At 36.6% G+C, this 142,939-nt stretch overlaps 10 protein-coding genes across 18 annotated transcripts in view; 7 read left to right on the forward strand and 3 right to left on the reverse strand.

Annotated features, from left to right (window-relative positions):
- Positions 1 to 17,182: 17,182 nt before the first annotated feature.
- On the reverse strand, positions 17,183 to 29,014 carry LOC111190420 (sterile alpha motif domain-containing protein 3). Of its 5 annotated transcripts, none has more exons than XM_049482470.1 (8): positions 28,696 to 28,995; positions 26,713 to 26,758; positions 25,705 to 25,782; positions 22,322 to 22,483; positions 20,781 to 21,737; positions 20,485 to 20,640; positions 20,031 to 20,120; positions 17,183 to 18,892 (listed from the first exon to the last, which is right to left on the reverse strand). In XM_049482470.1, exons 5-8 carry the CDS (start codon positions 21,720 to 21,722, stop codon positions 18,587 to 18,589), a joined length of 1,494 nt encoding a protein of 497 aa, XP_049338427.1. In that variant the 5' UTR covers positions 21,723 to 21,737; positions 22,322 to 22,483; positions 25,705 to 25,782; positions 26,713 to 26,758; positions 28,696 to 28,995; the 3' UTR covers positions 17,183 to 18,586. The 5 variants fall into 5 exon arrangements, with proteins under 5 accessions (XP_049338427.1, XP_049338426.1, XP_049338425.1 ...); XM_049482469.1 differs by having other exon boundaries at positions 26,561 to 26,758; XM_049482468.1 differs by having other exon boundaries at positions 26,528 to 26,758.
- Positions 29,015 to 37,194: 8,180 nt separating this feature from the next.
- Positions 37,195 to 44,948, forward strand: tkfc (triokinase/FMN cyclase). The gene is made up of 16 exons (XM_007248023.4): positions 37,195 to 37,321; positions 37,617 to 37,806; positions 38,667 to 38,959; positions 39,079 to 39,157; positions 39,245 to 39,334; positions 39,449 to 39,483; positions 39,614 to 39,698; positions 39,994 to 40,083; positions 40,537 to 40,653; positions 41,123 to 41,239; positions 41,455 to 41,592; positions 41,682 to 41,788; positions 42,418 to 42,521; positions 43,024 to 43,057; positions 43,167 to 43,256; positions 43,352 to 44,948. The coding sequence occupies exons 1-16, from the start codon at positions 37,316 to 37,318 to the stop codon at positions 43,511 to 43,513; spliced, it is 1,737 nt and encodes a 578-aa protein (XP_007248085.1). The 5' UTR covers positions 37,195 to 37,315; the 3' UTR covers positions 43,514 to 44,948.
- A 1,121-nt stretch (positions 44,949 to 46,069) lies between these two features.
- Positions 46,070 to 65,151, forward strand: si:dkey-9k7.3 (circularly permutated Ras protein 1). Of its 2 annotated transcripts, none has more exons than XM_015605548.3 (20): positions 46,070 to 46,605; positions 47,648 to 47,705; positions 48,353 to 48,439; positions 48,879 to 48,977; positions 50,254 to 50,340; positions 50,456 to 50,553; positions 51,423 to 51,623; positions 51,713 to 51,763; positions 52,374 to 52,463; positions 53,382 to 53,533; positions 54,560 to 54,641; positions 54,724 to 54,848; positions 55,674 to 55,758; positions 56,631 to 56,737; positions 58,015 to 58,124; positions 58,529 to 58,640; positions 58,732 to 58,872; positions 60,739 to 60,832; positions 61,144 to 61,194; positions 64,140 to 65,151. In XM_015605548.3, the coding sequence occupies exons 2-20, from the start codon at positions 47,648 to 47,650 to the stop codon at positions 64,233 to 64,235; spliced, it is 1,926 nt and encodes a 641-aa protein (XP_015461034.1). In that variant the 5' UTR covers positions 46,070 to 46,605; the 3' UTR covers positions 64,236 to 65,151. The 2 variants fall into 2 exon arrangements, with proteins under 2 accessions (XP_015461034.1, XP_015461035.1); XM_015605549.3 differs by having other exon boundaries at positions 46,075 to 46,605; positions 61,147 to 61,194.
- Positions 65,152 to 67,046: 1,895 nt separating this feature from the next.
- On the forward strand, positions 67,047 to 75,647 carry LOC103038032 (E3 ubiquitin-protein ligase TRIM39). 2 transcript variants are annotated; one of them, XM_022678420.2, is made up of 8 exons: positions 67,047 to 67,364; positions 70,230 to 70,936; positions 71,061 to 71,156; positions 71,285 to 71,518; positions 72,776 to 72,923; positions 73,234 to 73,278; positions 73,393 to 73,419; positions 74,137 to 75,647. In XM_022678420.2, the coding sequence occupies exons 2-8, from the start codon at positions 70,280 to 70,282 to the stop codon at positions 74,676 to 74,678; spliced, it is 1,749 nt and encodes a 582-aa protein (XP_022534141.2). In that variant the 5' UTR covers positions 67,047 to 67,364; positions 70,230 to 70,279; the 3' UTR covers positions 74,679 to 75,647. The 2 variants fall into 2 exon arrangements, with proteins under 2 accessions (XP_022534141.2, XP_007248086.3); XM_007248024.4 differs by having other exon boundaries at positions 70,266 to 70,936.
- A 6,992-nt stretch (positions 75,648 to 82,639) lies between these two features.
- On the forward strand, positions 82,640 to 89,935 carry ovol1a (ovo-like zinc finger 1a). Its single transcript, XM_007248025.4, has 4 exons — positions 82,640 to 83,365; positions 86,863 to 87,101; positions 87,545 to 87,845; positions 88,709 to 89,935. Exons 1-4 carry the CDS (start codon positions 83,266 to 83,268, stop codon positions 89,044 to 89,046), a joined length of 978 nt encoding a protein of 325 aa, XP_007248087.1. The 5' UTR covers positions 82,640 to 83,265; the 3' UTR covers positions 89,047 to 89,935.
- A 2,201-nt stretch (positions 89,936 to 92,136) lies between these two features.
- mus81 (MUS81 structure-specific endonuclease subunit) lies at positions 92,137 to 101,130 on the forward strand. Of its 2 annotated transcripts, none has more exons than XM_007248028.4 (16): positions 92,137 to 93,187; positions 93,286 to 93,415; positions 94,462 to 94,577; positions 94,687 to 94,806; positions 96,003 to 96,083; positions 96,192 to 96,280; positions 96,843 to 97,040; positions 97,181 to 97,333; positions 97,959 to 98,086; positions 98,490 to 98,602; positions 98,927 to 99,046; positions 99,497 to 99,592; positions 99,694 to 99,834; positions 100,419 to 100,522; positions 100,606 to 100,689; positions 100,923 to 101,130. In XM_007248028.4, the coding sequence occupies exons 1-16, from the start codon at positions 93,050 to 93,052 to the stop codon at positions 100,987 to 100,989; spliced, it is 1,878 nt and encodes a 625-aa protein (XP_007248090.3). In that variant the 5' UTR covers positions 92,137 to 93,049; the 3' UTR covers positions 100,990 to 101,130. The 2 variants fall into 2 exon arrangements, with proteins under 2 accessions (XP_007248090.3, XP_007248089.3); XM_007248027.4 differs by having other exon boundaries at positions 92,138 to 93,187; positions 94,462 to 94,592.
- A 400-nt stretch (positions 101,131 to 101,530) lies between these two features.
- LOC103038661 (transmembrane protein 151A) lies at positions 101,531 to 113,511 on the forward strand. The gene is made up of 2 exons (XM_007248026.4): positions 101,531 to 102,176; positions 107,144 to 113,511. The coding sequence occupies exons 1-2, from the start codon at positions 102,117 to 102,119 to the stop codon at positions 108,956 to 108,958; spliced, it is 1,875 nt and encodes a 624-aa protein (XP_007248088.3). The 5' UTR covers positions 101,531 to 102,116; the 3' UTR covers positions 108,959 to 113,511.
- Positions 113,512 to 113,518: 7 nt separating this feature from the next.
- On the reverse strand, positions 113,519 to 119,417 carry LOC103039501 (putative C-type lectin domain family 20 member A). Of its 2 annotated transcripts, XM_049483024.1 has the most exons (9): positions 119,031 to 119,417; positions 118,585 to 118,920; positions 118,451 to 118,471; positions 117,850 to 117,897; positions 117,622 to 117,669; positions 117,171 to 117,191; positions 116,050 to 116,088; positions 115,315 to 115,397; positions 113,519 to 115,172 (listed from the first exon to the last, which is right to left on the reverse strand). In XM_049483024.1, exons 1-9 carry the CDS (start codon positions 119,365 to 119,367, stop codon positions 115,083 to 115,085), a joined length of 1,023 nt encoding a protein of 340 aa, XP_049338981.1. In that variant the 5' UTR covers positions 119,368 to 119,417; the 3' UTR covers positions 113,519 to 115,082. The 2 variants fall into 2 exon arrangements, with proteins under 2 accessions (XP_049338981.1, XP_049338982.1); XM_049483025.1 differs by lacking the exons at positions 117,171 to 117,191; positions 117,622 to 117,669.
- Positions 119,418 to 125,151: 5,734 nt separating this feature from the next.
- LOC125780465 (macrophage mannose receptor 1-like) overlaps positions 125,152 to 142,939 on the reverse strand; it is a 22,580-nt gene continuing 4,792 nt past the window's right edge. Inside the window, exons 6-11 of the mRNA XM_049482740.1 lie at positions 142,465 to 142,508; positions 141,996 to 142,043; positions 140,728 to 140,775; positions 127,391 to 127,429; positions 126,305 to 126,387; positions 125,152 to 126,158 (exon numbers count right to left, since the gene is read on the reverse strand). Coding sequence (XP_049338697.1) covers positions 126,069 to 126,158; positions 126,305 to 126,387; positions 127,391 to 127,429; positions 140,728 to 140,775; positions 141,996 to 142,043; positions 142,465 to 142,508 — 352 coding nt within the window. The 3' untranslated portion in view covers positions 125,152 to 126,068. The remainder of the gene's footprint in view (positions 126,159 to 126,304; positions 126,388 to 127,390; positions 127,430 to 140,727; positions 140,776 to 141,995; positions 142,044 to 142,464; positions 142,509 to 142,939) is intronic.
- Positions 138,035 to 139,927, forward strand: LOC111194379 (macrophage mannose receptor 1-like). Its single transcript, XM_022678432.2, has 6 exons — positions 138,035 to 138,092; positions 138,277 to 138,678; positions 138,776 to 139,108; positions 139,219 to 139,236; positions 139,405 to 139,487; positions 139,603 to 139,927. The coding sequence occupies exons 1-6, from the start codon at positions 138,071 to 138,073 to the stop codon at positions 139,663 to 139,665; spliced, it is 921 nt and encodes a 306-aa protein (XP_022534153.2). The 5' UTR covers positions 138,035 to 138,070; the 3' UTR covers positions 139,666 to 139,927.

Genomic DNA, 142,939 nt, shown 5'->3' on the forward strand with positions numbered 1-142,939 from the left:
GCTGGTTGCTAAACAGAGCCTCCAGACGCTCAGTCAGTGAGTTAAACGCGGTACCCAGTTGATTGAGTTGTTGTTGTACGAGTTCTACTGCTCGTGATTGTTCTGCCACAACCTCATTAAGGTCCCGGTTCCCTGCTGCATCCATTGGTGGCGAGATATTCTGTAAGAAACCAACCAGGAGTTTGGATGCAAATGCAGACAGGTTTATTAGTCCAAAACAGAAGGCAAAAATCGTAGTCAGACAGGCAAGGTTCAAAAGACCAGAAAAGACACGCTAGGCTAGAATCGTAGTCAAGGGGAAGCAGTAGATCAGAAACCAGGGAAACAGTAACATTCAATAACGCTCGATAAGACACAATGTGGCAATATCTCGCAACTAGGCAGTGCATGAGTCCAGTTTATATAGTCTTGTGAATGAGTAATCTCCCACCGGTGTGTGGGAGAGGAGGAGTCAGCCTCAATACTCAGGAGAGGCGGATCTTAAAGGTGTAGTGCGAGCAGGTGTTACAAGGAAGCTATACAACCAACTAACCAGTAGAGGGCGCTTACTGCCCGCTAAACAGAGTGCAGCTTCGCTTATTAAACAAAAACTTTTTAAAACTCAAAAATACTGCTGGCAACAGTAGAGCACTACACAGCTTACCTCTCTCGGTCAAGTAGACTGAAGAAGCCTGAGGGAAAAATAACGCCAACGGGATGATTAAAGGCAGGACTACGGATGCAGAGAATGGACAAAAAGTATACGTACTGCCATTTGCCATATAGAAAGTATACAAGTAAAGTAAAAAGTATAGAAGTAAAATAAAAAGAAGGGGGGTTCTGTGAAATTAATAACAAAAATAAATCGCAAATACAAAAAATATAGATATTAAATTATTTTCATCTGCTACAAACGCAGGTGCAAGGCATGAAAATAGACTGTTGGTGGGATGTAAGATAGTGAAGAGTAACTGTTTATTATACCTTGGGTGTATTGACAAATATCTTTCAATTATGATTACTTAACTTGGTATCTATAATTACATAAAGGTGTGAAACCTTGTATTTTATATGCATTAACCAATACTCACATTGTATTTGATACGCATTTACATTACTCACATTGTATTTTATACGAATTTATATAGAAGATTAACCAATAATCACAATATATATTCTTTACACATATAGTAAAACATTGTTTGATCAGGCATTTACTAACACATAGGATCTATTGTATGGCGTACTAACCACGCGTTATTAACACATTAGCATATAACATATGAAATCTATTGTGTGACTAGGGTAGCTCATGCTTGAGGCATTTCGTTCACTGCATGACCCTAACTAACGGCCATCAATCATCGGCTGGTACACTCTGTATGAACTCGACTGGTACTACTAGGTACGAGACTAAATTGCTACAGAGGAGGCTCTCAGATCAAAGCGGCGTTCTGTGTGTGGGGGTGATGCACACTCACACAGATAATGCCACGATGTTCAATTCTGGAAGAACACAGTCAAGGTCAGACACTAGTGGTCCGGTCAGACACGTGAAACTTGAGCACTAACACGTGAAATTATGCATATTAACATGAGCTAATCATCAGCAACGCCTCATCAGGAGGTTTCACGTCATTTGGGGTATAAAACATGGAGTCAGATCAGAGGGGGTCAGAACTTATGCTGGGACGGCTGTTAACTGTCTTGTGTGTATGGTTCTCCTGAATTCAGTAATAAATACTTGGTTTGCTTTCAACTTCACTCCACCTGTCTGCGACTCTATCAAAACGAATACGTAGGGGAGTTGTGCCCCGGATGAGGGGTGGGTGGAAACCTTTCATTTTCTTTTTTACAACAATAGCAATGAGCATTGTGACATGCCTTGTGCTGGGTGCAAGATAGAGCCATTTGTGTACATAAATTGAATTGACTGATTGGAGCAGTCTACCAATGTGAGAGAGGACAATATCTTGCACACATTTAAAACTAGCATAAGTAATGTGTATTGTACACCACACTGCTGGATTGATGTGGTCCCAGGATCTAATATTAGTTAAAAGCTTCGCAATTGAATTTTGCACATATAGCACCCGGGCTGTGGGTCTATGTGGCACAGTACTGCAGTTCTAGATATAACAAAAGAACAGATCTCAGCTTTAGCAACAGCAAAAGGGCGGATCCCAACAATGTTCTCTTGAAGGATAAATCTTCCTTTACACTGAATGGTTGTTGTCCTGCAGGAATCGGGATACTTGCAGTTGTACATAAATTGTTGTACGTTTGGTTAGTTTAGTTTTGTTGAATGACCAAAAATATTTAAAATTACAGTGTATATGTATATTTTAGTTATGCTTTAGTAGTGTTACTAATATTATTGCCTTTAGATTGTCTCTGTATCATCTCTAATAAGGATTATATTCATTTTACAGCAAAATCCTACAAGCCTATAAACATGAATTACACATTAGACAATACCTCCATCTCTTCCAATATCACTTTAAGCATCAGTTCCACATGTTTGATTTTATACTTCATTGGTGAGGTCATAATGTGTGTTTTTATCCTTCCCTTTAACATCTGGGCTCTTTTTCTGAGCACAAGGAAACTGACTGTAAATGGACGCTCTGCATCCTCTGACATATTGACGCTTAACCTGTTTTACTCGTGTATTATTGTATGTGTTGGGTACATTTTTTATTTAGTCAACGTTTTAGTCGTGTCCATGATTCTTTCTTCAGCTGCATTTTTCTTTAGTCTTATTAGCACTGTGGCTCAGGCTCAGTTCCACAGCTGGATCTGTATTGAACACTGTCTGGCTGTGATTTTTCCCATCTTCTTTTTGAAGCTCAAGCAGTACAAGTATAAGTTGGTGTGGGTGAGTTTCACTTGGATTTCATCTCTGTTGTATACAGTAATAATTGCCTCTCTGAACTTTAATGTACCTGAATGGTTGTATTCAGTGCCTTACTCTCTAATGCTGTTAGTGATACTGATATGTAATCTGGCAACTCTGGCAGCACTAAGGCAGCCTAGTCCAGGTGATGGAGAAAGACGAGAGATGCACCTTCTGAAACTGAAGGCTTTTAAGATCATTTCACTGATCCTGGTTGTGTTAGTAATTGGTTACTTTCCATACATCTGTGCATCACTTCTAGAGAAAAGGATACCCAATGAAGAGTTATGTATAGCCAGGGGAATTTCTTTTTGCCTGTTTTTGAATGTATGTGTCATCCATTCAATCCTGTATCTCTCAAAGTTAAACATGATACCATGCACCTCATTAATTTAAAACATGTACTGAAAGACTGACTAACTATCTGTGGCAAAAGTTTGCACTACTAAAACAAAAAAAGCAAGAAAATACAAAAAAATGATGAAACTACAGGAGAAAATGTCCTTATATAAGACATATTTAATCTCATATGAGTTTTGCATACATAATAGATATATTAGATGTCAAACTTTGTAAACATTGTTTTTTAACAACACATTTACAGCTGTTTTTATCTTTAAGGTTTTTTTGCATTTACATATATTGCCATATTACAATAATGGCACAAATTATATTGTGTAGTTTTGTACTTGTGATTGTGATTGTAAGATGATTAGGGTGTGATTGTGAAGGGATTAGGTCACTAATTGCAAGCTTCAAAAATATTGATTCAAAAGAAGATTTGCAGGCAAAAGTTACACAACATGCAACTGCAAATTACATGTGTTGGCATAGAATAAACATGTAAAATAGGTAGAATATGTAAAATATATACAGTATGTATACGTGTACAATATGAGAGATAATATTCCAACATGTTATTCTGTAAAGAAGGGACTGGCTATATATATATATATATATATATATATATATATATATATATATATATATATATATATATGTTTTGTGTTTACATTTCAATGACTATTACAAATGATCATAATCAGCATCACATCATTACTTTGAATGTATATTATGTAATCAAGGGATTTCACTCAGTAATGCAAAATATAAATAAATGCAAATAAAAAAGCTGCAGTAATTTAATCATTTGAAATGTCTTAAAGCAAATTATTTTTAAACACATCAATATCTGGGAGTTTTCAGCTGTGCACTGATTTATCTAGGTGTCACATTGACAGTGGTGAATGTGATTGGTTACAGAATCTAAACAAACAAAGTAGTCTAAAATAAATAATAAAAATAATCATTTGTATTTATTGATGGTATAAAAGATGAATGTCTTGTTGTACCTTTTAGAAATTAACTTGGTATTATTGCACAATCAGATGATAAAACGCTTTCTTTAATGCTGTTTATTTAAAAAGCTTTTCTGTAAGGCTGGAGAAGGGATCACAGATAACTTAAGGAGTATGTTATTTTTATTTACATGTTTTTTTTTTTTTACTTATTAAAATTTACTTTTTGTCCACTTTGTCCATGGATTTAATAGTAATATGTTGTATTTTATATGTTGCACACTTTGATAAGTAATGCTGCAATTTATGCACAAATATATAGAGGACATGCTGGATAGGGACTCATAATTTGTGTGTAATAGGCATTAATGTATCAGTGTTTATATAAGGCTTTTCCCCTCTTTTTTCACTTTAATCAGAGTTTCAGAATTTTGAGTACAGCTAACATCACATCACATGAGATGTTGAAGAAATTTCTCATGTTTTTTCACTGGTGAAGAACACATTTTATAATAGCTGGGGTAAATACTCTATAAATAATTAAATTGACAAAGCAAATACGTTTAGCAAAAAGTATGATGTATAACATGACAATGATATAAAGAGGATCACAAGAATATTTTTAATTAAATATGGATTGTAGTCAAACGTTGTGAATATTTTATTAAAGTTGTTTCTAGTGCCTGTATAAAATACCCTTTTATTTAGGTTATCATACACAGCAGTGCTGTGATCAGAGGACATACTAATGGAAAAAGAGGAGCCACTTGTGCAGAATGTGCTCACAGTTCTCTATATAGAACCTTTATTTAATAAGCAACTTTCAAGGCACCTAATAAACTGTACATAAAATAAAGAAAATGAAGGCATTTACAAATACATAATATTATGCACACAAATAAAATCTCATTCTGGCTCACCTATAAACAGTTGTAGATATTACAAAAGAACAGTCTTAGCACCAGCAATAGGGAGAAAAGGGGCGGATCCTAACAATGTTCTCTGAAAAGATAAAGGCTGCTTTACATATCATGACTGAGGAGTTGTTGTACTGCAGGAATCTGGATACTTTGAACATTTGGCTAGTTTAGATTTGTTGAATTACTGAGAGCATTTCAAATAATGGTTTATATTTATATTTTTACTTTTAGTTATGCTTAAGAAGTATTACTAATATTATTGTATTTAGATTGTCTCTCCTACAAGCCTATAAACATGAATTACACATTGGACAATACCTCCATCTCTTCCAATATCACTTCAGGTATCAGTTCTACCTGTTTGGTTTTATACTCCATTGGTGGACTTGCAGTGTGTGTTTTCGTCATTCCCTTTAACATTTGGGCTCTTTTGCTAATCGGGGGAAAAATGACTATGAATGGACGCTCTGCATCCCCTGACATACTGACTCTTAACCTGTTTTACACATGTATTATTGTAGGTCTTGTCTTCATTCTTTATTTTATCAATTATAAGTTATTAATTCATGTGTTGTCTTCAATTATAATTCTCTTTAATCTAATTTCCTTTGTGGCTCAAGCTCAGTTCCACAGCTGGATCTGTATTGAACACTGTCTGGCTGTGGTTTTTCCCATCTTCTATCTGAAGCTCAAGCAGTTCAGGTACAGGTTGGTGTGGGTGAGTTTCACTTGGATTTCCTCTGTGATATATGGAGTAATTGTCTCTCTGAACTATTCCAGCCATAAATGGTTACATTCAGTGCCGTACTCTTTAATGTTGTTAGTAATAATTATTTGTAATTTGGCAACTCTAGCAGCGCTAAGGCAGCCTAGCCCAAGTAATGGAGAAAGACGAGAGATGCATCTTCTGAAAGTGAAAGCTTTCAAGATCATTTCACTGATCATGTTTGTATTAGTCGTCGGCTACTATCCTATTATCTGTGTGTCACTTTTAGAGAACAGCCTGACCAGTGATAATGTATGTATAGCCAAAGCAATTTCTTTTTGGCTGTTTTTGCCTGGATGTGTTGTTCATTCACTGCTGTACCTCTCAAAATTAAACAGATTACCATGCGTTTTAATCTGAAAACATTTACTAAAATTCTGTGTAAATGATCTACTTTGCTAAACCCAGTTTTCTTTGAATTCATTGGCAAGCTAAGAATACTTACTAAGAATTAAATGTATATATCTTTTATGGGCTTTGTAAATGGGGAATTCTAAAAAAACATTTTTGTATTCCAAACCTGTAAATATATATTATACTTTAAAAACACAGTGTGAAAAAACAGAGTGTTCCAAACACTGAAGAAGCATTTGTTCCCACAGTAAACAAATAAAGGGTAAATGGCATATTTTATGTACTATTTTAACAGCAATAATCTACATGTAATTATGAAATGTATGTTTAATAAGACATGGATATAACAAATGCCAAATAAACATTTAAAAAAATAAAAGGAAAATTATGACTTAACTTGAAGTGTTTAATTGATGTCACTGGTGTGACCTATGTAATTCTTATGGAACTGTAAAAAAAATCGAGCAAAATAAGATTAAACAACATATTTTAATACATATATCATGCCTGACAACAAGTGGTTTAAGGGTCATTTGCATCCAATTTGTAAAATGTTTTTTTTTTTCTCTTTTGATGTTTTTCTTTGCTGCCCACACTATTTGATTAAATAAATGCCCCAAAAAAGTAAAAAAAAAAATAAATAAATAAAAAAAAGCTGTAATTTGTGAGTATTCATACAGCCAACAAGTAAAGTGGAAGTTGACCCATATAATGTTAGCTTATTAAACAGAACAAAGTACAGTTTATAATATGCTCTATTGCTGTTATTTTCCAACGGGTATTTTTTTCCCCGTAAACCTTTACAGCCCTTTGTTCTACATATTTCTAATCTCTGATTGCATGCTGCTTCAAACAATATAAATCTAAAATGATGTTAAAGGTTTGTAGTCAGAAGTTGTAAATATACATTGTTATCTCATATTATGATAGATCATCACTATTTTAGAGTTGTTAGGGGAGCAATGATTCATTTTTTAACTCTCACATTGACTGAGTTTATTAAAATTGAGATAAAAAAGTGAGATTAATTGGAGATTAATTTGGCCTGAAAAAAACAATTCAAATATAACAACGACCACAGAATGAAAAAGTTGGGACGGTAGAGAAAATGGAAACCTACTATTGATGATTCTGTGGGACCAGCAGCCTTAACTATAGTTTATTATAGTTTACCAAATTCAGTATAGAGTTCACTGACTCAATATCTCTAAAAATTACACAACATTCACTGTGAAATATCAAGTCAAGAGAGAGAGAGAGAGAGAATCAGGTCAAGAGGCTTGACTCAAGAGTACAGGTACATAGTGTAACAAAATTACATTCTTCCAGAACTATGGTGCAACATTGAACAACAATACAATAGACAACATAAAGTACATATAATATTATATGTATATATTTGTGTATTGTCAGAATTGTGTCTTGTATAATTGTGTCTTTAGAACCTTTAGAAAGTATTTGAACAGAAGTGACTTGTTTATTTATCTGTGCATGTGTCTATATTTGCATTGGGTTCTCCTGGATACATGGGCTTTTTATTCTGGTTTGTTTTAGCAGTCTCATTAATAATGACCCCAGTCAACAGTTGTCCATAGTTGAAAGCAAATAACATGATTTAAATGAACTGAGGGAGCAGCTGATGAAACTGCTCTTCACACCTTAACCTCTGGCCTCACAGTGACTATCAGATAAAAAAAAATAGCTTAATTTGTTCTTCACATCAGTCAGTGGATCTGTCCTGAATATTTTGTAAATACACTGATTTGCCAAAAGTAATAGGACAGAAACAAGTATTGGGACCCATGACTTTCACAATGTCCCATGCAGGCTAAAGAACTCTTCCTCAATATATTTGCTGGTAAGACTATTTTGTCTGTTTGCATGAACACTTCGAGCCAGATGTCATTGGTCAAAACCATATTTCTGTAAAGTATTTTCAGTACACATGTGACACTGTAATCAAGGAACGATAAAAGTCACTTGGTTGTCACCTTGCTATGAGCATGCTGGCCAGTGTTCATCTTCACTCATAAGATAACCCTTCACAAATTATTTAGGAGAAAGTACATACAATCCTGTCTTTCTGATGTCATAATCTTTCTACCTCTTTATGTCTGAATATATAATTTTTTGTTTTTTTTTCCACCTGGCGGCAATGGAAGCAGTCCTCCAACCGGAATCTTTGGGCACAAGTCAGGATTACCTCCCTGGACAGGATACTAGTCCATCACAGGATACCAAAAACACAATTCATACTCATACCCAGGGTAATTTAGCATGGCCAACTTATCTAGTATGTGTGTTTTGCTATGTGTATATGTGTTAATTTAATAACACAGGAACTGTGCCACAGTGCCATCCCACATTTTGCTTCACAAACACTTATGATTATTGATATTCTAGCAGTAATTAGTAGCTACTTTAGAACTATAGAAAATATGTTAAAAGTACAGGAATAATTACAGTTTACAGGAATATTTACAGTTTATCTTTTTCATTTTTGGGTTTGGTCTAAATGAAGTATGTCACTTAACACTGTATGGTGTAAATCACATCCATGATTAAAAACAACACAGCTGTTCAAAGGCACCATTATTTTTCATCTTCTTATTTTAATGTTATTGTTTACACCGGTCACATCTCATGATAATATGAATTTTGCGCAAATTCTTTGACAGGTATTTAAACTCACATCAGTATGATTTGCCTAATGTTTGGTTATGTGGCTGCGATGATTCCCTCACTATAAAAACTAGAAAACCTAAAGTCAGTATTTTACTGTATGGACAAAAATACAGTAACTGCTTCTAACAAAATCAAGAGTTTTTAAAAAGAGTTTATCGTGTTCTTGTTGGAGCAACTGTCTCTTAATCCAGTGAAAGCGTTTGCTGTGAGGATTTGTTTGCATTCAGTGACAAAATCATTAGTACGGTCAGAATTTTAGATGATCTCTGCTTCAAATTAACCCAAAAGTATTGGATTGGTACAGGGAACACATTTGTAATTATTTATTTATTTGGTGGCCACCCCTTATTTTCATTTCTGAAAGGTGGCAACCCTATGGACTAGACAAGCTGTGTAGATGTGTGGGCATGTGTGTGCAGTTTCATATTTGTGTGAGCAATGGGTGCAACTTATAGTAGCTGAATGCATTTTTTAGAAGGTGATGCATATACTTTCATTTTCTGGCTGAAAGTAATTTAACAAAATAGTCTATATGTACAATACAATGCAGATGTTTAGGTAACTAAACATATTATGTAAAACCACTTTTCTCAGCAATAAAAGCAATAAGAGGGTGACTTTATGACTCTTAACGTAAAGGAAAAAAACAAAACCCCCAAAAGGGAAACAGCTTGAGGCCAGCAACACTAAATGCTCTATAAACAATTTACACAGATAAGAGGGGGGAGATTTGGTTAAATGCAAGTCAGAGAAGTGATGAGTACATGCTGAACAGTATAAAAACAGCAGACTACCAAGCTAAGAGGAAACAAGGCCATGCAAAGATTTAATAACCAGCAAAAACCGTATACTGTAGGGAGCAAATGTTTTTTAGTGTGAACTGATGTGTTTCCAGGATCTCTTATGGGTAAAAAGCCTTGCAGTCCAATCTTGCACATATAGTAAATACTATTGATGTCATTTATTTTACAGTAAAATTATACCTGCAAACATGAATTTCACTTTGGACAACACGTCCATCTCATTCAACGTCACTTCAGGTATCAGTTCTATCTGTTTTGTGTTATTTGTAATCGGTGGATTAGCAGTGTTTGTTATTGTGATTCCTTTTAATATTTGGGCTCTTTTTCTGAGCACAAGAAAATTGACTGTGAATGGACGCTTTGCATCACCCGACATACTGACTCTTAACCTGTTTTACACATGTATTATTGTATGCATTGTTTTTATTCTTTATTCTATCAACATTATTTGCTCGCTTCCGTTTTTTTCTTCAACCTCATTGTTCTTTGATCTCATTGGCTTTGTGGCTCAGGCTCAGTTCCACAGCTGGATCTGTATTGAACACTGTCTGGCTGTGGTTTTTCCCATCTTCTATCTGAAGCTCAAGCAGTTCAGGTACAGGTTGGTGTGGGTTAGTTTCACTTGGATTTCATCCGTGATATATGGAGTAATTTGCTCTCAGAAATTTGACATCCCTAGTTGGTTATTTTCAGTGCCTTTTATTGTCATACTCTTGATGATAATGATTTTGAATCTGGCAACTCTAGTAGCACTAAGGCAGCCTAGTCCAGGTGATGGAGAAAGACGAGAGATGCACCATTTAAAACTGAAAGCTTTCAAGATCATATTACTGCTCAGTGTTGTATTATTCATTGGCTACTATCCGTACATCGCTTTGTTACTTTTAGAGAACAGCCTGTTCAGTGAAAATTTATGTATAGCCAAAGCAATTTCTTTTTGGCTGTTTTTGCCTGCATGTGTCGTTCATTCACTGCTTTACCTCTCAAAGTTTAACATCATTGCATGCACCGCATTTATTTAAAAACAACATTCTTTGACCTATGATTAACACCACTGAACCAAACATATGTCAATATTTTCTTTTTTACTTTAATTTGCAAAATAAAAATTAAGGTACAAAATACTTTTATACATATGGTTATTGAGGCATATAACTTTTATATTAGTGTTATAAATAACACTAATTAAACTCGCATTTTCTTATTTAATTAATTTAATTGTCTGCAAAATGTAATTTAATAAATCTGATCTACTGTGTAATTTTACAAGTAAATTCTCCTGTTTTTATAATAACCTTGTATACAGCATTTTCATTGTGCAAGTTCCTGAAAATAATGCTGAACACAATTTTTCTTTCTTTAATTGTTGTTAGTCCTCAACCACCACCCCATACCACAGAGCGTGCAAACACATTTCACTTAAAAATGTCACTTGTTTCAAATACCACGTGTGAAATAAACACAATATATATCTGGAATAAAAAGAACACTGGCAAAAAAGTATGTAAACCCTTTGGAATTTCATGGTTTTTGCAAATTTATATTTTTATGCATTCTACATGGAATATCACATATAATGAGACACGTGGTATTTCATGAAACTGAAGATTAAAAAATTTGATTAAAGAACATGCTTGTGTATGCATGTATATCTATATTTGCATTAGATTCTCCTAAATACATAGTTTTTTTATTCTTATGCTCTTCACAAAGTCAAATGTGTCAGATGCAATGAGCTACAATGGATGTTTGGCAAGGTGTTCTGTCTGAAGATGGTGAAACAGTGCCCCTTTCAGGATAGCTGGGGATATTTCAATATTTTAACATCATCTAGTTATTAGTTCTTTTTCTCAGGTTCTCCAACTCTAAACTAAAGTGCTGACTGGGTTTTGTTATTTACACATTATTGCACTAATGAAAGCCTTTTCAAACGAGCTGAATTATACCCTACTTTACAACATGGTACTGTGGAGTGGGGCGGTACTCGAGAAAAAAATGGCTTAACAGAAATCAGAATGTACTTTCAGACTTTTCAGACTAAAACCAAACAAAAGAAGTAGTGAATGGTGCCACCAAACAAAAAAAACCCCAGCAAAATTAGTTCTTCACTGAAGATACAGGTTTGGTCCAGATCGACAAGACCATGGTTTGTTTTGTCTGCAGGGTAAAAACACTTTTTTGGATTGTTTGGACCAATCAAAGAAAGTTGAAGGCCATCAACACCCATTAAACAACAGATCCTTTTTTACAGTTGATGCGTCTTTATGTCCGGCTCAATAGTAGACTTATAAAACTTTGCCAGTTTTCAGCCTGCCTCCATCATTTTTAACAGGACTTCAGCACAGCCAACAGGAGCAGAAATCAAAGCAACATTGTTCTGGGTGTAACAAAAGTTACAAAATTTTTAGTTTTAGGCTGCAATCCTGTAGGCCTGCCACAGCGTGCTGATTACTGATGCAGTGTTCAGTGTGAAAACAGTTTATATCAAATTTTAGAATGATATACTGTAGATGATTGTCTCAGTATTACAGTTCAGTGCAACATCAGCAGATTCTGAAGATGTTATGTTGAAGTAAAATGATACATCCACCACTCATTTTTCTTATTTTATATTTTATTAAAGGCTATACAGTGTTGATGTCCCCAACATATACTGTCCCAGAACTTAAAAGGGATGTTTAAGATTCTATAAGTGCCCTTTTTACAACAAACAGATCACAGATGATAATTTGTCAGTACAAGTAGAATACACAGTGTGTAACTGCATGTAGAATAGAGACACCTGGCCTTTGGCAAAGCCTAATACCCTATCACTTACAAATAATTTGAATGTGTTCCCATCTAATATTTCAGCCAATTTAAATTATTTCTTCCAATGATAACACTGCCCATCTTTTTGCTAATTATTAAAATAGCCTGCAATGCAATACGGGTAGGTAAATGAGGATAAAATAAGAAGACAGGGGGCTGAACAGTGTTGATAAGTAGTCTAGTATCAGTTTGCTTTAAACTGGCTATAATTTATGATGGCATCAGTGAATATAATCCAGTCTGAGTCTTTGGCCTCAGTTATGTACACTATGTGTTCAAATACATTCACTAAGCTTGTTTAGGACTCTATGGAGTAGTTAAGCCAGAGCTGGAGCTAGAGGGGTATAAAGAGCCCCATTATTGATGGTGCCCAATCCAAAACTTTTGGAATGAGTTTGTTGGTTGGGAATAAGTTGGGATGGTGATTGCTTAATGCAATCAAATCCTCATATCTATGCTACAAAATAATTATAAAAATATGTTACACTGTGTGTGCTGACATGTTTAGACTGACCTTACAATTAGCATCTTTTCTATGAGGTTGTAATTCAAATGCAATCTAAATTCATTTCAGTGGCACACGCTATTGTGGGTAATTTAATCACTGTCTCTTAAATTACTTGTAATGCTGTAAACAAAACTAACACAGATGTTTTTCAGGCTCATCTCACCATTTGCATTTGAATATCTTCTTTATCTGCATGAAAGTATTTAAGAGCATATGATGAGGCGAGCTGTCATTGAGGAACATTTATGTGTCTTTTACAAATACTTTTTATTTAAAGACCATCAGGTTAGTATGTGGCTTTAAACTTTTTTTAAATTGTGCAAATGCTGCCTATATTAATTAAGTTTTTTAATTCAGTGATCATTTTAAATGTCATTCTGCTTTTCTGAAACAGGGGGAAATGAACAGCAGCATTTCTGCAAACCGCTCCAATATGTATGCATGCCTGGCATCTTATCCTGCATCTACCATAACAAAGGCTGCTGGAATGGGGAACTTCTTTTTCCTACCCCTGCACTGCTGGATCCTTTGGTTGGGCACAGGAGGAATAAAAGCAGGTGGAAGCATAGCACCCTCCGATATATTCACGATGAACATAGCTATAGCTGAGATTATTTCATGTTTAAGTTTTGCCCTCCTAATTTTTGCTGCTTTCTACAGTCAGCATATAATGTTCGTTGGCTTATTTTTTGGTGGAGCCCACTTGGTTGGGCGTCCCCTGCTGAACAGTGTGATTTGTGTAGAACGTTACATAGCTGTGGTTTATCCAGTGCACCTCAGGCACAGCTCTTCAAGGCAGAGATATGTTGTGGTTGGAGTGGTTTGGCTAGTAACTTTAGGATTTGGTGGGATGAGCATTTACACCTACCCAGTATTTCCCAGTACGTTTTTTGTGTCTTTACTCATGACTGATCTCATAGTGATTACAGGCTGTAGCCTGGCAATGCTCAGGGCACTGATGAGTCCAGGTCCAACGGATAGAGAGAATACAGAGATGCAACATAAGAAAAGAAGGGTCCTAAAGGTTATTACAGCCATTCTTGTTATTTTAATCATTGCATATGGCCCATTTTTGGTAATGTTTATCATAAAAGAAAACATTTCTACTAGTTACTTCTGCTTAATTTTGGCGATCGGCATGTGGTTTTTAGAGCCAAGCTCTACAATACAGCCTCTTCTCTACCTGTTCAAGCTTCGAAAGTTACCGTGTGTCAAATCTATCTAAACAGCAACCTGGAGATTAATCATTAGAGTCATTAGACCCCATGTGTAACATAGTTTGTGTGGTGTTCATACTTTCTGCAGTGTGCTTTAATACTGGATCAATATCTGTTTTGCTATAAGGTTGTCTTGTATAAGTGATGGTACACATAGTTGCAGTAAATGTGTGTGCTTAAAACTCATCGAAGAAACGTAATGATATGACGCAATGTTAATATTATGTATGAAGTGTTGTATTTGTTAACAACAATAAACAAAGACTTGCAAGGCTGATCTGAGTATTATTAACCTGCAATAAACATCTATGTTATTATCGGGAAAAAGTTAGTAGTGCTTGTACACAACACGTAACAATCAAAGACTTCCTAAAATAAAAAAATAGAGCAACACATAATCTCATCATTCTTTTAGAAAATGTAACTCCTATTACTGCAGAATGTTTTCTTTATTAGAAGCAGGTTTAACAACTCAATAAATAAATTCATTTAGAAACCATTAAAACAACCGCTGTAAAATGTTGTAAAAATCAGCATATAAGGGGTACTCAAACTATCTATCTAAACAAATAGTTCAGCTTAAAACAAATTCCTTCATTATTCTCAGCATTTAGAGAAAGAGCTTTAGCCAGAAAACGTCTATAATGTTCTAAACTTACTTGTTTACAACCATCCCATAAAATACCAAATCAGAAACTACAAAACATGTTCCATATTGAGCGTATTAAACAGATATCCCTTGTTAAAAAAAAGTACACTTAAATTATGCAGAAATAGGACTGTACTTCAGTTATGTTATTTTGGATCTACTAATTTGTACTTAATTTGTACTTGTTTGTAATTAAAATAATATACATTTGCAGTAAATTTATACTTCATGTACTAGTAATGTGCTATTTTTCCCACAATTTAATACAGTTAAAGTAAATGTGTGTGAGCTGTCCAGCTGAACATTAAAAACGCATTAAAAGTGTAGATTTAACAGCACATTCATGTTGAGATGTACAAAAACAAAAGCAAGATATCACATTTTTGCTCTCAAAGTTCTTTTACCTACACTAAACTAACTAAAGTAAACCTTTTACGTAAAAAAACAAACAGTTTATTAGCAGGGACACATTTAGTACAGTACAGTTTTATCCTAAAAAGGCACAGTTTTATAAAATACTTTATAAGTATATATTTGTATTAATTACATGACAGTACAAAATCAGCACAGCCAAATACTTTTTAAAGTATACTTAAATACTGATTTAAGTATTGGTTGAAAGTATATTTAAAGTATTTAATTATTTTAAAAATAGACTCTTTTTATTATAATTAAATATCAGTCTGGATATTTAGTCTTGGACTGGGCTTAAATACTACAACACCAGGTATGTTTGGTTGAACCAGCAGAGGGCACTCCAAAATGAATAAATTCATATGAAGAGTTTGAGCAAAATCACAGTTTGTGAATGTTTAGTCATTGTTATACTGGAACATTTGCTCATTCTCTAAAATTAGAACAATGTCCAAGGTTTCAAAACCACTGACATCATATTTACTCCTGAAATAAACCTTTTTTAAATTCCTCTGTCTTTAACTGCAGAATCAGCTCAAAAACAAATCAGCTCACAGTAGCAGTAAGTCTAGCGCCTTTACTGTCTAAAATCCGTTTCTGTTGAAAAATAGAAATATACAACTTGTAAAAAACATGTTTTTTTTTTTTACTATTTTTAGAAAAACACTTTAATCTACATTCTAAAATTAGAGAACAACCTGGACAAGTAGCCAGTCATTATTTCAGGAGAGGAGAATACCAACTTGAGAATGTCTCAGGCTCAGAGAAGTTGTGGCAAGACATTATAAGTATTGAAAGTTCTAAGCACCTGAAGTTAGTAGCATCCCACAGTCCAGGTGTTTAGCCCCTAATTTCTCTCTTAGTGGTCAAGTAGACAAGATTGAGCACTTTTTATTTTAAAGAAAAAGTTTTTTGTTTAGAGGATTTTCTATATTCCGGCTCTACAGAACCTTTAAACACAGATTGAGTGTAATCCGGACTACAAATCAGTGAACTAAATGTTTACTCAGTGCAAAGGTAAATACCTTATAAATAAATACCTTATAAATATAATATAAATAAATAAACAACACCTGAGAACTCGTCACGTGTTCGTTTTGCTATAAAAGCTTTGGGATTTTAGTCTAAGCACTGTAAAAAAAATCCTTTTTGTTTCAACTTAAAAAAGTTAGTGTCCATGCTGCCTTAAAATTTTAAGTTAAGTAAAATTAGAAAGCCCAGTTGTTAAAACTTTGCATAAAGGTTACAAAGATTAAATTAATTAGTTAAGTGAAAACGTTTTTTTGTTGCTTGAACGTAAATTCTCGAGTTAAAGTAACTAGTTTACAATTTAATTCAAATAGAATTGTATTGTTGTATGAACTAGACATCAAATCAGTTCTACTAAAATTACTTAGTTTAACCAACTTTTTCCCCTTTTAATACCAATTGAATTCCTTTGTTCACTTAACATGATTTTGACTTCTTTCAAATAGAATTATGTAGTCAATGTAATGTGTCCACTATTTAGTTCTACTAAAATTACTTAGTTTAACCAGCTTTATCACTTGTTAATATCAATTGAATACCTTTGTTCACTTAACATGATTTTGACTCCTTTTAAATAGAATTATGTAGTCAATGTAATGTGTCCACTATTTAGTTCTACTAAAATTACTTAGTTTAACCAGCTTTATCACTTTAATATCAATTGAATACCTTTGATCATTTAACATGATTTTTGACTCTCTTAATTCAATTCTCTAGCACAGACTTCCCTTTATCAGAAAACGTACCTAATTGACATAAGGTTTATACAACATCTTCCAAATAGTTTAACAATTTGTTACAAACACTATTTTATGTAAAGTTACTGATAGGAAAAAATAGCAATTCAACTACAACACTTTCAGAAGTTTAATAAACAAGGAAAAACAGCCTGCTCAGTCCAATCCAAAATAAATTATTAAATTATAAAACACAAATTGTAAGAAAGTTACTAGTTAAATTTAGCTAATGTACAAGTCATAAGCAGAATTTGGAAGAATACAGAGATTTTTCTAGCAGTGCTAATGACTAACAGTGTCACATACAATAAGTTGTACAACAGCACACAACTTCAGTAACTCAGTTGGGGAAAAAAACAGCCTATAACAGCTTATATGTGCTTGTGAAAAGTTTGATCCATTCTAGTTGAAAGCTAACAACTTTGAGCTGAGCAATATGACAATATTTCATTGTATAATCATAAAATTAGCAATAATACGCATCTGTGTATAATGTACATTTCATCAGTACTAAAAACACCCTGACCAATTGCACGTTTGATTACAGTTATAATTAGTCTAAGTGCAGCACATTGTTTAAGAATCTGCCACTACTATGCATTTTTCTGATGGAAAATAATATTAATGCATTGCCAATTTAGAAAAATCAATTACCCCACCCACACTAGAAGGGTGAAGACTAACACATGCCTCCTATATAACATAGGTCAGACACTGGTTCTTTTTGAACTGTTTGAACAGCATCATTGGGTTACTAATTCACAAACATTGAGCGGGTGATTATATGGAGCTCTGTCTCCCCCCCATCAGAGAGAGCAAGGCCGATTGTACTCTCTGAGGCTCTGTCTGCCAATGGTAAGCAGCATTACCCGGGACTGATCCACGGATTAGTAGCTGGACCATTGCAATCCCTGTAATAAAATATTTATCATACCACTCAGCCCTACTTTCACCTAAATTGGCTGAATTTTTTTTTTATCAAGTTGTGCAGCAGTGTAGAGCTAAAACTCTTTATCTGAAACAACAAAAATAATAACTACAAGCATGTTTGCTCAAACAGGAACCATGAATACCAGAAATCAACTTACATAGTATCCAGAATACAGTCCAACAGACCTTGCAGAATAAACTCTTACATTATGGAACTTGGCAATTATACTTTGTTAAAGAAAAAAAGTAAAGAAGTCAAGAGTGGCCAAATGAGATTGAATAATACATCTATTAGCACCTTAATTCTAACTAAATAAAATATTACAACACAACCTAAATATAAGCTACGGGAGGTATGGATAGCTAAGAAAAATATGACCATTTAAAAAAAATAAATAAATAAAAAAATAAGCCTGTAAATTTCTCTATAATGAATCCCTTCAAACCACTCTGAACGATCAATTCAATTATATAGAACTTTGCATGTAGCCTTTAACATTTCAGAAAAAAATATTATGCTCAGTTTAAGCACATGTATGTTTCAGATAAACACAGCACACTCTTGGGATATCCACTGACTGCTTTACCACCTACAGAGTTTTACACAAGAGTCTGTTTCTGAGTCCGTGAACCCTAGCAGAACACTGTTCACCTCCAATGTTCATTAAAACCTTCTGAATGACCTCGAAGGTGTAGCGCAGTTCCTTGGGGTAGTCAATATTAAGTGTGAATAACAGACCAACAAGCATAGCTACCGCATGGGGGAAGTCAGTAATGCCATTCAGGATGATCTGCTCTTCCAGTACCACTGAAAAGTCAATGACGTCCTCCTCTTCTTGTATCAGAAAGACACCAATACTTACTCCTTTTGCCATCTGCTCCTCACTCTCTGTAGTCTACAAGTGAGAAAAGAAAAATGATGAGTTAACTACTAAATTAGTGATGGACAATCAATCTAGCAGGCAGTAATTTTACACACACACACACACACACACACACACAATTAAATAAATGTTTAAAAATAAGAATATCTTTGAAAAGTTACTTTGATTCAGTAATTCAGTTAAAAAGGTGAATCTCATATATAGATGTATTGCACACAGAGTGATCTATTTAAAGCGTTTATTCATTTTATCATTGATGATTATGGCTCACAGCCAACGAAACCCAAAAATCAGTGTATCAGAAAATTAGAATATTATATAAGACCAATTGGTACTTTCTGCAGTGTGGGCAGTGTGCCAAGTCCTGCTGGAAAAATTTAATCTGCATCTCCATAAAAGTTGTCAGTAGATTTTCCAGGAAACACTGCACTGATTTTAGACTTGATAATAAAACACAGTGGATCAACACCAGCAGATGACATGCATCTCTAAACCATCACTGATCATCAGTAAATTTTACATTTCATTTGTAAATCAAGGGAGCAGAGTCTGGAGGAAGAGTGGAGAGACACACAGTCCAAACTGCTCGAGGTCTAGTGTGAAGTTTCCACCAATCAGTGATGGTTTGGAGAGATATGCTAATCATCTGCTGGTGTTGATCCACTGGGATTTATTGTCAAGTCTTAAGTCAGTGCAGTTTTTTTCCCACAAAATCTTACAGCACTTCATGCTTCCCTCTGCTGACAGCTTTTATGGAGATGCGGATTTCATTTTCCAGCAGGACTGGAAACTGAGCAAACTGCTCACACTGTAGCCAAAAGTATCAATTGGTCTTATACAATATTCTAATTTTCTGATACACTGATGTTTGTAAGCCAAAATCATCAACAATAAAATAAATAAACGCTTAAAATAGACCACTCTGTGTTTAATACATCTATATAATATATGTGTTTCACACTTTAAACTGAATTACTGAAATAAAGTAACTCTTCAAAGATATTCTATTTTTTTGAGATGGCCCTGTATATGATGAACAAAAATCTATATAATTTGAGTGTAACTAACATTGTTACTAAGCATGCATTTGTCTGCATAAAAGATAATGATTAGATGCAAAATAAAAATAGAAAATTCCAGTCAAGCTTACCTCAGCAATCTTTAGAAGTTTGGATGGATCCTCCCTGAGAAAATGTGGCAGGCCTCTCAGAATGACTGCCCTTTTCTTTTGAACTGAATTCTGTTGAAGACAGCACACTCTTAAGACAAAGTGACAGTGCACATTGGTTTTCACCACAATCAAAACAATTAACATTGGGTATGTCCGAATACATTCTGATGCTAGAACGTTATGTATTCAAACAAAGAAAAATCTTTATGTACATACTACAAATAATCTAATCCAACAAGACCAAATGTATATCACTAAGTGTAACCTAAGTTTTCAGCTGGCATGGTCATTACTTTGTGTCCTGAGTTGCAGACATACTGGCCCCTCACAGGGCAAAGCACACAAGTCCACATAAAAAAAAAAGAGCTAAATAAAAGAGAATGTGTGGCAGATGAGTATGTTCTGGCCTATACATTTCCACACTTGTACTCACATCATCATCAAGCAGAGACAGGAGGCTGCTAAGTGCTTGAATGCAGTGACTCTTGGCCCTAAACATCTGCAAGAATCTTTCCATATACTGATCCAGCCCAGAAACAAACGTGTCCCACAGGTCAGTGGAAGTTAGTCGAGCAAATTCAGCCTCAATCTACAAAACAAAGCAGAACTAACAAATTATTCATTGTTACCTAAATAATTATGGTTTATGTAATTGCAAAAATTTAACAATTTATCCATATGAAGCTAGTTCACACAAAAAAATATATTTTCAACATAGCATAGACTTACCTGTGTATCTGTGAACAAAGCTGGCCACTTGGCCTTCACTTCTGCCACAAGTGGTTGTTCTTCAACTATTTCTTTTCGTCGCAGAGGGAATGTGCTGGCCATCATGTCAGTAACTTTCTTCCAATCAACTTTCTTCTTCTTCATCTCTGCAACAATGGCTGCCCTCTCCTCTTCCAGCACATTCTGCGTTTTGCCTTCAGGAACATCCGGAAGAAAGTTGACTTCAGACTTTTTAGCTTTCTTGAGCTTCTGCTTTGGTCCTGAATTTCGGCGATTCACTGTTAGCTCTGAACATCCAGACACACGAAGCTTGTTGCGGTAATTTCCCATTTTAAACTTTAAACTGAACTTCCAGCAGTACCACCCCTTCACAGATCCAGGCTCTCTCAGGCAAGGATGTTTCTTAACAAGGCTCTGTGCAACAATGTCATACTGCTCTCGAGATGGGTATGCTGAGTATTTGTAAATTTCTTCAGCCAATTTTTCAAGTATCTCAGATTTAGTGTCTTTATTTGTAATCAGAAGGGTTCCATTCTCCTGGTAGGCTTCATTACCACGTTTAAGCTTCAATTCCACATCGTATGAGAATTTTGGAATCACAAAAGGGTCAGGCCATGGCCGACGGCAGGAAGGACTGTCCTCCATGGAAGATGATGAGGGCGACGAGAGACTTGCCGTGTCCAACGTTGAGTCAGTCTGAGGGGACTCTGGGATTTGCTTGAGGATTACCTTTAAAGTGGCCTTCTCTTTTGGAAGTTCAGACAAGCTTGACAAGTTGCAGAACTCATTGCCAAAGTCTGGATCTTGAAATTGAACTACAAAGTCACCTCCCAATCCAAGCTTGCATTTCAAAAAAGAATAAAAGGAATCAAGAGTCTCTGGCTCACTGTCAGTTTGTATCTTCCTAATATCATCCTTGTTTATAATGATTCTTAGCAACATTTTGTACACTGGAATCTAGGGGAGAGGGAGGAGGGGAGAGAAGGAGAGAGAAAAAAAACTCACTATATTGCCTCATCACACTGTTTTGTTTCTCATTCACCAGCTCCTTGTTCAAAATTTCACATTCTACATTCAACAGTACACTACAGTGTCTTGGTTACATTAAAGGTGGAATTATTATTTTAAAGAAGCTGATGCATTACAAGCTATTTATATTTGTGCTATTATTTTTTAGCCCATATAAAGACACTAGCACTTAATAGACAATAGTATGTACTGTGGGGTCCAGACCATGGAAGAAAATGGTAAAGGGAGGATAATAAAGTATGCATAGAAATCAAATGACTCACTAATCATATAATGTCCTATATGTATAGTGAAGCTGATAAGTGGACAGTGAGTATAGAAACAAGGATGTGATTATTATGTTCTGAATGGACAAAACAATAAAATTGTTTATGTCTTTTACACTTAAATGAGCAAGACATACAATTATACATGAACACCACAAAACAATTCTAAAAAATTGCAACATCTTATAACGTGGTAATGTAAAATTTATAACTATTTTGTATTTGACTAAATTTGGTGAAATTTACCTCAATGGAGCAGAAACCCTTTTGGAGAGATCAGAAGTCTGCCTTTCACCATATACGCTGACAGGGGGAAGTAGTCATTGAGCTCCTCTGGCTGGACTACAAGCAGCTTTGCAGAGTGGTTCTTGCAGACTTCATAGCATCTGAGGTGTTCCAGGTACCAAGCTGTATAAGGTTCCACAACAAAACAGGGCTTGTTTTCCACAAATAGCACATTAATCATTTTCCCAAAATTAGGAAGTCCACTTGTGCTTCCAGTGGATAAAAACATTCCTTGAGTGTACTTTGTCCCATGGATAAAGGCAGTTGTGGCAAGAGATACAGAAGTCAAACATCCAAATTTCCTTCTGATAGCATCTTTCACAAAGAGGTCCAAAATCTCAAATGAAACAGTTGAAATTTTTCCAACTTCCACTGTTGGTTTGAACATGTTAGGCATGTCCATGTGATATGCTAACATGAGCTGGTGCCTTGAAGCTAAAGTCACCAAAATGTTCTTGAAGTTATTAACATCCCGGACAACTTTCTTAAAGAAGCTGTGTTTGGCCTCAAATCTTATTGTCCAGAAGTCGAGCAGAGGACCAAAGCAGCGAATTAGATAGGGATAGTGTTCAAGAAAGTGGTGCTTTGGTTTTAGCTTAAACGTAGGAAAAGCTTCCTGTACAAGCTGCCGATGTTCAAAGATTTTGGCCTCAAGGTAGAACAGTTTTTCCTCAGTGAATGTAGATGAAGTTAAAATTTCCAGAATGTCTTTAAGATCCAAAATGACACCCCAAGCTTTGTCGTTCTCTGGTACTTTATCCCCAATTAGCAATGGCAGCAGTCTCAAAAGTGTCCAATTTTCATGCCCGTTCCCCCCAATTGTCCCCTTTAACGTGAATGCCTTTGGAATTGCTTGTGGTTTGTTTGTTTTGTCCGAAAACTTGTATGGGAAACGCTGAATGGCAGTATTCAGTTTAGGGCTGGGGCGACGCGTCGACATAATCGACGTCATCGATTACAAAAATACATCGATTTGCATAACGTGCGTCGGCGCGTCGTAAACATGGCGGCGCCTGTGGAGAGCATTAGAGGTTAGATCGGGCCCAAAAATTCCAACTGGCTGTTTTCGGGCTGTTTTAATGAGCGAAATATGATCAGAATTATGTTAATTAACACGGTAACATAGAAGCATAGAACTATTATTTAATTAAAATGATTTTTAAGAACAGCTAAACACAGTTCTGCAAGTCAAACGCGGAGGAGTTCACGTGCAAGAGAGAGAGAGAGAGAGAGAGACACACACACAAACAGAGAGAGAGAGATTTGCGTGTTCTGGTGTGAGCTACTCACAGGTGAAGGTTTTCTTTTAACTCCTCGTGCTCATATTCTAGTCCCATTCATAATTCTGCAGCTCCCTCAGTGTTTTCTGCCGTATTTTGCGGCTAGCGCGAGCGCTTACAACTGACACCGCGGACCGCGAGGTGCCGCCGCGTTTGTGCCGAATCCGACTCTCTGCTGAATCTGACTCCCGCTTCGCGGACAGAATCGGCACAACACCCCCGCTGTAGAACTGCGGTGGTGAAAACAGCGCTTATAAATAAATTAGTTTAGTTTCACTTTCAGTTTTCGTTATTTTTTTTAAAATAAAAATATAATTAAAAAACAGACGCCTACATCTCGGACTATTTTCTGGAGCCCGGGTCGGATTTACGGGCGGGCCTCGGGTCATGTCGGGTTCGGGCAGAGAATCTAAGCTCTAGAGAGCTTGGACTCCGGAGAGCAATCTCCAGCTACAAAAAAACGCCAGCGGGCATCTAAAGTTTGGGAGCATTTCACGCAAAAGGGCAACAATGTGGTCCTCTGCCATACGTGCAAAAGGAGCACTTGAAGCGCAAACATCCAGGAGCACTATGTCAACAGGGTCACACAGTAAGTTACCGTTTACATCAGGGTCTCCGCGGGTGTCCTTAAAAAGACTTAAGGCTGTCTACCAAAGGTTTTAAACCTGCCACAGGCAGAAATTATACATTTTTGGTTTATATTTGTGCATGGCATTTCGCAGTTTCCAGAAACAGTAGCATTATTCATAAGTTCAGGTGTTTAGCTAAGCTAGCTGCCTTAAGTTATTTTAGCTAGCGCCGTCGGCGCTGCGGTGTCACACCGTTTTCTGTCACCGTCGGAATTTTGTGACCAGTGCTCACGGTTATGAGCGTTCATTGGCAAAACGGAAGCTTTCTATACCTACACCTTACCCTCAGCCCTAAACTGAACCGTTTTGGCCAGTCGGGGTAAACATTAGAAACGAACACGTTTCGAATCGGCCAGTGCACCGGTCTGCTGAGAACTACTTGCCAGTGGTCACAAAATCTAGCGGTCACAGAAAACAGTGCAACACACGGTTGTGGTGTATGGGAGCTTATCCATTTTTAGCGTTATAGATCTAAACAACGTGCTGTACATGTAAGTGATTATAAGTGTGGGGTTTGGTTTAGTAGGCTTGTGTTGTTGTTGTTGTTGTTGTTGTTATTATATATAAATATAGTAATTTATCGTTTGCTTTAAAACGTAAAATAATTATTTAAATATGTTTCTCAATGAATAGATTAGTCGACTAATCGAAAAAAATAATCGTTAGAATAATCGTTTAAAAAATAATCGTTAGGGACAGCCCTAATTCAGTTCCTCTAAAGTAAAATACTTCTTGCCAATCAATGTCTTTAAACACAAACACAGCTCCACAGGCACTATTCCCTCTAGCAAATCATGTAACAAGTCAGGTGGAAAGCCCGTTATGCAGTGAAAATAATTTAGTTCATTTAAAACACAGTCACCCTTAACTCCGTCAACAACTATGCTCTCGTGCTCTTTAAGGCTCTTAACAGCTTCATTGTGCAATATTTTTGTTCTTAGTGGAAAGCATCCAGTTCTTACTGATGTACTCTGAATATCACTGCGACTGGCTAAGCAGAATCTGCAAAATTTATCAACAGAGAATGACTCCTGAAAGCCAGCAAACGAATGTGCTCCTAAATTATCTGAAGACACATACAGGACTGTGCCTTTGACAAACGTACCTAGCCTATCAATGTAAAATCCTTTAGTTTCAAGTGTACAAAGCTCTTTAAGCAGTGGTTCAACTATTTGTGCATACCCAAATGTTTTCACATCATTACTATTGCTCAGCAAGGCAAGGTATATACTAGATAGGGCAGATCGGTATTTGGCAGGCAAATTAGCAATTACCCAATAAATAGCAGTTATTTTATGTTTCTTCCTTGAAGTTCCCAAAGGGTTGCAGATTTCAAATTCATCTATATACAATCCTAAAGAAATTGATAATTCTTCTTGAGAAATAATTGGATTCTCTTTAAAATACAGTCCATCATGAAAAGATCTGTACTGACCAGAGAGCGATGGTAGATTTGTTTCCTCTAAAACTTTGTCAATTACATCACACTTGTTCAACAATGCTGGCAACACACCTGAAATTGGAACATAAACAAATGTTTTGTTAAGTAAAGGATCTAACACATACTCAGTTGGCTCAATTACGTTGAATCTTTCCTTGTAAAACAACTGTCTTTTGTATTCAGTTCCCAGTGGTCCACTCTGTGACAGACAACTAAAAGGATTGGTTTCCTGTAAGCTTTCCTTTAACAACTTTAGTGTGGCCTCATCTATATTACAACTGAGCTCTGTAAAAATGTTTTCTGCAGTTTTTTTTGACAGGTCACCTGCTAAAATTCCAATTTCGTGAAGTTCATTGATTATTTCCTGGGTAGCTGATTTAGATACATGCAAGATGGCTTGCATTCGTAGAAGCAAAGATGCAAGTCTATTCCTAATTTTGTCACCAATGCTACCTCGCTCTTCTTCATCATCAGCAGCATCCTCATCATCATCAGACTGAAAATCAAAACTATCACGAACAGCTGACTCAGTGTTATTAGAAGAATACCCACCAGTGTCTAATAGGGGATCAGAGTTTTCACCATGTGGTGAGCCATAAAGAAGCTCTGCTTTAAAATTTTGTAAAAAATCCAAGGCATGATATCGACTTCTGTGAGAGGTAAAACTGGAATAAACTTTTGACTTAAAATTACAACCATTAAATGGGCAGGTGACAGTTTCCTTGTTTTTTAAATGAGTGTTAAGATGACAAAAGTATTGTTTATGATTTGCAGGTTGACTAAATGCACATAGCAGACATCTGACTCTAAAATTCACTTTTTCACCGTAGCAAAATCCATGTTGTCTCACATGTATTCCAAGAGCCTTGTGTGACTTAAAAGAGCACACACAGTCACTGTAAATACAAGGAATCGGTACTCGTCCTCCGTAATGAGAGTGGCTTGATCTGTAATGTCCAAGTATTTTTCGACGATTGTTTGTGAAGTAAGTGCAAAGCTTACATTTCCACTTCATGCATTAACAGCACTCACACCCTCAGATCACAACCTAAAGGATAAAATAAAAGAATAACAATTAGGGTTGCAACAGGGAGAAATTTTAAGGTACAATAATAATTATTAGTATTACAATTACCCTACATTATCAACAATAATTATAACAATAAATACAAACTGCTACAACAATATCGAGTTATAAAATTAAATCATGTTTATGTTGAGGTAGATGTATATGAGGAAGTGTATAAAACTGTCCTATAAGTAATAGTATGAATACCACACTGTAAACGTGCTTATTATAATCATTATAGATTGAAGGATTTTAAGAGTTTTAGTTCAAGTTAGAATTTAACTCGGCAGGCGTTACCTACAACTCTTACCATTCAATAGGATCTTAACATTAAAAATGTTTTTTTACTGTATATCTGTTTTATCTGTGAAATAACTAGTTGTTGTAAATAAAGAGGATTATTTCTGACATGATTAGTATAGCAGAAAAGTCTCTTTCCAAATTTACTAACTAGATAGTGTTGCAGTCTTTAGTAACCTGTAGAAAGGGAAAAAGTGTAATAAGCCAGCTTTTCTTTAACAGGATTCTTGCACCATTTAAAAGACAAATTAATCATGCATTTTAAGACCTTTTAAGACTTTAATAAATATAAATTAAGAACCCAAATCATAGCCATTATTACTTTGGGAGAAAATGCATTGTATTGGAAAACAAAACTTAAAAATCAAATCAATCAAATATTTTTTATCAATATTTTTTATCAATGTTCATCATTATCTGAGTTGGCCACATTTTTAAAAATGTGGCTAAGTCATAAAAACTCACAAAAACAAGTTTTGCACAGCGTGCAGATTGTGATATGTACCCCCACTTGGGTGGGAAGACCCAGAGACATTTACCATGCACAAAAGAACTGCAGTTGTAAAATGCAGACTAATAATATTTATTTATTAAAGCCTTAGTCAAGACTTTTTTAGACATTCCAGTTAGCTAGCTGGCCGTAAAGCGTTCGTTTGTTAACATGTTAGCTAGCCCAACGCTAAAGTTCAGTAAGTTAGCTCTCCCCTAACCTTAGGTTTCTTCCCGGTAGCTTAGTTAACTCGCCCGTAAGGTCAGTATGTTAGCTAGATCTGCGCTAACCTTAGTTATACTCCTACGTAGCGTAGGAACCGCGGGAACCCTGTTAAACGAAGGCATTTGTTGAAACTGCTGATCTAGGTTAGCGCTGCGGCTAGACCTCCGACTCTGCATTTGTTTGCAACTTGTAAGGCGAGAACGTTCCTCGACTGATTTTTGCTAAATACACTGTCGAACCCACCAGGAGCCTTAATTTTGTTAAAAAAAGTCGAAAAAGCAACACGAAAAAAATGTCAGTGGTCGCCTACCTCAACATGTTTCCCTGAAGCTCTGCATTTTACCGGACTAACTTCAGTTAGTTAGCCTGTTGCGACCCTGAGTTAAATTAAAAAAACGTTCCTAACCCCATTTAAGTGTTTATACTGAACTACCCATCATATTTTCAGGGTAAATACTAGCCTGTTGCACTTTTTTTGAAGGTGAAATGTAGGTATTTCTGCCAGCCTCTCATTTTAGTATTCGGTTCCACCTTAAATAAGGTGCTGGCGCCAGAAAGGACTCACCATTTAAGGTGGAACGGCTAAAGAACTCAGGTCAGCTAATTATACCCTAATCTTAAAACATACATAGGTTAGCTAACATATGTCTAAATGTTTGATAGATACTTTTATTTAGAGGTATGCCTCTCTCTAGCTATGTAGCTAGCAGCTAACATGGTTATTAGCAAGCAACTAAGCTAACTAGTTAGCTACCGAAGGCCAGACAACAATTACTTTAGCTAACACTACATCTAGCCAGCCAGCAACGTGCCTTACATATCATCAGACACCTTAGGAGAACTATGAGAACATTATACCGGCTCAAACGCAATAAAAGCGTGAAGAGATTAAAAAACTTACCCGAAAAGGTAAAATGCCCGCCAGATTCAACTCGCCAGATTTGAGAACTGTCTCCAGCATGAAATGGCGGACCTCACGGACGCCCTCTATCCTGAAGACACGCCCCCTGCGCTGACGTACCGCACGTTAAAAAAAGACGTTGAGGGCACCTGCGCGGTTTAAATTACTCTGGTGATTTCAGTTGACTTGAAAATCTAAGTTGAAAAAGCTTTTTATTTTTTAAGAAACAATAAACATGAAATAATGAGTTATCTCAACAAACTCCGCAATGTGTAGTCATATTAACAATACATTTTAAGTTCAGATAACTAAAGTGCAAGGTTATTTTTTACAGTGAGCTCTCTTTAGGCGTCTGAACACAGCACGCGCTTTTTGAGCGCCTAAGCAGGGCACAATGCGCTTTCGGGTATGACCGGCGTTTTTATGCACAGAATGATTCGCTTTACACGCACGACCAAAGTTTTGACGCATGGCGTGCCTTCTTATTTACGCACTGAATGCGTTTTATGCACGGCGCATGTAATTACGCACGGAATGCGTTTTTCACGCATGGTGTATTTACGCACGGAATGCGTTTTTACGCACGACGCGCGTAATTACGCACGGAATGCGTTTTTACGCACGGAATGCGTTTTTACGCACGGAATGCGTTTTTACGCACGGCGCGCGTAATTACGCACGGCGCGCGTAATTACGCACGGAATGCGTTTTTACGCACGGAATGCGTTTTTAGGCACGGGATGTGTTTTTACGCACGGCGCGAGCAGGGAGCATTTTAGCATGCCCTTCAAAAAAGTTACAGAAATATAGAATTCTATATAAGTGGGAAGCAAAGAATAGTTTTAGAACCTGATATAAATTTGGAGATTCTTTGACGTGAAGAGTTACAATAATGCAGTCAAAGGTTAAAAAAAAAAAAAAAAGAAAGGCTTATTTACTTAACTTATTTATATTATGTAATATATAATTATAATGTATTACCTTATTTATGCCAATCAGCTTGCTGGTTTTGCAGAGCGCGTGGGCTAGTAGGGAAGCCCGACGTATATGATTTTTGAGGGTTTTTGAGTTCCTGCAGCGGGGCGTAGCGCTGATGTTAAAACATATATGGATATAGACGATTTTTCTAAAAGAAAGGAAACGGAGCTAAGTACCATGTAAACGGTTTCTGATAGCTGGTTAAAAAGACTAGTCTCTGGATTAAAACACACAGATCAAACCTGCTCTGTGCTTAATAAAATACAGCTTGTGTCTCAGTTAGCTTAACTTTAGAATTAGCTAGCTTAGATAGATAGTCAAGGTTTGTTTAACTTGCCCTGTTGTACCTGATGAGCCAATAACAATTTCATTTTCAAATTGTTTTTCATAAATTTAGAATTGCAGGGCTTACTGTAAGCTATAATTAACGAACATTAATTTAGCTAACCAGTTAGCTAGAAGCTGGATTTTGTGGATGGCCAGAATTTAGTACTATATTTAGTTTAAATGAGTTTCTTAACCCTTGTCTCTGCTCTAAAATTGTAGGTTTTTCACCGGATCCAACTGATCAGCTAATAAACTATACTTTTACCTTTATCCCTCATTGATGGTCTCGCTGTAATAAAACGTTGGTTTTATTTTTATATCGCATCAACTATAAAATACTCCTCCTCACATTCAAAGCTCTTCACAATCTTGCCCCTCCTTATCTTTCGGACCTTCTGCATATTGCTACTTCTGCTTGTACCCTATATAGATAGATAGATACTCTGCGATGAACTGGCGGCCTGTCCAGGGTGTATCCTGCCTTCCGTCCGATGCCGGCTGGGATAGGCTCCAGCCCCTTGATGGATAAAACGGTTGACGATGAGTGAGTGAGTGAGTGAGTGAGTGAGTGAGAGTGAAAAGAATACTGCTGTATCACAATACAGATTTTTTTAGGGGTTCAAAAATATGCTTTGCTAAATAGCAATATACCTAGTTTTACACTAAAATAACTAAACTAAAGGTTGGCAAACTCCCTGTGGTTTCTGTGTGTGTAAAAACAAAATCAGTGGTAAAAAAAAAATATTTAAAGAATACTTGGAACATTCAATCACGAAGTAAATTCATTTCAAAAGATACACCAAAGAAAACATTAGCCAGCATAAAATACCATGGGAAATGAATAGAGTCATTGTTGTGCATTAGAGGAGGTGTGCATATGTTGCGCATCATAGGAAAAAAATGTGCACAAAGAAGAAAAACTAGAACAGGAACCTAACATTCGTGTTTTAGTTAATAACTGTGCGCCGGAGACACAGTCTATAAACAGTACAGACGTCCATTAATCAAATTAATAAATGTGGTATTTTAGTCGGGGCACTCTGCGGGCATTTGCGCAAAGAGATTTTATACACGGAATCGCTTTTATGCTTGAAAAAGCTCTTCTCTTTGTGCTGTAATGTGTTAATAAACGTGTCAATACATGCTTTCCAGCAACAAGCAGAACTGTTGATGTGGAGAGTTACATTAACTGAAGTTTTTTAAATGCCTAGATTCAGCAATTAAACTGAAGTTTTTGGACATATTATTTGTGTCTGTACGGTTAATAGATGCAATTATCTTGGTACATAAATGCAAATGTTTAGAAAAAAAAACTAAAAATGTATATGAATAAATAAAAAAAAAAGGCCAGGCACACATCACAATTGTGTGCACTCAAAAATGCAGCTGTACAAACATTTATTTTTTTATATCCAGAACACAATAGACAAGGACACACAGTAGGTGAAAATAACTATTAATTAGCTTGTTGTGTCCCTTTGGGCATCTCCAAGTGTCCCTTTGGGCGTCTCCAACTGTCCCCTTGGGCGTCTCCAAGTGTCCCTTTGGGCAGCTCCCAGTGTAATTTTTGGCGTCTCCAAGTGTTCTTTTGGGCATCTCCATGTGTCATTTTGGGGGTCTCCAAGTGTCCCTTTGGGCATCTCCAACTGTCCCCTTGGGCGTCTCCAAGTGTCCCTTTGGGCATCTCCAAGAGTCCGTTTGGGCATCTCCAACTGTCCCCTTGGGCGTCTCCAAGTGTCCCTTTGGGCATCTCCAAGTGTCCGTTTGGGCATCTCCAACTGTCCCCTTGGGCGTCTCCAGTGTCCCTTTGGGCATCTCCAATTGTCTGTTTGGGCATCTCCAACTGTCCCCTTGGGCGTCTCCAAGTGTCCCTTTGGGCATCTCCCAGTGTAATTTTTGGCGTCTCCAAGTGTTTTTTGGGCATCTCCATGTGTCATTTTGGGGGTCTCCAAGTGTCCCTTTGGGCATCTCCAACTGTCCCCTTGGGCGTCTCCAAGTGTCCCTTTAGGCATCTCCAAGTGTCCCTTTGGGCATCTCCAACTGTCCCCTTGGGCGTCTCCAAGTGTCCCTTTAGGCATCTCCAATTGTCCCTTTGGGCATTTCCAAGTCTTCTTTTGGGCATCTCCAAGTGTCCCTTTGGGCATCTCCAAGTGTCTTTTTTGGCGTCTCCAAGTGTCCCTTTGGGCGTCTCCTAGTGTCATTTTTGGCGTCTCCAATTGTCCTTTTGGGTAAATTCAGGTGTCCCTTTAGGCATCTCCTATTGTACCTTTTGGCGTCTCCAAGTGTCCCTTTGGACATCTCCAAGTGTCCCTTTGGCCGTCTCCAAGTATCCCTTTGGGAATCTCCAAGTGTTCTTTTTTGGAACCTCCAAGTGTAAATGTGGGCATCTCCAAAAGTTTGTGTGGGCAACTCCAAGTAACCCTTTGGGCATCTCCAAGTGCCCCTTTGGTCGTCTCCTAGTGTCATTTTTGGGTATCTACAAGTGTCCCTTTGGGTGTCTCCAAGTGCCCCTTTGGGTGTCTCCAAGTGCCCCTTTGGGTGTCTCCAAGTGTCATTTTTGGGTATGTACATGTGTCCCTTTGGGCGTCTCCAATTGTCCCTTTAGGTATCTCCAATGTCCCTTTATAAAGCCTTGGCCCCTCCCTCCAGGCCAATTCACCTGAAAAACTTCAGTGAACTAAATTATCTAACATGAACTTGAAGGCTCTAAAACCAAATAGTCTAAACACTGAAGCATAGGACACACACCGAATCATAAGTGAACACTGAAGCTTATGATAAACACTGAAGCATAAAGCAGTAAAAAATAATATTGAAGATATAGCACAAACACAAGATTACACTATTATACCCCCTACCCTAAACTCAGGAATGGTATGTCCCACTCCTTAAGGCGGGAAACTCCCCTATAACTGCGCTGATTGGTACTGCTGGTTTTGTTTGTGAGTGTCCTTAGGTGCCTACAAGTAAGTGTTTCAATGCTTAGTCTCCAAGTTATGACCAAATAAAAGTAAAAGCTTCAGTACAATTGTGTTTTATTAACATAGCTATGAATGCGTGTAAGGCTTTAGAGCAGTATTTTGGTAGGGAAACCTATTAAAACACCAAACAAAGCCTGAACCTGCAAACAGAGCATTTAACATGAAATGTGGAACCTGGACAAATCAAACTATAAATGAGTTTATTAATCAATAATTAGTCTGACTTATATTATTCGCTCATTAAATTACTGAAAGGAAACGCTTTTATATCAGCTCACATTAGTTATCTGGTGTAACTCAAGATATCCAACAACGCTCTTGTTGGATTCTGCATTTTATCCAGCCCCATGTGAGTAAATGAAGTCTCCAAACATTTGGACATGCACAGCCTCTCTGTGACTGCCTAATCTTATTCAATCCAAGCCTAAACATATCTTAATGTTTCTGTTCCCGTTTAATGTGTGTAGTGAGGCAATCTATCCTCATAATCCAAAGCTGTGCAGTTACCAGTGGGAAGAAGGCCGCCACAAAGAGAGCTTCTCGTAGTTTCTCAGGACTGACAATTTTTCTTGAACTGAAGCTTTATAATACAAACTAATTTTGAGATTTTCTTATCATGTATTTTCTTTTCATTTCATTGAAATCTCTCTGGTGTAGGCTATATAACCAATCAGATGCGATAAATCACGCTCTACCGGAGAAGCGAGCGTAAGGACACGCGCACGTTTACAACTGAGCCCAGAGAAGTATATCTGAACTACAGGGACGTCTGAGCTACAGGCTGGAGCTTCTATAATGCACTAAGTGTAGAAATAATTTTAAGAAGAAACTAACACTGAGTGGTTACTTTGTTTGGCCTTTAGCAGTAAACTGACACGAACAGGTTCGTTTATGCCATGCAGTTATGGACAACAAATCTAAAATACAATAATAAAAATAAAGATTTAGCCCTCTAAACTCAGATCTAACATTAGTCATTGAGGTAGGTAACACACTGTGGATCAGAAGCTTCCTAGTAAAGGAATTTTACCAGGCACACAGACCCAGCTCACCGTTCTCCTTTTACCTCATCTGTAGCCAAATCGCACTATAGTGGTCTCGTTCGTTCTTGCTGCGTTTGTGCAGTGAAAATCAGCGTTTGTGTCGTTATCGTTATTGAACAGTATCAACGCCAGCACTCTGAGATATTAAACAGCACTAATGCAGCATTGACAAATGAGACCACTTTGGTGTGGTTTGGCCACCATTGAGGGGCTGCCTGTCACCGAATAAATAATTTACACCTAATATTTATTTTAACGGCACAAACCAGCAATAACGCATGAGACCACTTTACGATAACAGCAAATAAAATTTTTAATTTCTCAATAACGATATTTGCCACACAAACGCAGCACTAACCAGATCACTTTGGTGCGATTTGGTAACATATAAGGGGTTGTGTTACATAACAGGTAGGAAACTACATTGTTTAATTTCTAAATAACCATTACAACAAATTAAATGTTTACTATTTCAATAACGATATTAGCATAAACTCTGATTTTAACGGCACAAACCAGCATAAACGTAGCACTGACAAATAAGACCACTTGGGTGTGGTTTACATAACAGGTATAATTTAAAAAAAAAGATAAAAGCTGATAAAATATTTAATATCTCAAGAACAGCACAGACGCAGCACTAACGAATAGAAACATTTTTATTTCGTTTCTAAATAAAATATGAGGGGCCAACTTCACTGAAGTCACTTAGAGATGCCCAAAATGACACATGGATATCCCCAAAAGGACATTTGGAGATGCCAAAAATGACACTCGGAGACGCCCAAAAGGACAACTGGGCATGATCAGAAGGACATTGCCCAAAAGTACATGTAGCAAAATCATAGTTTATAAATCATTTTTAAACTAAAAACTTAACAACTTACCTTTTTAGCGAAACACTTTATTCTAATTTCCATAAATACATGCTCAGCAGTGATGTCTAATCTGACCCTTTTTTTTCAGTAACGAGTAATCTAACGCGTTACTATTTCCAATCCAGTAATCAGATTAAAGTTACTTATTTAAGTCACTGTGCGTTACTCTCTCTCTCTCTCTCTCTCTCTCTCTCTCTCTCCACCTCATCTCCTCCACACACACACACACACACACACACCGCTCCCTTACCCATTCCCCCTCCGCTCTTCCCCAATCACACGCGTTTCGCTTTCTCCCCTGTCTCTCTCTCTCGCGCTCGGCGTGTCTTTAGTTTCCGCCCGTTTTCGTTTTTCGCCAGTTCTCGCCAGTTATAAAGACGTTTTTTTTTGCGGCCGCGTCCCAATTCACTAGCCAGGGCAGCCGTCTGCCACAAATTTGATTGGCAGAGGAGAGCATTTAAAGATTTTACACCACACGTGATTGGAAGTTCACTGTGGCGCAGAGCGCACATACCGTAAAGACAAGAAAAGTTCCGGTGCTTTAAATGAACACTGTCAGAATTAAATCCTTCTCAGTAGTTGGGTCCGGTATGGGTCCGTATTGGACAACGTCTGGGTCCGGACCCTGACTGCAGTCTGCAAATATGTGATCCCTGGTCTAGACCATATACACGGTTCTGTTTTATAAAACCACTCCTTGCTGCCCTGCAGAGAACAACAAGTTCAATGTTCAGTTTTACAGTGTTAAATATGTCAGGTCAGGAAAGACTTTCTTTATTTTATATATTTTTTTTATAAAAACAAGTATTTATGTTTAGTACAATCAAGAAAGACCATATTTTATTTTTTTATAAAAAAAATATTTATGTTAAGTTATTTTTTTTATTTTTATAAAAAAAAACTTATTTTTTTAGGAAATAGTTCAACTTAATAGAGATAAATTGTTGCTGTTAAAAATGCATTTTCCAATAAAGGGAGTATTGGCAAAACTGGTTATAATGTTTATGTTAAGGCGGCGGGAGGTGGTGTCTGCAGGTGCTGAAAGTAACTAATAAAGTAACTTGTAAAGTAATTTAGTAACTTTTAAAATCAAGCAATCCATAAAGTAACTAAGTTACTTTTTAAAGGAGTAATCAGTAATCAGTAATCGGATTACTTTTTCAAAGTAACGATACCATCACTGCTCAGCAGTGAGGAGTCCAGACCATCAGACAGATACTTTTATTGATCCCGAACAAAATTCAGCCTTAGCCAGACTGGTTGTGTCTGAAATAGTAACAGTCTACTCAGGCAGGATTCTGAAGCTTTCTGCTTTTTTGGGTAAATGTTAAAAGCTAATAGCAAAGCTAAAGCACATGTAGCAGTGAAAGTGGCCATAATTTGCTGTGTATTTGGACACAGAGACTTGTATCACTACACTGCTTTTAAAGTGAGACAGCTAGATAGGTAGGTTAGTGTATGAAGTCAGCATGTATTGCGTGTCAGACGCACCCATTGTGAAACGATGGCGCCTGTTCGTGACGTCACGGATTTTCATCAATATGAGACCAAAAGTATATGTTGTAAAGTTTACTGATCTGTTTAAACAAACTGTAGCCTGAGTGCAGATCCAGAAACAGCCCTATATAATATCCTCCTCAGCGTTTCAGAGAGAGAGAGATCGAGAGTAAGAGCGCTTCAGTCAGAGCCAGTTTATGGAGAGACTGTCGACTCTCTTACCGCCTTATAGCAAACCGCTAGAGGGAGCCCGCGAGGGAGACCAAAATTAACGGGGGTAAATGGAGTTAAACGCCTAAAAACGTTAATTAAAAATAGTAAATATTTAAATTCTATTAAATTCCTCGAATTTTGGAAAAAATAGTAATGTATTTTGTTTAAAATGGTTAGAAAATGTACCCATGTATTTCAGTGTTTCTTAAGTAAAGGTGTAAAGGCCTTGCTGCTACTGAATGCTGACTGGTTGCTGTAGTTCGGTCTACCTATTGAGTCATATGTCTTACCACAAAACATTTAGCTTAGCGAGCACTCATACATTCAGTTCAGTTTTATCTGAAGTTTAAAGGCATTAAAATATGACTGCTCTGGTGTAACATTTGATTTTGTCCTGTATTAAGGGAAATTATTATTTTTTTCAGTATAAAAATAGTAAAACGTTTATAAACTCTGATTTTGCTAATTGCTCCATATGACCCCTTCATTTTGGAATCACTCTGGTGCGCCTTCTGGTGGCCAAACTAAACCGGAAGAGCGACTCTTCTGGAAGTGGGCAATCTCCTCTCTGTTAGTGACTCTGGTTCAGTCTATTGCTCTCATGGTGGGCGGGAGCTGCACCGTCTGGGGCAAAGACCACTCACTCACTTCCCTCACTGTCTTAACTAACTGCTGAACTACCTAGTGGACGGACTGCGGAGGCATGGAGGTACAGTGCAGACCGACTTTCAGTTTTTACTCATTTCTTATCAGCAGAGTTCTCCGTTATGCAGCCGTGTAAACATCAGCTATAGTTACTGTACTCCTCTCTCCTGCAGCGCGAGCTGATAACTGCGTTTGTTTACACGTGAGCTCTGTTTAGTTTGTAGTCAGCTGCAGCTCACGCAGCCAGTTCAGTCTGTCTCTGCACCTGCTCTGCATGTGTTTTATCCGTGTGAGAGAGGTTGTTTCTACACTCAGTGGTTAAATAGTCTAAAGGGTTGTTTGTGTTCTGTATCTGACAGGTGCCCAAAAAGCTGCTGAACTCCGTGGAGAGGTGTGTAGACGAGGCTTTGGAGGGGATTGTCTGCAGCAATGGAGGTCTGGTGCTTCTGAAGGGTCACAGGGTGGTTCTCAGGTCTGACCTCGAGCTCCTAAAGGGGAAGGTGGCACTTCTGTCAGGTGGTGGTTCTGGACATGAACCCGCACATGCAGGTAACATCTGCTACTACCAGTGCATCTAAAAAAATGAAATGAAATCCCAAAAATCAGTGTCTCAGAAAATTTGATTATTATATAAGACCAATTGGTACTGTGGGCAGTGTGCCAAGTCCTGCTGGAAAATGTAAACCGCATCTTCATAAAACTTGTCAGCGAAGGGAAGCATGAAGTGCTGTAAGATTTTCCAGGAAAACTCTGCACTGACTTTGGATTTGATATAACACAGTGGATCAACACCAGCAGATGACATGCCTCTCCAAACCATCACTGATCATCAGTAAATTTTACATATCATCTGGAAATCAAAGAGACCAGAGTCTGGAGGAGGAGTGGAGAGGAACACAGTTTAAGCTGCTTGAGGTCTAGTGTAAAGTTTCCACAATCAGTGATGGTTTGAAGAGCCATCTCATCTGCTGGTGTTTTGTGGCTGTAGAAGAACTGAACTTACAAACAAAAGGGAAATTGCTTTTAGACATGCATCTATTTTACAGACATGGATCTTTATTGAGGCTATACATCTTTACATATAGAACCTGCCAGAGGGCATCTCTGTAGATAGGCTTGTGCTCTTTTATTATTCATTAGTAGTTTCTTAACTGAAATAAGGATGTTATGTTTAAACCCTTTTCAATAGAAAAGCTGTTTTTGAGGCTAAAGGAAGCTGCTTGCTATTCTTTAAAAAAAATAATTGCTGTTAATGGTGTTCTTTACTATTGACTATTTTGGCACATCTGCAAAAAATAAAAAAAATCATGCCAAATATAAGCAAGATTTCTTTTTACAATATTGTACAGCTCTATGCTATATATACATGCTTGTTTACATTCTATTTTCCTGTCTGTTTTCTCATCAAGGCTACGTTGGCAGAGGGATGCTCTCAGGAGCTGTTGCAGGGTCAGTGTTTGCCTCTCCACCTCCAGGCAGCATTCTGGCAGCCATCATGACCCTTTGGCAGAGTGGTGTTTCAGGTGTTCTGCTGCTGGTGAAGAACTACACAGGAGACCGTCTGAATTTCGGGCTAGCTGCTGAACAGGCACGAGCACAGGGAGTCTCTGTGGACATGGTGATTGTGGCAGATGACTGTGCCTTCACCCAACCCAGTAAAGCTGGTAGAAGAGGACTGTGTGGCACAGTGTTCATTCATAAGGTACTAAACTGAGCAGATGTTTACAGAACCATTTAATTGGTGGACCTGTGAAAATGCTGTAAACCCAGTTCCTTTTGAGTTTTCCTGTAAGCTTTATTTATGTTCTGCTTTATTGATAGTTGGCTGGAGCACTGGCTGAAGAAGGCTGTGCACTAGATGTAATCGTTGCCCAGTTGACAAAGGCAAAAAAGAGCGTTGGTGAGAATAATTTGTGTTCAAAATTTTAAATTATGCCATCTCTAATAAGGAGTCTTTTTATAATTCTATTCTTTTTATTTATTCTAGGCACCCTTGGCGTCAGTCTGTCACCATGCAGTGTACCAGGATGCCTACCCTCCTTTCAGCTTCCACCTGGAGACATGGAGCTAGGACTAGGTGAGAGAAACAGCACAAACAAACCTTCATTTATGGCTCTTTATATTTAATCATTAATAGAGGTCTTGTCAGGTATATAAAATTATATAACTAAGCATGTGTGTGTCTATCTAGGGATACATGGAGAGCCAGGGATTAAAAGGTCCAAGGTTAGTCAGTCCACTGTTTGCTTTTTGGCGGCACACACTTGATGTTCTGATGCTTTGTTGGTTGCATGAACTTAGCTCGTGGTATCCCATACAATTAGCTGATAATTTAAATGGATTGGCGTACTTTCAGATGGCATCTGCTGATGAAGTTGTGAAAACCATGATTGATCACATGACTGACCCATCCAGCCAATCACATCTGCCTCTAAAATCAGGTAAGCTGTACAGAACAAGGGGTTAGAAGTCTTAGACTCAAATTTACAGTAGAGCTCCATGATAAAGGTGTAAAATTTACATTATGATATTTTGTTGTGTAGAATTTTTAGCCAAGAAGAAATTATTAATGCACTCTGCATATTTAGTGTTTTAGTTAAATAGATGGTTTTGGATATTAATATCTTTAGTATGGCAGATATTGTGTTGGGAACACAGTTTTTTTGTTTGCTTGATTGTTTGTTTCATGCAGCAAAAAACTGCACATATTTCTTAAGTCATGTTTTTTTTTAACAGGTGACACTGTGATTCTCTGTGTGAATAATCTTGGTGCTCTGTCCAGTTTGGAGATGGCTGTTGTCAGCAGAGCTGCCATTAACTGCTTATGTGAGAATAACTTGTTTTATATGAAATTCAGACAAAACTGTAACACGTGGCACAAATCTAAACAACAAATGGTGCATTAATTGTCTTTACAATTTACATTGTCTTTATTCATGGTTTAGATAGACAGAGTGTTTTATTAATCCCTCTAATAATTTCAGAGGCAAAGGTTTGTATTAGAGCAGTATAGAGATAGTGAAAATGGCAACAACACAAAGTAGATTACAGAAACACAGATATTGAAATTTGATAGTAATACAGTAAGAAAAGAATACATGATATTTAAAAATTAAATGCAGGGAGGGGGGAGTGTCTGTGCAATGGAGACTATAACAAATAGAAAGTACGATAGAGACACACTCAACATTTAGTATAATTTTAGTAAAGTATAAAAGATATAATTACAATATTATATTATGTTGGCTTAAACATTCATTATTTCTCATTTATGGCTAGCGGGGCGTGGAGTGGTGGTTGCCAGGGTAATGTCAGGCTCATTCATGTCATCACTGGAAATGGCGGGTGTGTCTCTGACTCTGATGAGGGTGGATGAGGAGATACTCCGACTGTTTGGTGAGTAACTGTAATTCAGATGATGTACTGACATTTCTGATAGCATGATTAGTCAATCTCTTTGTGCTTAATAAAGTCCCTGTTTTCTAATTGTTAGTTGTTTTCACATGTGTGAACTCCAGAAATGTGAGGAGAATTAGGTGAGGACAATATATAGAGCTAACAGCCACATGTGTCAGTTGTGCTTTAACACTGCAAACAAACTGGACTATGGTTTAGTTGAACCTCCTCATTTGGATTTACCAAATGTTTGCCCTTTACATCTGTTATTTTGGTTTGGAACAAGCTGAAAACTCTAAAAGTCCTTAATATATGTGTGAAAGTACTCTAAATTAATGCCTGACTGTTGAACACACAAAATCCACTGAAGCTATATACACATATAAATCTACAATTTGTTGAATAATGTGCACAATTGATTTAAATAATGAAGCACATGCATTGACGTGTAATTTAAATACTTCTGCAGATGCTAAAACCACAGCCCCAGCGTGGCCAAACCTCAGCAGTGTGATTCTGAGTGGGAGGACAATGTACGTGGAACCCGCAGAGAGACCAGCTGCTTCTGAGACAAAGCCTAACCAAGGTAGAAACACAGAGAGATATGCGGATTACCCCAAAACCTCATGTTCCTCTATCTCTTGTACATCTCCTTCACACACATTTTGCAATGCAAATGGTAATGGAAAACCACAAAAAATTATTTTTGTACCTTTGTGACACATTATAAGACGAGTTAAAAACTGTTTAATTATTATCGAGCCACAAAAAGCAGCTTTTAATGTAAATGTTAATTTTCAGGTCCTTTAAGTTTGGTGATACGTCCAGTTTTGGAGTCTGTGTGTAAAGTTCTCCTGCAGCGACAAGAGGAGCTCAATGCACTGGATCGTGCAGCAGGTGATGGAGATTGTGGGAGCACACATGCCCTTGCTGCTAATGGTAATACCTGTTTATATACCTGTTTACATAGTCTGTAACTTTTTAGTGCCTCTTTTTTAAATGCTCCTCTTCTCTGTTGTCTGCATCAGCTATTCAGGATTGGATGCAGACAAGCACAGTGCCCGGAAATCCATGCCTTCTGCTAACAGCTCTTGCTCGATTGGTGGAGGAAAAAATGGGCGGCTCTTCAGGAGCGGTATTGAGATTCTTTAAATTAAAAACATTTAATTAAAAGTACTCTAACTTCTCTTTTTCTGTTGAGCTGTGGAGCTCTGAGATATATTTTAGCCACTTATATTTTAGCTCTGAGCATATTTTAGCCACTGATACTGTATTAATTATACACAAAACCGGGTTTTCATCTTAATAAAAAAAGACTTTTTGACAATGATGACAATCTGGTCTTTTTTAACACTGGCAATTATTTTTTAGAGATAGAAAAGCTCCTAGAAATCTACACTGACTTTTATTAAAAGCTAAAGCTAAAATATTTTTTCTTTTTCTTGTAAATTTTCCAGCTTTAGAATACAAGGATTCTTTTTTTTTATAGGTCAGAATAAGGACTACACCAACCATAGATTACATGTTATTTCTCGTATACCCACAAGAGGGTGCAACAACAGTTTCACGCAGTTCCTGTTCACTCCAGAACTAAAGATACTTCAAATTATCTGACAGTTAGAAAATACAGCACACAACTGTACAGATAAAAGTTATTTTCAGTCAATTCGATAAATATTATATATATGTATATATGTAATGCTCAAATACTTTAATAACCCTTATATATGTATTAAACCCTGCTCTGTTCTTCTCCTCCCTTAGCTGTATAGTCTGTTCCTGACAGCGGCTGCTCCCAAGCTGAGAGAAAGCTGGAGTGGGGCTGACTGGGCCAAAGCATTGCAAGCTGGTACTGAAGCCATGAAAAGGTACTGAAATGTGGAGCAATGGAAATGGGTTTTCTGGACTGATTGTGCTCCATCCATTTATTTTGGAATGAGGTGGGGTGGTGTTTTTTCAGCATTCTGACCTTACTAAGGCTCTTGTCGGGCTCTGAGTGGTCCAGCGAACTAAGGCGCTGGCTATGTAAATTGCGTAGAAAATGGGATAAAAATGAGAAATACAATTATAAAAAAAAGACTAATGCTATTGTTGTTGAATGAGATAAAATCCTCAGTAATTCTCCAAAATCTGATAGAAAGGCTTCCATGCACAGTAGAGACAGCTACTCCAACAAAAGCTGGAGAAATATTTTTTTATTTCCCTTGATTTCAGAAGAAAAATGTCCCAAAACGTTTGTTCATATAATGTTTGCAGATGAACTTCTTTCATAATTATTCTTTTAGATCTTCTCAAAATAATTCAGTGCAGTTTTCTTTTAAGTTAGATAATGTTAGGTAGATGCTAATAGTTTCCTGTTTATTTTGATAGATATGGTGGTGCTGAGCCTGGTGACAGGACTATGGTAAGAAAAACTGTAAAATTACAGTGTATGTATCTGCATTTGAGCTCCTTAAAACACATTTTGTAGAGCTACCGTTTTTGTCAATAACACCGTTTTTAATACCCGTCAGCTGGATGCATTGTGCCCTGCTGTAGAGGAGCTGATGAAGTTGTTGACTGCACCTGGTGACCATATGGCTGTACTACAGGCTGCAGTGGAGGTACAACGTCAATCAGCACTTAAACAGTCATCTTTAAGTATTCCTTACTCCTTTACTTAGGCCTTATTGCTTTTTATCTCCATTGTTGTCCACAGAAAGCAGAATTGGGTGCAGAATCTACCCGTGATCTTACAGCCAAGGCAGGCCGGGCAAGCTACATTGCATCTGAGCGCCTGACCAAGCCGGACCCTGGTGCTGTGGCTGTGGCTGCCATTTTCAGAGCAGTGTTTGAGGCTCTGGGAGGGAAAAGCCACTGATCTTTGATGGTACAACGGAAGCCTGAAGAGAGAAAAAACTCTATATTGTTTTGGAAAAACCACACATATACAATAACTGATATAACAGTAATGGTATATTATACTATTATCGAAATTCATAAACACAAATCATTTATTAATCAGTGATAAGTTTGAGATGTATGAAAAATGACGAATAGTAACCATTCTTTCATAGGTAAAGGAATGTATAATTTATTCCTTTTAAATCAGCTGCATAATGTTGACTGTTAAACACATGGGCTTTATAGTTCCATTCCCTTCCATTCTCTATACAAGCCCAAATTATCTACCATGTTTTCAAATTTGCAACCACTGGAAGAGACTGATTCAGCTACTCATGTAGTAGAGGCTGTAAACCTGCTCCTTTTCCCAAAAGAAGCATCTCTGACTGTGTTCATTGAGTATACAATTCTTGTATCTTATAACAAACCATTTACATTTCAATTTAATGACAGTACCAGAGCTTAACTCTGTTTGCTTTGTTTACTTCTTAGATTAACTGAAGCTACTACAGTCTAGTTGATCCCAGAGCTTCTGCTAAAGAGTAAGCGCACACTTCTTATAGAATAAATAAGAATGTTTTAAACTGAATTTGGTCCTGGTCCAGATTAGAAAAAAACTGGCGAGAGTGTTGTCTAACTAAACTAATGTTAGCTAACTGGCTAACAACTAATTTGATCACATTTACCATTTTACACTAACACCAGTTTAGTTTTTTTTCATTGTCTATTAATCCAACCACAACACAAAATGACCAATAATAGCAGGATTATTTAGCTAGTTGCCTACAACTTAGCTACTCCATATAATGAACAGTAAGGATGGGTCTATGGTCTGTTCAATCCAAGGCTGTCAGTTACTTCTTTATAAGTGTTACCCCACCTTTTTATAATATAGCAAAATCTTGTTTTAAAAACTACTTTCTATAGTAAAAATAAAAAGTGCCAATATTATCACAGGGAAACCTAACTGTTGGAATTTAACACTGGAGATAAGAAAGAAATGTATTTTAAGCAAAACATTTGGGGATGAGTTGAGCTACACATCATACTACACCTAGTCTGCAGACCATGGGTGGTTTCCCTTTAAGAGATATAGCATTGTTCATGTTTTCCTACAGTCAGTTATTCCAACTACCGGTATTTGAACTCTGAATCACTCTTCTTGTGAAAATGATACATGATGAACAGAATCATTAATTTTGTTATTCAGATGAGGTAAGAACTGTGCAGACAGTTTATTGACTGAAATAGGACCATGAAAAAGAGATTTGCTTGTGACTTAAATGCACTTTAGGTCAATTAAATTCCGTAATGGAGAACAAAAAAACATATAGAAGCTTGAATGTGAAAGTTGTTTAAATGAGTAAATCACTAACATTATTGAACCTAATAAATTAACTCAGCAAATTTAATTGTTATATTGTTTTATTTTGACAAAACAAGCAGTGTCTGTAAATGAGTAGTAGTGGCTATAAATGAACTGAAATAACTACAGCCACACAAAAAAAATTATAAATATTATTTTTACATAATTGGATTTTGACAGTTTACTTGTTCGTTGTATGTAAATATATGATAAATGATCAGTAGAAATTCTAAGATTACGCTAAAAGTGTTCTTTTTACATTGACTTCCACTGAAACTCAATGAGTTTTTTTTTTATTCTTTGAAGTTACTACTTTGGAGAAACTTTTGCACAACACACAATATATAATATATATAACATTCTTGTTTCTACACCTGTTATACCTTTTTTTCAGGTCCAGTGTTAATATAGGAGCATCTTGTGGTTCTAAAATTACAGAGTGTATTCCTGTATCTGTTTCAATGCATTCTTTATTATCTTCCTTTCACACTGTTCAATGATCAGAGATCACATATTATTTGAGTGTTGGATCATTTTAAGCAATGCTGTGACACTGACATGGTGCTGGTGTCACAATTTTACACACCAACACTTAAGTGTCACTACAATTTTGAAAATGACCCACCACCCATTTAATACCTGTTCTGTTGTGCTCTTTTTGGGTCCTGATCATTAAAGAACAGGGTGAAAGGAGGATAATAAAGTATGCAGAGAGGCTCCTGTCTGTAATTATAGAACTATAATGTGTCCAATATGCCTAGTGGATCTAAAAAAAAAAAAAATACAGCTCTGAAAAAAGAGACCACTTAAAAATAAGTTCCTTTGATTTTACCAAATTGAAAACCTCTGGAATATAATCAAGAGGAAGATGGATGATCACAAGCCATCAAACCAAGCTGAACTGCTTGAAGTTTTGCTCCAGGAGTGACATAAAGTTATCCAAAAGCAGTTTGTAAGACTGGTGAAGGAGAACATGCCAAGATGCATGAAAACTGTTATTGCACCAAATATTGTTTTCTGAACTCTTAAAACTTTATGAATATGAACTTGTTTTCTTTGCATTATTTGAGGTCTGAAAGCTCTGCATCTTTTTTATTATTTCAGTCATTTCTCATTTTCTGCAAATAAATGTTCTAAATGACAATATTTGTGCTTGGAATTCGGGAGAAATGTTGTCCGTAGTTTATAGAATAAAACCACAATGTTCGTTTTACTCAAAGATTTACCTATAAATAGATAGATCAGAGAAACTAATTCAGAAATTGAAGTGTTCTCTTGTTTTTTTCAGAGCTGTAGATAATAGGTGTAGACACAAAAAGATTGTCTTAATGTTATCTTTGATTGGTGTAAATGTGACTGCTTGAAATGTATTACTTCAGCAGTGTCAAAGTCCAAAGCAGAGGCAATAGCAGCTGGTAGAATAGAGCAGAAGGCAGAACCTGTCACACCTGCAGGTAGACCGAGTCTGACTTTCATTCTCATATGCATAAACAGGAAATAGAGCAACCAGCTCTGAGACTGAGCAGAGAGACTATTAGTACGGCAGCAGGCACAAGTTTCATTTTAGTCTTTCTCTGCATGTTTTGTCGTTCACACTCCGTTAGTCTTTTCCTGACTTCCTGTTTCTCATCTTCTTCTCAAATGGGAGGCGCAGCAAGAAGCAGCACTTTCAGACGTTCAGCTTAAGCGGAATAACCTAAAAGGTACTTTCTTTTATGGCATTTTTTATTCATGGTGAAAGAGACTGTAGATATAGATCTGTGGAGGTCATCAGTTTAATTTAAAGGAGGTAAGGAGTTATTATTTATCTGTGTACTGAGGGGATTCATTCAGTCTGTGTCAGATCAAAAAGCCTGAATGTGGTGTCTGAAGGTTATCCCATTAAACAGAAGTTACATTAATGTGGTCTTATTTTTAGTGGTCATTATCTCATTCAAATGAATAAATGTTAATTCCAGGACAGGGTTACAAAAGGTGTGTATACATGTTACTTTGTGTGTGTGTGTGTGTGTGAGAGAGAGAGAGAGAGAGAGAGAGAAAAAAAGAAAGATCTGCTTCATGGTATTTCTGTGTGCCATGTGGTCACAATATGATTTAGTGGTTTTCTGTATATTTTAATAGTGTGCAGAAACCCACATTTAAAATATTGTGGTCCTTTTATTTGTTAATCTGATTTACAGCCAGATGTTGTGTGTTTCCTGCTGTTTTTTATATTTCTTACACTCAATAAGACTAAAAACATACATTTTAAAAAGTGATGATTTTCAGCCCTAATCCAAAGTAGTCTGATAGACCATGAGAAGCATGTGGCTTGAAAATGTCAAAAAAAAAAAGCCTTATTACAGTCTAGGAGCAATTCTGCAGCCTTCAACAGGAAATGAAGGTTTGCAGATGAAGTTCTCAGATAAACTTTAGCTCTGTTTGTCTATTCAGAGACATACAGCTGCCCTACACTTGCAGTGTGTTGTATGCAAACATTACTCAGGAGTAAAAGTACATATAATAAGGGCTTGGTTTAAAAGGATATTGGCATAAAGGTGATTCCTAAGTGTTTGATCAAAAAGCACACAGAAAACTGCTTGATTAGGAAAAAAATTAAATAGCAGTCTAACCAGTACTGGAATTTGCCTGTTGAGCACTACAGGATTACCCTTGACATATTTAGATGTATCATTAATACTTATTCTACTGACCTTTTTCTTTTTTTATCTCTCTTTGTTTGTTTTTCTTGTCTTGACTTTCCAGATGGAGTTTGCCTGCAGTCATGTTGTTTGCAACTGGAGGCCTGAGAGTCTGGCTGAAGGTAAGATTCATTATTCATGAGCTTGAAAGCAAAGTTAGTCTGTGTTTATTTTTAGGGTTTATTTTTAAGACTATTCATTAATTAATAATTATTCAATAACTAGTAGAAATAATTTAATAACTGTTATGAATTTTTCATTAATTTACGATGTTGTCCAAGACTAAGCTTAATCACTGTCTGGGAAATATTAGTGAAATATTATCTTTGAGAGAGATTAAAACAATACGAGCCCTCAAATAGGGTGAGTCAAAAGTGGCAAGACACATTTTATTTCAGAAATGAAAGTGAAACAAAAGGGAAAATGACACATCTGAATACCCCAGCACATAGTGGATGAGGGGGTCTATCTTTTTGGCTATGTCTGAAACATGGCAGCCATCTTGAAAGCCGTCTCTATAGTCCTTTAGTTCGGACTCATATGGTTACAACAGAACAAAAAATTAAATAAAAAGGTAAATTTATATAATCTATAAGATATAATTTATATTGTATTTTCTTTAATTTAATATATATGAGCATACATTAAATAGTTTCAGCTGTCCCTCTAAAATGTTCTACCATAAAATCCCTCACAGACTCACTAACAGTGGCAAATACTGTGGCTAATATTGTGTCTTTTTCTTCTTTATTGTCTGTTATGATCTCAGGTCTTTCCCAGACACTGCCCTGTACTTTGTCCAGAACACATTCTGAGCATCCTTACGACAACCGCATCGCTGTCGTTCCAAATCCAGGTGAGTTACTGATGACCTCCTCCATATATCATGGTTCTGCTATTGCATGCTTTTAATGCTTCCTGAGCACACTGATTATGTGACATTTAAAATGTCAGTAAACATAAGGTGGGTTTAGCAGTTTGCAGGTTGCTGCATTGCGCTGCAGTAGATCTCACCCACTGATCATTGTCCTTTCCTGTGAAACGAGTCCTCTGTAGTGTCTTCTGTTTTAAATGTCAAACTGAAAACTGCTTTCACAGAGTTTTTGATAAGTTCTTTGACAGATCAAAGCTAAGAAAAAAACACACATCCTTTTGTGGGTGTGAAGAAAAAAGCACTTTCTGGAAAGGCGGTGATCAGACGAAGTCATTGATCCTTTGCTAAAGTGGTGCTGCTTTGTCACAATATGCTAATGCAGAGAGTGTTGTTAACCTAGTTTTTCCCCTTTTTTTTGCAGTTCCGTCTTTAGCACCACCGCCTGTACCACCTCGTCGTTTAACACAAAAATACACAAATACACAACCCATCTCAATGCCGCCTCCAGTACCCCCTCGAGGTGAGGAATCATCCCACACCCACACTCAAACCCACACCCACACACAGTCTTACATGCCTCTCACTCAGCTAATAAAAGTGCATCTGTAGGTGGGTGTGTGTTTGGTGTTACCTGAATCATTCATATCTGCATCAAACTGCATGGTCAATACATAATAACACCCTTGCATCCTGTACCAGCGCAAATTTCCCCCTCCCACTGACTGCAACACAAGCCCAAAGCATTGTCGATTCACCCCCATGTTTTCTAGTTTACTATTTTTACACACCTTTGCTCATTTTTGGAAGTTCTATTTTAACTTCTTTAGTCCACACAACCTGTTTACAAAATGAATCAGCTATGATTAGAAGTTCCCTTTTAAACTTCTGACAGTGAAGGCCTTCTGCCATCAAACAGGAGTTTTTATTTAACTTTCTAGCAATCCGATGAGCAGTTATCTCTTAAACATTACTTGCTTTTTTTAAATGCTTTAGAAGGACCACTGCTGTTTTTGGTACCTGCCATGTTAACCACCATCACCATGATCACCATGGTCACCATACCAGTTTTCTTACAACCTGATTCGTTTTTGTAGGAATCAGTAGTTTGTGTTAAGTGTCAGCTGCTTAGATGAGCCAATGGCTGCTGATTACCATGGCAAACTTTAAAGAGTCAAAGTAACATTTGGGTCACCTGGTCTTTCCAAAATGATGACTATAAACAAAGCTTAGCTCTGATAAGCTAATTAATTAAATGTCAGAGAGCTTGGAAATAGTTACCCAAAGGGAGTGGGCCTGACACATAATTACATATTACATATTGATTTAGCATACCACATATTGACATGACCTTAATAATTGCATTTACTTAAATAGCTCACATTTAAAAGAAAGGGTCGGTATGATGACTTTGTTTTAAAACAGTACTTTTATTTGGTTTGTTTTATTTATGAAAGATATTTAAACATGTTTAAATTCCATTGACTGAATATTCAGCATAATAATGAAAAAATGTTAATTAAAAAATAATAAATAAAAGAGTGTAATTTCTTTTTTATGCTATTATATTATCATTATATTATTGAATTAATATGGTCTTGAATTTACAGTGATATTGTTAATTGCAATTAGTTTTGGAAAAATTATACAAACAAAAATAGTTATCGTGACAGGACTAGACTGAGAGCTCAAATACTCCATACGTTTTATTTTAAAAAGTACATTGGGATTGCTTTTGTGGGTTAAGAAAAATATTTTACATTTAAGTTTGTAATATGTTCTTACGTCTCTCTGTGTAGGGCTGGAGGCTAAAGGACAGACTCGCCTTAAAGCCAACGTAAATGTAGTGTCACTCAAAGTGGGAAACCTTGTGGACATTAGTAAAGGTGAGCTGTTCAGTACACATATATGTATATTTAAGCGTATTTATGTTTAGAATAAAGTCTTTAGTCTTAAATTGAATTTAAAAAATATATATATTCTGAACTATTTTTCTCTCAGCATCCAGTATACAGAGCAACCAGAAACCAGTGCGCTGTGGGAAGTGTAGAGCGGTGATGTCGGCAGTGAACAACTCACAAACCTACCCAAATGTAACTGTGAGTAATAATAAAAAAAATCAAACCCACCTTTTGTTTATATGTTTATACTGAATTTCTTTATAACTTAATCTGTGGGTCATTATTAGAATACTGTGCCTTTTGGAGATTTTTACTCTTTTGACACTTTTGTTCATCTTATTTATAAGATCATATTTTTAAATCTTATTTACTAATTATTTTCATTTTTATTTCATGTCATGTATATGTCTAGTGATAGATGACAAATTTAGTGACGATTGGCTAATGATGAAAACAGAGTTGCAGTTGAATGCTTTTTGAATAGTTCATGATACCCTTTTTTGATTTAAAGATTTAGATTTTCTAAAATTATCTTGATTTGGATGATAGGATGGACAGTTTAAGCTCTCCGCTAAATATGGAGACAATGTGAGAAATACAAATTATTATTATTATTATTATTATTATTATTATTATCATTATCATTATTATTATTATTATTATTATTCATGCAGCAAATGTCTCAAATGTACATAAATTACTTTAAATTAAAGGTAAACATTTGGAAGCATGTGTTAATGTAAGTAATTAAGCACTTACTCTCTTAACACCTCTAACACACTAACTATTCTAACCTCATTTTCTACTTCCCCTCCTTCACTTCTCTATCCTATTATTTCCCTTCGACCTCCTTTAAGCCATATCTATAGATGTTTTACCTTTAAACTTCTATTACTTTTGTACTTGACTATTGTAAGTCGCTTTGGACAAAAGCGTCTTCCAAATGTAATGTAATGTAATGTAATGTTAATTTAGATAAAATCTTTAAAAAAAATAGTTCATGTATTGTTACACAGTGTTTGTATGAAATAGAAACATATATGCTTTCTCTCTTTCTCCCTGTGTAGACATGGTGCTGTGAGTTCTGTGGTAAGGAGAATATTCTCTCTCAGAGTGAAGCAAAAATGGGACGCTCTCCTCTGTGGTCTAGTCTAGGCAGAGACGTGCTGTATGTTGATGAGGAGATAGATGCAGACTACATGAACCTCGAGGACATGCTGGTGGTTTTCTGTGTTGATATTTCTGGTAGCATGAGCGTCACTTCTGAGGTAAATGTTTGTGAATTCCTTCAGTTTCTGTATACTCTGTATAATTTACTATAAAATGTGATTTATATTTCAACCTCTTCTTCTCTCAGGTATCTCCCGGTAACAGCATGAGATCGCCCACGTATGTATCACGACTGCAGGTGATTAATACTTTCATTACTGCATTATTGACATTAGTACTTCCCCTCAAAGAAATACATGTGCCTCAGAAGTATGTGATTAATTCTGCCTTCCCTGTTTGAAACAGGTCTGCAACAGTTAAGCTCTTCCAATAAATAACAACCATATATCAACCATCATATGATATAATAGTTTGAAGGGTTCAATCATTTGAGCCCAGGCATGAACTGACATGAATTCTGAATAATGTAAGATGCAAGTTCTCTAATTCCTTTTATAATACAATAAACGAAGCCATTTTGACATATTCTATACACCGCATGAGCTTACATATAGCTTACATACAGAACTGCTAAAAGAAGGCACAACGTTCCAGTAAATGACCAGATTAGCAATATATTCATTTTAAAAAGATCCTTAGTAGACGGTTTCACTTCATTCTTCTGGGAAGTGAAGCTGACATCAGTTCTTGGTCCCAGTTTCAGTCTTCTCTGAAGTCCTAAGTCACCTTCAAGAACAATATTTTCAAACTGAAGTCTGATCATATCTACCATTTGTTAATAAATAACTGTACTTCCAGCTGATATTTTTATATCACACATAGACATATGCCTTGTTGTGTATTTTCAGGGTGTTCAGGAGGCCCTGCAGATGGCACTATCCTCCCTGCAAAAGTCTTCACCTCACCGTCGAGTAGCACTAGTCACTTTTAATGATGAGGTAAGAGGAAGGAATTAAAAGAGAACTGGGAGGCAGAAAGTATTTTTAGTGCAGTCAGTCATTCCAGCTCTGAGTATGAAACTGTCTTCCAATTGATTATAAAAAAACTATATTATTTAATGTTTCTTTAGTGCATTTATTTTTTAGCTTCTTTCATTTAATGTTTCATTGTTTGTGCTGTATTTACATATTTGGGGAGACCATCCATTACTTTTTTTTATATATATCTTTTTTACAGTTGTCAGATTAATGTGTGATTTTATATTATATATATATATATTATATTTGTTGTTGTTGTTATGGATAATATATTTTAATTACCATTTTTACTAGTACATCATTTAGCAAATCTACATTTTTCACTTCTAACCTGCTGTAAAGTGTGCTTTACACAAACAACGGTGTTGCTTGTGAAGTAGTACTGTTTTTTTCTGTATTTCTGCATAAATTTAAATAGAAATGTGATTTATTGAGCAAAAATATCCAAAATTTAAATATAAGTAATTGATGTACCTTCCTTAGGCAGCAGTTACTTATCGTGCAATAAGTGTATTTTTATGGTCAGTGTCTTACTGCATAGCCCACTTAGAGATAAGCCTTGGCTACCAGATAGTTACCCTGTTATTTTCTTGTAGAATTTGATAGTATCAATAGTGGCAAGACAAAGCAAAGTAGGCACAAGCCATAATATATCCTCCATGTCCACCTTTCGTTTAAACCGAAAAGTTTATTTTAAGATTTATCTGTCTAGTATTTTTGATTAGATGAAAATCTAGTTACATTTGAATTTGAATTTTAAGCAGAAAATTGTTAACAACATTTTCAGTGGTAGATAATGCTGGCTCAATAACCATACATCAATTCAGAAGAATAGTATAGATATACCTATCTTATCTTTGTCTGTGTTTGTATTGTCAGGTGACCGTGTACGGCGATGGTACAGGAGTTCCTCTCTCTGTACGGGATTGGGCTCTAGTGGATTATGATCACGTCAAAGAGCAGGGGGAGAAGTACTCCACACCACACTGCATTGCAGAGACCTACCAATTCCTAACACAGAGAGTTAAAGAGTGAGTAAAATATGCATAACAGTGTGTTTGTTACAGTACTGGCTAAATTTGCACTTAATAGTTCAGTCTATGGATTTCAACCTTATCTGATTAAGGCCTAATAAAAAGAGAACAGATCAGATCATTAACCAAAACTGAGCATCAAAAAAAACTGTTTTCACTTCACTCCAATTTTAAGAATTACTTTTGGCTCTATTTCAGCACATGTTCTCTTTGGGCTTGAGCTTTTTTTTTTTTTTTTTTTTCTGACCTTCTCTGATTTGAAAAGCATTTAGAATTCCCTGGAACATCAGATTTATATCATGTTAAGTCAGAAAACTGATCATATGAACACAGCTGTAGATCACCCCATGCCCCTACCTCTTTGTTTTCTGTGTTCGTTCCTAGGGATTAGGGTGTCCCGATTCTTGTTGGAGTAACAAGCATTAGAAAGTGCTAATGGTATATTTTGGGAGCTAGCTAAATTGAATTAGCAGTATTTTGGCTGTTGGATTTAAGGTGAAATGGACATTTTTTAAAAAAGAGATAGGATTTCTAAATTGAACAGCAGCAGAGTTGCTGAACTTTATCTGTTTCTTACAACAGATTGGCAGTTTTGCCTACAGTGCACTGCTTTTAGCTTAGTAATGTAGCTGTGTGGTTTTTATTTATTTATTCTAATGACGTATTGGATTCATAAAGGGTTGTCAGATTTCTTACAGGAAGGATTTTAACCACTTCCTCTTGTTACTTGAAAAAAAGGGGAAGGTGTTATAAATGGAAATTGGGCCTTAGAAGCTTGTAAATTATTTGGGTGTAGGAGTGTAGAACATTCATTCCTGAAACAACTTTATTGGGTGTCTAGCTGTTTTTTCCACTTTTACACATTGCAGTTGAAATAGAATTCACCACTTTTCACAATTGTGTTAAACCATATCACTCTTACCCTTTTTGCTTCTGTTGAATCATCATTCTTCTTATTTTGTTTCACTGATAATTTTAATACAAGCAGTATTTAGATTCTGTGCTGTTTTTTTCTTTGCTCAGATTAAGAGAGCATGGAGCCACTGCTCTGGGCCCCGCCGCACTCATCTCTGTTGCCATGGCCTCTCAGTTTACCGGGTCGAAGGTATCTGTAACCACATTTTACTATGTTTCACTTGGCTGTTTGATTTATGTCATATTAAAAGTTGTTCTGTCTTTGATTTTAGGTTATAATTTGTACAGATGGTCGGGCCAATATAGGCCTGGGCCAGTTAGAACCAGAATCTGCTCATTCTCCTCCACCATCACTATATTTCTACAACCAGTTAGCCACTCATGCAGCCGAAAAGGGGTATGTTATGAAGCACTACATGTCTACATTGCTTGTTTTTTGTGTATAAAGACATGTAGTATATAAATATCGCAGGATGGCCAAAATATTAAGAAAAAAAAGACACTGCTCCAGTATTACAGTCATTTGATTCTAATCAACATGAGATGCAACTAGGTCTGGGCAATATTGGAAAAAATATATATATTAGCAATTCTCAAGCACGATTTAGATTTGTTTATTTCTTACGTAACAATTTATTAAAGACAGTTTTATTTCGTTTTTTTTATTTAGTGCAAATATAATAACAAATGTGTTGTTAGTAAAAAAAATGAGCTATGAAATATGCAAACTATTGTTTATTTTTATTTTTGTTTATTTAAGCTTAATACAAAAAATATAACCAATATAAAAATATGTTTAAAATAGCTATTTTTTAAGAGTAGCAACCAGCTCCTTTGAACTTTACAAGTAGATTTAATTTCAAACAAGGTGCAAAAACAACTCTTTTTGTTAAGAAAAAGTTAAGAAAAACGTGCAAACATTGACAGGTTTGTTGACAGAAGCACAAGCCTATCTGCTGAGACTCTCTCTGCCAGGTTACATCTCAATCTCAATTATAATCTAAATTATACTATTTTTAAAAAATTGCAGTAGTTTGATAAATCAGATTAATTAGTGCTCCCAGCACTGTATGTCTTATTACAAAGATTAAATTACCCAATTAATTGGTCAAATGAAAGTTCAGCCATTAAGCACCTGCAAACCTTCAACATGAGTTTTAGATGAACCATGGTCTATATGGGTTGTTCTTACAGTAATATGCATGTGTGTGGTTGTGTGCAGAGTGATTGTATCAGTGATGACATTTGAGGGAGAGGATTGTCGGCTGGCGGAGGTGGGGAAGCTGGCTGATCACACAGGAGGCCGGGTGAGTGTACTCGCACAGTCTAAAAAATTTCTTTTGGATTTTATTTTAATAGAATATAACCAAGTTAAATATTAACTACATATTTCTGTGATATCAGGCAAAGGGAAGATTTCAGTACACAGAAATTTAGAGATAAGAAATTCCCTAGACACCAAGGCTGGTGACCTACATACCCAATCATTACAATGCACAATGTTTACAAACACGTGCATAGCCCTGCCATGATAATAGAACATGCCAAGATGCAAAAAAAAACAGTATTTAAAAACCAGGGTTAATTCACCGAATATTGATTTCTGGACACTTTTGTTATTTCAGCTATTTCTCATTTTCTGCAAATAAATGCTCTAAATGACATTATTTTGATTTGGAATTTGGAAGAAATGTTGTCCATAGTTTATAGAATAAAACAACAACGTTCGTTTTACTCAAATATGTACCTATAAATTTAAATATAAATATTAAAATAATTGTGAGCGCACTAGCCCTATAACCTATTTGGTTACAGTAGAGAATATCTACATAACTTTTATTTTGTTGTTTTATGTTTACATTTAACTGAGAAACAAACAAACAAACTAAGAACACAGTCCTTTCAAATTCCCAACAGAAAGTTGAGAACAGATGCATATTAGTTCCATTACCTATTGCACTAATAATTAGTGTTGACCGCATCTTTCTGGTGTACTATTTTTAAACTTTCTGGATTTCTGTGGTCTAGCAAACCTTTCAGCTTTTACATGCTCTCTCTATTCCACCTACTGTGACCACAGATTAAAAAAGATAACCATCAGAACAACTGTCACAGAATTTCCGCTTCAAATCCAGTAGATTCCAAATAAATAACATTTTAATTTCCTCTCAATCCATAGATCAACATAGTCAACATCGGCACAGTTGCTACAGAAATTCAGACTGCTCTGGCTGACAACGTCTTAGCGACTAATGTTGTGTCAACTCTAATAGCACCGGAAGGCGTGTGAGTATAAATGATCATATCATTCTCTCTTGCTTTCTATAAAATATTCTTCTTATTTATTAATGCTCACCACAAAAATAAACACTTCTTCTGCCACAGCATTAACAGTAGTAGTGGTACAACCATGAAACTTAGCTGAATCATAGGCCCAATTCACAGTTACTTTGCTTGTCCTTTTTGGAGCAGTATGACATACAGTGTTTATACAGTGGGTGTTTACCTGTACATTTTTATTTACAGTTATCATTCCATAAATATTTCTTACATTTTTCAAATGACTCTACAGGTTTCACAGGTCACATTCCACCATTTACCCTAAATTTACTGGTCCCTGGTACAATTAGGTTTAAGGTAACTTACTATAACCTAACCCCTACAGCTGCCCAGCAGTTTATAATATTATTATTAACTATTACTCTTAATACTTATTACTCTTATTACTTAACCATAACTTTCCTTTCTAATTTTCAAAATGCTTTTTCATACAGACATTTCAAAATCTTTAATTAAAATTATAAATGTGTCAGACAGTGCAATAGGCAAATTAGTTACTAGACTGAAAAATAAAAAGCAATAACTAAAGAAACTAAGGCATAAGCATTGTGCTAAAATCTCTTCCTGTTGTCATCGCTGCTTATGGTGTACGTTTTTAGAATGTATTGTAGCATCAAGAACTTTTTTGTACTAACCGTGGCTGTGTTAAGAACAATAAGAAAAAGCTTAGAGGAGTTTTATATTATTAAATCAAATAAAAGCGGTATGCAAATCAAGAACTGTTGCCTCAGGAGCCTGTATAAGATGGGACATAATAATACTCCTGTCACATGACTTTAGGCATATTGGTTTACAAACAACACATTTGTAATTCAGTGAACTTTCAGTTTCCTGTGACAAAAATATATATATATACACACACAATATATATATATTATGTTTTGAGATGGCAGAAACTTGTTTTCTAGTAGTTGTGGATAAACCCTTATTTAGCAATACATTCCTATGATGGAAAAGCTCACTCCCAACAGCCTTTTTACAATATAGGCTTAAACCTATTAAATAAAAATATATATTTAATACATTTTGGAATCAAAATCTGGGACCATCCTTCTATGCTTTTTGTTTTCACTTCTGTTTTTAACGAGGGGTTAAAGTCCATGTTATTTGTACCTTAGTGTATATAAATTAGATTTAAAAGTTTTTTTTTCACATTATGAGTACATTTACATTTCTTTATGCCTTCTTTAAGTTTAATATGATTTTTGTGCTTTTTCTACCAGGTATTTTCCTTATGAAGAGGAAAATCACAAGCTGGTGAGAGAGATTGGCAATGTCACAGATGGAGTAGAAATCACTTTCCAGTTTGCTGTCAGACCTGACAAAGTGGACAGTAAGTGAAGACAAATGTAGTCTTCCTGACTACGTGACACCCTATTTGTGTCAACAGATTAAAGAAGCAAACTTCTATGAAGCTGGCTTGTCATTCTGAGAACATGTTCTTTTGTATTTATGTGGGCGGATGTTGGTGCATGCTTTTAGAAGCAAATCAGGTTTTTCTTCAGGTTTAGATATTTGCTATTTTTAGATTTTTATTGTTTTTCCTTTGTGCTCCGACCTTTTCCAGTTTCTATATATTAATAGTATTTTATGTAATATTTTACATGTCATTTATTAGTGTCTTATTTTATTGTGCTTCATATTACCATGTTTTTACACCAAGCATAATGAGAGCACAAAAAAGTCTAAGGCAAAATGCTAGAGTATAGAAGGTGCTAAATCCTAATGTTTTTGTAGGTTTTCAGAGAAGGGATCGGGTGCCCTTCCAGCTGCAGCTGTCTTTTAAGACACGAGACTTGAAGAAAGTGACCAGAGTGATCTCTCAACAGAAGCGTGTGACAACCAGCAGGTAGCATACCATTGCCAGGCTTAGCATTATAATTTGTTAGAAGTATATCCTGATCTGAAATGATTCACCCACTGATTTTGTGCTCCTTTAGCTGGGTCTGGGCAGGAAGTCTGAACATGTCTGTGCTGGGGGTTCACTGTGCTCAGCTGTGTGCCAGGCTCACCATGGAGGGCAGGATACAGGAGGCTCAGAGTCAACTCAAAGCCCAGCAGGACCTTCTCAAAGACATCAGGTGTGTGTTGGTCTATCAGGGGTGCTTACTAGGCTCTGGTTCGGATCTGCTGGACCCAAGTGATTTATGTTACAGACAGAGTAAATAGTCTTGCAGAGAAAAAACAAAACCCGCAGCAGAAGTGTGTGCTTATTTAAAAAAACATCAACATCAGTAGGCTGAAGGCTAGTTCGTGACATCACATTGTCTTTTAGTTGTTCTATTTGGAAGCTTCCTGTTTTTCTGTGGCCTAGCAGACCATTCAACTTTACACACATTACCCTACCTATTCCACCTACTGTGACCACAGATAAAAAATATGATAAACACTGGTGCGGCAATCATAGAAAGTCCTCTCCAAATGCAATAGATACATTACATCAACTCTGATACCACCTTTGCTTTATGTTGATACTTAATAGGATGGTTAAAAAAACTGCAAATATGCTGCGAAATATACATAAATTCTGCCTGTGGGAACACAAAATCATATTTTTTTTCTCCACTGATCACTCTTTCCTTATCCTTTATTATCCTCCTTTCACCCTATTCTTCAATGGACAGGCCCCACAGAGCAGCTGTTATTTGGGTGTTAGTACTGCAGTGACACTAACATAGTGGTGGTGTGTTAGTAGTGCTGCAAGAGTTTTAAAACACCCCAATGTCACTGCTGCACTAAGATTAGTCCACCAACAGCAGAAAAGAACTAAAAGATGACTAGTGCAAACTGTGCAGCAACAGATGGTGTGAAAGTGTTTGCCCTCGTCATAATTTCTTATTTTTTTCACTCTTAAATGTTTCAGATCTTAAAACAAATTTAAATACTAGTCTAAGACAACAAAAGTAAACACAAATTGCATTTTTTTATTATTAAGGGAGAAAAAAAATACACATCTACATGGCCCTGTGTGAAAAAGTGTTTGCCTCCTAAACCAAATAACTAGTTAGGCCACTGTTAGAAGAAACAACTGCAATCCAGCGTTTGTTGTAGCTTGTTGATTTGAGTCACAGCACTGTGGAGAAATTTAGGTCCACTCTTCTTCACAGAATTGTTGTAATTCCACCACAACGGTGGGGTTTTAAAGCATGAACCACTTTTTAATGTCATGCCACAGCATCTCAATAGGATTCAGGTCAGTACTTTGACTAGGCCACTCCAAAGTCTTCATTTTGGACTTGTTGGACTTGTCTGCTGCAGAATCTTTTCAAGTTCTTTCAGCTTGAGGTCAGAAAAACGTATGGCCGGACATTCTCCTTCAGGATTTTTTGCTGGACAGTGTAATTCATGGTTCCATTTAACAGCCCAGGCCATCACTCTACCTCTCTTGGGGTAATGTTGGTCGGCCAGCCACTCCTGGAAATGTTCATCATTGTATCAAATTTTCACTATTTGTGGATAATGGCTCTCACTGTGGTTTGCTGGAGTCCCAAAATTTTAGAAATGGCTTTATAACCTTTTTTAAATGGATAGATCTCAATTACTTTCTTTCTTATTTGTTCCTAAATTTCTTTGGATATTGGCATTGGCAAACACTTTTTAACACAGGGCCATATAGGTTTGGTCCTTTTCTCCCTTAATATTAAAAAACCTTTATTTAAAAACTTAATTTTGTGTTTACTTGTGTTGTCTTGGACTAATATTATACATGGTGGCGCACAGAGTGAACAGTGAGTAGAGACAGTGTTCAAAAACCCCAGCAGCACTGCTGTCTGATTTTCTCTTCCCAACACAACACACACTGAAACCCCACCAATATTCCAGCGTCACTGCAGTGCTGAGAATGACCCACCACCCAAAGGAACAGCTCCTTTGCATACATAAAATGCTCCTGAGCAATTTGCCTTAACCCTAATTGTGTGCTGTTAATTGTTTATTGTGTCCAACAGTGAACAGAAGCCAATTCCTAAAGAGGAGAGCATCTATGGTAACTGGATCAGCACCATGAGCATGATCTGTGATGACCTCACCATGGACACACAGGTCAGAACACAGCACTACTGATTTAATGTCTACATATTGATTACTCTATCAGCAGATCTATTTGCTACTAAACAACAAACACCAGCTGGAGCCAGTGTTCAGATTTCTGCCGCCAGGCTATGTGTTAATCTCCTGCATCTCATTGAAGATCCACACGTACACTCATGTATCTGTTCACACACAAAGAACTCAAAAATTGTGTGGTATTTGGCTGTGAGTATCTCTTCTCATGCATGAGATGAGAATCTGCTGTTCCGGTTTGGGTCACAGAGTCAATGTTGCTGAACTTTAACCTATTTACTTTTCTTCAGCAGGATAGTACAGAAGACACCACACTGCTTGCCAGCCGCAAACCTTCCACGGTAAGCCCTGAAACATAGAAGACTTGTGTCTGTCTCACTCTCACGCACTCACTACATGTACGTGTCTTTAATAGAGATGCAACAAAATTAAATGTGTTGCAAACTGAACAAAATAAAACATTTAGTCAAAGGCTGAATATCAAACTTGTTTTTTACAGGTCATTAAATTTGACTATTGAATAAATTAAATTGCCTAAATGTATTTTTTGCATTTCCAAACAAAAACTGTCACGAAACTACAGTTTAAAAATATTTATTTATCCAAATAACACATTTTACTACATTTGCCTCATCAGTGCCATTCTAATCATAATTATATTTCAGTCGTGCTGTTCTAGTCCCATTCTAAGGATATGAACCTTAGTAGTGCTATTCTATTCATAAATTTACCTGTGCATTGCTACTCAAATCATATGTAACTAGGGAGGTAACTAAGAATTTACACAGAGAAAGACTGTCAATCTTATAATGACCAAAGTTAGCTAACTAGCTTAGTTAGCTCAGCTTAAAGTGGCAGTCCGTAAGATTTTGGTAAGATTGCACCAAGCATCCTAAAAAGTATTTTTGAACCATGCACTGTGGTGCAGTTTCTTTTCAGAGTGGATAAATCTGTTAATTTTATCAAGAACCCTGACCTGCTCTCTTTTAGCTTGCCAGCTCTCTTCAGTTCTAATTCTATGTTTATTTGGTTTATTGTAGTATTATTGTAGTAAGTATGAATGAGCAAATGAAGATTGAGTTTGCTATTCTAAAATTACTTATTATTATTCAGTATCACATACAGTAGCTCTTCTACAGTGTTGGGCACGTTACTTTGAAAAAGTAATTAGTTATAGTTACTCGTTACTTCTCCAAAAAAGTAACTGAGTTACTAACGGAGTTACTCCACTATAAAAGTAACTAGTTACCAGTAAAAGTAACAATCGCGTTACTTTTATTATTCGCCTGTCAAAAAAAAAAGGAAATCAATTATGTATTTACTATTATTATTAGAAAAATAACAAACGAAAATAAACCCAAAATGTTGACAAAAATATAATCTAACGAATTTCAAAAGAAAAAAAACGAAATTCTCCACACAACCAAAGAAAATTACTAAACTTGTAATACTGGAAAAAAACGGAAAAAACGGAAAAACGCGTCTGGGGATGAAATTAAACAAACCAAGCCACATTCAAAGGAAATATAAATATAAATATATAATATAATAAATATATATATATATATAAAAAAACAAAATAATGGACAAAAACAACAATCTAATGACCATTAAAATGGTATTAATATAACAGCTTCACCAAAATAGAGCTTAGATCGGGACCAAAAAATCCCACCTGACCCAGCCCTAGCCCGTGCACATTCTGCCCAAGCCCGTGCACGTTCTGCCCAAACCATGAACTGTCATCATGAGCCCGACCCGATCCGCCCCATAAACTGTCTGTTTTCGGGCTGATTGAATGAGCGAAATATGATCAGAATTATGTTAATTAACACTGTAACATAAAAGCATATAACTATTATTTAATTAAAATGATTTTTAAGAACAGCTACACACAGTGCTGCAAGTCAAACGCGGAGGCGTTCACGTGCGCCCAGAGCTACGTGATTCCATTTTTCATTTTTATTACAGTTTAATTTTATTTTGTTTTTTATTTTTTTTGTCGTATTGCGGCTACCGCGAGTGCTTTACACAAGAACTAACGCCACGGACCAGGTGCCGCGCGCTCGGCATGACACCGCCCGCTGTACAACTCCGCTGTACAACAGCGCTTATAAATAAATTAAACACGAAAATTAGGGTATTTTATCAGTAATTTTAGGTCGTTTTAGTTAGTTTTATAAACACAAAATACAGTTCGAGATAGTTATGTTTTTCCTTTTAATTACCGTTTTTATTAGATTCAGTTAACACAAATGTTTTTTCACTTTCAGTTTTCGCTATTTCGTTCGCTTTAGTGAACAATAATAATTGGTTACTTAGCAACATTGTGATTATCACACCAGAGCTTTATGTAAAATAAAAAATAGGAGCCCGATTTCGGGTCGGTCCTCGGGTCAGGTCGGGTTCGGGCAGAGAATCTAAGCTCTAAAAGAGAAAGCAGCAGCACCACAAAAACCGGAGTAGCTAAAAAGAGCTTAACGTCCTTAATTCGGAACTTGGCCTGTCCACGGCAATCACTGAATTGATTAGAGCACGCAAATCGTCACAATTGTGCCTCACTTCACCACGCCAAACCACAGGCACAGCGGCCAGAAGCTCAAGTTCACCGGACAGAGGAGGGGTTAACCAGGGCAAAGCGAAGTTAAAACAAAAAAAAAAACGTCTAAAGTAACGTGCAGTAACGGGGTGTGGAAAATGGTAACGGCGTTATAGTTACAGTCATAGTAATTAGTTAGATTACTCGTTACTGAAAAAAAGTAACGGCATTAGTAACGCCGTTAGTTTTAACGCCGTTACTACCAACACTGCTCTTCTATCAGCACAATTAGCAGCAACATGGTTTAGTAAAAGCTGTTATAGCCAGAAAATATCTCAGGACCTACCAAACACTGATTTAGAATTATAATATTTGGTTTGCAGGAATGGTAGTACAAACACATCAATGTGATTTATTTTAATATTTAGTTCTGTCCCCATTTAGGAACACTAAATTTTAAAATTGAATTTAAAAGAAAAAAATCTTCGGGACTGCTGCTTTAAGTTGTCTGTCTTAGCTACCCATTTAGACACCCATTTAAAGGACACCCCTCCAACCTAGGTACCCAATTCTGGTCCAGAAGACCTACCATCCTGGGTGTTAGGTCTCCAGGACCTGAATTGTGCATCCCTGATTCATGGCATCACTCCAGAGAACCCTTTGGTTCTGTTTAGCACATTTATTTATAAGTGTGCACACACACACACAAAGAACTGGATAACTAAGCAGACTGTGATGTTCTTTTAGGGTCTGTCGGATGAGGCAGCGAAGGTGGTGTACCAGATGAAGAGAGCGAAAAGTGTCGGACAAAAGGGCCGGAAGGTGGCCGTGTTGGAAAGCTGAAATGGCGGTTTTGGCTTCATGCACGGGTTGCAAAGAAAAAAAAAAGTGTTCTTTATCAAGACGTATGGATATGCACTTACATGTCAAATGCCAAGGGACACAAACTAGTATCACGTTCCATGACTTTTGCCAAGTTCCATGAAAGGTGAATAACACTGCATTGAATATGGGTGTGATGACTGACAGAGTTGCTGGTCTGTTCGCCATCGCCTGGACAAATTCTAGCCAGACAATGACGATCACAATTATTACCACCTGCTGCCACTGTCCTCTGTGGGTGATAGTGCCTTCTATGACATATTCCACACATGCTACACACATGACACTGTGGATCAATGAATGTTAAATGCAGGTATGGGCTGAACTGAAAGAAACCTATCTATCCAACTTCAACTCATTCACAGTGCTTTGACATGAGCATGCCCGGGTACTCACAAGATAACACCTCACAACTTATACAGGTGTGGACAATCCAAAGCCGTCCCCTATGGTACCACTAAATGATCACATAGTGATTTACATTCTGCTGTTTTATGACATCATTGTATAAAAAAACAATGGCTAGTGTCAGAACAAACTTTTGTAATAGTTGTAGTATAATATATTGCCAAATAGAGTTACAAAAAACTATACTTTAGCACTGTATAGATCTTCCTTTTGCTTAGAGCTTAGAATAGTGCTAACAGTAAATTCTCTACTCCAGAGAATGTAGTATAATATTTTATGTTTGACTTTAAAACTATCCATGTATCTGTAATGCAGTATTGCAACTAATATACTACATCTCAGAAGGTTTATAAACATAAATAACTCAAACTGATTTCTGCTTTAATGAAAGCAGATATATTAAAAAAAACTTTTCAAACCTACACGGATGCTTTTGAATAATAAATCTTATATATTTAAAAAAATAAAACTGTCTTAAGTATTTTTTTTTTCTAATTACAATTTCTAGAGAAAAGCCTAGGTTGCAGTTTGTATTGTAATTCATTTCTTTCTTTAACGATAATTCTTTTGTGGTCTATCAGATAAATGTTTTGAACACATTGTTGATATGTAATTGCACAGGGATTTGAAGCAGATTTTTGAAGGGAATATTTGATGATACATTTATATAAATCCCTTAATACTTGGGTACACAGCCTGGATCATAGTTACTTGTATGAACCAAGGAGAATGTACATTTATAAATCACTAATGTACTAAGTTTGTGCATGAACACACATTGCTGGTTTACACTGCATTTTTTTTTTAAACTTCCGACTGCAGAACACCCATATTTTAATTCTCCCATGCTACTTTTGTAACAATGTGGACCTGTCAGATATTATCAAAAGACGGTATGTACTCAGTTTGTTTATTTTGCTCTCTCACGATTTCATAGTGATAATGTCTTTAGCCTAATTATAATTAATGGTAACAGTGACAAAAATTGGCCATTTTTGTTCTCACACCATTAGCTGTCGACAAGTTTCACATGTCTAAGTTGTTAGAACTTGAATATAAATAGTTCTTTGAAAATGTTAGGTATGTGCTACTGTATGATACACTGCTTTTGGCTGTTCTAAATTTAGCATAGAAAAATGCTGAGTAATCTTCCTGCAAAGCACAGTGTGTACCAACCATAACACACTACCTTAACTAAAAGACTGAGGTGCACACAAACACATACAGAGATTGTGTTTAGATTGTGTTTACTTATCTCCGTGGTGGCCCAACGAGAGAAATAAAAGGATAAAAAAAAAGGAAAAATATTTAGTAAAATTATTCATTGTTAATGGCTAAACAGTACGGAAAGACTGGGATGTTAATGATTTTAAAGGGAACTTAAAAGGTTTGTCCAAGATGACCGGGTGGAGAGGGAATTCTTGGACATGTTTATATAGCTTAATATTTTTATTAAAATAGCTAAATGAACAAATACGGTTCGCGCAAACGCACACAGAATACACTGTACAGGCAGTCTGTAGGAGACTTGTGGAACCGATGAACGTAACCGGAAAGTGTAGCTGTAGCACTGTTGCTGTTAGCAAACCGCTACTGACTTAGCCTGCACTGAGAAGTTTAGCTCTGACTGAAAGCTGGAGCACACAAGCAGAGAACGTGCGCAAACTGCCCACACACCGCAGCCGGTCGCCTGTCGCTTTTCAGTGTGAACGCAGGGTCAGGAGCTCGTACTGTTTCTCTCTCTCTCGCTCTCTCATTCTCTTTCTTTCCCTTGCACCGTCTGTTTGTCTCCAGCATTTAAAAATATATATTTTTTAATTTATTTTTAAGTGATTGACACCCCTAATATAATTTAATTTAATTTAATTTAATCACAATCTAATGCTAATATTTCTTAAAAAGAACTCAAACTCTAAAATGCATCCAGTAATATGCTTAGTTTAGGCAGTTAAAGTAATGGTGTTGTTTTTGTTCTTAATCAAGGAGCCACAATCATGCTCAGTGTTTTTGTTTCAACCAGATTCAAAAGATGGAGCCTCTCATGATGACAGTAGGAGAGAACCCTGATTTCAAGCATTTAATGATAAGTGCTCGAGCCCCGTTACAACATTCCATCCCAAAAAAAAACATGATTATGATTAAGTTTTATTGTTATTATGAAGTTTATAAAGGTGAGGTTGTATAGAATACCCAGCCTCCTTATTTTTTCCACCAACCGTTCAAAAAAAATGTACCGAACCGTGAATTTTCTGTACTGTTACACACCTAGTAACAATAGCGCTGAGCCACATCAGTTAATCGTGAAATTATCATTCAAATCGGGAGTTTGGGTGTCATGTTTTGGTCATTGCATTTAGGCGTTGTACTGTCTCGGCTAGAACAGTACAACGAGTGACAAAGGCTGATCTAACACTGTTCTAAATTGTAAATGGGAACCACCTCTATAAACCCTCACCTTATCACTATGACCATGTTAGTGGAGGGATACAGCTGATATGAACAGGTTCAAACCAGCCAGCTGCATGTTTTTGAAATTCCTTGTAGCAGCTCTCACAGTATATAAGGAGGAGTCAGAGAATGAAGCAGAGATCAGGACTCTGAGGTGAATACAGCAGATAATAAAGAAGACACGTTTTAGGAGGAGAAGACAACCTTTTTAAGAATCCTCTGCCTTTGGAGACGGTAAGACCATCTTCTGCTGTAGTAGGAAACATGACATGATACATTGGCTTTGGGGATCCAACGACTTGTAGCTCCAGTAGTAAATTAGTTTAACTTTTTTTAAATAATGTTCCTAAATATATCTTGCCTAGGATGTTTAGGTTTTTGAAAATTAGGGTTGATTGTCTTAACAATGTTAAAATGTTATTAAAACTAGCATATCTTATTTGGTTTTCAAAGAACCAAAAGTGATTCTTCTACACAATCACATCAAATACTATTTTGTCAACTTTAAAGCAGCAGTCCCTAAGATTGTTTCATTTTCAATTGAAATAGTAGTGTTTCTGAGTTCAGCAGAGACAATATATTCTAATTAATGGTATCAGTTTCCTAGAAAGACAATGCCTGCACTATCTAATATATTAATTCCAAAAGCTAGTTCAGAAAGTTAGATGTTACTGTTTTCTACAGTAAATGAACAAAATGAACTAAACAGTATACTAAACTGCACAGCATTTCACACAGGAGATCATTTTTATTAACCTGTATTAAAATTACTCTTCCAAATGCTCTGTGCAATTACACATTCTTACCAAAGAAATCTCTAAATTCCTAAATACCCCAAACGTACAAACTATTGCTTTAAGAATAAATGCACAACATATTCCCCTGTATGTAGCACACTTTCAGGCATGCTAAATGGTGTTCAGTAAAGCATAATTCCAGGTAGGAATAAAGGAAGGGATTCCATCCAGTATCTTATAGATTGCTCAATATATTGCTTTAGTAATCATTGTGATTTAACTTTAAGAATTTTAAGAACATGTCATGTCACTGACAAAATGATTATTCAATAGCATGACAATGCATTTATACATTTCTTTAGAGAGCAATAAATGCATGCTTATTACGAAAGTATGAAACATACTAAACAATTAAAACAAGAACAATAAAAAAGGAAAATATAGTTTTTATCCAAGTTAAAATACTGGTGAAATATATATATATATATTTTTTTTTTTTTTTTTTATTAAAATGTATTGGATGCAATGACATCCAGCAAACTTGCCAGACCAAGCTGATTTTAGAATAAACATATTAGATGTTGCATAGCGATGACAGGAGTCTAATAAAATTATTTGGAATATTTTTGAACCTCTCAACTCAGGACTACCGCTGCATTTAATAGTGTCTTTTTAAACTACATATTGTTAAAAAAATCAGCATTCTAAGCATTATTATACTATGCAATCTGGGGCTAATTTATAAAAATTTATATTTTATATTTTATGATTAGAGTATAATTTGTGCCAAGCTTGTGTGCCTCTCTTTAGAATTGGGTCAGTGAGCCTCACTGAGTGAGGTGATAGGAAGAGTAAGAGCTGCCAGCATAACTTAACCCAGGTGTACGTGATGTACTCAAAGGCAACAGCATAATTGATGCTTAGAGCTGATAAGAAATTTCTCACACACACACAGTGTGGGAGTGTGTTTCAAATGTAGTAAGGCAACCTGCAGCTTTGAGAATATGCAATGCAATGATTATTCTAGTCTTGGACTACACAGAAGGCCTTATTTTTTCAGTTACGTTAAATTGCACCCAGAGCTGACACAGATGTGCCAATTCACAGACTATGCTTGTCTATTAAATAAGTTTTGCCAATAGAATATAATTATACAGACAAACATAAACCTACTATTACCATGCCTAAAATTGGGCATTGGGAAATAAAGCCCACCAGCAATGGTAGCAGTGTAATGATGGTGTTCCTTGCTTTCGAAATAAACAATGCATGGGCAGGTGTCCCAACACTTTAGCCCAAATAGTTCTGCATTTCTTGTGTGTGAATGAAACAAATACAACATTTAGCAAGAGACTCATAAATTAATTGTCTTAATAATGGAACTGATAATTTTACTGATAAAACTGAGGCAAATGTACATAAACTAAACATTTTATAGTTCCAGAGTAACAGTGATAATATACTGTGAATCAGCAGAATGGAGTTCAGAGAGTGCACCCTGGTGATTTCTCACAGAATAAAGGAGGAATTGTACATCAGCCAGCTGAGCTTCATTCCTGTGCAAAAGCCTCTCATAGAGTTAAGACACCTGTTTCCTTATCTGACTGAACGATCCTGTGTGTTGTACTGTCAGTTCTGAGATATTTTTAGTCACACAATTAAAAAATGGTTATACTGTGTGGCAGTAGAAAAGTTACACACACTCATAGGTAGGCATTTTTCCCATTTATGAACAGTATTTATAATGTTGTTTATGGTTTCTCAAATCCACATCTGAAACCCCCGGGAGGCATGTATATTTGTACAGCCAAACCATCAGTTAATCACAGACCAGTTCTTAAGCTGTTTTCAATATACAGAGAAAGCAAGATTCTTTTCAGGACTGGATATGTACTGTTTAAAATAAATTACTGAAACATTATTTTGTGTCTGCATGCATTAACCATCTCGCTATACAACTCTATACAACTTATTTTAACAGTATATGTGTTCTGTGTACTGTAGACAGTTGCTACTGGTTATGCTTTCCATTGTAGTAATGCCTTCTCTTGTGTATTCCTTTAATGTATATGTTTAATATTGTTATCCTGTTGAAACACACAGTTGTGCCCAAGTTTCTAGCTAATGGTTTGAGGTTATGAGATCTTCTTATTGCATTTACTTTGATTCATGTATAAAATCTACTTGCAGCATAACAGTCCCTCATTATATCATTATATCAAATTGTATGACCCTGTATTCATTTTTATAAAACCACAATTTCAGCATTTACTTATCCACAGCACTTTCTTTTTTATCTATGTTTTCTTCTCTTTTATCTAATCTCTCTGCCATACCACTGTCACTGCATCCCCTCCTTCAGCTCTATTTCTTCATCTCTCTCTTTTCTTCACTACAGATCCATCCAGAGCTATGCCGTTCCTGGGTAGCTTCCTCTCTGAGGAGCAGTTCCAGTGCTCCATCTGCCTGGACATCTTTGACAATCCTGTCTCCACCCCATGTGGCCACAGCTTCTGCATGGTCTGCATCGGACACTACTGGCAAGGAGTCAAGTTCTGCCAGTGTCCACTCTGCAAGCAAAACTTCAAAAAGAAGCCCGAGCTCCACATCAACCGCACACTCCGCGAGATCACTGAGCAGTTCAAGCAGATGAAGGGGGACCCCGGCGCATGTGGAGGGATGGAGTGGGAAGGGCTGCAAAGCAGCAGGATTGAAGATCGGCCTCTTAAGCAGAGACAGCTGTCTGGGGATCTCTTTGTTGAAATGAAACGCAAGCTTCTCAAGCCCTTCCATTCCAAAGCAGGCCAGAATGACAGTCCCACATTGGTGATAGAGGGAACAGACTACGATATCATCCAGCCCCAAGAGCTCATACGCAGTGTGTCTCTAAGGAGGTACACTATGAGCGGAGCTGTCAATGCCAAGAAAGTGCCTCAATGTCCAAAACATCACCATAAACTGGAGCTTTTCTGCAAATCAGATGGGGAGTTTATCTGTTCTGAGTGTGCTGATACAGATCACCAATCACATAAAACCATCTCTGCAGAGAAGGAGTGGCTGAACAGCAAGGTGTGAATAAACAACTGTTGTTTTCTAATAGTAAGCAGTAATAGAAGCAGGGTTGTGTTATGTTTTCTGACAACCCATTTCATCATTTTCTTTGTTCTGTTTTTTTTTTTCACATTTAACACAGAAACAGATTGCTATCACTGAAACAGAGATACAGGAAATGATAGAGGAGAGGTTGAGCAAAGCAGAAGAAATTAAATTCTCACTGGCGGAAATCAAAGTAAGCACAAATTCCTGTCTATATAAACTGACATACACTTATGTGGCAAATGTTATGGGATAAAAAATAGTGGTTTCAAAACAAAAACACTTATTTCAGATGATCAACATCTCTTTACCTCCATCCAGGTGGCTGCAGAGAGGGAGACCCAGGACAGCATGCGTGTGATTGGGGCTTTTCTGAGCGCCATTGAGCGCAGCCAGGCGGAGCTGCTGGAGGTGATTGAGATGAGTCGGCGCAAAGTGGAACATCAGGCCGAAGGCATGCTAAGAGAACTAGACCTGGAGGTCACAGAGTTAAGGAAGAGAAGTGCTGCATTGAGCAAACTGGCCCAAATAGATGACTGCATCAGTGGACTGAAGGTGAGTGACTAGATATATAGCAAAAGCTGCAGAGATAATGAGGGTCCACCTCATCACTAATGTAACCATTTCCAAAACAGTTTAACTGAAGCATTGACTCATGAGAGATTTCAAAATTTATGTTCAGAAATAATGTTTTTGTAATTATTATATATTTTACTATCTGGCAGTCAGAAATCATACCCACAATTGGCAGTGTTGCAGCAAGTTTTCATTCCAGTCAAGCTAATTTAATTCCAGTTAAATAGCAAATTAAGTACATGGGGGGAGTTGGAAGAGTTGATGGGCTGGATGGAAAGCCTGCAGCCACACCAGCCCTTGGGGTATAATATTTTTGAGCCTTGAATTATGGTTATGCTCTTTCTGACATTTTTTTAGTAAGTAGAGCGTTAAAAACTGAGCTATTTGAAAACTCAGAATTTGCCCAATAAGTTGATAGTTTATTTGCTTTGGTCCAAATCAGTTGAAGAGTTATTTAATGTGATTATCTTTGTTTGATATAAATAAGCACACTAAAATGCATCACAACAACCCACATGAGTATGTTCTCTACTCCTTTTGGTCAGATCTGTCTGGGGCAGGATTAAAAAAAGTAAATACAAGAAGAAGGTTCTGCAGACACATTTCTGTGCAATTTAACATGGAACATGGCAGATACAGTGTTTGTTTATAGGGTCAAATCATGGTCAGATTACTTTTTCACTAAAAACAGACAATTTCAGAGTTGGTTTGGGACCTAAAAGATACCAACTAATTTTAAGCCATATCTGTGTTCACACCTGCTCAATGCAAAAAAAACAATGTGTGGTTTAACTAGACTAAAATGTGCAGGTATGAAAATATCCTTAAAGTGATCACTGGTAGTGCTTTAAAACCAAACGACACTGCTATTGTTTAGCATGCACCTTACACCTCACTGGAAGCGATTGGTGGCTAGAGTAAGACTGGAATATACTTTCCAAACTTTCTCAGATGTGAATGGTAAGGAACTCACCCTTAACAGTACTTGCCCCTTCAGGAAAGGGGAATGTTCTGTTTCTTAAGCCATTTTGTTAATTTTCCTCAACTCTTAAGGTAGAGGGTGTTGGCAATTTGTCTTTGTTAATAAAATGATACAACACTGGAAATGTTAATAATTAAAAATATTAATAGGTGCTTTTTAGAGTCATTTAATTGTAGATATTCTTGTGAAGATTAAAAATATTTTTTGACATTTTTGACTTTTTTAAAGTTTCTGTCTTGTCTTTTTGTCCACAGAGCTACTCTGTTCTCAACAATCCTCTGCCAGACAAAGACTGGACTGGGGTCTCAGTTAAGTGTGATTTCGAAACAAACGCTATCTACAGCTCAGTCTGTCAGCTGGTAGAACAGTTCCGTGAGGAGCTTCAGAAAGTGCCTCAAATCTGTAAGTTTGATGATTGGAGGTTCAGTGGAGTACACTGACACCTAGTGCTCAGGCTAAATGTTACATATTTGTTTATATGTTCATTAAGGAGAAGCTCAGAAAGTCTTTCAAGGGGTGTCACTGGCACCTAGTGGCCAAAAGACACTTTGTACTTTGTTTGGTTAGTATAGTTTATTCAAGAAGCCGAGAAGAATGGAATTAAAGACAGGCTCATTTTAAAGACTTTGAATTAAATCTAATTATCTTGCAAAGTTTTAAAATATGAAATGTCTATACACACAATAATTATGACTGTGTTTTTCTCCCACAGGCTTATCAAGTTTAACTGATGACTCACCAGTGAAACCACAGTCAAGTAGGTATTGATTCATTGGCAAAATATAGCCAATAATTATTCACATTTTTGTTAATATTAGACCTTAGGTTCATGTTTTCAGTAATTTAATCATTTTATTTTATTGTTTTGCAGAAGTAAATAGAATTCAGGACTTTGCAGGTAAGCACATTATTTACTGTCCTCTCATTCTTTAAGTTTAATGATATATCATGAGATAGACCAGCATGTTAAAATGGGCAGTATGTAAAAATGATCATGAAATGTTACCTTTGTCAGTTGTGAGGTGTTTTCTTGTAAGGTTGAACCATGGCCAGTGTGTTCATGGTAAGGTGACATAAATTATCTTTGTTGAAGCGAGGCCTGATAGTGGGTGACAGGTGGGTGGTACATTGAATTTCCGAAGTTGTTTTGGAATATAACATTCTTCACTTACAGTATCCCAAGTGTTCGAGTAAGGCATTACCACCCACAGTGGACAGCACAGTGAGTGATAATGATCATGACCGGCGACATATGGCTAAAATTGTCTGTGCAAACAATGGCAGAAATCACATCCATATTCAAAGCATATCTCACATGCATATCTTGCAGGTCAGTTCAGCCTTTTCTAGATACCATAAGACATGAAAAAAGTCACAGGACACCCAGTAATGGAATAGAACTGACTGAAACACCCCACTACCATATGATGTGGAATAAATTTCATCACCAAATGCCAGTAGAAATCTACAGCACAAACAGTATTAAGTAATAATAGAGTCTCATGCTACCTCATTATGCTTAATATTATAAAAATGATATTTAAAAAATACATAATTTGATTTGATGATTTGATCACCTAATTCATTCTATTGCTTTTGCAATCTCTTTCATCAGTGGATGTCATCCTAGACCCTGGCACTGCCCATTCCCATCTAGTCCTATCAGAAGACAGAAAGAAGGTGTGGTATGGGGAAAAGCACCATCATGTTCCCAGTAATCCTGAGCGCTTCAACCATGTGTTGTGTGCACTGGGGCAGGAAGGCTTCACAGGGGGCCGACATTACTGGGAAGTGGAAGTGGGTAACAAAACTGACTGGGACTTGGGAGTGGTCAGCCACTCCATAAACAAAAAGGGAAAGATAACTCTGAGCAACAGTAATGGATGCTGGATCCTCAGTCTGCGAGACAAAACCCACTATTCCTTCAGAACAGAGCCTTCCACTCCACTTCACCTCAATGAGAAACCCCAGAAGATTGGAGTTTTTGTGGACTATATGAAAGGCCAGGTGTCCTTTTATAATGTGGAAGCTAATACGCATATCTACACATTTATAGACTCATTCAGTGAGGCAATATATCCCTTTTTGAGCCCATGCACTAATAAATCTGGCAAAAATGATGGGCCACTTACTATTACACCCATGTTTTATCACTGACTGAAGAGTATGACTGCTGAGATGTTTTTTTTATGGCCAAGCACTAAAAGAAGTGGCATATTGTGCCTACTGGCTTCTCTGCATTATGTCAATTTTATATTGAAGTTAAATATAGTAACAGGATTATACACTTTGTATCTAAATGTTTACATACACCTGTTCATCAAACATTAAGGGTGTTCAAAAGGAGTTCATCTAACAGCCTCTAATCTTTCTAAAAAATTATTTACACTAAATGTTGGAACATTTTCCTTGAGAATTTTATTGTATGTATCCACAAGAACATTAGTGTGAGGTCAAAAATTGGTGTTGCATGATTAAGTTCTGCATCACAAACCCCAGACCCCAGAGACACTACATATGAAACTTAATTACATTAAGGAACACAGTCCCAAATTGTGGGCCCTGTACTCTCTCAATGTCAGTGGGCCCCTATCTGCGCCAGTACACAAGGTAACTGAGCAAAAAAAAAAAAAAAGGATTTTCATGGGCCCTTCTCCCTACTTGGGCCATGTGTAGTCAGGTCCACTTCCCCCCTCTACCACGCCCACGGTTGGGGGTGTCTGAATGGTCTTCATTTATATGACCAATACTAGAAACAGGCAGTGCTTTTCTATGAAAACTGTAAATGCTGATTATCCACAAATCAACGCCTCCCTCAGTAATGGGTGCACTTTAAAAACTGGAATTCGCCAGTTAGAAGAAGGGTTTGGTTTTAGTTTCAGGATCTTTACAATGTTTTACTTCTTTCAAAGTATGCAAACAGTTATAGTATATATTATTGCTGTGTGTATTGTGCTACACAATTTAACCTGTACATAAAGAGTAACTGTACATTTTGTCTGTTATTTTGTATTATTTATCTTTGTAAAAATGTCTGTAAATGTAATACAAACATTTGTAAAAAGTACAGTAAAATCTAATTTTGTTTACACTTTTGTTGCTGGCTGTGTATATAAAGACATTTTTATAAAGGTTTGTTTAGATGTGTGTATTTAAGTTGGCTTTTATTTCCAAATACAAAGGCACAATAAGCATTGATTTTTATTCAGTTTTCATATTTCTTAAAAAACAATTGTGGGAGTGGTATTTCCTTTTTAGCCATTATGTTGCTTAATGGTTAATTAAGCTTAATAAGGGTAACTGAATTATTATTTTTTAAATAGATTTAGCTTAACATTCAACCATTGGACCATACACTTATTTTATATATGTGAAATTTGTACAACATTCTTTTCCCTTCTGATTCTGTGGTTCATTTAGAAAGTAGGACTACCTAAAAAAAGTATGCACAAAATTGTAGCTTTTTTTTGTGGGAAATCAGGATCATGAATCAGTAAGTGAAAAGTGTCTGATGGAAAAAGCTGTGATTTTGGGTGCCATTGCAACACTTTTGCCTAAAATCCCTTCAGTTTCCCAATTGCTTTACTACAGTTTCACTTTCGGGACTCTTTTCAGACAATACCAGTTTCACAATTGTGGCTTTTCTCATGGATGTGGCTAAAGTTCTTGTGGCATTGCCCCCCACACCCATTTTTACTGCTGGAAGGGCGTTGCCTCATTTCTTTAGTTTAAAGCAGCCAATGCCCAGGTTAGCACCTATATGACTATACTTTGTACCCTGCTTTGTACTATGAGGTCATAGACACATAGAAGATAAACTAAAATATAAACAAAAACCTTTAAATAATACTTGACCAGTATATTGTATGTTTTTGTTTGTGTGTCATGCTTTAGCTGGTCTACAAGGATTATTAACCTGACTAAGACTGACAACCAATATGACCTAAATCAAATGCAGCATACAAACACACAGTATGCAGGTCAACAGCTGGTTAACCAGTTTACCAGCATAGGGTATGTTTTCATATTTTCAACAACATAATCATCAAAGACGAGCTTAAAACACATTTTCAACTCTATTATTTATCGTAGTAAATATTCTTCTAATCTTAAAGTAGTGTTTACAGGTGAAGTATCGAGCTATTGTAGTTGAGTGCAAGTTTCAGTTGGTTACGTTATACTCCCCCCACTGTCCCTCCCAAAGCAAATCCTAACGGTATTCCACTCAGCACACCAAGCCTGTCCAAGCATGTCTTAAGTAACTGTCAAAGACAGCCGCGAGGGTGATAAAACACCACACAATATACTTCCACAAGTGGCCACGAGGTGGCAAGTCTTCAAGTAGTCCATTTACCCTTGTGTGTTCTTTTTTTTTTACTTTTTTATAAGGAAGAAAGTAACTAGTTAGCATTACTTGTTAACTCTGCTATTGAACTAGCACAGACCAGGCTAAATTGTTTGAAAACAAAGACAAGTTATTAATGTTCCCTTTGTCATTTGTTCCCACATTTGAGAGTATCCAACTTTAACATTGTCATCCAAGAAATGTGTTTATTTTATGTAAATGTTATATGCTAAAATGTAGCTGCTAGTGCTTGTGTTGCACGCTCCTCCACAGTAATCTTTCTTCCTCAGATAAAAAATTACAATTACTAATTTAATGTGATTTTCAAAATGGGATAACCGAAATTAAGGGAAACTCAGTAGATAAATATTTGCTTCTGTCAGAAACCTTTTTCTGTCAGAACTCTTTTATGTGACAGTGATTTTCATATTTGGCACTTTTCCTTCACTAAAATACAAGGAGGTTATGGTTGCACTGTGTTTAATATAAATGTAATGTTGGAGGGTATTTGTACAAAAACTGAAATTGTATATATAGCTTTCACATCATAAAATATTTATTTACAATATCACCCAACCCTAGTAGAAACTAAAAATAAGTTCCGTTCAGTTTAATTTAGTCAAATAATTTGATGAAATTGTATTTTTGATAGTTTCAACGACAAAGTAAATGTGGTTATGAGTCAAACTGATGGTTAAGTTTGTTTTTAAGTTGCAGGAACTACTACCTTTTCATATGGACTATGCAAATGTACACATTGACAGGTTCAGGTGCAGAGGAACTCTGCCAAGAAGACTTTTTAAGAGTTATCTGCCATTTTTAAGCTTTTAAAAATACATTAAAATTATATGAAAAACAGAATGGAAAAGGGAAAGATAAGACTAAAAGCCATCTATAGAGCCAACTAAACCACTATAAGCTCTGGGAAACTTCAGTTCAAACATAATGCTCGGATGCTATACTATACTGTGAGATATCTATTATTGTTATTTTATCATTGCTTTATTACTGATATTTATTTATTTTTTATTTTTATATTACAAAAACACAACAACTCATTAACAAAAAAAGAGTTTAATTTCACAAAGGAAAATCGCTACGATCTGTCACCAAGCACAGAGTCTTAAGAATAATAATGGCCCTGCAGCTCTCTTTGTCATGAATTCATTACTCCTCATCTTTTATTGATTAAAAGGTGATTAAGGTAGAGAGATTCATTAATTACAGAAGCACTTTAGTTTTGTCTTTGTCTGTCACTTGCAGACATAAGAAGTATGTTATTATTTATAGTATGAAAGTGAGGAAATAGTCCAGTAGGTGACAGAATAACTATGAGTAAGTGCAGGTAAGGAGTGTTTAATGGCTTCTGGTCTTTGTTAAGGCTGAATAATGCAGAATAAAACTTAAAAACAGAGATTTTGTAAGTATTTTGTTTTAGTATGCTTTTATTGGTAGGTATTGGAACAGAATGCAACCAATTGCATGTTAGGTTAGAGCTAACAATGAGAAAACCTCTAAATCCAATAATTTGTGTTGTCTGACAAAAAGCTTCATAATGGAACAAAGGCCCTTTTTCAATAAAATTGTGTCAAAAGTAAAAAAAATAAGTTATGTTGAAACGCTAACCTGCCTGGATTAAATAACAACTTATTCTGAAAAACAAAGCAAACAAAACTACAAATAATCTACAAATATTGTCAAAAGGAACAAGTGAGTTCAGTATAGGACAATAGATGCAATAAATGTAAGACAGCAAGAAGGACTTGACAATGCTTGTGTGAGAAATGTGTGAACAGTGGCAAATGTGCGTAATATATTATTGTTCGTTACCAATCAGCATTCCTCACTAATGTAGTTAAGAATGTGGGACTGGCCTTTTATCAAGAACTGGAAAGCGCCTGTGGTCATTAGAGGTGACAGCTGTAAATGTCAACGAAGGATCACTAGAATAACTCTGCAAACAGCTAACAACTCCACCCAGTTATGTTATGAATCTCATAAGTAAAGAAAAGCCTCTGTGGCTCATTGCTGAAAGATGAATGAAGTTAAGCAGGCCTTCGGGTAGTGGGGGGATGGGTTAATTTGGATAGAAAAGCGGTTGCTGATCAGGTTAATCTTGATCAGCCTGACATTTGTTCCCTAATTGGGTCCTCTGATGATGGTGTTCTTCTCTGAACCTTTGGTGTAAATGAAATGAAATGAAAGCAAATGTTCTAAATGAAAGCCAAGTATGGATGAGGTGTAAATGTGGTGTTTGGGCTTACACACTGATGTGTGTGTTTACACAGGTATCAAACTTAGTGGAGGATGATCGATGCACTGAAAAAGAAATACCTTTGCAAGTGAAGTAAAGTCATCTTCAATATATTCAATATGTCTAAAGTTTTTAATGATGATCAATATGTTTAGGTGCTTTAAAGGTTAATTCCATTGATTTTTCAGAGAGAGGTTTGGAGTAAAAGGTTCAGAAGAAATTTAATGATTAAGATTTGTTTATGGTGCTGAACGGAAACTGCTCAATTAAATATAGGCTATAAAAGCTCATGGAAATGTAACATATATGATATAAATATGCAGCCTGACATTGTTTTCCAATCATTCTGAGATAAGGCTTTAACTGTCACAGGTAAATAAAATCTCAGAAAATCTCTCTTTTGCTATTAATGTTATTCTGTTCTAAGTCCGTACCAAAAGACATCAGAGAAGAGTGCCGAATTGTTTAAAAAAATCGACCGCTTTTACAGTATTAGATTACATATTACATATTTACATATGCAATTCAAAATCATGAATTAAATGTTTAACATTGTTTTTTACCCAAAGAAAGCTTTTATTACTACTGCTTTACCATTCACTGTCAATTTTGTTTGTAAAAAATGCGACTAAATTTGAACTGAAGAAATGACGACCCTTGTTTTTTACATTCACTAGTGTAAAGACATCTAATGGGGTAAAGTTACAATATGCAGAATTTTGTTTTTTTTTTAAGAAATAGTAATTTTACTATAAAGGTATTATACGTATTATTATATTTAAAATGATTGTGCCAAGACACTGCAACATTTCTGCTATAATGGCCAGGCCTGCTGTCTGGAAAAGAATATGTTATTTGTATTTTTGTTATACATCAATTTATTTGATTCTTTATTTTACAAAAACTACATAATATTTAGGTTTAGGTTTATGTAGGATTAAATACATATACTTTTTCTAATTACACTTTTATATTTAATATTTTTTATTGACAATAAACTATGCACATTTTACTGTCTTGTAAAACACATGCTTTGCAAAATGATTTCAGATTTGTGCTGATGTAAGCTTAAAGAATGTATGAATCCAAGAAAAACTGAAATTAAACATATGAATATGAACGTTAAAAGACACCTTCTAAAATAAGACTGTGACCAAAACGAAGAACTAAAGCGGAAGAACAGATCATTGTGTTGAACAGGGGGATGAGGAGGAAGAAAAATGGGGTAAATGTTCTGCCTAAACCACTCAGACAGCCTGAGCAACATACCACTCATTCTGTACACCTACACACTCCCTCTTACCACCTCTATCTCATTCCTTCTCACCCTCCTCATCACCACCCTCTTTCGGCCCGCTTCTTTTGTTTATCTTAAATTCTAAGTGCACATGGTTTCAAGAAAACTGTTTTCACACACTGTAACTCCTGTACAAAAAGTTAGACAAAGTGTAGTCACCGTCACATTGGATGTTGGATATATTGGTATTTACAGTAGTGAAAAAGTAGGAGTTTGTATGTCAGGAAAAAAAGAAGAGGGTTTAAAGCACTATAAACTAGTTTCAGAGCGTTTCTTTTGCTGCAGTAATGAGTTTGAGCAAAGAAACTACACAATAAAAACTGATTTGGGTTTCTTTTAAAAAGTTGCCTTTAAATTAGATTTTATTGACTACAAATATAATTTTAACAAAATATATGACACAATTAATTATAACACAATTATGTTTCATAATATTCCATACAATGTTACCATAATATTTGCTCATTGTGCAATAATAGTGTATTAAATACATAAATAAATAATAAATAATCAATTAAATTCAGTCAGTGTTTCATTTGAGGGGAGAGTTGAAAGGGATTACAATTCCTCTAAACCCAAAACTCTGTAAAGTTCTCTTTTTTTTTGGACCCTGTAAGTTAGATTTACAAATAATAGAGATAACAAATACATACTAAGTATTGGTTGATACCAGTTAGATTTCTTTCTTTAAAACTAAAGAATTTAAAATATGTAAACTTAAGCACTTAACATCCAAAAAGCATCAAAAAAAATAAGCTTGAAAAATTGTGTCTGTTATCCTACAGCAAAAAACAGATATCGGACAATATCTAATAAAATAGTATGAGTGAATGCTATTTCAGGCTAGATTTGTTACAGGATTCATTTGTTCCTTCAGTATCTGATGCAACATTTTGTGACATGGATTCATCAGTTGAGAATTTGTAAAATCAGTGTTGTTCAATAGCAGTAAAAGTGTGGGTGTTATGTCTAGCTCATTGTTCTAACGTAACTGAATATGTATATGAATTCATGTTATTGAAATACAAAGTGTTTAGCCCTTTTGTGACTTTATTCAGCATTTCTGTGTCTGATACTGATACTCATGAGTGCTGAAATGCCTTCTCTACTAAAGGTGTGTACTTTTTGCTCTATTAATAAACAACAGCAATCGTTTTCTTACATGCAAATTTGTTGCAAGTATATTTTTTTTATTGTATTTGGGTCATTCTATGTTTTTGTGTCCTAGCTTTTACACATATATTACACTTGAGAAACATATTAGGGTTATGTATGTTTATTTAGTTTAAAAATGATATTTAAAAATATATACATTTTTTAGATGTCATTTTAGCAATTTTAGTTTTTTTTTTTTATTAAATAAGTTATATAGGCTAGTATTTCAAGCACCATGTACCACCATGTGTGAAAGATGTGTACCATGTTTTAATTTTTTCTACTATTATAAATGCAATAATTTACACTTAAACGTCATATATTTTATACATATATTGTCATGTACATTTATTTTATGTGTATTTATATGAATTCATTTTATTGCAATCCAATTGGTGAGTAAGGCTTTAGCACTTTTGAGCGTTTTTAGCGTTGCTGTGTATGATACTAATACTTATGAGTGCTGAAATGCCTTCTGAAATAAAAGTGTGTACTTTTTTGCTCTATTAATAACAACAGCGATCGTTTTCTTACATGCACATTCTTTTCACTGTATTTGGGTCATTCTATACAAACGTTTTTTTTATGTCCTAGCCTTTACACATATACTACACTTGAGAAACATGTTAAAGTTCTGCTTACTTATATTTAACAATTGAAAAATATATTAAAATAAACGTTTTTTGAGCTGTCATTTTAGCAATATTAACTTTTTTAATAAGCAATATAGGATAATATTTCAAGCACTAGAGAAATGCCGGTCCCCAAAGTTTTTCTACTATTTTCAATGCAACAATTTACACATAACTGTCATTTTTATACATATATTGTCAAATAAATGTATTTTTGTGTATTATATACATACATATGTTTGTGTGGGTGATATCTACTGTGGTTCTTAACCAATGTCCTTTCAATGTTCAGTATGTGGGACAGCCTATAGACTTGGCCTACAGTTATGTCGGTTAGATAGCGTGTGGTAGCCACGCCCCCTGCTTGGTAAGCTGTCGGTCTCTACGTCTTTAGTTAACGTTTAAAAGTCTAAACGCGTGGTTTCGCAGTCTGCCTCGCCATCTTCCCTGCTATAGTTGTTCTCTAGCCGCCTTGAGGATGAATGGGGACTTGAGGTGTGTGCGTGGGGGAGAGAGAAAGAGAGAGAGAGAGAAAACCGGTTGAACAGGTAAAACGTGGAGGCAGGTCTGGCTGGGGTTTGTTGTCACCGTTATTTCCAGGCGCATGCGCGCTGCCACCTGTTTCCTCCTGAAATGTGTAGCCTACCTGCGCCGCACTCCACCTTTGAAATTCACCTCGACTGAACGCCTCGGCATATTTCCTACACCGTGCTCCGTTAGCAGAGGCCGCTCGGAACGGGATATTTAGAGCTCTGGGACTTTCTGGAAGCTAGAGGGGACACTGGGACTAAGACTTTTCTTGGGACAATCTACGAGAACCTGTATCCTATAGGTGGAAAAGTTTACAAAGGGAATCCGGAGGAAGGAGAGAACAGAGGGAGGACAGAAACTCTCCAAGATTACTCTTTTTTACATGCTCACCTGACGCCCCCGACTAGGCCAAAGACTTTTATTATTTTTTCTCTCCTGTACAGACAGTTTTTATTCTGATTAACAAATAATTGCACAGCCTGGAGCTCGGTTGTTACTTCAGTAGGAGATAGCGGAGATCAACGCACACCATGCCGCGAGCTTTCCTCGTGAAAAAGCCTAGTGTTTCACCGGGCAAGAGAAGCTGGAGTGACCTGCCTGACCATGAGCGAGGAGACATCTACATACCAGGTGAGAGGACATAGTAGCCCAAATCACACTGCATGTTTTAATCCGAGATAGCCTATAAAACCCTCACTGCGAATAACGGTATACGCCACAGACACAAACAGCCAACACACAACACTCACCCAGGCACATCAGTCCTCAACACAGGACAAGGAAACTGTAAGGGCTTCAGTCACCTGATCAAAGGTATTCGTTTGATACTTTACATTCATTAATAAAGGCCGTTATATATTTTTCCTCACTTAGAAAAATACATTTTAAAACTAATTAAATTTATAGAAGTACTTAGCTACTACATTCGGTGTATCCGCTTATTATGTAAAACTTTCACGTTTTAGCCTATATAAAAAAATGTGTCGCAGAAGGAACCGCTACAGCCCGCTTAGTTGACCTTCAGACCCAATTGTCTTCCTCACACACGGTGTAAAATCCATTGCATCACATTCAGGCTCGCCTACACGAAACAATTAACTTACGTTAAAAAGCTTTTAATACCACCTTACTCATGAGTTAAGGCAACAGTTTGAGAATTGTGTAAGCCATACGCTGAGGGGATAAGATGAGAAAAAAACAGCCTATAATTAGCAAAAATGCTTTACAACAAACCGTTTAATTAGTAATCTTTATTTCGTTTGTTTGTTTTTGATAAGGGGAAGCAGGAGGCAGGAATTTATTGTTTAGCCTATGTTTTGGCTATCGGGTGACCTGCTGCTGATTCACCTAACGGAATACGAGCAGGACAGCCCCCTCTTTGTGAACCCCCTTGTTCATTTCCCTCCTCACTGAACACACGATTAGGCCAATCATTGACAAAATCCGGCAGGGTTTATGGGTGCAATTAGAAACTAATTTCCGAGTAGAGCATGGATGCAGAACATACAGTTTATTTTTTAGTTTATTATGTATAATTTAGTAGTATTTTAATATTTTGAGCTATTTATTTCATGTATTCACTTATGTAATCATTTTGTGTAGATGTTTTTTTTATTATTAAACTTTTGTTATAAAAATAAATGATTCTTTAATATAGGGTAGAATCTAATTAGTAACAGGCCTCGTTTATTTATTTTTTCATTAATTAATGCAGATTATGATGTAGGTAATAGGTATGCTAGGTATACAGTTGCTGTACCTGTTTTTTGTTTGTTTTGTTTTGTTTTGTTTTTTTGTCCTATGAGTTTTAGTTTACCCACTGTGGTGCTTTCATTTCTGTCCAGATTTCTAAATTATTTTAAGACGAATATTTGTGTTTTTTCCCCTCATTTTTAACCAATATTAGCAGTCTATCGAACAGCTTGTTTTTAGCCCGAGTGTTATCTGTGGTGTTTAATTTTCTCAGTAATGGTGGTTGGTGGTGTTTACAGGGTGGTCCGCTGCTGCGGGTTAATGAACAGTGAAGGAAATAACGGACCTCGCCGCGCTGTCTGCTCTTTCCCGCTACACCCTTAGCAAACATGGCACAGCCTGTTCGCGGGTAAACTCCGCAGCAGCAGCAGCAGCGGGCTGGGCTTGGCTCACCTTTCACCTCCCTCTCTCTCACCTGGATCAGCTCAATAAGGCTCTGCCATTGTTTTCTTATCGACGTTGTGTACAGGACCAGTGTCTTTAACAGGGGTTTCTTTCTAACAGCTGTGTTTGTGCCTGGGCTCAGATTTGCGCTTGGTTTGTCTGAAATTGACCGGCTGAGTTACAAGATAAGACCTGAAAACTAGCTTAATAAGAAGTAGTGTTTGATTTCGGCTTATAAAAGTGGGCAGAGCCACTATTTTTTCTTTCTTTCCGTTTTTAGGCCCTGACGCATCTTAAAACGAATTTTAAAATCGATACTAAAGCTTCTAGTTTCGAGTCAAGCCTATTACATATGAATAGACCTAAATGAAACGAAAGTCAATTGGACTCTTATATAAATGTTAAGTGGACGCCGAGCAAGCACTTAAAAACAGTTGTGCTTAAATTATGAACAATGAACGTCTATTTGTTAGCTATTTTTAGTAGTTCACTGAGTTTGCATATGTGTGTGTGTTATTTAATGTTTAAATGTTATTCAAGGTTAATTGATCATAAATGTGTAAAAATGTCAATCCAAACTTATAAAAACACATACATTAAAAAGATTCATGGATTGATTCAGTCACCAATGGGTACTATCTTTTTTTACAACAACATAAAAAAAGAATAATAAAATTGCATGCGTAATAAATCAAATGAGTAATATCACATGGTCTTCCACAGAAGGCAGTTACACACGTTCTCACACTATACAATAGTTGTATGTAGTAGTTATGTAGTTGCTGGACATGAATAGGTTAATCTCTTACTATCCCAGAGGCAAGGGAGGTAGTCTATGATATGACACGACTGCCCACAGTCAACTATCCACATTTATTACCTGTGCTGTTCCACGTTGACTGCAAACACACACACACACACACACACACACACACACACACACACATGCAGTGTGGTTGTGAGTAAAGGGAGGGGTTGACATGCAGAGCAGCCACTGAAGATAAAACTAACTTGGTAAAGCAAAGGGGAAAAAATCTGTGCACCAACTTCAACAAATTATTGGCTTTCCTCCCAAAGTTTTTTTAACCTGTCTCATTTTTGTTGCTTTGGTAATGATGCAGTTTGAATTAAGAATGTAAAAAAACATGACATTTATTTAAAAAGCCAGAGACAGAATACAACAAAAATGTATCTAAATGGAGTGAATCAAGTTAATAATTACTTCTAGCTTGTGTATTGCCCTATTATATAGTGTGCATAGTGTGCACTGTTGGCTTCTACACATACCGTTACCCACAGTCCACTGCAGACCATTTGCATTATAATTTGCAAATCATCTGCTTATGCTTCGCCAGCATCAAAAGATTCATTGTACACTTAGCTCCGAGAGACAGTTAGGAAAGAAACAGTTAGCTTTTTAGAAATGAAACCATGACAGTATGTGTTAGTATAAGAGTTTATTTGAGATACATATATTAGGTTTGATTAGGTTTTAGATGATTTGATGTAGGACTATTAGCCTATTGGCAAACATGATACTTTGCTGGAGTTTATTTGCAGGCTGTGCATTGTGTTGTATGGGCGCTTGTATAAAGAGTTCATAAGCCTGTGTCTCTAGCCTGGCTGGTCAGACTGGTACTGCTGTAACAGGAGTGGCTGACTTCAGTCCAGGACAATACATTTACACACGCATACAAAAACACACATCCACACACACATATACATGGCTGCCACCCACCCACTCATTCTCACACACACACACACACACACACACACACACACACCTTACCCAGAGGCACAACTGTCCCTGCTATCCCAAGAGCCACATAATTTAAACATTATTCATTTCAACTGTAAAATAATGTAATGTTGCATAGTAATGTTTGCTAACTGTGAACCATTCAGTCTTTATAGCAAAGAAATGCAGATTTGTTGAAATTCTAAAAAAAGTCAAAGCTCATCTCCTATTTTATTCATGCTTTTCCCTTTAGTGTCTGTGACCCCTCCAATTCTATGGGAAGAGACAGAGGCCAGTGTAGCAGAAGTGGCCCTGTGTTTGTCCACTCGCAAAGAACACATCATGTGCACTCAGAAGTACACGCAGGACCAGCACACAGTGGTTTCTACAGCTGAACTGCCTTCCTGTACATCTCTAGGACAGCATCCCAGTCCAGAGACAGAGCGCATAAGGAGTTCACAGAACAGCTCATATGTCCGCTCCAAAATCAAGGTGAGGTCTCCTTTTAGAAATCTGCCTCTCTATACATATTTTATACACTTTTTCTATGGTGAATTTCTTTAATAGATCTGTATTATTTCACAGTTAGCTGCATGTTATATGTAGTCAGTATTTAATAGAATAGAATAGAATAGAATAGAATAATGACTATGGCAGATTTGACCATAACAAGAGGGTAACACAGACAAAAGCAGAATATAATATAGCATAGTATAAAAGTACATCACTTGTTAAACACATTAAACTTATCATGTGCCTATAACTATGTATGCATTTCACTTTTCATTCCTTTAACATGAACTTAAATCTTGAATGCAGAGACTTCTATGTTAACCAATTATATTTCTGTATTTTAGACAACATAAGTCAATTTGACAGACAGTATGGTCAGTTTTCCTACTCTCAATCTACATATTTTTGAATTTCCTTTATAGGTGACCACTGGTGATCCCCCTGTCGAAGCTTTTCCAACCATTCCAAGTGTAGCAACTGCTTCTCCTGATGCTGTCTCAAGCCTCAGCCCAGCAAGCAGCTCTGGCACATCTTCAGCACCTTCAACCCCTGTACCGAGTGGGAAGTTTGTGTGTCAGGTGTGCCAGAAGGTGTTTCAGTTTCAGCGTATGCTCAACAGACACCTAAAGTGCCACAGTGAACAGAAAAGGCATCTTTGCACTTTCTGCGGAAAGGGCTTTAACGACACCTTCGACCTCAAGAGGCATGTCCGCACACACACAGGTATGTTTTGGGGCTAGAGTTACAGTAACTTTTTTTTCTTTTAACTATTGGACCAAACAAGGTCAGAAAGTAGAGATTTGATTACAGAGCTGTGTAACACTATGAGTATAGTGTTATATATATTGTGTGAATGCATATAAAGTTTCTAATTTCCCTGGATGCTACTTAAAAGCGGTAAAGGAAAGAAAACATTGTCTTACGAATACTAAGTGCACTTAATGCACACTGGGTTTATAAGATAATGTTAGGTTATCTTCATCACAATATTTGTCTTTGCCCTATTGGTCTTCTACATCTGAGATATTGGTGAACTTCAAACCAAACACTGAATGTTTTTTTGTGCAATGGGGTCATCCTGACCAATGGCAGATATTATTTTGATATTTTGATGATGCTCACATTGTTGTAGTAAGAATAATGTAATAAAAATGATGGTTAATTGTAATATAATAATAGCATAGTTAGTGTAAACATAGTCGATAATAGATGGTGGAAACTAGTCTGAGTAGCAGGATACCCTTATAGTCAAACTACCATGTCAGGTTGGATAGGTTTGACAGTCACAAAATCAAAGATTTAAAAGTGTGGGATTATATCTGTATGGATTTATAGAGCGCACATTATGCGAATAGATAATTAAGATGTAGCTAACACTTTGCCAGATCTGACTATAACAGCTTAATTGAATGGAGAGAGCCAGAAGGTAACACAGACACAAGCATGAGCCATAATGTAACAAAGACACAAGCATTCCCCAGTGTTTCTAATGCTGTATTATAATAGGAATCTTGTTTTTTGTCTATAGCTCACAATGTGTATATATATATTAAATATACGTATTTCTGTCTCTCATGTTCCTCCAGGTGTTCGTCCGTATAAATGTAATCTGTGCGAGAAAGCCTTCACGCAGCGCTGCTCTCTGGAATCACACATGAAGAAGATCCATGGCGTGACCCAGCAATATGCCTACAAGGAGCGGCGCACCAAGCTGTATGTCTGCGAGGAGTGCGGTCACACCGCACCTACCCAGGATTCACTGCTGCGCCACCTGCACACCCAGCATCCAAACAGTGCCTTCTTGCGGGCCAAGGCTGCACGAAGGCAGGCTGGGGCAGCAGGTGACGCTGCTCTGGAAGAAAACTCCCTGCCTGGTTCTCCTTTATCCCTGAACAGTGATGACACAGCAGGATCAGAAATGTAGAAATGTATGTATTTAGATTTAATTTAGGCCAGTAAGGGAGACTCCTGGAATTCCTGCAATTTTGTGTAACCTCATTTAAATGGAATATTATGTAGGAAGAAAAGAAGGATCAGAAACAAAAGTAGAGAGAAAACTAAAAGATACACTAAATATACATATTTGTCTTTCATTGTCATGCTATACTACATTAATTCACTGACTGTGTTTTAAACAGCTGAGACAGCTGTAGTTTACACTTACACTACAGATGAGAGCTGGTTCTTCCCTTTGAAATGAGTAGATGACAAAATGGTACATGATACTTATTTTCTACTTGAGTTTACATCAATATTTTGCTTTCTTTGAGAGAAACAAGTAAAATATCACAGATGTATATGCAATAAATGTTCTGATTTTTTTACTCAGGGCAGACACAGTTATACAGAAGTGCCTTACTTTTCTTATGTTTTATTTTTTCCTTTTCTTTGGATGTGAGGAATATTGAAGGGGATTTTTGGTCAATGATTATTGATGTTTGTACAGACTTGACAGATGTGTTGTAAAAAATAAGATTTCTATTTATACCAGGGGGTTTGTAATGTTCTTGGTGGAGTTTCTCCTTTGTTCCAGATTTTATACATTTAAAATAACGTGTAATGCATTGTATGTATTTTGGACATGTTTTGACTGTTTTGAAAGGTTGCACAACAATTAATGCTGGTTTGTCTTCATACCACATATTCTGACAATATCGAAAGAACGCACAACATTTAAAGCTAGTTTGTCTTAAAGCCACATATTCTAAACAGAAGCAGATGAATATATAAATATATTCTATTCTATATAAAAGGTATTGATTTGAATGTGCTTTCTAAACAGGAAAATAAATGTGTCCCTTTATTTTATGCTATACGCTTTGATCTATTTATTTTTAATAACTCTGTTCTAATCAGAAATCTTTAACAGTGTAAGACAGCTTGGTTGATATGATACATTGGTAAATCACTATTTTGGAGCAGGAAATGGAGACTGAATGTGTGTGTGTGTGTGTGTGTGTGTGTTTGTGTGTGTTTGGGAGAGAAAGAGAGAGAGAGATTCAGTGGGTGGATGTTCAGTGTGCAGGCAGTGGATTCCAGATCTTTGTTTGGTCTTGTTGCTGGAATTCACTTGGAGCCTGATTGTAGGGTTCTGATGTGTTAACGGTTTCAGAGCTTTCCCCTGGACCCGTTATTTTTTTGTGATAAACTATTAATCCATATAAAATCTATGATTTTCCACAAGCTACTGTATTCTTATATAATTTTAGATATAGTTCTTGTAAAGTAGCTAAAAGTGTGTATATACTTTAGAGTGATACAAATCATTTATCACATCACATAGCATAGATTAGTATAATGCCTTATGTATATTTAAAATCTATTCCATTTAATAAGAGCTGTAGTACACTTCGTTATTTAATTTTATTTAATCTCCTAACAGGCCAGGATTTTTGTCAGTTGTCTGCCTGACAATACACTACTAAATCTTTAATCTATTAAAGCATTACATAAAAAGCTTTCATCTTTAATAATAAACATTACTGAAAAGCATAATTGTAATTGTAATAGAAAATACACAAAATATTTAAGTAAATCTGCTGATGTCAATAAAATATTTTGGCTCTTTCCTGAACTTTTTAAAATAAATATTTTCCTGAATACAAATCAAACAGTTCATGTCTTCCAAACCTTTAGTTTCATTATGTATGTCTAGTTTTTAAGTCTATTTTGAACCTGCAGAATTTGTGTTGATTCCTGTTACTGATCTGGAATTATTAAGTGGAATAGAGAACAGGCAGCATCTTCAAGGTGTCCTGTAGGAAGGTTGCCAGGTCCAACAAAAAATCCAGCCTAAAGTCAGTTTAAGTTTTATGAGCTTAAACTAGCCCAAAACTCACCTTCGAAGCAAATTGCAAAATAACTATGAATGTATGACTTAGTATTTTTTTCTAAGGGATGTATTATCAATATTGCTATTTACCGTAAAGTTATTAATAATATTGTAACATTGTTTTTTTATTTGTGTTTAATTTTATAACAGTTTAATATCCCAGTCAAAAACATTTAATAGTAACATAATTAGCTAAAAACTGACTTTTACTTACTCATTTCTGTTCTTGGCCTTCATGAACTCTGCTCTTTTCTCTTTCATTTTTTTTTTCATCATCTGGTGATTTCTGGTTACATTGTGATTTGTTTTGTTGTTGTTTGTTTTTTTTACCGGCCACGGTAATTGTTAAAAGTAGCCCAAAAAACCCACCAAGCCACCCCTGAATTTTCACCCGCGACTGGATTTTCAAACAAGCCCAATTTGGCTAGAAGGGTATAGCTGCAGCCTGGAGCACCTCCAAAGGGGAGGAACATACCTCCAAACAGGCGGAGCCTACCTCCAAGTAGGATGGTGCTTGGTGTTACGCGGTATGGTGTTTTTCAGGACGTTTTGTGATGGTAAATAACCCCAAAAGTTAATTAATTAATCTATTTCGTTTATTAAATGTTTATTTCTTTTAAAATGCATTTAAGAGTCTAAAAGCATGTTGTGCACATTGCAACCACATTTTATTTATTTAAAACGTTTAAACATTTGCCATGCTGTGAATTTTTCAAATTATAAAATAGTAAAGATCTAAATAATAAAGGCAGTTGTTTATTCATAGACAATAATATTATAAATACACACTACACGTATTTTATTATATTGACATTTAAGAAATGTAAATGATCATTAATTGTTGACTAATATATTTATTGACATCCATGAGCCTTTTAATCACGCAGGACTTTTTTGTGGCATTCAGCAGAAAAATGGAGCTGTGATGAGTGAGGTCTCCCTGCCTTACGATGTAGACTTTTATATAATATAATATAATATAGTATAATATAATGTGATAGTACATTCTATTTAACATTAAATTTGATGTAATATAACAATAGTAATAATAATAATCACTGAAGACTTTTATTATGACATTTGCCGGAGCCGTGGTGAGAGAGGTCTCGCGCACAAACGCGCTCCCAGTCTCGAGCCGTATACTGTTGGTGGACTTCCCACTTGGAGGTAAGCCCCTCCCATTTGGAGGTAAGCCCCTCCTCTTTGGAGGTGCTCCAGTCTGCAGCAATACATACTTGGGGATTTGGCAGAAAAACGCCAACCGGGCAACCCTGCCTGTAAGAGACTTCAAAGCCCTCGATTTAAAAAAATGTAAATGAGTTATTTTACTGCAGAAAAAAAGGGTTTTGTATCGCCTACACCTGTAGCCGTTAACGTAATAAGGCATTTTAAGTGGTTAAACTAAGTTTTGTTGGTAGTGTAATGACTCCTTCATACACTGAGGCGGCGCTGTGAGAGACTGCAGTGGTGAGTCGGCGCAGCGCCAGAGAGAGATGTACACAAACGTTTTGAAAGCAGTGGCGGGCAGGAGTGCTAAAACTGGGTGAAATCAGGCTTTTACACGAGTTATATTACATGACACGTATAGTCATCATTGCGGCGTTTGAGGTAACGAGGAAAAGCCCATAACGCCACCTATAAAATACAGAGGAATAATTTTCTAACGGGGAATAAATTACTGTTCTACAACTGGCGCCGTAGCGTTAACAAGCTAGTTAGCGTTAGCTTAGCTGTTTGATAACTATTAGTTACAACAGACAGCTGATAGTTGTAACCAGATAACTTATTACATAGAGAGAAGTTTACCGCTGTATACGGCCGATCTGCATCTGATATATTAACTAGTTACTGCTAAGTAGATAAACAAGTGCTAGTTTAAGTGCTGTAGTTACCTAGCAACATCTGATATTAGCCAGGATTCGACTAACCTAACCGCTAGGTTAAATAACCTAGTTATGAATTAGGTGAACACAGACACAAACACACATTTAATATGTGCCCACATATACCAATATAATACCTTCTACTCGCCATTAGAGCCTAACTGAATATTTAGTCCTTTTCGGATGTAAAGGTCGACTCTCAGGGATCAGTCATGCCCTCTGAGCCGATCCGTGTGGGTCGGAAGCGGCCTCTGTCCTCCTGTCCAAACCCTCTTTTCCTCAGCTGGCTGACTGAAATGCGCGACCACGCCAAAGAGAAGGGGCAGAAGACGCAGTACGTGTATCAGAAGGTGAGCTGATGTTTGTTAGCGTGTGACGATCACGTCTAGCCTGATACAACCCTGTTTCCTGAACTGAGCATCATTGTGTTTTTTTTTTTTTTGTTAAGGCTATCAACTCTCTGAAGAAGTATCCTCTACCTCTCAAAAACGGTAAAGAAGCGAAGATCCTACAGAACTTTGGAGACGGTATCTGTAAGATCCTGGATGAGCGGCTTCAGAAGTATTACAAAGAAAACGGTAAAGCGTGTAAAAGTTTGGGAGTGTATTTTTTTTCTTTCAATATTTGGTGGAATAACCCTGATTTTTAATCACAGATGTCATGCATCATGGCATGTTCTCCTCCAACAGTCTTACACACAGATTTTGAATAACTTTATGCCACTCCTGATGCAAAAAACAAGCAGTTCAGCTTGGTTTGATGGCTTGTGATCATCTTCCTCTTAATTATATTCCAGAGGTTTTCAATTTGGTAAAATCAAATAAACTTATAATTTGTTATTTTTTCCAGAGCTGTATTTATTGTCGCTGTCCAATGAAAAACAAATATCTCCAAAACAGCAGCTTTACAACAGAGAGGAAAAACTACTAAGGACAAAAGTTTAGGTCCTACAATGCATTACCCCACCTCTCCAAATAAGATTTTTTCTAAAAGTTATAATGGTATATTAAAAAGGTAATGTTGAAAAATGTGGAATGCACTAGTCACTTGTCTATTGAAAATGAATGCATTTTAGTACAATATAAATATATTAAAGAACCTTTCGCTTGAGTCTCTGCCATGGATCATCTTCATACTACATATGCCTGCTAGGTCCTTCCTGGAGTGTGACATGATGTCCGCAAGTACATTGGATTGTGTAAACCAATACGGTGTTGGAATGGTATCTGTTTATATTTCTCATCCAGTCACAATCAAATTTACTCTACTGTCTGGATGGAGTGATTTATCTGAATAGGGATAACGAGCCAGAATGAAACTAGCTGAAATTAAAAAGAAATAATAAGGCTATAAATATAAGGAGTAGAAAGTTCAGATAATTAAGTGAAAATATAATGAATGAATTGCTGAAATATATATTTACTTCAATGTCATTTTTCCAGTATAGTGTAGCCCTAACTATAATATTGGTTTTGTGAAATAATAACACAAGTGAAGTAAAGAGAAGCTAAAAAAATAATGCAGAGTAATCTATAGAACTGCTATGTTCTTTTGTATCGAAATCAGTACATGATGTTGTTACTACCCCCTCCTGGCTATATGTTCTTCTGTTGTTCCTGCATAGGTGTCAATGCCCCTGTCCATTCTCTTCCAAGTGGTTTTGCTCCAGCTCAGCCCTGCAGTAACAACCTGGCTCCCCCCAAATCCTCTTCAGCCTGCTCCAAAGGTCCTTCCCGAGAGGTTGGTACAAATGTGGTGAGTTAAGAAATAATCCCTGATTAACTCAGAGTTAGTAAAATGAATAAATTAGGCTTTCATAGTTTTAATAATATTTTTCTGTTTTTTGCAGAAAAATGCAGAAGACCGTTCAGGAACTGCAAAAGGAGGAAAGAAGAAGAAAAGAGACTATGTGCCTCAGAAGAGATCTGGGGGCTATGCTGTTCTGGTCACACTGTACAGACACTCACAGGTACAACAGACACTAACTAACTGGAACAAAAAATAAATTTGTCAAATTAAATGCAATCCAACAAGAGAAAACAAGAAGAAAGTCAACTCAGCTTTGTCTTTAGGCTTGTAAACTTAATTGACCAGAAGAAAATTGATCTTCAATGTAATGGGAACTAAGAAACTATGAACACATACAGATCCCTGCAAAAGTATTAGAACAAAGATGCCAGTCCCCTTATTTCTGCTGTAGACTGAAACCATTTGGGTTTGACATTAAAATATGAATATGGGACAAACAATCCACATTTCAGCTTCTGTTTTGAGTTATTTACACCTGGATCTGATGCACAGTTCACCTTGTGAGCAAAAGTATTGGAACCGATCAATGTAAAGTAAATTAAAGTAAATAAGACTTCATATTTGGTTGCAAATTCTTTTCTTGCAATAACTGCATCACGTATTTTGTCTTTTCTTTTGTGATACTTTTGCAAGCAGTGTTGTGGGTCATTATCTTGCTGCATGAGGAAGATAACAGTAAGTTTGGATGAATCTTTCTTTAAATTGAGAGATAAAGTTTTTTGTAGATTCCTAAGTTCATTGTACATCAATGAAAATTATTGAGTGCGTCCTGGAAGAAGCTATGCAAGCTCAAGTCATGACCTTATCTTTATTTTTTTATATATTTATGCAATTGATCTGATTGATCTTCTTTCTCAGCTTCACAGTTGCTTGTTTTTTTACCCATAGCTCTTTGGTTTTCGTGTTGGTTACTCGTTTAAATATAAATGTACAGTCTGCACAGGTAAAACCCAAATCTGAAACTGAGCAAAGACATTCAGCATTGTTTAATGTTTGAATACTTTATGTATCAGGACACACCTGGGCAACAAAACACACCTTACAGTCAGGTTTTAATACTTTTGCTTACAAGAATTGTGTGGGTTCAGATAGAAGGTTCTATCTTCTGAACTATGTATCAGAAACAGGTGTAAATACCTGGAATTGAAATGTTGATCTTTTGCCATATATTCATCTTTTAATGTCAAACCTAAATGTTTTCAGTCTACAACAGAAATAATTGGATTGGCCTCACTGCTCCAATACATTTTGAGGTCACTGTAGTTGCAAAATAATTTTGTAAAAAAAATGTTTAAGAAACTAGCCTACTTAAATTGTGGTCTGAACCCATCTTTTGCATTTTTTATCTGTTTTCAGATACCTGGCAGTAAAGGCTTCATGTTTAAAAATGAACTGCAGACAGAGGCTCAGTCCCTTTGTGACAAATCCTTCACTGTGGTAACTTCATAACATAAACTTACATCTAATATTGTGAATAACTTTGTATCTGCTGTATTTAGACATGTTCAGCCCACTAAATTTATTGTGTCTTGTTTGTGTGCCTAGCCTGATCTAGGTAGTAAATACACAGCATGGTCCTCAGTAAGCACCCTCATTCAGAAAGACCTGCTTCTGAAGACACACAACCCTGCTAGGTAAAACTTCAGTCAGTATTATTTCATGGACTTTTGTGTAACAAAAGCTGGACAATGTAACACAAAACTCATAGAGAAATAAGATATACAATAAGAAATTGTAATATGATAAAAATATATAAAAATATATTATTATTATTTTTTTTTTTATAAAAAAAGACTCAGCAAACTGTACTGAAAAATGTTGTTTGTGGTGGTGTACTAAACTTTTTCTTTTGCTTCTTTAATTGCGATGTTTCCATAACATAGCATGTGCAGTGCTGTACTCCAAACCAAATCATTCCCACACAAATTAACCATGAACATCCTTTAACGGAAATAAATCAAACACAGATGGTAAATTACGAAAGCAGACACAATAATACAGTATGATCATTTCTTGTATCTTAATATATTGCCAAGCCCCCATGTCTGTATATCACTGATAATGCACATTGCATTAAATTGAATGATCAATTCTCATTGATTTCATTTATTATCTTGGTTAGCAGAATGTGCCTCACTTTTTAGAATATTACAATATGAATATGCTCACAGATCTGCTTAATCCTCCGTTTGTTAGATATTCATTGACTGAGCTGGGTCTGGCTCTAGCTGAGAAACTTGAATCTGGAGAAAGGGGCAGAGACGATAGAGAAGTGGAGGAAAGGAAGAGTGGGCATGAGGACTCTGGGGACGGACCAGTAACTGTTGACCTGACTTTAGATGAGGATAAAGAAGATAATAATGATAATGATGGTGTTGAAAGTGAAGATGGCTGGTAAGAGTGGCTATTAACAAATCAGTTTAAAGTGTATTTAGCTTAGTTGGCTAATATAATGCATCACCTCATATTTATTGTTAAAATGATGAGGGGAAAGATTTTCTGTTAATTTGATTTTTTTTGTTTGTTTGTTTCAGCTCATTGAGGGTAGGGCCTACCATTGCCACCTCAGAAACCTGGGCACAATGTGCTGCACCTGTTTCAAGTCTATCAGATATCTCTAGAGAAGCATACCTTCTGCCTGGTTTATATGATATTGTACTCTGTGTTGACTTTATTGAGACCACTGGGTAAGTGTGAAACACAGAAGCTTTCCTTAACATTGTTCTGAATAAGGTCACTGTTACTCATTATTACTAGCTTTTAAAACCATTGAACATTACTGACACCTGGTGCACAAAAACACAAACAGCAATTCCACATGTCAGATTAGCCCAGGATTATAATTTCATAATAATAATAATTTTAAAAAATTACAAATAATAAATACTGTAGAACAGTGCTTCTCCTCAGTGCCTATTGTGGTCCACATTTTGTGGCTTTAATCCAGGTCCCACCACACTTGAAATTAACTGAACATATGGGTGTTCTCTGTTCTTAATGACATGAGAGCATTTACAGCAAACATCTCCACAAATACACATTATACTCTATAAACATACACATATACACATTTACTCTAGCTGGGATCCTTAATCCATTTTTTCACAAGCAAGCTGCATGTAGTAGTGTACATACTGTGTAACACTACATTTAATACTTAATAACTGTGCTTAATATATGTGCTAAACACAGGTTCAGTGCTTTACAGTAAAGTGTATATTTTAGTGCATTGCTGACACTTCTCCAGCATATCACTGGTATCTAAGAGAAGTCTGAATATTTATTGTATTTCTATGGTTTGTCCTTGTCCAGAGGAAACACTGCTCGTAAACAAGAACTGGTCAAAGAGCTGCAGAGGAATGGAGTTATGTTTGACATCAGAAAACTAAATGTGGGAGACTTCCTGTGGGTTGCTCGCGAGAAAGTGACACCTGTACCTGGTAAGCTCTCACGCTTCACTGGCTTACAGCCACACTTACACACACTTAATTGTTTAATAGCCAAAAGCATTACTATGCATTATTTATTATTTAGTGATTGTTGCAAAACGAGCCAGCGTTTCCATTTAACAGAAAGGCAGGAGCTTCAGACAGACGCCAAGGTAGTTTTTCATTGCATGATAAACAGGCTCTTCCTTAAATTCTCAAGCATTCTAAACTGTTTATTTTGTGATAATGACAAAAAAATTGTTTAATCTAATCCTGTAATGCTTAATTATTTTTTACACTGTAGTACAAATATATATTGTAGTATTGAAAATCTCTATAAAATATACATTTATATAACACCCTAATCTGCATAGCTTTTGGACAGAGATGGATTAATATCTGCATTTAAATGAAGGTCAGTTGCGTCCCCCTGTGGCCAAGGAGCTGGTCCTGGATTACATCATTGAGAGGAAAAGGATAGATGACCTCTGTGGCAGTATCATGGATGGACGCTTCAGAGAGCAGAAGGTAGAAGAAGATGATGATATGGACAGTGATGACGATCTCATTTCTAATTTATCATTATGTTAATGACCGGAACAGATTAGGGATAGGTCAGGGATTAAATTACATTTTGAATATCAGTATTGCAAAGGCCAATATTGTGATACTATTATGATTTGTTGGTACAAACTGTGTAGGTAATGTTTTCAAAAAATGTAAACCCTAGTTAAAAAAAAAAACTAAATGAAGATGCATGAGAAACTGAAACTGATCTGCATAAAATCTTTATTTTAAAAAGGCTTTATCTGTTAACAATTTAATTAAAGTATTTTTTCTCTTGCCCCCCAGTTCCGGCTGAAGAGGTGTGGACTGCATAAGCCTATATATCTGGTAGAGGAGTGTGGGTCTGCAGGAGCTCACCTGAGTCTACCAGAGAGCACTTTAAAACAGGCAATAGTTAACACTCAGGTATGCATGTCCTTAAATGTATGCCATACACCCACTAGGAGGTGTAAATATTTGACATTAGAGCCTTATATCTATGTTTATAAACAACAATTTTAGAGAAGTAAAAAAAAACTTAATGACTTTAAAGTGATTTTAAAGTGAGTTTAGAGCATTTCTGAGTATCTGTTCATAATTAAATTCTGACACAAAATTTAAAATCTGCCAGATTAATTTCCAAGTCAATTACTAAAGGTTTACGATTATGTTTTGCAGTATGGTACATTTTACCATAGAAGCTAACCTGTTCTATCAGCTGTTTTTTTTTTTTTTTTGCTTGACCTTTAACCAAGTCCTATAGGTTTCCAAAAAAAACTGATGTGATGATCTGTTTTTTTATACGCACTGTTAAAGACCTAAAAATCTAAGCACATAAAAATGATCATGATTTAAATCCATGTTTGCATGTTTCAGGTTGTGGATGGCTTCTTTGTGAAGAGAGTTCAGGATGTTAAAGAGTCAGCTGCCTACCTCACAGTCATGACCAGATACCTGCAAAAACTTTACCAGGTTTTACTTGACTATTCACTACTATGCTATTCACACTCCATTGTAATACTGTACATAGTACTATTAATTTTTTAACTAGTTTTATCTTGTTACTCTTCCAGAATTGCACATTGTTCTGTCGCTCCAGAGAACTGGAGGAAAATGAAGAGGGTGACCTGGAGAGTGAAGCCACAATGAGAGAAAATCCCAACTGCAACCTCGTCTCTTTCACAGAGTTCAACTGCGGAGCTGTAAAAAACAAGGTAAAATTAAATTAGATTATAGGGTACTTTGCCACATCAGGACTAGATAAAATATGTGTGATGTATGTGATATGTGAGAAAAACGTCTAGTTATAACAAATACATGTGAATCACAAAAGAAATGAAAAGGCTGAACAAGAATGGTTTCAGAAGTTTAATCTAAAAAGGCAAGAATGAAAAATATGCATACCCCAGAGCTATTAAAAGACAAAATTGAAAACATAAATGTCATTATTTTAAATTGAATTGAATTGTAATGCTAATAACTACTTGAAATATGCCTACAAAAATTATTTAATTCATTTGTCAGCTTAAATGATTGTGAAAAGCTCCGCATTGTAAATGTTGGTCTCCATATGTCAAAGGGTCTTTAAGTCTATAAAAGGTGAATGAAAAGAAATGGATGGAATATATTATTTTACTTCTCAAACTGCTATTGAACTATGCAATATTGTGTGAATATATTGTTTAGTGTTTCTTGGCTTTTCTTTTGTATCTTTACACATTTATTCATTACTGAATAATGTAATTACTCATGCTATTCTCCCAGCCTTTGTCTAATTTTCTTGTGCTCTCTTTTTTAGTGTCAGACAGTTAGGGATGTGTTTGCCAGGCAGCTGATGCAGATCAGTGGAATCTCTGGCGATAAAGCTGCTGCTATATTGGAACACTACAGTACAGTGAGCAGGTATGACTCAACTGTATCTCATTACACTTAGTCACTGCCATGCATTGCTTGGAATGTATTTTTGATATATTTCCCGCTCTCAGTTTGTTGAAAGCGTATGCCCAGTGTACCTCTGAAGCAGAGGGAGAAAAGCTCCTGTCTTCCATCAAATATGGAAAACTCAAAAGGTTTGTCTGTCGTTTACTCTGTTTAACTGAGTGTTTTTAAACTAAAGATACCTGTTTCTACTAGTTCATAATATATATTATGAACAACCCATGAAAACCTCTTGGTATATTAAAATGCAGTCAGGTGATTTAAAATAAGTGAAAAGCTGTCCATTTTTCCTAATAAAGAACTAGATGTGTCCTGTGGTGTCTTAAGTCCTAATTGCCTGAATCCTTCCTTTTTGCCTTTGCAGAAATCTTGGGCCAGCTTTGAGCCGTACTGTTTACCAGCTTTACTCTACACGAGGACCCTTGTCGTGACCACACACACACACACACAGCATCCTTAGTCACAGTGGCCAGAACTGCAATGCAGTGCACTGCTTTAGCTGCTCTACTCAATTTTTTTGAGGATTTGTATTTTCAAAGTATTTGAGAAAAATAAAGATTTGAGTTTCGCTTGCATGTTTTTTTGCCTCGTCCTTCATTCTGTCAGTATAGGTTATGTGGGCTTAGCAAAATGTTCGTGTTGTGCTGTCTGACAGTGGGCTTCTTCACTTTCATTATGTTTGCAGTTCATTAAGCTATTTGTCATCTTGTACAGTATGAAGCAAAGAAAGTCGCTGAGTGCAGCTGCTTCTGATCAATGAAGCACATCATTGCAGAGGTGCAAAACAGCTCGTGGCCGTAGCTGTGCACAGTGGCGTTGAAGAGGGGGGAGCCCTGGCTGCAATAGAGGGAGGATGTGAGGTTGGAGGACCAGGTGGATGATGGCAATGTGTGTGAGAGAGAGGGGGAGAGACGATGAGTGTGTGTGAGAGAGAGAGAGAGAGAGAGAGAGAGAGAGAGAGAAAGAAAGAAAGAGGGAGGGGGGGTGTTTAGCTAGGTGGAAGCCTCGGTGCCTCCTCGTGGGGAGCTCTCATGACTGATGACGTCCTCTGAATCGCTCTCAAGGAGAACTGCACGTCGACGAAAACAAACCCTGTACAGCTTCCAGGCGCTTTCCCTGCACGGCCAGAGAAGGAGGTGTTTGTTTGGACGAGCGGGTGATGAGGTTGAAGGTCGGTGGTAATGCTGGTGGTACTGCTGTCGCTTTTTTATCGTAGTTATTTAATGAATTGGAGCCTTGTCCCAGGCTGCTGGGATGCTCGGTGAAGGCGCAGACAAAACAGTCTCACCTCCATGTCTGCATCCTCATCCCTGGACACCCCACCGACAGATTGAGGACGGACGGCAGGAGCGAGCTGAGGAGCTGGGAGACATGCTGGGGAGCGCTGGACTAATCTGGGACGAGAAGCTGCACCTGCGGGTCGTGTGAAGAATTGTAAAGGGTATACAGGGTGGAGGGGGGACTAGTCGTGCTGTTTGGACTCGTTAACGCGGCTCGACTAAGGCCACGAATGGGGTGAAGGAGGGAGCCGGAGCAGAGGGAGCTCTGGCCGGGGAAAATGCAGGAGGCAACGGGGGAAGGAGAGGAGCCCATCCTGAACGGGGCTGCACGGGAGGAGGTGAGACAGACTCGCTTTTGAAAGAGAACATGTTTATTGTAACAATGACATTTTTAGACAAATGACTACTATATGACGGTATGTACAAGACTGCTATAATAACAGGCTATATAGTTAGCTAGGCCAATACATTATTAGAAACGTATTAGCTTTACAAAAAAAACTATAAAGCTTTATAACCTAGTAGTGTATAGCTAGCTATAGTAAGACCACAGACATAAATAGGTAGCTAGTTAGCTGTTAGTGTTACATGGACGTGTGCCCCAGTTGTGCCTCCTTGGTAAATTGAATTACCTAGCTTTAACTTTAGCTAGTAGATTAAGTTTTAAATAAAACAGCTTTCCCTTTTGTATTACTATGCTTTTAGTTCAAAACAAGCACGTGGCAAGCTAATTACAACCTCCTGACCAAGACCAGGTCACCATAAATGAGCTATAAATAGTTAATATAGCTAAGTTAGTTAGCCAACTAGGTAGTAAGATTTTCTGCTCATCTGTCTGTTGTTGTGTTTCCATGTTTCTGCACTGCAGTAACCAGAGTTGAAGTGAAAGTGCTGCCATTAGCCAGTCAGCTAGTTAACTAACCTAACCTTCCTCTCTCCATCACCGCACAGCTGTCGCTACTGCCTTCATTCTGCCCCCTGGTATCTCTCTATACCGTAACCTGACTGTAGCTGAAGCACAAGAGGAGCTTATACAGCTAAAGTAGCTGGATCATTTCTGAAAACAGCGCTGCCGCTTCTCTCCCTGTACTGAGCGTGAACCTGCACCGTGATTAGTCTACGAGCGCGAGATCACACTGCGCATGTGCCGCGTTACATCCATACTCCACCGGTCCTCGTATACGGACTCGCAGTTTCTCTTCACTTCACCTCATTAAACGAGAGGCCAGGAGTGACAATCAGGCTCATTATTGGGCTTAAAACCTGCAAGTCCCAAAGGGGCCTCTCTCGTGTTTAGATTAAAGGAGAAATCTGGTATGAAATGGACTTGGGATGTAGTAAAACGTGACAACCAGTACGAACTTGTGTTGAATAGCCCAGCTCTCTTTGCTCCCAGCATTACGAAATACACCGCTTTTAGCCGATTCTGCCAATGAGAAGTGTAAGGCTACAGCCTGTTTATCTGTCCCCTGTCCCCTATTTTACCATGGGCTTAAACAAGAAGAACCCCTCATTCTCATCCTCATTTTAGTTTTAGGCACTTTGATTTCTGTTAATTTTACTTTTAGTCGGAAGACATGTTACATTTTGATCACACCATAGTTAAAGCACATTTAATATTTATATCTTTTTGTTTTTGCCCAATTTGGTTTTGGTTTGTGTAATAATTTTGAAGTGGATCATTTTCTCCTTCTGAACAAATTTTGTTGTGTTGGAATCACGAAAAATGTTTTCTTCAGTTTAGTTTACCTTATCTTTGCCAGTATCATGGCCTATATTTGTCCCAACCCCCTTTTATTTTATCCTTTTACCTTTAGTAGTCCATTTGCACCACTTAATTATTCATTTGGTTTATTTCTGCAATGCCTGTTAAATACTTTGAAACATTGTATTAGGCAGTTATTTATTCTTGCTATACTATGCTTATTCTGTGTTTGCTTTAAGCAGTCTCTTGTAACAGTTCATTAAACCTAGACCAATAACTGGTCAAAAACAAATTATATAAACATTAAATGAAGTAAAACATGCTGTAACAATGGGGACAACTTGGGAAGCCCAACTGAGTCCCAGCAAAACACATTTACAAATCATTACATCCAAAAATGTAGCCTAACAGTAAATATAGTCATATTATATGAAGTCATTTTGTTCAGTGTAGATTGTGCAGATGCATTTTAAGATGCATTTGTGAAATAAATATAAGTATATATTTTTTATTTCTTTTACTTCAATCTGAATCTTCAATCTGTTCCCCATAGAACCATTTTTTGTCTTTCTCCTTGACTATCTTTAGGCCCTCCACGTTTTGCCTTCTTTCTCCATTTCTTTCTCTTCAGTGCGCAACATGCCAGATCAAATAACATCAGATCAAAAGAAGTCTCTTTTTTTTATACTGAATAAAGACTTCAATTAGGCCAGCAGACGTGCAGCAGTGGACAGACTGGTCCACTATTGGAATAGCACCATTGCTGATATAAAACAGATAGCCAGCAATATAAAACTGTCTTTCTCTCTCTCTCTCTCTCTCTCTCTCTCTCTCTCTCTCTCTCTCTCTCTCTCTCTCTGTCTCTCTTTCTGCCTATCTCTTTTTCCTTTTTTCTATCTCTCTTCTTTCTTTCTTTTTCTCTCTCCTACACTCGCTGTTTCTCACTCTATGCTTCTGTTCACTGTAGCTGCTGAGTTAAGTTCTGCTGTGTCCAGTTACAGTAAAATCAATTGCCATACAGATCAGGTTATGAAGGAAAATCCGACTACAGAGTCTATAGACTTTTAAAGGAAGTAGAATTCGGAGTGCTGCACTGTTTTATTTATTTGAAGAAGAATTTTAGGTGTTACTCTGTAATGTGACTTTTAGCTTTGCTTCATTACAGACAGCATATGTGCAGGTGGAGAGGGAGAGAAGGTATGCATGTAAGCCCATAGAACTGCCACTCTTGACCTGGTGAGAAAAAAAGATGAAGGGAGAAAACAGATAGCTGCTGACAGGGCATCTGGATTTGGCTGAGACACTTGCGTCATGGTCTTTTTCTTTCTTGAGTTCTCTCTCTCTGCCTCCCTCTCTCTATCTCTCTCCCTCACTGTCTGAAATGCTTTGCTACTCATTGATCTGTTCGTCCTGATTTTTAATGCACTTTTGTGGTCTGCTTCAAATTTGATTTGCCTCATCCTTTTTATGTGTAGTCCATGAACTAAAAATAGGAGAGTGAAGAAGAATGGAGCAGCAGAAGACATTACTCTAAAACACACTAATGTGTAATCAATTTAGGTTAATGCTGCTCATACTGAGCAAATACTAGAATGCACTTGCAGGTTTACTAACATGAAATGAATGATTGTTAAAAGGCTTAATTCAATACTAGGCAGAGTGGTAAATGCTCTAACAATAGAAGTGTAAACATCCAAATATTGTAGCTACTGCCATCTGGTTTCTTGTGTCAGCTAGGCCCATAAGGGTTTGGACGGTGACACAGTTTTGCTTTTGTATATCTTGATTATGAATTTTAAATTAATCAATTAAGAGGAGATTCAAGTGTGCATTTTAGCTTTAATTTAGATTTAAGAGAAATATTGGCTTAACCATTTATGAACTACAGCTCTTTTCATAATATAATATATAATATAAGCAATGCAAATCTTTTTTTTTCTTTTTTTTAAAGAACACATCACATAACAAGAACTAAAGAGTTCTTGAATATGTTCTGGCTCTGCCCTGAAAACCGAGGATGCACCAGTTGGTGGTTTAGAGAAAAATAAACAAAAATACCCAGCATTCATTGAGATAAAAAAAAAACACTGCTGTTCTGTTCTTGTTTTTTTTTTAAATAAACCATCTTTGTTCTGCATTGAAAAATTAGGTGAAAATGACTATTTGGCAAATCTTAGTTAATTGGTACAAACCGCACTTGTTTATACTGTCATGTTGGGAGGCTTATATCACCTGATTAGATTAGCATTTATTTAATATTTATCTAGTTTTTTTATTTAATAAAATAAAATAGGCAGTATGCAGCATTTCAGTAGTTCAATTCTTCACAGGGAGATAAGTTCATTCTTTGCATGGTCATTACCAAATGCTGTGTTTTCCTCCATCAGATGCTTTGCCAGACCTTTACAGCAGCCATGTGACTGACCTAACACTTTTGAGACGGTTCTTTCTTTGCCTAAAGATGCTCAATGATTTTTTTGAGGTATATTTTATGGTAGGCTAGGTAGGTTTCCTGCTCCAAAGGAAGTTGTCTTGTGTGCTCTTCCATGTCTTTTGGTGTGCCTGAGCTTGACAATGAATTCCCTCTTTTAAAGAATGAACTTATCTCCTAATATATGTGCTTTCACTGATAGGTTGATTAAACTCCAGAAAACTCATGACTCGTGAAACTACTAATCCTTTGTGTAAATAATTTTAAGCCCTGGATAATGCAGGGATTGTATAAATTATATGTGCAATAATCACATTGCATGTTATCACATAAGGCAAATTCAATCATACACCCCATGCTACAGCTTTTCTGATGCTAAAGGAAAATTTTAATTTTCCATGGCATATCTACCAGTTATCATATGAATATCAGTCTTTATCTTTCATTCCCATATCTTAAGAATAACTTAAGGTTTGATTGATCGATCTTTATGCTATAATAAAAATTAGAGGTTTAGTCCCCTGTGAGATGTGGTTATATAAGTAGTGTCTGAGAGCCTGAGAGAGAGACAGATTTTGTCAGCAGTTTGCCAAATAAATTATTTAAAAAGCATCTTATTATGATTTATGGGGCAGGCTTTTTCTTAACAAATCTGTATTCAAGCAACTGTACGACAAATAGCAAAGTGGTACATACACAATATTAAAAGCCGGGAATATCCTTTTGTGAAAATTAGATTTGAATCAGAATAAACAGGTGTATGGTTTCATTTTTTATTACTCTTAAAATAATACTGTAAAAAGCAATACATATTTGATTGGCTTCTTAAACATAAGATAAAATAAGATTATAATGATTTAAGTTGAGCTGTTTCAACATCTCTGATTTGATCTCTTAAACATAATGAACATCATACACTTAATTTTCCAAATGTGAGACGAGGAGAACATAATATTAATAAGCGTATACAGTGTCAGTGAAACACCTGATAGGGGTTATTTCTGTTCTGCAGCATCATACGTTTAATTTATGAGTAAAATAAAAATATTAATCATAATTAAATTTGTTTCTTCTTTTTTATCTTTAATACGTTTCCTTTACTATGCTTATATCAATCTCTTTGGTTTTCATCTTTTCTAACTTTTTTTCTTTGTATCCTTGTTCTACAGCAGCGTCCAGTAAAGCAGTCCTTGGCCAGTTCTCTGTGTCGGGAGTCTCACTGGAAGTGTCTGCTCCTCACGCTGCTTATGTATGGCTGCTTTGGAACGCTGGCCTGGTGTGGGATATGCAAGGTTCCAGTCTTTGTCCCAGCAGAGCCTGCAGCAGCAGTCATGGAGCCTGGGGACCCATCCACAACTTCAACTGCTGCTATTGCCTACAGCCCTGACGAGCCGGCTCTAGACAGTCCCTGCTCAAGCGGCTATGTCTACATTCCTTTGGCCTTCCTGGCCATGCTGTATGTGGTCTACTTGGTGGAGTGCTGGCACTGCTACTCCAAGACTGCCATGCTGGCTCAAGCAGAGGTGGCAGAGGTGTACGAGCGTGTGCAGCGGCTTCAGCAGGCCACGCCGTGCATCTGGTGGAAGGCCATTAGTTACCACTATGTGCGAAGGACCAGACAGGTGACACGCTACCGCAATGGTGATGCCTACACCACCACTCAAGTGTACCATGAGCGCGTCAATACACATGCTGCAAGCTCAGAATTTGACTATGCGAGGCTCGGTGTTAAAGATGTTTCAAAGGAACTAAGAGGCCTAATGGAGCACCCAGCAGTGCGGCTGCGCTTTACAAAGTGCTTCAGTTTCTCAAGTGCCCGGGCAGAGGCTGCCTACCTCACACAAAGGGCACGCTTTTTTGGGGAAAACGAGGGCCTGGACGACTACATGGAGGCACGGGAGGGAATGCATCTGAAGAATGTGGATTTTCGTGAGCACATGCTGGCCTTTCCTGACCCTGCACGCCAGCCATGGTACGCCCGCCGGAGGGTGTTCTGGCTTGCCTCGGCTATACTTTTCTCCTGGCCACTTCGTGTAATAGCAGAGTATCGTACTGCATACGTGCACTACCATGTAGAGAAGCTGTTTGGTGAAGAAGATGACAGCGGCAGAGGGGATGGAAGTGAGAATGGAGGGATTAATGAGAATGGAAATGGAGGATGTATTGGATCAAGCTACCGTGCCATCTCTCGGGTCAACACTGTCGACATGACAGAGCTGGAATGGCACATTCGCTGCAATCAGCAGATGGTTCCCAGCTACTCAGAGGCTCTGCTGATGGATCCTGAATCAGATGGCAACCAGAGCACCAACCCTTCTGCAGCTGGGACAAACCCTACTGGAGGTGGACCTGCGCTGCCCGTGGCCTTCACCTCAGCCTACCTACTTCAAAGCTGCCCTCGCTGCCGTCGGTCTACAAGCAGTGCCTCACTCCCATCTAGGCTTAGAGGCCCAACAGCTACCTTGTTGAGTGGCACTGTGGCTGGGATGAGGGCTGGTGGAGCAGGTGGTGTCGCTGGAGGTCCTGGAAGGCTGGTTCTGAGCAGGAGCGGCTTTTCCCTGGGACGTCTTCAGGCCACACGGCCTAATTCCCTGTTCCACTCCCGAAGCGTGGGTGGAGGACTAGGGGGAAGAGTAGAAGAAGCGAATGGAGGAGCAGGTGGGGGTGGTGCTGGTGGAGGAGGGGGTGGTGGAGGTGGAGGGTTTCTGGGTTTGGGATCGAGACAAGATGAAGAGAGCAGAGGAGTACTAGAGGGTGAGGAAGAAGTGGATGAGGAAGCAGAAGAAGAAGGAAATGAGGAGACAAGGGAGGAGCACAGGGAGAGACAAGATGAGGAGGTAGGAGAGCAACATGAGGAAGGGGAAGGTGAGGAAGGGAGAGAGGGAGACCGAGATCGACCTCCTCCATATCAGGATGCTTTCTTTTTCCCTGTGTTAATAGTGCATGGAGAAGAAAGTTGTCATTCAGGCGAGGACATCTCTTAATGAAAGTTTGACTCAAAATTTGAGAACATGGGTAGAGAAGGTTAAAGACAATGGTAGTCTTGTTTTTTCCTCATAGTGAAGAAACCAGTAGAACCAGATAGACAAAGACTGTGTGGAGGAAATTAATTGGGGTTTACCCATGTGGTACTTAATGTTACATCATATTTACCATTGTGAAAATATTTTGACAGTGACACTGTCATATAAAGATATTTGTGCTACAATGTCTTTGCAGAACATTTGAAAGCAATGGTACATCATAATAAGATCTATAAAAGATGCATGAACCGACAGAGAAAAAAAAAGAAAAAGTGATTATTTAGATAAACGTAGAAAATTACTTTGAAATATTTTGAAAATTATGACTCAAGACATCTATGCAAGCCTGAGAGAAGCAGATCCAAGCAAGAACAGATACCTAAAAATGCTAAATGTTCTAAGATGGTTAGACATAAGAACATGTACTGTTGGATATAATTAAGCAGCAAATCTCTCAGCATGTCTTCCAGAGGTAAGGACAAGACGCATCACATGCACCATAGGACCAAAATTCTGTTTTTACATAATCAAGTTTAATGTTGATCAACAAACCATTAAATGAGATTAGATGCTCATATATACAGTACTTTTCAAGTACAACCAAGTTATGTTCCTTTTCAAATGTATCGCAGTCTTATAGACTCATGTGCATGTAATTTCAGTGAATTATTTAATTCTAATAAAAATTAACAATCACCCTTAATATAAATACACTGTGATAAGACAAAAGAGAAGCACCATAATCGTGTTTCTGACCTTCATCTCTTCAGACTGTTAGCTCAGTGTGAGTTTTACATCCTAATCCACTCTTGCCTCCTCTGGAAGTAAACTCGCTTGCATGTTGTTTGCTGAGTCCTTGTTGAAGCAAATGTCCTAGTGTTGACATTGCTTGGGGTTTAATAGTCTTTCAAATATTTTTCAGGACTTGGTGTATTTTGGTTCATTGGGAAGAGTGCTCCTGTTGGAGGTCCATAACTGAAAAAGACATGTTTAGGACATGAAATGACATATTTTAAAGCTTGAGTTAGTACATCGGAGAAGCAGAAACATGTGGAGAGTGTTCTCCATGCTAGAAGCTTTACTGCACTTCCTGCTTATAGTGAAGCACATGAGTCTTTTTGTGTTTTGGGTTAATGTTCTGTGTTAATATAATGCATCACCAGTTTTGCCTCATGAAGGGCTTTGCTCTGTTACAATGCCTCACACTGACACACTGAATTATGGGAACTTGTGGTACAATGCAGGGCTGCCAACTTTTACAATTTGCTTTAAGTAATGTTAGTGGAGGGGTGACGAGTTTGACGAGTCAAAAATAATTTGAGAATTATTGAACTTGAGAATAAATTATAATATTAACAATAATAATATTAGTAAAAACTGATATGTCTTGCAACACAGTGCTGTTCACCTGCTTCTAAATTAGGCAGCAGGTGTATTGCTAGGTATGTAGGTATAGGGAGCAGGGCTCCTAGGCCTGAAGCTGCCTCTTAAGTGAGAAGATATTCAGTAACAAATGCTAAAGTAGTCTGTTTCACTATGTATTAGTGCTGCATTCTGGATGAATTTGTATGTCTGAATTTCCAAGTTCCAAAAAAATGAACTATACAGAAAGCCTCATCATTCATTTTTCACCAAGATCTTGCAGAATTGATGATGGTAGATTCTGACCGCTGCACAAAGCCTTCTCCATCCAGCACATCCCAAAGATTCTCAATGAGGTTAAGGTCTGAACTCTGTGGTGGAAAAACCATGTGTAAAAATAATGATCTCATGCTCTCTGAACCACTCTTTCACAATTCCAGCCCCATGAATCCTGACATTCTCATCTTGGAAGAAAAAATCCATTGATGGAATAACCTGGTCTATATTCAGTATATTCTGGTAGTCAGCTGACCTCATTCTTTGAGAACATACTGTTGCTGAACCTAGACCTGAACAACTGCAGCAACCTCACATCATTTACTTAGGTAAATCCAGGTGGCTTTTTTTGGCCAGGCAGTGTAAATATATTATTTTTCAACTCTTTCTTTTGTTTCTTTTATCATTTTGAAAACCAGATATTTCTTTAGGAAGATAAAATGTGATGCTTAACTAGCATTCGTTCACAGTTCACAGCTAAAAAGGACTGAAGGACTTAACAATTTAATTAAACTAAACTTTAGGAAAGATAAAGCCGCTTTCTGGATGTTTACTTTCCCTAAAAATGAGAGAAAAAAATCTGTAGGTTTTTGAAACCCAAAACAAAATTTAATGACCGTATGTATGGTGTGACAGACTGAGATTAGAACCAGTAGCTTGAGTCTCACTGGAAATGTATAAGAGTTGGCAGCCCTGTGGTGCTAGCATACAGCATGTTGCCTTTCATTGTAGCCTCTGTATTCTTCTTATATAAGCTTCATTGTGTCACATGAGCACACACTGGCAAATCAATAATGGGAAAGTAGTGTTCTACGATTCCTAATTATACAGTATATGCATACTATAAATATTTTGCATCTCACACAGTTATACCAAACAGCTTTATTTTTGCACAGGTGCTTGTAAGCCATATATAGCCACATTATATATGCCAATATACATTCCACTGTCTATTCTGAAGGATTATGTTTATGTTGTAAATCGGATGCCTTCATGTTTTCTGATGGTTTTGTGGTTTTCTGTCTAATGTTATGTTACAAGCATTTTAAATATACTGTAATATCTCTCTGTAAATACTGTATGTAAAATTCAGACGTTAATTTCACAAGATCTGTAATGGTGTTGGATCATTTGAATCAGTGTTTGACTCAAATGCAGTTCACTGTGTAATGGTTTTAAACCTTAACATCTGAACACTCACCCTTGTTTAAAGGAGAACTACGGTGTAAAATGGACTTTAGGTGTAGTAAAACATGATAAAAAGTACTTTGATGAATAGCACACCTCCGTTCTCCCACAGTGTTCGGAGATCCAGAAATTTTAACAGTTTGTCCAAACACCTTTCAGACTGGGTGACATGGGGCATAATTTGCCCCGATAAATTGCTTTTTCCACTGTTATCCAGGCTCAAAGTAGCTCCACACCTCCTTGCTAGAATCTGGAGCCCTGACATTTAAACGAGGCATTAATAACTTAAAAAGTGCACAAGAAGCTTATTAAAACCACTGTTTACATCCTATAACGCAAGCTTTAGCTCCGAGCGCCGCCATTACTGAACTGAAAATAACATAGACATACATATACATAAGCTCCGCGTAGCATAGCAGCCGGCGCCAGGAGGTAGGCTATGCAGAGTCTATGTGTGTATATATATATATATATATATATATATATATATATATATATATATATATATATATATATATATATATATATGTCTGTTATTTTCAGTTCAGTGATGGTGACACTCTCCAGATTCCTGCAAGGAGGTGTGGAGCTACTTTAAACCTGGATAATGGTGGAAAAAGTGATTTATCAGGGCAAATTATGCCCTCTGTCACCCAGTCTAAAGGGTGTTTGGACAAACTGTTAAAATTTCTGAATCTCTGAATTCTGTGGGAGAACGGAGGTGTGCTATTCATTAAAGGTAAGTACTTTTATCATGTTTTACTACATCAAAGGCCATTTTACACCGGAGTTCTCCTTTAACACATGGTCTAGAACATGCCAAAGCCTAAAGAGCTCATGTGCTCTAGTAAGAAAACACGCTTCCTAGTGCCGTTCATAGCTTTCCACACCAAACATTTACTTATTTATTATTTATTTATTTGTTTGGTTATTTATTTAGAAAAGACAACAAAAAATACATGTTCCAGCAACATTGTCAGAATGTTATGTGCTACCACTGGAATGCTGACAGTGATGTTTTTATTGGTCATGTGATATCAGGTTAAGAATGTATAGTCCACCACAAATATCTTGCTGTGCTGCTGTTTTTCCCAGTTAAAATGCCTGTAAACTTACAATAGACTATAAATATGGAAAACAGCTCTCTGACCGATTGATACACAAGCAGGCTGTCAACTGAGTTTGATTTTAATGTATGTGAATTTTTAAAGGAGAAATCCTTTCTTTCACATTCTTTCCCCAAGGCTTTTAGGTAAATCCTAATGCTGTAATTCTAACTTGCTTCTACGGCTGTGCAGAAACAGCATTTTACATTCCAAGAGAATGTCCTGAATGTCTTTATTATTGGAAACAGTAGAGTAATAGAGAAATGGATTGTTATTTTTTTATTTTAGTTGGTTGTTTTATAATCAATATAAAGAGTGATTATGCACTTATGCAGTATGTTTCATCTGATTTGGGTGGCTGACATATACAATGTGTCCCTTTAAAGCAGCTAATCTCAATCAGCAAGCAAACAACTACTTCAATGCCTCAAGCATCAAATGATGCACATTCGTTCTATTGTAGCAATGACTCGTTGGTTTGATATGGACCTGTGTTTGGGGGTTAATATGATCAGTAACGATGATCGCCATGACATGATGATACATAATAAAATCACAGCTTGACTTAAAACACTTGCCTTACATCATGTTCAGTTTTTTATTGTTTCTTATGGAGCATGCATTTGATAATGATGATACATGGTGTATTATGTTTTTACAAAATATCATTCATTTTCTCAAACTGATACAAATATACACTTACTCAGTGCTTTATATTAGTAATACCTGTACATCTTCACATTCATGCAGTTATGTCATCTGGCCATGGTGTGGCAGCAATGCGATGCATAAAATCATGTGAATACAGGAAAACAATGTTCATACCAACCATCAGAATGGAGAAAAATGTGATCTCAGTAATTCAGTGTGGTATTATTTCTAATCACATATGGGCCGATTTAAGTATTCCTAAAACTGCATATCAGCTGGGGTTTAAAGATTTAGAGTTTACTCAGAATAGTGCAATACATGGTTTAAGCTGAAAAAGGGCTAAAGCATCTCAGATAAAAACTCACAGAAGAGATTTGATAACATATATAAAGAGAGCTGTGTCGGAATTTGGCACCAACAGCATAAAACCAGCCTGCATTGTGTAAACAGACCAGGATGCTGGAGTTGGTGTAAGTAGGGTTTTGCTTTTTGCACCACAGTTTTCTTAACAGTGCTGGGAAATAAGTCAAATAAGATGACACCAGATTCATCATAAGTGTAAAATAGCTTTCACAAAACAGGGTTTTTGGAATGCAACAGATAATGAAAAATAAAAGAAAGTTAATCAAAGTTTAAGGAGAACAAAACATCCAAATAGTGCTCTCAACTTCTTCAATTAGCTAATTATAATCTTATATCAGGCCCACAGGTTTCTGTCTATTGTAAAATGAATAGATAGATTATGTGAAGATAAAATATCTCAGATTGTCCACAAAGTAGCGTACAGTTTTTATACCAACTCTGAGAAGAGGCTTTGAAGCCCATCTTGACCAAAGTAATACACAGCACATAAAAGTTTTACCCATGGTTACATATGAATCACTTAAAAGAATTAACCAGAGATCATAAAGTAAAACTGGATAATAAATAGATCATGCTAAATATTGATTAAGATAAAATACTGATTATTCATTTAATTGGAAATAACACATTAGAAGTATAAAGGTTTTAGAGGATTTGTGTTCGAATTTGGATTTGGTAACAATAATGCACTTGGTTAGGTGGAAATCATAGTTTGACTGATTAAAAACAAAAGAATCACAAATAAACACCAACAAGCCCATTTTCAAAATGGTGCTTTTTATGTAAATGTACCTTAAACAAGTAATGAAGTGTTAAATCACACATATACTCAAGTAAAGTACAAAATATTGACCTACATTTTTAACCTGTCTCTTCAGTTTTGTCTCTGCTTTTATATACAAATTTATTTATAAACTATGGTTGTATAGCTTTTACTTGTCATAATTACTTACATTACATTACATTACATTTGACACCACCACTAACACTAACAAGTACTATTGACTATTGTAAGTCGTTTTGGACAAAAGCGTCTGTGTTCAGGGTAACTGCCAGTTTCTGTGCACATGACAGTAAAACTCTTCAATTTTAAACCTTGAAATACAGTAACTAATTTTGCAGTTCTTCACACGGGTTGATTATAATGTGTCATTGTTTCTCTTAAGAACTTTTTTCAAAAGCAGCTTGGTGTTGCTCGGAAGCCCTTTGTTGATCAGTTGAGTCTGGAGCTGAAGGAATAAAAGCAAATAAGAAAATCTTATGTGGAACTGTGGAACAACTAGAATAAGTATATGAGGTAAATAAACAAGCCCTTAAGTGTTTAATACATTTTAATAATATTAATTAATGAATGTTAATTAACTTTCTTACTTGCAGCAGTATAACATTTTCAATCTCAGCATCAGTCAGGTTTCTCACAGATGTAAATCTAACCCGCATTCTCATCACGTTTTCTAGGAGGATAAACAGACATATTGCTTCATAATATTTTTTTAAATGTTTTTTGGTTAGAAGTAAATAATATTAAAGATGCCTCTTTTATAATGTGTATTACAGTAACACAGTAAGAAAACTGCATTATCACGGCACGGTGGTGCAGTGGGGAGCACTTCCGCCTCACAGCAAGACGGCCTGGGTTCGATTCCCGGCTGGGGCGACCCGGGTCTTTCTGTGTGGAGTTTGCACGTTCTCCCCGTGTCTGCGTGGGTTTTCTCCGGGTTCTCCGGTTTCCCCCCACGGCACGTTCAGGCTAATTGGAACTTGGTTGGAAATTGCCCCTTAGGTGTGAATGTGTGATTGAATGTGTCTGTACTGTTACCGACCTACGAGTCCTCTTCTGAGGACGAGATCATAGAACCTTGTGAATAGACGTTACCTTTCCTGCCATGAAATAGCTGACGAGCTGATGTGGCGTTAAACTCGACTAACCTGACCTGACCATCATACTAATCATCAGTAAATATCTTTGTATTAATGTCACTAATTTTCTAATTTCTAATTTGTCCTGGTGATGATTGGAGTTGGGAGTTTTTAACATCATCACCAGTGTGACACTCCTTTTCTGAAAATAAGTGTGAGAGACATTATGGGTTAACAGGCACTTACCTTTAGAGGGTTCAGACGAGAGGAGTCCAGCAGTAGTATCTTTAACAAATTACAGAGTAATAGTGTTAGTAACATGATGATGCATGTTTATATGTACAGTATATGACCATAGTTGTGCTGAGTGTTATTGTTTATATGAATAATATAAAGAACAATGAGGCAGCTTTTAAAGAGCTCAAAGACTGCGTGTGTTCAGAACTGAGTCCCTGATTCTCTGTCCTGTTATCACATTTCTGTAAAGCTGCTTTGTGACAACATCAGTTGTAAAAATCTCCATACAAATAAATTTGGTTTGGTTTAATTTGACTACGGACTGAGACTGATGCATCAGGTAAAGTCCCAGCTGCTGTGCTCCTGTAGGATTAAGGGATTTGAGAATGATTTAGAACATCATTTGGAAACTTGAATGTGAAGAAAAGGGCTCTTTTGGTGAAACAGGACTTTGATTCTTTTAAACATTATTTGTTGGATGACTGACATGCCTAACTGAGTGTGTCTTTAGTTTACTAATATCAAAACTTTGTGACACTTTTTTCCTGCAATAAGAGTAAGACACTTTAAGGGTTAATGGGTATCTACATGTAGAGTCTGAGGTGAGTGAAGGTGCTGGTGAAAGGGGGCTAGAAGTTATACCTGTCAAAGAAACAAAGGAATACCCTAAGCTAAATGATGATGCATGTCTGTATGATTATGTCTGTGTTTTCTTTTTATATGTAGACTAAAGAAATTGAACTAAATCATGTAAAACACATATTTGTTTTTTCTGGAATGTGTTGCGAAAAGGACGTACGACATGGGAGTGGATGTATTTTATATAAAATCAATGAAAATGTGAGACATTTTCCATACTGACTTTTAAGAGTTGTAGTTTGTGTGTATTAAGTCAGTTGTTCTAGAAGTACAGTATATATCCTACCTTAATACTACCTCGATAACATCTGAGTCAACACATCTTTAGATGATCTTTAGATGTTCCAGAGCTGGAAAGTGCTAAAGTGTGCAAGACTAGGGTTGGGAAATTGTGTATTTATACAAAGACCAAGATACTGGGGCTGGTATAATAATAAGGCCTCCTTTCCTAAGATAAGGGTAAGAGACTTCAAGGGTTAAGGGGTATCTACCTGTAGAGCCTGAGGTGGGTCCTGGAGACAGGGGTCCAACCGTAGTAACAGATACAGAACAATATTGTTAACATTATGGTAATGTACGTTTGTATGATTAAGTTTGAGTTGCAAATGTTGAGAATGCAAAACCACATGCTGCACACATTTCAAAGGCATTTCAATGGATTTATTTGAAAGGATGAAATGCCACAATTATGCCGCGATACATGTGCTTACAACCCTTTGATTTCACACCAGGAATAAAAAGGCCAACAGATTAAGACACTGATGTTCAGACCCAAAGATCATGAGCTTGAATCCAGAGTCATGCTAATTTACCATCAGCAGTTAAATCCAAGAGCCCACAATTGGTAAGAATTGGAGTTGGGGGATTCTAACATCATTACCAGTGTGACACTCCTTTCCTGCAAGTGTAAGAGTGTAACATTAAGGGTTAACAGGCACTTACCTTTAGAGTCTGATGTGGGTTCAGACGAGAGGAGTCCAGCAGTAGTATCTTTAACAAGTTACAGAGTAATAGTGTCAGTAACAAGATGATGCATCTGATTGATAATACGTATATGACCATAGTGATAAAACAAAACCAAGTTACTGCTGCTGGTATAATAATAATAATAATAAGGCCTCATTTCCTAAGATAAGAGTAAGAGACATCAGGGCTTAATGGGTTAGGCACCTGTAGAGCCTGAGGTGGGTCCTGATGACAGGGGTCCAGCAGCAGTAGCTGTAATAGATACAGAACAATATTGTTAACAACATGGTTATGTATGTCTGTAGGATTATGATTAAGTTTCTTAATGTGTAAACAGTGCAATAGTACTGGACTGGCCTGCCTGCAGTCCTGACTCTTCCCCAACAGAAAATGTGTAACGAAATTTGAATAAGGAAAAAATAAACTAAAAAATAACTGCAATCTGTCTCAATAAAACATAAGTTATCAGATTACAGATACATTTTAAACATATGGTTAGGATTAGTATGACAACATTACAGCTTAATATTAATCACCATGTCTTGTCTAATCAAGTGCACAAGCATGTGGTTGTAAAATGCTGGCAAAACAGACTAGCGCCAAACCAGCATAAACCAGTTTATACTATTATAGAAGAACAGAAGATCAGGCTGTTTTAATTTTTTTTTTAGACAGACGATGAACATACCAGCATAAACCATCCAAAATCCATAATCACTCATTTATCACCAATCAATTAGAGTTTGTCCAAATCCTTCTGTTTCAAGTGTGAAAGTGTGCAATATTCATGTAATAATACACTCACCCTGGGTGGTGGTGGTGGAGTCTAAAAAAGGAAAATAAATTGACACAAAAATAAAATTAATCAATGCTTTTCTATAGAGAATTATTTACAACTGTAATCAAATACAATATACTGTTTTTTCACCAATTACACACCTTTATAACAGAAGAAAGGAAAGTTTTGAGTGCAGTTTTCATCACTCCACTGTCCAGAGTTATTCAGAGACGCAGCGGTACAGTGTTCAACACCCCCCAGGTTATCTGGCTGTCCAGTTATCCAGTTCTCATAAGTGAAGTTGCTCTGATCTGACCACTGTCTAGTTCTGTAAAGACCAATCCAAGCGGTGAGGTTTCCTGCTAACAAATTTGTGATCAGTTGATTCTCTGATTGGTTCCTGATGATGGCCAGGTCTGTGTAATACTGTCTGCAGTGCTGACGAGCATTAGAGACAGACATAGATGATGTAATCAGAACATGACTATTATTGGCTTCTAGAAGAGAGAAAAGCAGAAACATTGCAGAGATTAAACATACAACAATCACTGTCTGCAGACAGTGATTATAACTAAGGAAAGATTAGATTTGTTGTGATTGTACTAACTGTTGTAGCAAACGAAGGGGAGCTGGCCACCGCACTGAAGATCATTCCAATTCCCTTGTGAATATATTTGTGTGCACATCTGCATTCCATAAATATTATTTGGCTGTGTGTTTGCCCATTTCCTGAAATTTCTTTCTTCTAGCCCATAAAGAGTATCATCATCCAAAAACCATCTCCAGCCGTTTATCACATCATCATACAGCCCAATCCAAGCAAGTCCATTATAACTACTGTTCACAGCAGCAGCAATCAAACTCTTTGTGTTGTTAGCATTCTCAAGCGTGGCCAGATCAGTGTAGTTCTGTCTGCAGTACGTCTGTGCTTCAGCCCAGGTCATATTTTTATCCACAAAGTAATATTGTCGAGAAAGGCAGGAGGAGAGAGTGAAGAGAGCTAAAAAAGACATTAGGAGAGAAAAACATTACTGTCTGATAATCTAATAAATATCAGGACAATACTGTGGTAGCAGCAACCCAACATCGAATATATTGTGCTACAGTGCAACCCCAGGTGTATGTACTTTAATTTAGTCACAGAACTATTGAAATAATTTCTTTTCAGCCAGACCAAAAACTGATTAAAAAGTAAGTTAATTTGCAGAAAAAATGCAGAAAATAGCAAAGCAAAAGTTGGAACAGTATAAAAAATACAAATTAAAATGACCTGGTCAACTTTATTTCATTAATTCACATCATTAATGTACATTCGTTCCTGCATTACAGCCCTGCAACAAAGTAAGCTTACACCAATGTTGCCTTTCTTTTTTCCAACACTTAAGGTATTTTGACCATGAGGATACAAAGCAATGAAGTGTTTCAGGTGTTCCTGTGTCCCATTCTTCCTGCAAACGCGTCCATATGTGTGTAACAGTATGGGTTGTGGTACATTTTTTCATTTAAATTTTCTCAAAACATTCTCTACTGTGAACAATTCAGAACTTCAAGAAGGCAAGCCCAGTATCTCTGCCCTCATCTTCTATAGACATGCCTTTGTAATGTATAGAGCAGTGGTATTTGTGAAAGTTTGCTGTTCTGTCTTGACTGTAAATGATTTATGAAGTGGCTCACAACTTGAGTAGTTTTTAATAGATAATAGATACTTTCTTTTGTTACTTAAGTGTTCTTTTTAAGTAAGAATACGTTAACATGTGTTCAGTTTTAGGCTACTCAACCCACCTCTGTTCAAAACACCTTTGCACAAGATTCACTATAATTTAGTGTTCAGTTCAGGCCTTTTATGAATAATTTGCAGTACAGCTTTAAGCTTTTTTTATTTACAGCTTTTAAAACTTAACAAGATATGTAATAAATCTATAATAGAGGGAATAAATGATTTTATATATTTTTTAAGTGTCATTCTTCATAAAATATTTGAGAGCTTCCAAATATTTTTTCTAAAGAAAACACTTTTTTTCTTAAAAAAAAATAACATCTTAATTAACTTAACCTGGGCAGATTTCGCAATAATCAGCAGATACACCTAGACTTTTACCCAAGTATCAATTATAAAGCAAATTCTGAAAAATACATTACAGCAATTAAAACTTAGAACTTGTATGGAGCAGATACAGATAATTATAATTAAACCTTACTTGAGAACAGGAGAAGAATCATTGTTGATCTAGATAAACACATAAAGAGAGAAATTAGCACTGGCATTTAAATAGATGTCATTATATTAAAAAAAAGTCCAGAAACACACTTACAAATCAGGAATAGGATTAGATCTATCAGGAATAGGATTAGATCTACCTGACTGCTGCTTCTCTACCAGACGTACAGTGTATGTAATGAAAGAGAAAGCAGATAGACTTATGGTGTGATGGAATTTGAGTTTGGAATTTGGAAAGTTTCCTTCGAGCGAAATGCCCAAGGCTAGGTGGCTGTAGATGGCTAAAAAATAACAACAGTGTGTATGTTTGTGCCTTGCGATATATAAGTGGTAGGCTGGCTTTTACACTATATGGTTGGGGTTTTTAGTCATGTTCTCTTTAGTAAGGGGGTAATTTGCATTCTGTTTGTTTAATTGATTTTGGCAATGCAACACGTTTATCTCTAATACTTGTCCTGATTAACTTTGAGTGGATTATTGTCAGGTGTGTCAGGTGGATTATTGTCAACTGTTGCTTTTTCTAAAGCTCTATAATAATAGCCAAGTGGTTGTTGTATTTTGGGCAATATGCCCATGCTATGTGGAAGAGCTGGGCTAACTACAAGCTTTTGTGCTGCTTTAGGTCCCTGTGCTAACGTGTTATATGTACAAAGCTCATGCAATTCTTGCTTGCACCACTGGGGCAGAATCATGTATTTAAGCAGTACGTACTGGTTTGGGGTGAGTATGTCCTGTTCCCTAGGTAAAGCAGTGCACTATTTCAGTACACAAGTATGCAGTATGCACACAGCCTCAGACATACCACATCCCCCATCTTAATTCTGATGCCCTTTCATCTCTCACCTCTCGTACAGAGCTTTTACCCAAACTAATCCCTTCACTCATCAGATCTTATTAAATAAATACCCACTCCAATTTAGTAAACACAGACTGTAAATAATATTTTAAATAATTTTATTTTACTAAAATGTAGGCTATATATTAAATAATAAATGTAGAATAAATACAAATTTATTTTATTAATTCCTGCTTTATCATTTTATTTCACCAATCCCTTCTTTACCTCAGTGTTTTCCAGCAGGAGGCTGCATCCCCTTTAGCATACATATTAAACTTATTGCTTACCAACAGATGGTAACTGATGATGAACCAAAGAAATCTGACAGTGAATACACATAAAGGTATGTTCACATACAACCGACTTCCTTTTGGTGTGTCCTCAGGGCCAGCAATTTTCAAGAGATGGTGGAAGGGTTGCTTCAAACTACTTAGCCGCTTTTAAGAAGCAAGGCTGAGACTACAAACTTGGGGACAGGGCCGACAGTCGCTATCCACGCTGCTGACCGAATGAACTGGCAAACCTAGTGTTTTGCACTTCCTCACTCCGACAGCTGAATGGCAATGTCTTTTTTATCCTTTAACAGTTGTTGGGAGATCCGGCATGTCAGTCAGTGAATAATGCCAAAGCACTCTGGATATCTGAATACTGTGCACGAAAAACCAATTTAAAGTTAAAATATATGAATATATGATTAATTTGGTAGTTTTTTTTTGTTATGTGGACGTTATTAACTCGACGTCCATGTTGAAACGAAAACGAGGCTCGGAAATTCCAGGGCAGCAAGGGAGCTGGCGAACTATCCACCAGTTTAAATGACAGCGCCTGTGCAGACAACTAATCTGGCACACCTCCCTGAATTAATGGTGAAAGCAGTCAAAAAAGGGCAGAAATAAAGTCCAAGATTCCCTGGGCTGTTTCAAAAAAAGGCTACAGCAACTGGATTGTGGGTTATGTGCAGGGCGTGGAACATAGCTAGCTAATCGCCTTTGTTTGCTGTATTGAAAACTTGTGAGTTAGCTAGCTAGTTACTGTTATGGGTCAGGCCAGGCATGTTATTGGGGAGAGCGCAGTGTGTGTGTGTGTGTGTGTGTGTGTGAGAGAGAGAGAGAGAGAGAGAGAGAGAGAGAGAGAGAGAGAGAGGATGAGAAAACCCTTACTCCTTTGTAAAGTGTTCTGAACGTACTTTCTGTCCATATTAATCTGTAATATCAAATCAGACATAAAATTAATGATGCTACATTAAAGAGCTATGGCTTGACTTACTATACCCCCACTCATTTTGACGGTAAAACGAGAAAATAACTAGTTCAGGGTTAATCAATAGCCGGAGATTGCTGGCTAGCTAGCTTTGTCTTTGCTAACATTCATCTGGCTAGATTGACTGGCTGGCTAATATTAATATGGCTAGTGTAAAAAAAGTATGGCATCTTTGTGGAAATTATGAAAGGTTTGACTTTTATAAGATTCCTTTCTTTTAGAAGCAGGGCATTTGGGAATGCAGCAGCGAGGCGGCATTTCTAGTACCCAGCGGTACAACGCTACTTCCTTACCCCACGGCCTTGTTTTGGTAGACCATGGTGACAATAAATCATATTCCGCATGCAGAACTGAGGAGTTGGCCAATGTGTTTGTAGAGACACATGTCTTTTAGTGTGAGAGATGCAGGCAGATCCACATTACAATCCAAAAGGTGTAACTGAAAAATGATATGGCTAAAGACAGAGGTAGTCTTTTTTTTATATCGTGGTGGAGAAACTAGCAAAACCAGCTAGACAAAGACTTTGAATAGGAAATTAATTTGAGTGGGTTTTACCTTGGTGTCAGTAAAGGTTAAGTTATCCTTGGAATGATGATCTTTGCCAACAAAATTGTTGGACCCAGAAGGAAGTTTCAGATTGCAGGGCTATTCAGAAGCAGAATAAAGGTTACCAGGAACAATAAATAATATTAAAACTAGTATAGGCAATATGTATTGTGTTTTCCATACAGAAGGTGTGTGTTATGCATGCAGCATTCCAGACGTCTTGACATGGGGTTGTAGAGGTTCCTAATATCCTGAGTCCAGTGATAATCCATCCCATGCGCTTGATAGTTGATAGTGCATCCAATAGCATCCCGAACATTTTCAGTTGTGGATAAGTCTGGCAATGCAACTGGTCATAGCATACCATCTGTGTCTTCAAGGCAAGCTCTTGAGATAGCTGTGCTTCTGGACAAGCATTGTCCTGTAGGAGATTATTGTCCTGTTGGACATGACAAGACATCTGGACCTACAGTCCATTTTGCTCTCTGCAGTTTTTAAATTATTTATAAAGAATATTCTGAAGGGTTTTCACCTGGTACAACTGGGTTTTTGTGTCTGGTAGATGTAGTGTGGGGTTTGCAGGGCAATGTATTCTTAAAGAAACACAGGGGGTTTGAGTTGTATTGCTGTATGTAATGTAGGGAACTGTGTTTAGAATTCTGCAAAAAGTTTTTTTAGAGTCTAAGGCAGAGAATGAGCTTATAGTTTAGTGTATCATGATAATAGGAAGGGCATTTGAGTCAGTTATTTAAAAAATTGTGCTACGAGTACCGATGTTTGGGTCTTAGAACAGGAAAATACTAATGTCTTAACTTATTACTTAACACTAGTCAGTGTCAGTAAATAATTAGGTGAGACATTTTGTCGTAAGCATGTTTAATTAATGTAGCCTAAAGTTTTACCTGTGGAACTATTCAGTGATAAGACCATCAAAGACGGGAGTGAAAAGAGGTCACCAACTTTTCTTGAGTCCTCTTCCCCACTCTTATTGCTGTGGCGAGAGGCCACAGCAATACACTTTTTTTTTTCAAATATTGAAAGTGCAAAGGAGACAAAATACATTTAAGACTCCCAACTGTCTACTTTTTCAAGAAACATAGCAAAAAAAAGTAGTTGCAAAAACTAGTTGCAACAATATTGAAAACATGTCGGAACTGGAGTAAAGTGAGATTTCTTGAAGTCTATTTGAACACGATGATTTCCGACTTGGTCTTTGGTATTTAAAACTTAGGAACTGAGGTGTTGTCTAATTCTGATAATTCTCCTCTCTTGTGTTAATTATCTATTTCTTGTCTATTCCTCATATTATGAGAAAAAACAGCAGTCAGTTGGCTCTTACACGTACGTAGTTTCAAAATACATTTTAATGCACAACAATTATGTATGATTGTCATATTATATCAATTAGAAGATAAATAAATACCTTTTCTGCAGACAAACTTTATATTAGAAAGATGAAATGTGATGCTCTACAAGCATTTGTGCACAATTCACCACAATGACATGATGATGCATAATAAAATCGCCGCTTGAAACACTTGCCTTACATCATGTTAAATGTTTTATTGTTTTTTATATGGAGTATACATTTGATAATGATGATACATGGTTTATTATGTTTTTACAAAATATCATTATTTTTCTCAAACTGATACAAATATACACTTACTCAGTGCTTTATATTAGTAACACCTGTACATCTTCACATTCATGCAGTTATGTCATCTGGCCATGGTGTGGCAGCAAGGTGATGCATAAAATCATGTGAATACAGGCAAACAATGATCATATCATCAGATTTAGAGTTTACTCAGAATAGTGCAATAAATCAAGAAAAAAATCAGTAAGGGGCAGATCTGCAGTCAGCTGAAAATTGCCAGACTTGTTTAAGCTTAAAAAAGGGCTAAAGCATCTCAGATAAAAACTCACAGATGAGGAGTAAGTGGCACAGACAGTAAAAATGGACAATAGAAGACCAGAGAACAAAGTCTGGTCTGATGAATCTCAATATCAGCTGATATATAAGGATGGCTGTGTCGGAATTTGGCACCAACAGCATAAAACCAACCTGCATTGTGTAAACAGACCAGGATGCTGGAGGTGGTGTAAGTAGGTTTTTGCTTTATGCACCACTATTTTTCCTAACAGTGCTGGGAAATATTTAGTCAAATGAGATGACACCAGATTCATCATAAGTGCAAAAATAGGATAATGAAAAATAAAGAAATATTAATCAAAGTTTAAGGGGATAAATTATCCAAACAGTGAGGTTTCAGAGTTCTGACTATGCAAAATAACCAGAATGAACTTCCTGTCTTGGCTTTGGTCAGAAAGCTAGCATCCCCTCCTAATCAGTTAACAGGGTCCTAAGTGCTTTAAAGTTCTCAGCCAGCCTATTTCAGCCTTCCCCAGTCTAATCATCAGTCTGTTCTGGCCAAATATTTATGCCTTGTGTAACAGAGCTCATCCATGGCCCCGCAGGTTTCTGTCTATGGTTAAAATGCATAGATAGATTATGTGAAGATAAAACATCTCAGATAGTCCACAAAGTAACATACATTTTTTGTATAACTAGATAACTTATTGATCATGCTAAATATTGATTAAGATAAAATACTTAAATAAGACAATATACAATAGAAAAAGTATTAGTGGTATTTTAGCAAAATAAGAAATTCTTTGTACAGGGTAACTGCCTGTTTCTGTGCACATGACAGTAAAACTCTTCAATTTTAAGTCTTGAAGTACAGTAACTAATTTTGCAGTTCCTCACACAGGTTGATTATAATGTGTCATTGTTTCTCTTAAGAACTTTTTTCAAAAGCAGCTTGGTGTTGCTTGGAAGCCCTTTGTTTATCAGCTGAGTCTGGAGCTGAGGGAATAAAAGCAAATAAAGATTATGTGGAACTGTCAAACTACTTTTTATCTAGAATAAGTATATGAGGTAAATGAACAAGACCTAAAGTGTTTAATACACTTTAATAATATTAATTAATGAATGTTAATTAACTTTCTTACTTGCAGCAGTATAAGATTTTCAATCTCAGCATCAGTCAGGTTTCTCACAGAGGTGAAACTAACCCGCATTCTCATCACATTTTCTAGGAGGATAAACAGACATATTGCTTCATTAAATGATAAATGTTTTTTTGGTTAAAAGTGAATATTATAAAAGATGCCTGTTTTACCATATGTATTACAGTAACACAGTAAGAAAACTAAATTATCATACTAATCATCAGTAAATATTAGGAGTGTCACGATTCTCTAAATCCTTGATTCGATTTTATTTCCGATTTTAGGGTCACCATTCAATTCGATTCTCGATTTCCTTTTTTCTTTTTTTTAAAGCAGAGAGTCTTATTTCAAAAGGTGGGCTTGATATAAGTGATGAAAAGTGATACAAGTGATCTGTAATACACTACAGTAGGCACTAATGGTTAAATTTCAATAATTTAATTAAGATATATATATAATGCCATCTAGTGGCTTTTTTTTGGTAGCAGCAGTGTGCACTATTAGAACAGCAAATGTGCAATATAACAAAATTAAAAAAATACAGCAACAGTCATGTACAAAATAATAGAACAATTAGAGCCTTAACAAAATGAACTCTATCCTACTATAACAGTTGAAAAATAAGACAATAAGACCTAAGAAAATAAGACCTGAGAATGACAAGTTTTTTTCTTTAACAAAGATATATTATTAACTTTATCTGAGAGAAAGATGCTCCTTAAGGTACCAAAACTATTAACATATTTGAGGCTAGACAAAACAACTGTTATTTTTTTTTTTTTTTTTAGTTTTTCTTTAAGAAGACGAGAATGTCCACATTCTCTGGAGAAAGGGAGGCTCTTTGAGCAGTCACAATGCGGCTACAGTGTGCTGCACCATTTGCGTAGCGTGCGTCTATCCTCTTTTTGACTTCGAGGCTCGAGACCATGACATAATTTCGGTCGCCTAGTAAATATCTTTGTATTAATGTCATTTCTAATTTGTCCTGGTGATGATTGGAGTTGGGGGTTTTTAACATCATCACCAGTGTGACACTCCTTTTCTGAAAATAAGTGTAAGAGACGTTCTGGGTTAACAGGCACTTACTTTTAGAGGGTTCAGACGAGAGGAGTCCAGCAGTAGTATCTTTAACAAATTACAGAGTAATAGTGTTAGTAACATGATGATGCGTTATAGAGTGTTATTAGCATACAACATATGTTTAAATAAAATAAAATAAAGAATAATGAAGCAGATTTTTAGGACTTCTTGTGTTCAGAACTGGTGGACTACTGACTGAGACTGATGCATCAGGTAACTCATGTACTTCTGTAGGGTTAAGGGACTTGAGAATGATTTGGAACATCAGCTGGAAACTGTTTTGCATGCGCTTCATAAATATGCAGACGAGGAAAACGCCTTTCTCTCCCTCTTTTACACTGGCATTTTGGGGACAAAAGTCTCCTGTGTGCGCGTTTGTGGCTCGTTCTAGATTCCGGGAGACTTTATCTGACTTGCAGGCATCAGGGAGCCATTATTGATATGCGGTAGACTCCCACAACTTCCGGTGTGGGACCTTTTAAAGACCTTTTTAAAGCCTCAATAAAAATATAATTTAAGTCCCAAAAATGTAGTCATAATTACTGTAGTTCTCTCCCCGGCAACGGTTACATTTCCGCTGATGTTAGTATGTTAGCTAATGTAAGCTAGCTCTCTGCTAACCATAGTTCTATCCCTGGTAACGTTAGCTAGCTCGTTTAAGATGGCTAAAGTTAGTATGTTAGCTAGCTTGTTGCTAAAATTAGTATGTTAGCTAGCTTGTTGCTAAAGTTAGTATGTTAGCTAGCTTGTTGCTAAAATTAGTATGTTAGCTAGCTTGTTGCTAAAATTAGTATGTTAGCTAGCTTGTTGCTAAAGTTAGTATGTTAGCTAGCTTGTTGCTAAAGTTAGTATGTTAGCTAACTGGCCACTAATGTTAGCTAGCTTTTTGCTAACCTTAGTTCTATCCCCATATTAGATGTTTACAATAGGCCACTGTGTTTTCCACCGGCATTAAACGCACCATCTGAAAATGTAATACCTACCGCACATTTACAGTAAATTTAAGACAATGTAAGACCTTAATTACCCAGATTTTAAATTAAGACATTTTAAGACTTTAAAGGACCTGCGGGAACTCTGATAGATGATAGATAGATAGATAGATACTTTATTGATCCCGAAGGAAATTTAGCAGCCAGTAGCAGTTACACAACACAGTCGAAACAAACAGTACACAGTAGAAACAAACAATAAGTATTATAAAATAAAATAAAAGAGCACAGTGAGGAATATAAGACTCTAAACTATAAAATTATAAACTGAGACTTAAAAAGATATACATAAATATATAAATACAAAAAAACTATACAAAGTGTGAAAGTAATCAGTCATAGATATGAGGTAGTGCAGTAAAATAATAATTTAAGTATAGAAGGTATCAGCAGATATGACAATATTAAACATAAACCTGTGCAAGTATTGTATTTAAGTAAGGTGCGTAGTGTAGTGTCCAGGAGTGCAAAAGTACAGGATGTACAGTAAAGTGACAAAGTGTCCAGGGGTGCAAATGTACAAGATGTACAGTAAAGTGTCCAGGAGTGAAAAGGTACAGAGTGTACAGTAAAGTGCCAAGTGTCCAGGGATGCAAATGAACAGTATATACAGTAAAAAGGCAAAAGAGTCCCAGGGTGTAGATGTGTAGGGTGCTTTCCAGTACAGATAAAAAAAGACTGATTAAGAAAGCACATAGAGACTCGTTCCTCATCTGTCCTCTCTCTTCCGGCTCCACTGGGAGGAGTTGAAGAGTCTGATGGCTCTCGGAACGAACGATCTTCTCAGTCTGTCCGTAGAGCAGCTCTGTGACAAGAGCCTGCCACTGAAACTGCTCCTCTGATCCATGATGATGAAATGCAGTGGGTGACCATCATCATCCATGATGGAGAGTAGTTTTTGCAGTGTCCTCCTCTCTGCCACCGTTACCACAGAGTCTAGCTCCACACCAACCACGGACCCCGCCCGCCTGACCAGCTTGTCCAGACGCATCTCGTCCCTCTTCTTCATGCTTCCTCCCCAGCACACCACAGCATAGAAAAGACAGCTGGACACCACAGTCTGATAAAACATCAGCAGGAGCTTCCGACAGATGTTAAAAGACCCCAGCCTCCTCAGGAAGTAGAGCCGGCTCTGCCCCTTCTTGTACAGGATGTCTGTGTTGGCTGACCAGTCCAGCTTATCATCCAGATGCAGTCCAAGATACCTGTAGGTCTTCACCATCTCCACATCAACTCCCACAATGGATACTGGCTGTATGGGTGGCCTGGCCCTGCGGAAGTCCACCACCATCTCCTTGGTCTTGGAGGTGTTCAACAGCAGGTTGTTTCTATTGCACCACGCCACAAAGTCTTTCACCAGGTGTCTGTACTCCTCCTCCTTTCCTCCCCGTATACAGGCCACAATGGCAGTGTCGTCTGAAAACTTCTGCATGTGGCACGTCTCAGAGTTGTACTGGAAGTCTGAGGTGTAGAGTGTGAACAGGAACGGGGAGAGCACAGTCCCCTGTGGTGCTCCTGTGCTGCAGACCACAGTCTCTGATGTACAGTCCTTCAATCTGACATACTGAGGTCTGTCAGTGAGGTAGTCTGTGATCCAGGAGACCAAATATGAATCCACCTGCATCCCCACCAGCTTGTCTTTCAGTAGGAGAGGCTGAATGGTGTTGAAAGCACTGGAAAAATCAAAGAACATGACTCTCACAGTGCTGCCTCCTCTGTCCAGATGAGAGTGGGTCCGGTGGAGAAAGTACAGTATGGCATCATCCACTCCCACTTTCTCTCTGTAGGCAAATTGCAAGGGGTCCATTGCATGTTGAACCTGGGGTCTGAGGTGGTGTAGAAGCAGACGTTCCAGGGTCTTCATGATATGTGATGTAAGGGCGACAGGCCTGAAGTCATTGAGTTCACTGGGGTGCGTCTTCTTGGGTACTGGAACCAGGCATGATGTCTTCCACAGCGTGGGGACCCTCCCCAAACGTAGACTCAGGTTGAAGATGTGCTGCAGGGGAGCCCCCAGCTCAGCTGCACAGGACTTTAGTAGTCTGGGACACATTATATATTATATATGATATTAAGGTTTTACGGGATTTAAGTTTGGATTTGTGTTTGGAAACAATGCTCTTGGTTAGGTGCCTACATAAGTTTGACTGATTTAAAACAAATGATTTAACAAATGCACACACCAACGAGCTGAAAGGGGGTGTGCTGTGGTCTTCAAGCCACTAGAGGGAGACCACGCTCTACCACATGCAATAATCAGGCTGATTACACTTGGTTAGTGCCTTTATAAAGACTGCTCACTGTTTAGACATTGCAAAGTATAAACCCAAGATATTTCATATTTTGTCTGGTAAACATAATTAAATTTGTCAATATAGGCCTGCAACATAGTTAAGCTCACACTAATCTTGCCTTTCTTTTTTACAATGCTTTAAAGATATTTTGACCCTGAGGAAATCAAGCAAAGAAGTGCTTGAGGTTTTTCTGTGTTCCGTGAAAAAGTATTTGTCCCCTTACAGATTACTTTTATTTTTCTTATTTGCCATACGTAATTTTTTTATTATCAAACTTTTATATCAGATAAAGCTGAGTAAATACAAATAGCAGATTTGAAATGATGATTTATTTATTAAGGGAAAAAAGCTATCCAAAAAAAAAAAAAAATGTTGCTGCCCCCCTTGAATTTACTGTGATTAAAAGCTGAGTTTAATCATCCAGGAAGTCAATAAAAAACCTGCTAATCAAATAGAACACAACAGTCCATCTCACATTAACCAAAAAAAAAACATCTTGATGATCCCCAAGACTTTGGGAAAATATTCTTTAGACCGATGTTACAAAAGTGGAACTTTTTGGAAGGTGTGTGTCCCATTGCAAACACTTTGCAAACACTTTTCACACAGGGCTAGACTGGTTTGGATATTTTTTTCTTAAATAAATAAAATATTATATTTACTCAGGTTATCTGATATTAACATTTGTTTGATAATTGGAATGATATCAGCATGAAAATAAAAGCAAAAAAAAAAGAAAGAAATCTGTAAATACTTTTTCACGCTACAGTATACACACAAACACACACACAAACACACATGGGTGAATTTGCACTTATACTGTCTTACATTTGCTAGTTTACAACTTGTTAATTATAAAAAAAAAACGTTAATGAAACGTCTTTGTCTGCAGGTCTCTGAGGAGCTAACTGACATTTGTGCTTAATTATTACATAGCACAAAGGGGTGTGTTTGAAATGTGGTTCCGGCATGAGTTTCATGTTTTATAATTGACCTTCCAGGCTCATCATTAGAATGTGTTTGTATATAAAAAACAACTTTTTGATCGTTTCATAAGCTAGTTCCAATAAAATAACATGGAAATGTATACTATTGTCATTCTGCACTGAACATAGGCATTTTGGTCAAAATAATCTCTGTATTTCTGGCTTCTCTTGGCTTTGATACTCTCACGCACACTTTTTTTTTTTTTTCCAACCGAGTATCACAGTACATAAGTGCACTACCAGGCTAAGAAGCTGACTGGTGAAGAAGATGACTGTGGTAGAGAGGCCAAAGGAGAAAAAGAAAAGATTCATAAGAATGGTTAAATAGGTAGTCTTGTTTTTTTCCCACATGGCAAATAAACTAGGAGAACCAGATAGACAAAGACTTTGAGGAGGAAATCACTAAATGTTTGTCATACTTATCACTGGATCTTCATGTTACGGTGCTTTTACAAAACAATTAGAACTAGGGTAAATGCAACGTCTAGATGTATAAAAGATGCAAGAACTGACAAAATTAAAATACAAACAAATTATACATGTAATTAAAAAAGAAGCTGTAAAAAGTTTGGAAATAAATCATAACTCAACACGCAAATGATTCCTAACTTTGTTTTAAGAGTTCTGTGGATTAAGTAAATATAATTGACATAATTGTAGGTCACACTTTTAGACATAGGAATAAAATTATACTACCCACAGCATAAATAATAGGGGTGGGAATCGTTTACTATCTCACGATTCGATTCGATTCCGATTTTGGGGGCCACGATTCGATTCAAAATCGATTTTTGATTCAAAACGATTTGAATTATAAAAATTTCTGCTTCTGGCTTATGAATCTTATTGAAAAAAACCCTCCATAATATACACTGGTCCTGGAGCAGGTAATGTGTTACAAAAACAATAAAATGTGCAGGAATGTGGGTCCTCAGTGACAGAGGAATCACTGGGATATCACAATGACGTTAATGAACAATAAATAAATAATAAATAACACTGCTTTATTACCAGGCTACTAGCGGTGGTGTGTAGGTGACGCTGCTGGGCTGATGTGATGATAGCAGTGGAGCGCTAAAGTTCAGGAGCAGCTGCTGATTAACTAGTTAATTTAAGGTCGTTGTATTTCTTCAGAAAGGGGGCAGGAGGTGGAGAAATTAATTCATATGGTCCATTCCTTAATTCCTCTGTGATGAGGAGCTGAAATTAGCTCTGATTAGCTTATTGTATTTTTCCGTTCCGCCTTAAATGCTGCAGCCCGCTGCCACCTGTAGCGTTATTTAAGGTGTAACTGGAAAGTTAGCTAGTTAGCTAGCTAACAGTTACTGAAACTAACTACTAGCGATCTTTTTTATGCTTGTTATGAAGCATTCTGCCATAAAACATTGAAACTACACGTTAATCTAATGTAATATAGTGCTTGTTCTGCCATCTTACCGGTGATTCTCAAACACCTACGCTCTGTGTGTGTCTGGAAGATCTCCGTTTGAAAGGACAAGCGCTATCCCCAGGGTTGCCAGGTCCAACAAAAATACCCAGCCCAAAATCAGTCTAAAACCCGCCCCTCAGAATCGATTTTGGGACATTTTAAATCGATTCTGAATCGTAGTAAATGAGAATCAAGATTCTTATGTGAATCGATTTTTTGGCACACCTCTAATAAATAACTCATATTACAGAAAATAAATAAAAGTAATTAATAGGATTTTTATCAGCAGGTTCAGATTAAGAACATGCAGGGCTCAGAGAAGGAAGTAAGTGTACGTGTACTTCCTTAGTATCATCAAATATCTTGAGGCCCAGATGCTAAATAAACAAAAGAGACACATAAAATTCCTGTATACTATAGTAAAATAACTCCATACTCCATGACCTGGCTTGTTGATAGCATTGCCACCTATGTCTGACAAAAAGAAAACTGGAAACTCTCATTCTAACAAATAACAGACTGTTTTTCCTTACCAACATACTTGACCAAAGAGTGAACAGAACAGAATCAAAGAGGGCTTGTTGAAGTAGGGTTAAACATAACACTGAATGTGTCAAGGGGGTTTAACACCCATATCAATGGCTATATTGTTCCTCGAATAAAAATAACAGAGTCACAGTTATCGCTTCACTGCCTATCTAGCCTGGGCTGATGGGGTAGTCAAATGATTCTGCAGTACTGATGAGAAACTGGTGCAACGTCAGTGTGAAAAGACGCAAGAGCATGCAGACTAAATTTAACAGACACAGTAAAGAACAATGAGCTTTGTTACAGACAACCAGGACATTTAGACGTAATCATCTATAGATGTTTGCAGTAGAAGCGTTATCTTGTCATCAAAAAATATTTGCACCCAGAAGCAAGTGTCAGATTGCAGAGCAATTCAGTAGCAGAATAAAAGTTACCAGGAATAATAAATTATTAAACATTTAAACTGATTTGGGCAATATTTATTGGGTTTCACAGACAGAAGGTGTGCATTATGCATGTGTAAATAAAAATCTGCCAGCCGTCTTGGCATGAGGTTGTAGAAATTCCTAATGCCCTGTGTCCAGGAATAATCCATCCTGTGCTTCTTAAATATTCCTGAAGATTTTGTAATAGGTGCGGAGTGTTCATAATGCATCCAATAGCATCCCACACATTTTCAGTTGTGGATAAGTCTGGCAATGCATCGGGTCATAGCATACCATCTGTGTCTTCTAGACAAGCTCTTGAGATAGCTGTGTTTGTTGACAAGCATTGCAAATAATACAAAAAAAAACTCTACTCTAACTCTATGTAGCATACACAAGTAGCATGTTACATGTGTTTCACATGCGTTACGCAGTACATTGTACTGTAGCTCAATAAATATTGTACATTTTTAATGATTGATTGTCCTTTGCTTACCATTTTATTTCTTCTGAATACTATTGCAACGGGACACTTCTAGTTGCAACATTTTTTTTTGATGATGAATTTGTAACAACAAAAGCCAGGTGTGAAATCATGGGAAAAAGAAAATTAACAAAGATTTAACGTATTTCTTGATCTATATAAGTGTGCCACCACAGTTTGAACTGATTTGATAAAATCAGGGTGTACAATTTAATCAGGAAAGTATGTGTTTGACTGCAGGTTTTCAGTTCAGTCAAGTAATAACACATTATCAGTTGTATGAAGACCAGTGATGGTATAGTTACTTTGAAAAAGTAACTTAGTTACTTTATGGATTACTTGATTTTAAAAGTAACTAAGTTACTTTACAAGTTACTTTATTAGTTACTTTCAGCAGCTACAGACACCACCTTCCGCCGCCTTAACATAAATATTACAACCAGTTTTGCCAATACTCCCTTTATTGGAAAATGCATTTTTAACAGCAACAATTTATCTCTATTAAGTTGAACTATTTCCTAAAAAATATATATATATTTTTAATAAAAATAAAAAAATTAACTTAACATATTTTAAAAAAAAAAAAGGTATTTCTTGATTTTACTAAACATAAATACTTGTTTTTATAAAAAAAATATATAAAATAAAGAAAGTCTTTCTTGACCTGACATATTTAACACTGTAAAACTGAACATTGAACTTGTTCTCTGCAGGGCAGCAAGGAGTGGTTTTATAAAACAGAACCGTGTATATGGTCTAGACCAGGGATCACATATTTGCAAACTAAAGACACGCCGAGCGCGCGAGAGAGAGACAGGGGAGAAAGCGAGACGCGTGTGATTGGGGAAGAGCGGAGGGGGAATGGGGTAAGGGAGCGGTGTGTGTGTGTGTGTGTGTGTGGAGGAGATGAGGTGGAGAGAGAGAGAGAGAGAGAGAGAGAGAGAGAGTAACGCACAGTGACTTAAATAAGTAACTTTAATCTGATTACTGGATTGGAAATAGTAACGCGTTAGATTACTCGTTACTGAAAAAAAGGGTCAGATTAGAGTACTAAGTAACGCGTTACTGACATCACTGATGAAGACTGACAAATTGATTACATTAAGCCTTGGATAGACTAAACATCTTTTAAAGTCAGAGCAGATTATAAACAGACTGAAAATATTACATTACACATCTGTGTTTTGTTGATTTTTATAGGATCTGAAACACTATAGAGCACACACAAAACAAAAGCCACCATGTACGTGACACCTAGGTCACCTAAGAGATTCAGATGCCAAAATGAAAGTGCCTGAGCTTGCTTACATAAAGAGCTGGAGGTATGCAAAACAGGCTACAAATAGTGCAGCAGTAGCAGACTCCAACTGATGCAAAATTGCGAACGTTATAGAATGGAACGGAACATTTTAATAATAAAAAAAGGCTTTAATTACTTTTTATGTGACCCACTGTGTGGTTTGTGTTATAGATAAACGGTTACACTTCAGTAATACGCATCTAGCACTATTTAATGTATATGGTTAGACCATTTCATAGTTTCACTATAAATATAGGCAGAAGACAGGGCTGATTCACTACCAGATTTTGTCCAAAATCAAGTCAAAACATTTGTTTTTTTTGTGACTGAAGTCTGATGCGATTTTGAGGCTAAAAATCAGGCCACAGCTCATCATACACTATACAACTTTCACTCCAACTGTCAGCTCCAGCACACTTCAGCCAACTAGCACAGACCAGCTACAACTGCAAATCAAGGTTAAAATCTGGCTTAAGTAAAACCTGCAGCCTCACTGGTCTTTTGCAGACTGATGCACATTTGTCATTTGATGTTGGCAAATTGACTAAAAATTACATATTTTGACTTCTTAATTATATGTTTTTCTTTAAACATTTAGCAATAAACAATGTAATTATATTTAACATATTTAACTATTGTGAACACTGTAAATGATCTGTACATTCTATTTTATTTTATTATTCTACTTGTAAATATTGTTCTCTGTATACTAGTGGAAACCTGCACCCAAGTTTTTCACTCCTGTACTCCTGCACTCTCCTGTACACCTGTACTCTGTGACATGACAATACATATCTTGAATCTAAATAAATAAATATCGTAAATGTTTTTTGATTAGGTGATTTAAAGCCTAAATATTTGCAGTGCTGGAGGTGAGGTGAGAGGCATTCAATCACTGCAAAACATCAAACTTGTGTGTGTGTGTGTTTTTCATTATTCTTAATTTTATGTAGAGTTTCATTATCTGGATTTAGAAATTATAGTAATTGGGGCACATCTAAGTTCTTTGGTTTGTTTTAGTTGTTGTATAAATGCTGTTCACCATGCTTAGTTTGGACTTTAAGCTCTAGAGACCTGCGTGGTCTATGTCCTTTATAATTCTACATATTCTGGTTCACTTTATAAAGGTCACAAACAACAGTTATTACTACAGTAATAAATAATAAAAATAAATAAATAATAATGAATTGGAATATTAGCTATCATAGATTAGAGATTAATAATATCTTAACTGGTGTCATTTTGTAATTAGTTTAGACATTCTGATGTAAAGACTTTTCATTATGGTACCTTATTTGAAAATGTTACAGACAGAACTATCCAGAGATTTACAAACTTATAGCAGCAATAATAAACTCTATTGTGCACTTAACTAAAGCCAGTGAAAATATTTTGGAACTGTAATAATTATGTAAGATGATATCTGAATTTATTAGAGCATCAAGATTTTAGACTTGGTATTTGGGTATTTAGAACTCCATAACTGAGGTTGTGCTAATGCTAATGTTTATTCTCTTCCCTTGTGTTACTCATACATAAGGTTGCCACCTGTTCTGTAAAATATGTAATTGTCTCTTATTGGGCAATTAAAGGTTGTGTCCCGTATTGAACCAATAAGGGATGCAATCTATTTTCCACAAATGCCCAAAACACACAACAACCCAAAATCTAACAATATTGATAAAAATGTATCAATCAATAAGGTTTTGAGTCTTTTAAGTAGAATGAATTATAATTTTAATGGCAAATAAACAAATCATACTAATAATCATATTAAATACTTAAACATCACCCTTCTCAGATTTGTATTTGATTAAAAAGTTTAAAACCACATACGATTCCACTTTATATACATATACATTTTGAAGTCGTATGAATACTTTTGCAAGCTGTACATGGTTATGCAGTACTGTATGGGTTATGTAAATTATGAGAAGATCAATAAATCCCTACCTGCAGACAGACATGACATTTCATTTCCTGGACATGGGTTATTATTTCAATAGCAAATCTGTCTTTGCTTTGTTTCACAAATAAGCCTTTGTGAAAAGCAGCAGTCAGGAACACTCTTTGGTAAGCCCATTTATTATTTATATTATTTGTATTATTATTTTAACTTGCTATTAAAAATTCAGAAATAGAAATATTTTGAAAAAAGAAATAAAGAGTTCAATATAAATGATTCATCTGTGTCAATGCCAGGTGCTGAATTTTCTCTTTGTGTGTGTTATGTAGATCAACAATCATGTTTCTTGTCCTGTTCTCAAGTGAGTCTATTACTTTTTTGTATTTTAGTTTTAATAATAATAATGTGGTCACAATATAATAATGCTTTAAAATATGTTCAGAATTGTTTTTTTTATAATTTACATTTAGATTAGAGGTCTAAATTGCTGACATTGCGGATGTTATTCAGATTTGGTCTGATGTCTTTGTCTTAAATTTCTGCAGCTTTCCTCACCCTCTCCTCCTGCCTTTCTCGACAATATTACTTTGTGGATAAAAATATGACCTGGACTGAAGCACAGACGTACTGCAGACAGAACTACACTGATCTGGCCACGCTTGAGAATGCTAACAACACAAAGAGTTTGATTGCTGCTGCTTTGAACAGTAGTTATAATGGAACTGCCTGGATTGGGCTGTATGATGATGTGATAAACGGCTGGAGATGGTTTTTGGATGATGATACTCTTTATGGGCCAGGAGAAAAACATTTCAGGAACTGGTCAAACATCTGGAACCAGGAGCCAAATAATTTAGGTGGAAATGAAATGTACACACAAATGTATCCACAAGGGAGCTGGAATGATTGGCAATGCAGTGCCCTTATCTACTTTGTTTGCTACAACAGTGAGTCAAACCACAAGAAACTAATCCTTCCTTACGATAATCACTACAGACTTAAGATGTTTTATCTCTGCAATGTTTTTGCTTTTCTTTCTTTTAGAAGCCACTAACAGTCATGTTCTCATCAAATTGACTATGACCGCCTCTGATGCTCGTCAGCACTGCAGACAGCATTACACAGACCTGGCCATCATCAGGAGCCAATCAGAGAATCAACTGATTATAAATTTGTTAGAATCCTACTCAGCTTGGATCGGTCTTTACAGAACTAGACAGTGGTCAGATCAGAGCAACTTCTCTTATCAGAACTGGATAACTGGACAGCCAGATAACCTGGGGGGTGTTGAACGCTGTACCGCTGCGTCTCTTAATAACTCTGGACAGTGGAGTGATGAGAACTGCGCTAAAAACCTTCCTTTCTTCTGTTATAAAGGTGTGTATATTTCACAAAACAAAAATTAATTACAGAAATAAAATAAACAGAAATTAATTCAGTGTCAAATCTGAGAATTTTGAAAAAGTTTTCTTTGCTTTTTTTTTCAGAATCATCTCCAACCCACAGTAAGTGTGTGTACTGTACTGTCAGTAAGTAAAATGAATAATGCGAAAATTTCTCAACGGATATTTATCCACAAATCAAAATTTCAGCTTGTATTTTATTTAGCTCTTATTTAAATATATGCTATTTAATTTAACCAGATTAACTGTAATTATTTCCCCTTCTCATAGAAAATGTGATCACAATCCAACTTATACTCACCTCTCAGACAGATCTAACTGAGCCAGAAATGGAAAATATACTACTGCAGCAGGTGAGATTTTTAATTCAATTAAATATTACTTTGCACCCAGATTGATACACTTGAAGTATTGTAGATGAAAAAGCAGATAAATCTATATTTATTATATATTCTTTTTTTCCATTAGCTCCAGAAAAAAATTATCAACAAAGGACTCCCAAGAAACATCAAGCTGCATTTGAAAAAATAATCCACATTTGACCAACCTGTTAAAAAAATTCATTTAGGAACTGAGGGAGCAGTGCATGGATGAGGGTATTTCCTAGTCTTTAATTTTCTGTAACCTTCTTTTACATGGAAATACTCCAGCAAAAGGCTTTCTGGAGTGTTAGACGTCATTAATGTTCTAATGCTAACATATCTTGTTTCACGTTTCTATGTTTATCTAAAGCACTTTGAATTGTCAATTTGTATTTAAAATGTGCTCTACAAATAAACTTCCTAGTTTTGCATTTGGGTTGAGGCCTTGAATTATTAAATGCTGAAAACAATGTTTTGACCAGAGTTTGGCAAAAGATACAAGTGAACAGGGTGATTCTCTGAAATGGGAGGTTTTTGCATGATTTTTTTTGTAATAAATATATATATTTTTGATGATTTAATCTGATAGCTAATTAGTTACGCCTTAGAGAAAATACATTTTCCCACCTCAGACATGAAATCCCAACCATCATTAAATATTTCTTCTTTAAAGAAACAACAATTTACAAACTGTCACAGACAATTCGGCCCTTGTGTGATTAAGACCTGAAAAGATATTCAAGTAAATTCTTGTAAAATCTTAATAATGAGATGTCCCTTTTTATAACTTTTGCCAGTTTTAACCTATATATTTTATCCAAAATTATGCATTAATATTACAATTTGATTAGGCTTTGTTATATTCACATAACGTAACGTAATGTAACGTCACGTAAATTATACAATAAATATTAACCTGATATTTATTATCATCAAAAGATTAATAAAAACGATTAAATAACAAGGTTGAACATACAGTTCAACAAACATTTGCAAGGATTGATCCTGGATAGAACTCGTTATTATTTACTGCCTTAGTACCTTTGGTCCTTCAGAATGTAACAGGATTATTTTTTTTTAGATAAATGTAGCAATAAATCCTTATTTAGATAAGACAGTGAGACCACATGAGGTTTAGCAAAATGTGATGATATTAACCACCTAGCATCATCTCCAAGCTGAAGTGATACTACTATCTTGAGAAAAGGATTAGAGACTTTAAAGGTTAAACCTGTAGAGTTTGAGGTAGGTCCTGACGAGTAGGGTGCAGCAGTAATTCCTATAAAAGAAACAGAGCAATGCTGTTAGTAACATGGTTGTTATTGTCTGCAAGATTATGTCTGAGTTTGTTTGTGTACACAATGCAAAACTACATGATTAACATTTCACAAAAGCATGGCTGCAAAAAAATGACTGGCCTGCCTGCAGCCTGACATGTCCCCAACAATTTTGCAACAAAAAAATGCAATAGAAAACAGCCCACAATGTTACAGACCTTTATTTTTGCTGAAGTAAAGGGACAAAATAACACCTGAAACACTTCATTGCTTATTTTGTTTTTAAGTGTTGCAGGTCTAAAGTGCAGGAGTAGGTGTTTGGATGTATAACATTAAGTTGACCACACAAAACATAAAATATATAAGCTACACTGAAATGAAAGTAAACAAAAAATATCTGAAATACTTTGTTTTTGTTTTGTTTTTTTTGTTGCATTTTTATACTGTAGCAACTTTTCTGATTTAAGTTTATATTTAGTGTTTTCAATAGGTGTGAATTTAGACAGTTGATCTACCCATAAAGCGTTTCCTATCACTGGTCCTGGAGTTTCCCCTGCCCTGCTCAACCTGCTCAGCACATTTTAGTGGCTGTGACAGAGCAGTAAAGCAATAAACTGTTCAGGACCAGGATTGGGTAACTATATTCTAATACAATTGCCGTACAAAATTGCTTGTAAAATTGTTACTTGTATAATATTAAGGACTCAAAAGTGGTGGTGCACAGCTCCACGTGGGATCCTGTAGGATGAAGTTTTGTTCCTCAGCCTGTTTGCTAGATATCTGACTCTCTCAGTCAAATTGGGGGTTAGTGGTGACTCTAGCCCTGGGGCCTAGATACCTCCACATATATATGAGATATTCATATATATATGAGTTATTCAGCTGGCATTCTATTTTTCTGGCATAATGGCCATTGTGATGTCAATATGGCACTCAATTATGACGTCATAATGGCCAATGTAATGTCACAATGCTAATCATCAGTAAATGCCATTTCTACAGTAAGGTAAATGAGCCATTTGTCTAAATGTTGTACTTCTTTCTTGCCCACAGTTTGCCACGAAACAATCAGGCAAAAAACAATTGTTCTGTTGGTGACATTAGGTGTGAGGTCAAATTCATTACTGTGTAATATTTGATCAAGTACCCTAACATCACCAAGATTGTGTGACACCTTTTCTGAAATAAAGGCAAGAGACTCAAAGGGTTAATGGGTACCTACCTGTAGAGTTCAAGGTGGGTCCTGATGAGAAAGGTCCAGCAGTAGTATCTGTAAAAAACATATTGTTAGTAACATGATGATGTGTCTGTATGCTTACCTGTTTTATTATGAGTGTTATAAGCTGGTATTAGTTTGTGTACTTGTGTAATACTCGTCAAGGTACACAGCAGCTCTGACAAATCTTACTAAGAAAGACCAACCCCAGAGGGTGAAGTGGTCAGAATAAATAAAGGCAGCTTTTCCTCAAAGACAGTTTGTACTATGGAGTTAGACTGTCAGGGAACATCCTATAAACAAAACTCCTACTAGAAACGTAGAGACTATGGAAATGGGCCATTGATTCTATTAAATATTGCTTGTTGAGTTTCAAATTTATTCTGGAGATGGATTATTTTTGTTGTAATATATGACATCGCTACCAAGATTATGTGAAACTCCTTTCCTAGGACAAGAGTTAACATGTACTTACCAGTAGAGTACAAATGTGTTTCTGATGAGAGGGGACCTGTAGTACTACCTGTAAAAGATACAGAGGAATACTGTTAGTAACAAAGAGTCACTCTGTCTGAACTTAAGGCAGAAGTGCCAACCTGTGTGCATTTTGTTTAATGGCTACGCATTTTGATGCATATCGTTTGATCACGCATTTCGCCATTTCATCCATTGGTCTGTTGTGAGTGTGTTCGTGGTCGCTTGCATTAAGCGGTTAGCAAGGACACTAATCCAGCAAGCTAGCTACCTATCAAGCCATCCACTACTTTCATCCAAACTGTCAACACACAGTCTCTCTCTCTCTCATGCTCTGTCTTTCGCACACACACACACACACACACACACCTACACGCACTAATGCAAATACTCTCTTAAAAAAACTCAATGAGTTCATTAAAATATTTTTTTTATTTAAAAAGCAATAAACTGCCCTAAGATATTAAACATAAAAA

Source organism: Astyanax mexicanus, chromosome 8, assembly GCF_023375975.1.
Source record: "Astyanax mexicanus isolate ESR-SI-001 chromosome 8, AstMex3_surface, whole genome shotgun sequence".
Taxonomy (NCBI): Eukaryota; Metazoa; Chordata; class Actinopteri; order Characiformes; family Acestrorhamphidae; genus Astyanax; species Astyanax mexicanus.

What these genes read in the sequence shown, in the direction of transcription:
- LOC103039501 (XM_049483024.1), bottom strand. Translation starts at nt 119,367, where the DNA reads ATGACCTGGGCTGAAGCACAGACGTACTGCAGACAGAACTACACTGAT. An exon ending in TCCTTTCTTCTGTTATAAAG is followed by an intron (nt 118,472 to 118,584) that starts GTGTGTAATTGG and finishes TTCCTTTTTTAG; the next exon opens with ACTCCACCACCACCACCCAG. An exon ending in CTCGTCTGAACCCTCTAAAG is followed by an intron (nt 115,398 to 116,049) that starts GTAAGTGCCTGT and finishes TTATCCTCCTAG; the next exon opens with AAAACGTGATGAGAATGCGG.
- si:dkey-9k7.3 (XM_015605548.3), top strand. Translation starts at nt 47,648, where the DNA reads ATGGAGTTTGCCTGCAGTCATGTTGTTTGCAACTGGAGGCCTGAGAGT. An exon ending in GCCTCCAGTACCCCCTCGAG is followed by an intron (nt 48,978 to 50,253) that starts GTGAGGAATCAT and finishes CTCTCTGTGTAG; the next exon opens with GGCTGGAGGCTAAAGGACAG. An exon ending in CCTTGTGGACATTAGTAAAG is followed by an intron (nt 50,341 to 50,455) that starts GTGAGCTGTTCA and finishes TTTTTCTCTCAG; the next exon opens with CATCCAGTATACAGAGCAAC.
- mus81 (XM_007248027.4), top strand. Translation starts at nt 93,050, where the DNA reads ATGCCCTCTGAGCCGATCCGTGTGGGTCGGAAGCGGCCTCTGTCCTCC. An exon ending in GAAGTATTACAAAGAAAACG is followed by an intron (nt 93,416 to 94,461) that starts GTAAAGCGTGTA and finishes GTTCCTGCATAG; the next exon opens with GTGTCAATGCCCCTGTCCAT. An exon ending in GTTGAAAGTGAAGATGGCTG is followed by an intron (nt 97,041 to 97,180) that starts GTAAGAGTGGCT and finishes TGTTTGTTTCAG; the next exon opens with CTCATTGAGGGTAGGGCCTA.
- LOC111190420 (XM_049482466.1), bottom strand. Translation starts at nt 26,725, where the DNA reads ATGAAGTGGAAATGTAAGCTTTGCACTTACTTCACAAACAATCGTCGA.
- LOC103038661 (XM_007248026.4), top strand. Translation starts at nt 102,117, where the DNA reads ATGCAGGAGGCAACGGGGGAAGGAGAGGAGCCCATCCTGAACGGGGCT. An exon ending in ACGGGGCTGCACGGGAGGAG is followed by an intron (nt 102,177 to 107,143) that starts GTGAGACAGACT and finishes CTTGTTCTACAG; the next exon opens with CAGCGTCCAGTAAAGCAGTC.
- LOC103038032 (XM_022678420.2), top strand. Translation starts at nt 70,280, where the DNA reads ATGCCGTTCCTGGGTAGCTTCCTCTCTGAGGAGCAGTTCCAGTGCTCC. An exon ending in TCAGAAAGTGCCTCAAATCT is followed by an intron (nt 72,924 to 73,233) that starts GTAAGTTTGATG and finishes TTTCTCCCACAG; the next exon opens with GCTTATCAAGTTTAACTGAT. An exon ending in TAGAATTCAGGACTTTGCAG is followed by an intron (nt 73,420 to 74,136) that starts GTAAGCACATTA and finishes CTCTTTCATCAG; the next exon opens with TGGATGTCATCCTAGACCCT.
- LOC111194379 (XM_022678432.2), top strand. Translation starts at nt 138,071, where the DNA reads ATGTTTCTTGTCCTGTTCTCAA. An exon ending in CTACTTTGTTTGCTACAACA is followed by an intron (nt 138,679 to 138,775) that starts GTGAGTCAAACC and finishes TCTTTCTTTTAG; the next exon opens with AAGCCACTAACAGTCATGTT. An exon ending in AAAATATACTACTGCAGCAG is followed by an intron (nt 139,488 to 139,602) that starts GTGAGATTTTTA and finishes TTTTTCCATTAG; the next exon opens with CTCCAGAAAAAAATTATCAA.
- ovol1a (XM_007248025.4), top strand. Translation starts at nt 83,266, where the DNA reads ATGCCGCGAGCTTTCCTCGTGAAAAAGCCTAGTGTTTCACCGGGCAAG. An exon ending in AGGAGACATCTACATACCAG is followed by an intron (nt 83,366 to 86,862) that starts GTGAGAGGACAT and finishes TTTTCCCTTTAG; the next exon opens with TGTCTGTGACCCCTCCAATT. An exon ending in ATGTCCGCTCCAAAATCAAG is followed by an intron (nt 87,102 to 87,544) that starts GTGAGGTCTCCT and finishes TTTCCTTTATAG; the next exon opens with GTGACCACTGGTGATCCCCC.
- tkfc (XM_007248023.4), top strand. An exon ending in GCACAGTGTTCATTCATAAG is followed by an intron (nt 38,960 to 39,078) that starts GTACTAAACTGA and finishes CTTTATTGATAG; the next exon opens with TTGGCTGGAGCACTGGCTGA. An exon ending in TGGGCGGCTCTTCAGGAGCG is followed by an intron (nt 41,789 to 42,417) that starts GTATTGAGATTC and finishes CTCCTCCCTTAG; the next exon opens with CTGTATAGTCTGTTCCTGAC.